Source organism: Papio anubis, unplaced genomic scaffold, assembly GCF_008728515.1.
Source record: "Papio anubis isolate 15944 unplaced genomic scaffold, Panubis1.0 scaffold20, whole genome shotgun sequence".
NCBI classification, from domain to species: Eukaryota; Metazoa; Chordata; class Mammalia; order Primates; family Cercopithecidae; genus Papio; species Papio anubis.
In genome coordinates this window covers 684,106-807,114 of record NW_022162022.1, presented here as the reverse complement: position 1 = coordinate 807,114, position 123,009 = coordinate 684,106, and the positions used below count along the sequence as shown (strand labels likewise).

The window sequence follows — 123,009 nt, the reverse complement described above, 5'->3', positions numbered from 1 at the left end:
GGAGAGAGGGAAGGAAGGAAGGAAGGAAGGAAGGAAGGAAGGAAGGAAGGAAGGAAGGAAGGAAGGAAGGAAGGAAGGAAGGAAGGAGAGAGAGAGAGAAAGAAAAAAGAAAAGAGGAGAAAAGAAAAAAGAAGAAAGGAAAGAAAGAAACAGGTCTATGTGTCTTTCACTGAATTTTCTTAAAGATCCTCTGAGGTGTGTAGAGAAGTTTTATTATCATGATTTAAAATGAATAAAATGGGATAGCCATGGTGGCTCACACCTCTAATCCTAGCACTTTGGGAGGCTGAAGCTGGTGGATTGCCTGAGTTCAGGAGTTTGAGACCAGCCATGGGCAACATGGCAAAACCCTGTCTCTACTAAAAATACAAAAGATTAGCTGGGTGTGGTGGTGCATGCCTGTAATCCCAGCTACTCAGGAGGCTGAGGGACAAGAATCGCCTTAACCCAGGAGGCACAGGTTGCAGTGAGCCAAGATTGTGCCACTGTACTCCAGCCTGGGCGACAGAGCAAGACTGTCTCAAAAAAAAAAAAAAAGATAGGCCGGGCGCGGTAGCTCAGGCCTGTAATCCCAGCACGTTGGGAGGCCGAGATAGGCAGATCACGAGGTCAGGAGATCGAGACCATCCTGGCTAACAAGATGAAACCCCGTCTCTACTAAAAAATACAAAAAACTAGCCGGGCGAGGTGGCAGGCGCCTGTAGGCCCAGCTACTCGGGAGGCAGAGGCAGGAGAATGGCCTAAACCCAGGAGGCGGAGCTTGCAGTGAGCTGACATCCGGCCACTGTACTCCAGCCCAGGCAACAGAGCGAGACTCCATCTCAAGAAAAAAAAAGATTAGGTAGATAGATAGATAGATAGATAGATAGATAGATAGATAGATAGATAGACAGACAGATAGATAGACAGACAGATAGATAATAGATAGATGATAGATAGATAATAGATAATAGATAGATGATAGATAGATAATAGATAGATGATAGATAGATAATAGATAGATAGATAGATAATAGATAGATGAGAGAGAGAGAGAGAGAGAGAGATGAATAAAATGAAGTACAGGGAGTTTTACTGACAGAAGTGCAGATCCTCTGCTTAGCTCAGGAAGGTTCTCTCTTTGGTCATAACATGACTTCCAAAGACCCTCATTTACTCTGGCTCTCCCTTCCTTGTAGCCCTTCTCTCTTTTGTTCTTCTTATGTACTAAACTTATTCAAATCTGACTTTTCACCAGAGGGAATATTCTCACTAGTGGAAGAACAGCTCAGGTTTCCTTCACCACTCCTGCAGCCCTAAAAAACACTTTAAGATGACTCACAAAACAAACCTTTCAGCTTCCAGGGCAAAAAATATAAGTTTCATTAAAATGCTCAGAATATATTTAGTTTGTTTGGGTTTATTTTTCTTTTTCTTTTTTATTTTTTGGTATTTTAAGTTTTATTTCAATTGTTTTGATTTGCCTTGAAAAGTTTTATGGATCCCTTTGTTCGTTGACCAGTTACTGTGTTTTTGCTGTCTATAAAATGCAGAATGTGGCAGTCACCCCAAGTTCAGCTGACAGAGTTGCTAACGGTGATGGGATACCTGGAGATGAGCAAGCTGAAAATAAGGAAGACGATCAAGCTGGTGTCGTGAAGTTTGGATGGGTGAAAGGTGTGCTGGTGAGAAAGCTCCTCTGTTTACAAATTAAAACTATCCATTAAATGTTCTAGTGGATTAAGAGTGAACAAGGCCTGGGCACAGCATTATGAAGAGCTACGGGTTTTGTCCCACTATCATTGTCCTGTCTCCTTTCAATACCACTTCTATCCACAGGTAAGATGCATGCTGAACATCTGGGGAGTCATGCTCTTCATTCGCCTCTCCTGGATTGTTGGAGAAGCTGGAATTGGTAAGCATTTTTCCCCTCCTAAATAATTTTGATATAAATTATAAATTCAATGAGCAACCTTTTTTCACCATTAGTACTGAATGTGAGATGAAGGTCACAGAAATAATTTACAGTTGAGCTGCTTTTACTTTGCTTCTTTGACGATGTTTGTCAGAAAGCAAAGGTGAAGAGTTAACTCCTGTGAGACTGGAATTTTCCAGCTTGTCAAACAGGCGAATGCTCAAGGAGATATCTCTATCTTTTGATAGAGTTTTAGGTATACAGACATATAATAGCACGTTAATTTTGGATAATAACATTTGTATTTGGGGACATATTGACATTTGCCTCTCATTTGTTACAGAGTATCCTTCTTGGGATGATTGGTAAAACGTCACTGAACAAAAATATCTTGTGGGAAAACTGGTGAAAGAAAATGTGACCTGACTAATAAAAATGCTGAATTGTTGAACTTTTTCCAAAGAAAATAATTGTGTTACTTTCAGGTACCAGCAGTCAGAAAACAAAGGCTAATCGAGTATTGCCAGATATGAGCTTAAAGGGAAAAATGAAATGACTAAGATAATATGTATATTACTGTTATTTTTTCTAAATGAAAAATGGATAATAATGACATTATTTTGAGTGATTGTTTAATGTTTTAAATATTACACTCCATTTTAAATATTATTTCTTCTAGCCAATCTTTTTTTGTTGAAACTATATTAGTAAAGTTTTTATGAAAAATATAATGGAATTTTATTAAAGTTCCCCATTTAATGAGATAAAAATTAATGATGTTCTATTCCATATATGGGAAATACATTATGAATTCACTCTCTGGAGAAGACTTAGTCTCAAGAATACGGAAGTTCTATTGTGCCTTCAGATAGCACTCCAGAAGGTATCTCAATTCACATTTTGGAAGGTAGTTGGTCATTATTTATTGACTTTGCTCTTCAAAACACATTCAGCATCACCGGAAGACTAACTCAGAAAAGAAAGGGCTAAGCTGTAAATTGAAAAACTGGAGCCAGTTCCCACAGTTTTTCCATGTTTCATGTTTGGCAACTGCTGGGTTCCTGACAGAGGGCTGCTTGCCGGTTTTATGAAGCATAGCAAATGAATGCTCACAGCCGCAGGGTCCAAAATAAGTATATGCCATTCCATGGAAAATCTGCATCTTAATATTGCCAAGGTTTTGCTCCAGGGTTTCATGCAAAATTAGGTTTTTAAGGGTAGTTTAGTAACTTATTGAGATCATCAAGAAACATTACTTTGTTTGGAGGTGTGAGAGTAGCCAAGGGCAAGAGTAATTCTTTTTAATGCAACTTATTTAACATCCGTATGTTTGGGCAAGAATCTGAACTTTAATCAGATCTTACATTACTCTTCACAGTCAACGCAGTTTTGAGTTTATTGCAAAACCGTAGAGAATGAAGAATCCTATCTTCTGCTAAACAGTTTATTATACTATCAGACATTAATTTTATTTTAATATAGATCTTTATATTGAAGTAGTGAAATTATATATTAGAAGAGACTAAAATTCTACCTAGTAAGTGTTCAATGGGTTTTCCTTTGAATGGAGGTTTGTGTTTTTCTTTTCTTTTTTTTAATTCTCGGAAGATAGACTTTAGTGAGTACTAGAAACTTATTGTCAACCTTACTCAGTTTTACTGGCCTTTGCTATGAACCTAAAACTAAATGAGTTAAGTCACCATCTGGGTCCCATTTGGGTTTTCCTTATCAGGAAAGAAAAGAAACAAATACATCTATTTGTTCTTGCTTTGGGGGTAGATTGAGGAAGAAAACTAAATACGTTTTCAAGTCGAGACCCTGGGAATAGAGCCAGAAGGAATCTGGAGCCAGGAGTAACAGTAGCTACAGCCCTTGGGTAACCATTCTGGGCTATGAGTTTTGGCTGTCTTGTTCCCAAAAGCAAAGGGTGGAATGAGCTGATAATGCTGTCTAGTTGTTCTTCTCTATCTTGGAGACTTTGCTGGGGCAAGATGGTTTCCAATAAATTTAACCATCAAGCAAGGATGTTGGGTGTGAAAAGCCGGTATGACCTGAAGCAAGTCACTTATATTCAGTGTTTCCCTTTCTTTTCTAAATATTAAGGAGCAGGTTAATTCCTACCCAATGAATTCTTTGAAGATAAAGCTAAAGTACCTTTCTGAACAGGCAGACACAAGTTAAATAGGCTGAGGGTAGCTTAGTTGTCTTACTGAGGGATGCATAAGAATTATCTGGGAAGTTAGGTTAGGAAACTGCAGAATCCTGGGATTTACTTTTAAAGATCCAAACTCAGTAGGTCTGAGCATTTTTAATAAGCACCCCAGGCATTTCCTGAAGCAGGTGGTTCAAGAACCACAATTTCAGAAAACAACGAACTGAATGTGCTCCCAGCTGCCTTCTACCCTGGGATTTTATTTTTGATTATGAGAGAGAAGCAAATCCCTTGCTGTTCAAAAGTATTAAAACTTTGTTCCAAGATTTCAAATGGTTTCAGAAATATATACAATGCAAAAGGATGAATTAAGAATTGTTGGAAAAAGTTAGAGTCAAAAGGAAAATAATGGTGAGGAAATAATAAGGTTGGAGTAGGTTTAATGTTATGAGATGCAAATTATATGGTCCTGTAGAGTTTCTGGGGTATGCTAAACATTTTCTATCAAGCCTCTTCAAAACAAAGTCAGGAGCAAAACAAATGCAAAACAAATCACCTTTAGTGGCACAAGGACCTGAAGCCACATAGTGATATAGAGGCGCTGCTCACCACAGTATCCCTGCAACAGATATGAAGAATTTAGTCCAACTATTTTTTACAACCCCTAGCTTTTAAGAGTCTACGGGGTCCAAAGCAATGTGGTCTAAGTTTGCAGCCTCTGCTTAGTTAGCCTCTTCCCACTGCACTTTAACCTGCAAAAAAGCCTAGAGCCTCCTGTTAGAGACAGGGTATGGCCAAGAGCTTCAAAAGAACCACCCTTTAATACCTTGACTCATTCCCACTGCTGCCCTTAACCTCCTTCCACTTTCCCTTCTCTTCGGACATCGCCAGAGAGATAACAGCCTCTCTTGGCTAACTACCCTTCTAACCATCCTTGGGACAAGAGAGACTGCCAACAACAACTATGGAGCATTCACTTTACATAGCGGAACTTACCAAAAAGCCCAGACCAGAGCATTCTGGATGGAGCCAGAGTGAGTTCAGTGGCTGTGACTCCACAGCCCTCTCCCTGAATTCTGGGTTGGCCTCCATTAGAGAGGGTATTGTAGGGAGGGAAAAATGGTTATCTTCTACCCATCTTAGGTTAATTGGCTGGGGGCCTATAAAATAGACTGACAAAAGTCAGATCAATAAGAGAAAAACAGAATTTGTTAACATGTACATGGTACACACACTTGGGACCAGTCAGTGATGAGTGACTTAAAGGGGTGGTTAGAACATGGGCTTACATATCATCTTAACAAAAGAACAATTAAATTGTAGAGAGGTGACAAGACAAAGGAAAAGGACTTTTCATTCATAGGGTGGCGAATGCTGGCAAGATAAATATATAAGGAAAGGAATGGAAGTTAAGAGCTAGTCAGCAAAGCTTGTTGTGTAGATGCCTGTGGTGCCTTTGTCAGGCTGATAAGCATCCAAAATTGTCTCTGGTGATCAGAGACACCACTTCCTGGTAGAGAGGGGAGGGAGGACAAATTCATGTCCTGTTTTTAGGTAAATAGGAAGGGGATCGAGAGCTTTTCTTGTATCTACTTTTTTTCAGTTGTCCAAATAATCCTTATGCCAAAGTGGTATATTGTGATACCCTTCTGTAGCCTCCTGGCTATGTGTTTCTTGAAGCTGAAAGCAGTCACGCCTTCATTGAATTCTGGCCTCTACCACTTTCTCCCTCTCCTTATAATCGTCAACCCTCTGAACCATAAAATCCTTGGGGCACTTTTTCAAATTTCATTTTATTTGTGCCTTGTATTTCTTGCATTACCTGCCACATAGCTGGATATAGAGTAGGTTTTTAAAAAGCAGTAAGTATTATGACTATTGTGGATATGATCAAAAAGCAGTATCATTGAGTGTGTACTGTGTTCCATGTGCTATGCTAGTCACTTTACACATGCATTCTTTCTAATTTCATTGCTATTTCTTAGCTCAGTTATTTATTTATTTAAAGTGACTTATAATAACAGGTAACTTTCCAGAATTCACACCGTCAATAAGTTAATGAAATTTAGTTTCATTCTTTCCACTGTACCCATCTGCCAGGTGAATAATTTGCTATACTGTCTGTAGTTCCCCACCCCTATGTGACCAAATGTATGTAAAAAGATAGCAGCCTGGAAGGGTGAACATTTAATCTCAGTTATCTTGACAGCTTGGAATTGTAGGCCAATTATTATGTTATAGGTGTCTAGAACTTCTCCAAAGATGGAATTCTGTCAGGTGTAATAGTGTAAGCCTATAGTCCCAGTTACTTGGGAGGCTGAGGTAGGAGGATGACTTGAGGCCAGGAGTTTGAGACCAGCCTGGAAAAAATAGCAAGACTGTCTCTAAAAAGAAGAAGAAGAAGATGGGGTACACATTAAATTTTGACCAGCCCTAGTGGTTTTGTTTTGTACAACTTAGTTCTGCACATTTTAGCTCTTGAGTTTCTTGGAACCAGCGCTACTACAAGCAGAAAACTTCAAAGCTAAGCATTTACTCCATGGTGATTTTCTGGCCAACTTGTTAAACTCAAATGTGGTCCTTTGATGTTTACCCCAGACTTGTTGGTTTTTATGTAAATGATCCAATGAATTCTTCCACTATTTAATCCCTTTATTTTTCCTCTTTCAACTGAGGTCTTGGTGTGATTATCATCGGCTTAGCCGTGACAGTGACTGGTATCACTGGTTTATCCACCTCTGCTATTGCCACAAATGGATGTGTCAGAGGAGGTAATTAAACTTGTGACCCGCACCCTCATTTGTAAGGTAAAGGCAACACAGGCACTAATAGTTCATCACTGACCTTTCTGGAGTGTTTTCAAAGGTAATGCAAGTTGGTTTCTTTTACCCCATCAGGCAAAGAGATGCAAGAAAAATGGGGAAGGATTTAACCTTTGTCAAACCCCCAACTTTCTCATTCCGGTTCCTTCAAGCAAGAAAGAAGGTCAAATGTCATGTTTTCTCTTTTCACAGCCAGGATAGTTTCTCCCCCAGGACACCAGCATAAGTCAACTTTTCCTTTCCAAGGCTGCACTTTAGATTGTGTTTACTTTTGGAAACCATCCTTCATCATAATGAGCAGTTCTCTGACTTGGTCTTTATGCCAGGCAAACCAGTTTCTCCTTAGCACAAAGAAACCCCATTGGAGCCCGAGGCATGGACCTGAAAACTTAAATTAAAGGCAGTGTGGTTTGCAGCAATAGGGAATCCAAGGAAGAAAAGTAAAATGCAATATCTTCTATCTTTCATTGCTAACAGGTCTTGGAGTTCTCATAATTCTTCTTTCCACCATGGTAACTTCTATTACTGGGTTGTCAACTTCTGCAATAGCAACTAACGGGTTTGTTCGTGGAGGTAAAATCTCTAAGATATCTAATGCCCTCATCACTTGCTACGGGTAGGCAAACAATTTTTTATACTTTTTGATGGGAACAAGGAAGTAGCCCAATGTTCTTGAAGCCTGGCTATCTGGAGGAGCTGGATGCCAAAGAAAACCTAAGGTACGATGAGAATAGTCCAGGTCTACTCTGGTCTCTTTTCTAATGGATCTCTCTGACACGTTGTAGGTTGTGCTTTACAGATGTGCACCTTCCTTAGGTAAACTTTTTCTTTTTCAGGCTAGTCTGCACTCCTCTAGCTGATGTTCCTTGGAAAACAATTCCCAGATTTGGCTTCCATTTTAAAGTTCAGTACATTTCAGGTGCTTCCTAGACCTTCATGAAATGGGATCTTTTAGAACATTTCAGGTTTTCACAGGGAGGTGGATCTTTCTGTGACAAGATTCAGACTGCTGCCTCCTGAAGTACTGGTGACTTCTCTCAATACTGGAACCAAACACCTCTCTTGGGGGATTTTGCAGGTCTTGGAGTCATCATCATTGGCCTGAGTGTGGTAGTGACGACACTCACAGGTATTTCTATGTCTGCTATTTGCACGAATGGAGTAGTAAGAGGAGGTAAGCCAATTAATTTACTTATGACTAGAGGCTTGGCTACTAGTAATGTCTGGAATTAGTTTACTATTGGAAGTGAAATTAACATATTGCTAATTAGTCCCCAATATCCTAAAACAAAACAAAATAACCGAAAATTTAAACAGCAAAGCAAAACTTTTCTCAACTAAAATGAGAATATCTTCATTGACACCACCCATTTTTTGTAATGAAACATGTTTATAAAGTGGAGAGTGACTAAGTGTCTAGTAAGAAGGTATGGAATATTATAGCAAAATATATGGTTTCTTTGTACCTTGGATGAGACCCACTTGCTCTCTCGCAGGTCCCCTCAGCATGGGTCTTCTTCAGTGCCCCAGTTGGCATTGCTGATGGTTCTCACTCAGTAAACCACCCCTGCACCCAGGCCTCAGGGCTCACCCCAAACACTGTGCCCCCAATGGCCAACAGGCAAGGGAAGATCATTAAAAGGGGATAAGTAAATAAATAAGCAAAGAGTTACTTTCAAATAATCTAGGAGTAGGCAGGCCTAGGCAGAAAGTGAAATGGATGAAATGTATCGTTGTTCTTCTGTCTTCCTTTGTTCGCCCCCCTTTTCCCCTTTGGTTTCTCTGGTTCTCAACTTGGGTACCTTATCCAGGTCTTCCTACTCAGGGCCTTCTAAAACACCATCCTGCCCACGACACACGTCCACTCTCATCTTCTGCCTGTCTCTCATGTTGACCCAGCCCACCTAGGTAACTGGCTAGCTCATTTGTTTCAGGTAATCTGTACAAAGGAAATAATGGGGATTTGCTCCACCCAGACAATACGCGACATTTTTAGAGAGGTCTTTGACTCCTGAGCCCAAAAGAGTTACTATAGTGAAACAAATTTCTTCTCAGCAAAAAGTAATTTTGTTTTGTTTTCAGGTGTGTTTGTTTGTCATTCGTGTGCCAACTCTGCCCACCTCCAAGGCCACCTCTATATAGGAAGTCAATCTTACTATGGTCTGTGATAATCAGACCTCCTAACATTTAGTCCTTTTCACCTTCAGTAAGCTGCCCTAGGTACCCCTCTAGGCAGTTGAGCAATCTAGTTCAATGCTTCATGTGCACCGAAGTATGCAACTATATATATTTAATAGAACTACTTTTTCAATGTCCAAGGGAGAAGTAATTGTTCCAGACCCTCCCCACTTTTCTTCCCACTTGCCACTCCCAAACATTGTGCTATCAGTGGCCAACAGGCAAGGGACCTACTGGCCACACTCATACATATATGGGTATTTAGCAATAATCATGCCTTCTTGAGCTAAAAACATAGAAAACCAAGCTTGATTTATAGAATGAATAATATATCACACTTTATAGATATCTGTTTTATGCAGCACATGTATATCAGAAAATTTTACATATGTACCTATATATGTTTTGTATATATATGTTTATATATATATATGTATCATGCCTTCTTTCACTAAAAACATAGAAAAGCAAGTTTGATTTATAGAATGGATAATACAGGTATCTTGTTTTATGCAGTACATGTATATCAGGAAATTGTATATATGTACAAATATCTATATATGTATGTATATATATAGTACATATATACACAACAGAAAGGAAGTTAGAATAACAAAGATAAACTTCACCTACTCCATTTTCTACCTAGACTTTCCTACTCCTGGAAATTTTTTATATATAATTTTACTTCAGTTGCATTATTAATTTGAATACTCCAATGATATTTTGATAAAGTCAACACATTTCTTGGTAAAGTTTGCTGTGTTCTTATTTGTAGATATTTTGCATTTAGGTTTTAATAGATTGGGCTTCATTAAGTCAGGATACCTCTATTGTAGATTAAGTACAGAGTACCAAGAAGGGCTACATTATTCACTGGGTAACACAGGATTCCTAAAATTATTAGGAAGTTGTAATATTAATATTGAAATAATTCACACTGTAAATGTTCTCAGATAGTCACAATCATTTGGTCATATAAACTAGCAGTTCCTCAATGTAAAGTATGTTCATTTCTTGTTTCAGGTGGGGCCTACTATCTTATTTCCAGAAGTTTAGGGCCCGAGTTCGGTGGGTCAATAGGCCTGATCTTTGCTTTTGCTAATGCAGTGGCTGTTGCTATGTATGTGGTGGGATTTGCTGAGACTGTAGTAGATCTTCTTAAGGTAATTAAAAGCTTTTCTTTTTTTCTGCCAAGCAGCACAATTTAGTTTAGTTTGCCTTCTCAGGGCACTAGGGGATATCATTACAGCTAAATGAGAGGAAAAAAGATAAATATAGTGGAAGGAGCCTGGGCTTGGCCTCAGAAGATCTGGCTTTGAGTCTAGGTTCTCGTGTTTACCAGCCAAGAAGGTTTGGATTAGTTCCTCTATTCTTCCAGACTTTGTTTTCCAAATCTATAACATGGTGTAATCATACTGTTGTATGTATTTCACAGAAGTGTGGCACAGATCAAATGAAATAATGTACATGAAATACTATGTAAAATAGGAAACATCAGATAAATAATGGATATTGCTGTCAACAGTAGTACTATGATGATGGTTATAGATTTCCAGAAGGAAAGAAAGTTGAAAAATTAAAATAACTCACTCCAGAAAACTAGACATTTCCTAGTTTAGGTGTCCAGTGGAGGATGTTGTATGTGCAAGCACATTCATTAGCTGATATATCAACTAATTTCTAGTCCTTTTCTCATAGTAATGGTAGCATTCAGTGAATTCAATTGGAAAAAGTACCTCTAGTTAAAAATTAGATAAATAAATAAGCTTACAGTTCATAAGGTATATTACCTTCAAGAGATGCATTATCAGGTTTGCGTCATCTGTTCTTAAATAGGATGCCACTTAACTTTCAGTATTTACACTGTAAACCATTCATTTTTATTCTGCTAGGATTCCCCTTGACACACAGAAATAACTAGTCATTCTTCTGAAATAAAACACAGTATGTATGTGTATACGTATTTTTACTTAGTACTACAACGGCTTCAAAAGCTAGAATGAATTCTAAAATGTCTAACTCCTAACCTTGACTATCAAAGGCCTATTATCACAGAAAAAAAAAAAAGTTAGGTATTTTTATCTTCATATATTTATGAATACTCCATTTTTCTATTATCCTATATGGCCCCAAGTGTAATTGTATAGTAACTCTTTTTACAGTTAAACATTGCAATAAGACTCACATGCAAAAAGCTATATCTCTAAGCACTTACAAATTTGTTTCCCCAGGAGAGTGATTCGATGATGGTAGATCCAACCAATGACATCCGGATTATAGGCTCCATCACAGTGGTGATTCTTCTAGGAATTTCAGTAGCTGGAATGGAATGGGAGGCAAAGGTAAATTTCTCAAAAATGATATTATCAACAGTGGTTAGTCAGGTCCTGAATAGATTGCAGGAGTAGAAGGAACTCCATATTCAAAAAGAATTGCTGTTATTACCTGCTATGGTGAAATGAGCAGGCAAGTGCTAGGTAGAACACCAAGCCTGCAAACACGAAGCCCAGGCAGTCATGACTCAGGGCTCATGAGTCACGTGACTGCTGTATTTTGTCTCTCTGTGCTTTCACCAAAGCGGCTGCCTTATGCACAGACCCCTTATGATCATAGCAGCGGTGCATGTTGGAAGCCTGGGTCTTTCAATCACAAACCCTGGTTCCTCTTTCAAGCTGCCTGTGGGTGCAAAAGCCCAAGAGAAATGGCAAGTGTGTTGGAAGCTTGCCAAAGAAACTTGCAAAAGATAAAGACACTGAAGCACCGAGAGGTTACACAATTTACTGAAGGCCACAGAGATATAAACTGGTTTCAAATTCAGGCACTCTAACTACAGAGCTGGAGCTTTAAATGCTACCCTCTACTGCTACTAAACTTCATTGCCTCGCTCAGGGAATAAAGTTATGTAAAGTAGGGTTCTCCCATGTTTTTTCAATCACAGTGTCCTGTTGATACTAATTTTCACGAATTCCCTTTTTATATTTATTTCTTTATTTGCTTGCTTATTATTGATCTCTTCGTAGACCATACGTAAGGATTAGGCCTGTTTTGGTCACAGGTGAGTATCAGTGCCTAGAAGAATGTTCAACATGTGGTAGGCACTTACTGAAGTTTTGTTGAATGTGTGAATGCATAATCTAGAAATAAATGCCATGTAGGAATGTTTTCTATTGACTTATACAGGTGGGAGGCACCTATATAAGAGGCAAAAACTATCATTCTCTTCTGAAACCCAGTACTTCACCAGCAAATTTAGACACATCATGGGCTTCAGAACCAGAAAATCTCTGAGTTTAACCAGTGATAAAATGGATAGCAAATTTTTGAATGATGGGAAACATTTCTTTTGCCTCCTTTGTAATTCCCTCAAGTGACCGGTGCAATGGAAAGTATTCCTACATGCCTGTGGAGGAAGTAACTGGATCTCAAGTGGTCATGAGACGTGGAAAGACAGCCAAAGCCTCCCACCTATATAAGTCAACAGAAAACATTCCTACATGGCATTTATTTATAGATTATGCATTAACACATTCAACAAAACTTCAGTAAGTGCCTACCACGTGTTGAGCATTCTTCTAGGCACTGATATTCACCTGTGACCAAAACAGGCCTAATCCCTACGTATGGTCTACGAAGAGATCAATAATAAGCAAGCAAATAAAGAAATAAATATAAAAAGGGAATTCGTGAAAATTAGTATCAACAGGACACTGTGATTGAAAAAACATAGGAGAAAAAACATAGGAGAACCCTACTTTAGATAACTCTATTCCCTGAGCGAGGCAATGAAGTTTAGTAGCAGTAGAGGGTAGCATTTAAAGCTCCAGCTCTGTAGTTAGAGTGCCTGAATTTGAATCCAGTTTATATCTCTGTGGCCTTCAGTAAATTGTGTAACCTCTCGGTGCTTCAGTGTCTTTATCTTTAAAATGAGGATAATAATATTGCCTACTTCATAATGCTGCCAGTTTGTTAGTGGTATTATTTACCTTAAAAGAACACAGGTAAATTTAAATCTGCATCTGTTCTATTGTACACCCTCAGTAAACAGACAGCTGTTACTATTTAAATGGGCTGGGCATGGTGGCTCACACCTGTAATCCCAGCACTTTGGGAGGCTGAGGAGGGCAGATCACAAGGTCAGGAGTTCGAGACTAGCCTGGCCAACATGGTGAAACCCTGTCTCTACTAAAAATACAATATTAGCCAGAGTGGCATATGCCTGTAATCCCAGCTACTCGGGAGGCTGAGGCAGGAGGGTTGCTTGAACCCAGGAGGTGGAGGTTGCAGCGAGCCCAGATCACACCATTGCACTCCAGCCTGGGCGACAGAGTGAGACTCCATCTCGGGAAAACAAAACAAAATAAAATAATAAAACATAAAAGATTAAATTGTCAAGAAAGGCCTCTCTGAGGAGGTAACTAAGACTTAAAGGATGAAAAGAAGGAAATAGCTATGCAAGAAGTAGAGTGAAGTGCTTTCCAGGTAAAGGAAACAGCATATGGCAACACCAAGCCATAAACACCTTGCAGCATTGGAGGGGCTGAAGGAAGACCATCTGGCCAGTCAACCTTGCAGACTGCTTGTGCTGAGCACACAGTGGTAGCCTGACGTCAAGTGCACTGGGCATCACAGGAATTCTATTCATCATTCTGCATTCTCGAACTCCTGCAGTTAGCACTGGGAACAGAAACAACCGATAAGTGCTCTGCCGAAAACAAACAAACAAAACCCCCTCAAGTCTATCAGTGTTAAAACTTTTGGCTTCATTTACATTCCTGGGACAATGGTGGAAGTTACCCACCTGCTACTTAGAGTGTTACAGAAATGTCACCTTGAAGTGCCCAAACATGTGCTCCATTAAAAATGTAGTGTATGCATCCAAGTAGAATAAGGCCTGTTTACATGCCATTCTAATAAGGATGCACTTATTACCTACTCCGGGTAGCAGAGATTTAACTGAAATAATCAGATGGAGTCTTTCTGCAGTGGACACTTCTAACTTTTACAATTATGTAAAAAGTTGTTAAATAAATCTAATTTGGTTTCCTTTTACCTTGCCATTCCAGGCCCAAGTGATTCTTCTGGTCATTCTTCTCATTGCTATTGCAAACTTCTTCATTGGAACTGTCATTCCATCCAACAATGAGAAAAAGTCCAGAGGTTTCTTTAATTACCAAGGTACATGGAATAAATTGGTTGCTTTTCACTGAATACTTCTCCATTGCCCTCCTCGTCACCATCCCCATCACCCCAACCCCAGCCATCAGAATGCCTGGCTCCCCTTTCAAGTTACCTGTGGATGCAGAAGCTCAAAAGAAATGGGAAGTGCATTGGGGAAGCATAATAGAGGCAAAAACTATCATTCTCTTCTGAAACCCAGTACCTCACCAGCAAATCTGGGCACACCATAGGTTTTAGAACCAGAAAATATATGAGTTTCACTAGTGATAAAATGGATAGTAAATTTCTCCAGGAAAGAGCCTGGTATTGGATTCAGGAGACCCAAGGTTGGGTCTCAACTCTGCCACTTAACAGCTGCACAGAACACCTAATGTGCCTGGGTCTCAGATTTTCCTGCCAAAACGTGGACAATAATAAGAACTTCCTGACGGAATTTTGAGAAACAAATAAGACAGTTTCTCAAAATGTGCTTTGCAATGCAAAAGTGCTTTGTAAACCTTTTGTTGTTGCTGTCAAATAGCAGAAACAGAGACACAGCTCAGTTTGTTCAGCCACTGCAGAGCACTAAAGTCAAACAAAGGCATTTCTTTCTCCCTGCGAGACTTGTTAGCACCTTGCTTTCCCATAGCATTACCTAGTGAAGCATCACTGTCAGGCTTTCAGGCAGAAAAGACTGCAGGAGTTACTCAGTGTAGCATCCTATGATAATATCACAGAGCGTGAAATCTGACTTCTTTCTCTCCTTATTTTACTCCTTCTATCTGTTCTCGCCTTTCTTTTCCCTCTAGCTTGCTCAAGAATCCACTGCTGAGTCTTTAAATGTTTGCCTTCATTATTTACTCAGTGGTCAGTATTTATTTCTTTTTGATATCACATATCTCTTTCTTCCTGACTCCTTTTCTTCATAAAGACTTTCTGGTTCACTTTGCATGTTAATATCCTTTTCCTTTCTATTATTTTCCCTCCTTCCCACTCCTACCATATTTTTTTTTCTTTAAGCCTTTTTTTCCTATTTTTCCATCCCAGATTCTTTTGTTCACATTTTTCTGCCTCTTCTTTTCTCTTTTTTCCTCCTGTTTTTCTTCCAGGTTGTTTCCTTTTTATTTAGTAATTTGGTGACAACCTGTGGGATGGTATTATTTTATTAACAAAGCTCCTCATCATAATATTCTCCCATACTGAGGATTTGGTATAAGCAGCTAAGATCTAATACCCAGGAGTAAAGAGTAAAAAGATTCATACATTAGTAGCAAAATTGTAAAGTAGACTCACCCACAAGGTTCTTCAACTACAAAAAAAAAAAAAGGCATCGAAAACCAGTGTATTGTTTATGGTATTTATGCATGTGAGAAGGTAGTTGTGTGTGTGTGTATGTGTGTGGTGGTGCATTTGTGGGTATGCCAGTGTGGTCATGAGAGAATTCTTCATCTCCTCCTCTTTCAACTTTTTCTAGATGCAAAAAAGTCAGACAGCCTGGATCTCTGTCGGCACAAAAATTGATTTTTCAGAACGATGTCATAGAGATCTAAAAGCTTATGATATATATTTTGACTTTTGGCAAATATTAACATAAAGTTCCTCAGGAGTACACCACATCTTGAAGTTCATTCCATTTAGAATATAGGAATGTGGCCAGGTGCAGTGGCTCATGGCTGTAATCCCAGCCCTTTGGGAGACTGAGGCGGGTGGATCCCGTGAGGTCAGGAGTTCGAGACCAACCTGGCCCACATGGTGAAACCCCGTCTCTACTAAAAATACAAAAAATTAGCCAGGTGTGTGGCAGGTGCCTGTAATCTCAGCTACTTGGGAGGCTGAGGCAGGAGAATCGCTTGGTTGCTTGAACCTGGGAAGTGGAGGTTACAGTGAGCTGAGATCATGCCTTTGCACTCCAGCCTGGGCAACAGAGTGAGACTCTGTCTCAAAAAAAAAAAAAAAAAAAATTAGAACATAGGAGTGTATTTGCATTTAGGGCTAGGGAAGCCAACCGTAACTTAATCTCCTACACTGTGAAAAATGTCTACATGATAACTTTCTTATAATTTATGTTGCAGCATCAATATTTGCAGAAAACTTTGGGCCACGCTTCACAAAGGGTGAAGGCTTCTTCTCTGTCTTTGCCATTTTTTTCCCAGCAGCTACTGGGATTCTTGCTGGTGCCAATATCTCAGGAGATTTGGAGGTACGTTGTTTGTTCTGCTTTGCAGTCCTGGGACGTGGTGGTACAGCTGGTGGGTAGCACAAGGAGCTAGAGAGGTTAAATGTGACCATATCACCCGACATATTCAAACTGTATGTTTCTGTAAGATTTCCTGATGATTTAAAAGTTCTTTCCTTTAATGCCATATTTGGATTTCTATTCCAGATAATTCTTTCAAAAGTCTTATTCAGTGATATCAGAAGAACAGAGTAGTGTGATAGTGTATCATATTTCCCCCAAAATAAATGTACTTCAGTGAAAAAATACCAGAACCGTCCTTTCTCTTTTAAACCCAAATGAATGAGAATATTTTCCTGTAAAAGTAAAAACAAAACAAAACAAAGGGAAATAATCACATTTTCACTTAGCTTCCCACTTATTATTCTGTGTGAAGTACTGCAAAGAGCATGGTATGAGTTAGGATATGGGAATGTTATAAAAGACCAGCAACAGTGGCCTAAACAAGATGCAGGTTTTAATGCACAAAATCTAGCTCAGTTGGGCACAGTGTCATGCACCTGTAGTCCCAGCCACTTGGGAGGCTGAGGTGGGAGGATTGCTTGAACCCAGGAGTTTGAGGCCAGCCTGGGCAATACAGTAAGACCCTGATCTCTTAAAAAAACAAAAATAAATAAAACATATGTATATTTCTTGATTAGTCTTGATATACTCATGAATAAATAAACATTTTATGTTAAATCAAGCCCATAGGCCATCCAGTGGTATAAGAAAGGTCTGCTCCAAAAGGTAGCCCAGGAACCCAGATAACCTCTTTGTTTCACCGTTACTTTGGGGCTTGCCCTCTATCTGCAAGGTCACATTCCAGTCCATGGGAAGGGGGATAAGCATGTAGAGGGCAAGCAATTCCTAGAACTTGCATGTATCACTCCTGTTGACATTCCATTGGCCAGAATTTAGTCTTGTGGCCTTACCTAGTTGCAAAGGAGGGTGGGAAATGTTGTCTCTATCTGGGCAGCCATGTGCCCAGATAAAATTTTAGGGGGTTCTAGTATTAAAAGGAGGAAAGTGAGGACGTATATCAGGGAACAATAAGCTGTTTCTACCACACACACACACACACACACACACACACACAAAGTAGAAGACACAGGTTTTACCTCAACATATTTATGATCAACTTTAGAAGACGAGAAATATTTTCAAGACTCATCAAGAAATATACATACATGAAAACCATATGCATTGTCCAAGTGGGATGTGAAATAAAAATACTGAAAAAAATAATTGTTAAGTTAATCAGGGATGATTTTCTCAAAGAAATAACTTTTGAACCTGAACATAAAGCAAAGGCTGGATGCTGACTATTGATGAAGAAATATAGAGTATTCCAGGCAGAAAGGATAGTCAGGCATGAGGAAACTGGGAACAGTGAGAAGTCTCTTACAGTTCAACTGGAGAAACCCTGATGAGGCTCGATCACCTTGAAGGCAAAAGGAAACAGCTATTGGAGGGACTTGAGCCAGAGGCGCTTGCCCTAGAACATAACTCCATGAAAGCAGAGCCTTTGCCTTTGACTTTGTTCATTGCTTTATCCTCAAAGCTAGCACAGCCTCAATAAATACTAATTGAGTAAATAAAATAAAGGCATTTAGATTTTTTATATTAAGGGCCACAGTGCTATGGTAAGTTCTCAAGCAGAAATGGCATAAAAATATTATGCTGAAGTGCAGAAAAGTTAAGAAACTTGTTCAAAATGATTCAAGTAGTATCACTGCTGAATGAAATTTAGCTATGGATGTTGAACTTCTGGTTTCTCAGCTCTGGGAGAGTATCAGAGGTCACTGATTTAAATTTCTGCAAACTCTAAACACATCTTTAAAGTAAAGAATATTGTTCTTTCTTTAGACTCCTTAAAAACAAGTTTGTATCAGATGTTTAGTAGTCAGTTCCGCTTAGCTAGCCCTCACTGAGTGCCTGTTCACACCAGGTACTGAGGAAGCAAGGAGCTTCACCTGTCCCTCAAGGAGCTCAGAGTCGAAGGGGGAGACAGACTTCCCTTACATGAATTAGAACAAGCAAGAGTAGAATCAAGTGCAAAGGAAAGAGGAAGCAGCAATTGCCTGTCCCCTCAAAAGTAAAGGAAGACTTTCAGAAGAGGGGACACTCAATCCAGGTTTTGAGGGATGAACAGGAGTTTGCCAACAGGACAAAGAAGAGAGGAACATTTGAAACGGAAGGAATGGGGTGTAAAAAGGCACCGAGAAAGATGCTGCTAATGAGAATTATTTTATGTGCAGAGTAGCGTATGTCATCCTTCATTAATATGTTAAGAAACATATTTATAAAGAATTTTCTATGTGCCCTAAGTACTCTGGGAGTAAGCAAAGAAAGAGAAGATATTATTTCTGTCTGAAAAGACAAGACTTAAAATTCCTCCCCCTTCAAAATAAGTGTTAACTTGATTTAGGGTTGTTATGTTAGTGAAGAAGTTTTTATTTATTTAGCAGCCTCTACTGAGATATCTCTGATTCTCAGTTCACATGTAAAGAACTACAAACAATGGCCTGCTAGGATTTTGGGGGCATACATAATCATAACATTATCGTAGAATGTTGCATTCTTTTTATTTAAAAATACTTTTATGATTTTATAATTAAGTTTAACTTTTAACACATACACTACTATATACTATATACTTTTACTATATACAGAACTCAGGGGTCCTCTAAACTACAGACAGTAGAGTTTGGATATTATCCCCAAACTAGCTGGAGATTCTAAGGAGGTTAGACAAAGGAGTAACATGATCAAATATGTGTTTTATAGAGAGCCTGCTAACAGCTTGTGGAGGGTGGTTTGGAAGGTGGGGAAAGGGTGTAATAGGCAGGAAGACTGGAGGCAGAAAGATCAATTAGAGACTATCATAATAGTCTGGACAAAAGACAACATGGGCCTGATTTAAGGCCATGCAGAGGAAAAGAACCAAAGATATCAGCTTTTGTTAGAGTTAGGAGAAGAAATAGAAAAAAAATGTTTTTTACTATGACCCACTGTAAGAAAACATTATACATCACAACCAAGTGCACACTTAGAAAATTTTCCCCAAATGGTTCTCTACTTTATTACAAGCAATGCCTTCTGATATTCTCACATCAGTTCTATTCTATTGTATTCTTTTAATGCTGGCTGTAACCTGTTGAATTGATTCCACAGTATAGTAGATGAGGAAAGGAAGCTCACATTTGTCTATTGAGGTTGAAATGGCAGAAGGACATGGGGTGGCGATGTCTAGTGAGTGGGTAGCTAGATGTATGAGTCTGGAGCTCTGAAAGGAGCTAGGGTAGGACTGGCAGCCATAGCATGGATGAGTTAATGCAGGTATGTGCAAAAGGGGAGAGAGAAGAGGTTTGAGGCAGCGTTCAGGGAGACACAGACATTCAAAGTATTAATGGTAAAAAGCAAGTCCATGAAGAAAAAAGAGACAGAGCTAAGAAGCAGGAGAAATCAAAAGACAGTGGGGTCATGAAAATCAAGAGAGGAGAATGCTTTGAGAAGTAATAACGTGGTCACAAGCCGGAGGGGCCAACCATGTTAAGTTCTGGGAGGTGACAATATGTTGGGAAATGGGGAGGAAACGTCAGTACTTATAGATATTATTTCTCTTTGAAAGTGAACCTAGAAATAAAACATAATGGATTCAGTTCAATTTAGGAAACATTTACTGTTTACACACTATAGGGTAGGCAGGGTCCTGATCTCTACTCACAGCCTCAGAATCCTCCTCTGGAAGGAAGTTCACAGGCACAAGGGCATGCGACAAATCCAGAACCTTACATTTGCTAATAACGCACTAATAGATGATCTTTAAATATGTACCTGGGAGAAGATTTAGAAAATACCCAAGTCTAATCAAGAAGTGATTTCAGAGAAGCAAAATTAGGATGTGGTTGACATACTGAGAAAGCAGGGATCTAATAGATTGCTTGCATTCTGTCCTAAGGAAAAATAAAATGTCTAATGAAAAAAGGTAAAGAAGGTTAGGTTTTGGGTTACTGCTTGTGGATGGAAACTACATTTCAAGTGAAAATCAATAATTTGTCAAAGTCCTCCTGAGCCCTATCTAAGGAGAAGCTAGCCAGACCAGACAATGTGAATATCTAATCATACACTAATATATTGGCATCCAGATTTACATGTTAATGTCTTGGGATCATGGCTAGACAAGGTGGCTTATGCTTATAATCACAGAATTTTGGGAGGCCAAGGTGGGCGATTGTCTGAGTCCAGGAGTTTGAGACCAGCCTGAGCAACATGGCAAAACCCTGTCTCTACAAAACACACACACAAAAATAGCTGGGCAGGGTCGCACACACCTATCATCCCAGCTACTTGGGAGGCTGAGGTGGGAGGATAATTTGAGCACGGGAAGGTTGAGGCTGCAGTGAACCACGATTGAGCCACTGCAATCCAGCCTAGGCAACAGAGCAAGAATCCATGTCAAAATAAATAAATAAATAATAATGTCTTAGAGTCATGATCGACTCTCATGTGACTCCTGTTAAGTCATTTTAGAGCTTGTAGCAGATAGTTGCAAATAAAAACTAAGTTTGTGGGGTGTTTGTTTGTTTGTTTGTTTGGAGACAGCGTCTCACTCTGTCGCCCAGGCTGGAGTGCAGTGGCGCAATCTCAGTTCACTACAACCTTCGCCTCCCAGGTTCAAGTGATTCTCGTGCCTCAGTCTCCTGAGCACCTGGGATTACAGGCACACATCACCATGCACAGCTAATTTTTATATTTTTAGTAGAGATGGGGTTTCGCCATGTTGGCCAGGCTGCTCTCAAACTCCTGACCTCAGGTGATCTGGCCGCCTTGGCCTCCCAAAGTGCTGGGATTACAGACGTGAGCCACCGTGCCTGGCCAAAAACTAAGTTTTTGTGTTTTAGGTACAAGACTGCTCTCCATCTTCACATTCGTTATCCATATATATATATATATATATATATATATATATATATATATATATATATAAATATGCATAAATGTTATATATATATTTTTTCTGTTTTTTCCCACTGTTTGCTCCTCATTTTTACTCAGATCTCAAGAAATTCTTCATCAATAAAATAAATTTGGGGGCCGGGCGCGGTGGCTCAAGCCTGTAATCCCAGCACTTTGGGAGGCCGAGACGGGCGGATCACGAGGTCAGGAGATCGAGACCATCCTGGCTAACGCGGTGAAACCCCGTCTCTACTAAAAAATACAAAAAAACCTAGCCGGGCGCGGTGGCCGGCGCCTGTAGTCCCAGCTACACGGGAGGCTGAGGCAGGAGAATGGCGTAAACCCGGGAGGCGGAGCTTGCAGTGAGCTGAGATCCGGCCACTGCACTCCAGCCTGGGCGACAGAGCGAGACTCCGTCTCAAAAAAAAAAAAATAAATAAATTTGGGAAGATAACATAAATTAGGGCATTCAGTAGGCCCCATCATAGTCATGACTGCCTTCTTTTTCCTTCTGTGCACTGCCCCATTTCATACACCTGCCACACTGAAGACAATAGTTTGGAAGGAAGAGACTGGGTATATACGTGTCAGAACAAACCCCGTGTGCAGATACTCCTAGAAGAGTGCGGAGGAATTAATGATCACAGAGTGGTTCCACAGGGCCGGCTTACTGCCATGGGGGGCAGGTTTGCTTGATTCAGTTGTGACTTTCAGTTGTCAAGTTGAGTCTACATTCACTATGTATAACCTTTTTGACGGACTCGTTCAGCACATTTTAGTTTTCTTTTTAAAGCACAAACTTTGTTTGACTGCAGTGATTGCTTATTTGTATTGATGAGTCTAATGTGCTCTGGTTGGGGGACTCATACCTGCTGATATTGTGCCTTCTTCAATTCAATATTTATTGACTCCTACTCTGTGCCAGGCCCTGTCCTGTAAAAGTGAAGACATTAAAATTTCTATTTAATAATCTCTATTAAGTTGAGTTGAATACAATTCAATATGCTACTTAAAAATTGATTTTATATGATTTATGCCCCCCAAATAGGATATAAAATGGTAAATTAAGTATGATGTGAAATCAACTTAGTGAATGTATATACACTTATAAGCAAGAGAAAAGCGCATTTTCTGGTATAAGCTTGAATTTGCCTCTTTCTTTATGTCTGCTTATGGAAATTAAATATCTCCCATTGCAGATATTTCTGAACTTGATTTCAAATAGGGAATTTAAGGGATTGAAGAATTTAGCAAGTAGATCATCCTTTTCACTCAGTCAAAAGTGATTTTTTTAAAGGCAAGCTTAAGCTCAGTATAAAACAAATACATACAGAGATATTATCAACATGCCAGATATGTTTGTATGTTTTCCCCTACAAATTCAAGATGTAATACATCTAAATGAAATTCATAGGAGATAAAGAGAAGGATGAGGCCTTGGTGAGTGAACTACCTACTATACTTTTCTATAGAAACTTCCTTCTGGACAGTTAGAGATGTCATCTGTTCAGCTGAAAGTTTTACAGATTTCTTTATTCACTTTGCACACCTTGTCTTTGTCTAAAATAAAGCTCGAGCTTATCAACTTGCCGTTTGCTTGATCTTTTCTTAGAACTTGCCTCAGGATGGGTAGCCTAAAAATCTGAAAATGTGAAAATAACTCCAAGTGATCTATGGTTCTTATTCTGCTCTGTATTCTTCTACCTCCACATTATTTTTTTAAAGGATCCCCAAGACGCCATCCCCAGAGGAACCATGCTGGCCATTTTCATCACCACTGTTGCCTACTTAGCGGTTGCAATTTGTGTAGGTAAGTAGTACGTCTCTAGTGTTCGAATGTCAGAATTACGAGGGATCCAGTTGTTCACATCTAGTGGGCTTTCAATGAAGCATAAATACAAAGCTTTTTAAAAGGCAACCATTTTAATTCCCTTCTTGGTACCTTAATGTTAATGATTTGGATACTTTAGGGATTTGAATGCAATTAAGCTGTAATACAGGCATCTCTGGGTCAGGGCTAGAATAAAGCTAATCAGGTTGTCATTCTACCTGAACACAAAGAGGGTCCCATTTTACTACCCTTGATGATAATCCCACTGCTAAGGAGGCCACCACTTCCAGCACACACTTCCCTTGTTCTAGGAGGCAGGAGAGAAACAGAATAGAGAAAAGAAGTGAAAAACAAAACCATTCAAACCTAAAAACAGCCTTAGGAAAGTATGAAAGATGTGGAATTTGTGACTGTGTCTCATCCTTGCACTGCTATCCTTAATATGGAAATGTCACCGTCACCAATTGGCAGCATATCAGAACAAGATCCAGCTGCTGGCAGTGTGGGCGGCCAGCCCCTACATTGCTCAGTGAACAGAAAATATGTGTACTCACCTGCTGTTCCTGAGGCTGACTTTCGTTCCACCTGCTGCCTACAGTCACACCTCCTCCTGGTTAGGGGCTGCCTCATACTTTTGGCATAGTAGGAAAGGAAGAGGTTTCTCAACATTTAGAGAAGAAAACCGTCTTCTGTGTACAACAGGGGAAAAAGCTCTAGGCTGGACCACCATGAAGCCAAAGGGTATGTCACAGTCCTCTTCCGCTTACTATAAGAGAAATTGAGAAGATGCATGTACCTACAGTTGGTTTCTGGAGATTAAAAAAAAAAATGAACTTAAATCCTTCCCTGTCTCATTGTCTCTAGTTTGAGGAAATCTGATAACTTTGTTCAAAGTATTGTCGGGGCTGGGCACAGTAGCTCATGCCTGTAATCCCAATTTGGGAGACTGAGGCCAGAGGATTGCTTAAGCCCAGGAGTTCAAGACTAGCCTGTGCAACATAGAGAGACCCCATTCCTACAAAAAATAAAAAATTAGCCGGGCGTGGAGGCACATACCTATGATCCCAGCTACTGGGAAGGGTGAGGTGGGAGGACTGTTTAAGCCTGGAAGGTCAAGGGTGCAATGAGCTGTGATCACACCACTGCACTCCAGCCTGGGCAACAGAGTGAGACCATGTGTCAAAAATCAATAAATAGGTAGATAAATGTATTGTTAGGACATGTCCAAGTGTAGTTACATGTAAAGAGATTTTTTGTTTCAGTGCCTTAGGAAATCAACACATTTTTAAATGACATTGAAACCACTAAAGTTAAATTTCCCTAGTGGTTTTCTTTTTTATTACAGTTAAAGTGAGAGAATGAGTAAAGTTATAGACCTGATTTCAGACCTTCAAGTTTTGCCCCGAATGGATGGAAAAATATACATTTCTACACTTGCCCAGCATAGGAGAAGGACAGTCATGGAGTCAATGTCCTGTCATTAGTACAAATAACGACTCATGGCCTGGCTTCATGGGAATTTTGAGAGATCTGTTATGCAGAGGTTAAAATACATGATTCAAAGAGTTCAGTTCAACATAAATGAACAATGCAAACAGGTAAAATATGAAAGGATAGTTTGACTTGGTAATTGACATCCATAATTTCAAGCGTTCAAGTAGAAGCTGGCAGGCTACCTCTCAGGACTACGATAAAAAGGATCCCTCAATGATTATTTTAAATGGCTCTTTCAGATAAAAGAGTCTATGATTGGCCGGGTGCAGTGGCTCACACCTGTAATCCCAGCACTTTGGGAGGCCGAGGAGGGTGGATCATGACGTCAGTTCAAGACCAGCCTGGCCAAGAGGGTGAAACCCCGTCTCTACTTAAAATGCAAAAATTAGCCGGGCATAGTGGCAGGCGCCCGTAATCCCAGATACTTGGGAGGCTGAGGCAGAGAATTGCTTGAACCCAGGAGGCGGAGGCTGCAGTGAGCCAAGATCGTGCCACTGCACTCCAGCCTGGGCAACACAGCGAGACTCTGTCTCAAAAACAAAAACAAACAAACAAAAAAGAGTCTATGATTTTTAAGTCTCCCAAATTCAAAGAATGTGGATTCCATGGCTAAGAATCACATTTATTCCTGTCTCTGGGACCTGTCTTAAAGGTATTATTAGCAAGGCATGAGAATCCACCCTGGGTAGAGTTTGAAAACCAAAGCAGTTTTATTGGTTGGCATTTAGTTTGTAAAGTATTTATCCTTCATGTAGTTCAGAAAAGTTTATATATACTTCACACATATATTCATATATTTCAAAAATCCTATCAAAAACACGGCAAAGATTAGTTAGAAAAAATCATAAGGGAATGCCAGTGATTAAAATATATATCAGCAGTCTTTTAAATGACCATAATTCTATTTTTAAGAATCTATCCTAGAAGAAAAAGTTTATGCACGAAGATGTTCATCATAGAATGCTATAGTAGAAAATGACAGATACACTCAAATGCATGAAAATAATGGAATAGATCAACTAAGATAGATACTAGATCAATATTATTTGACCATTGCCTAGGAAATCTGAATATTTTATCCTAAAACATTTCCTTTACTGTTTAAACCATTAAAACTGCATATAATGTGGAACTATAGCTCTGTTTTATAAATTATGCAAGGAATATCATTAGTTGAAAAGAGGGGCTGCGTTCTCTTAATTGCTATAATAGAATACCATAATGCCACCCCTTGGCTCTCTTGCAGATGAGGAAATAAATCCTTCTACTTGAAAACCATCCAGTCGTTAGTACTAAGCCAGACATATGTATTGAGTATGTGTTATGTACCAAGGGCTACCATGCAAGTTTTAAGAGATAAGAAATTAAGACTGAGTGTCAACTCCCAAGTCTCTTACCACTCAAATCTAAGTCACACAGGCAGTTGAAATGGCAGCCTTTTACAGAAAAGGGGAAACCCCAGGGCTCAGCAGATGGGAGCCTCCAGTTATCAAGAACTACCCACAGTGAACAGAGGCTAAGAAATGGACCTTTGCAGACTCAAAGTAAACTATGTTTTCAGAAGAAAACCCTAGGGGACCAGAACCTTATAAAGAAATAACAAGCCACGGTTGTTTCCACAGGGGCCTGTGTGGTCCGAGATGCCACCGGGAACATGAATGACACCATCATTTCTGGGATGAACTGCAATGGTTCAGCAGCATGTGGGTTGGGCTATGACTTCTCAAGATGTCGACATGAACCATGTCAGTATGGACTGATGAACAATTTCCAGGTTTGAAGCAAAATTTAAAACTGTTCATTGCCATTATTTTCATTTTTTGAATGTCACATAGAGTAAGATTTCTGAATCTGCAACTGATTGATTACTGGCTGATAAGAATCCAGCATGGAATGACTCATGTGGGAGGGAAAGGAGTCATACAGGCATTACATGGTAGCGAATCCTATGTTACATTTCCTGTGGTCAGAGACAATAGGCAGTCGTATGAATTGCATCACCAGGGAGAGATCATCTCCTGGCACTATGTGTCTTCCAGTCAGTTGTGCAAGATTTCATGGTGGAAAGGAACTTAGGTTAGTTAGCACTTGTTATGTATTTCTTTCTTTTATAATTTTAGTTTTTATTTTAGATTCGGGGAGTATCCTATATGTGCAGGTTTGTTACATGAGTGTATTGTGTGATGCTGAGATTTGGGGGTATTACAACAAGTAGCCTCTGTTCATTGTGAGTAGTTCACCCAGGTACTAAGCATAGTACTCAATAGCTAGTTTTCAACCCTTGCCATCCTCTGTCCCCCCCAGTAGTCCCCAGTGTCCCTTGTTGCCACTTTATGTTCATGAGTACTCAATGTTTAGCTCCTACTTATAAGTGAGAATATGTTGTATTTGGTTTTCTGTTCCTGTGCTAATTTGCTTAGGATAATGGTCTCTAGCTGCATCCATGTTACCGTGAAGGACATGATTTTATTCTTTTCATGGCTGTGTAGTATTGTATGGTGTATGTGTACCACATTTTCTTTATCCAGTCCACCACTGATGGGCATCTAGGTTGATTCCATGTCTTTGCTATTATGAATTGTGCTGCACTAGACATACAAGTGCCTGTATCTTTTTGGTTGAATGATTTATTTTCTTTTGGATATATACCCAGTAAAGAGATTACTGGGTCAAATGATAGTTCTGTTTTAAGTTCACTGAGAAATCTTGGAATGCATTTCATATACGGCCTTCAGCTTAGACAAAGCCTTTGAGGTGGCCCTGGAGAGCCTGGAAGACAAGGCTAAGAGAGAAATTGTGAGTGCCAGAGGGAAGGTAAATAAGGGGGAAGTAACAATAGAAGTTAGGAAAGCTGTAGGACTTTAAACCTATTAATTTGTCTGCATGATTGGTGAGCAGAGGGAGAAGTAAATTTGTCGTGAAAGCTTCACTCTTCTGTTTTAACAACCCACAAAGAGAAATTAACTCAACTGAAGTCATTATTCCAAAATATGACTTAAATTGATAGAATCACATCATGTCTCAGATCTAAACTTATGTTTAATGAGCACAGAAATAGCAAAGGTCTGAAAAGCCTCTGTGTGCAGGAAGAAGAAAGGTTAATGGCTGTAAAAAGACTAGTAAACAGCTGAGCCCCTCCCTAAACCGTATTAAAATACTGCTTTCTGCTGGATAGAATTCCCCATCATCAAAGAAACATATGGCCACAAAGAACAGAGGGGAAAATGTCAAAATCCTTGAAACCATTTCCTTCTTTATTTTTTCCAGTATCTTCTGGATATATTGCGGTGAGCATTTATTATCTTATAAATAACCAAAAAGGCCATTTCTATTTTTAAAAAATAAAATTAAGAACGTGAGAATGGGCCAGGTACAGTGGCTCATGCCTACAATCCCAGCCCTTTGGGAGGCTGAGGCGGGCAGATCACTTGAGGTCAGGAGTTCAAGACCAGCCTGGCCAAAATGGTGAAATCCCGTGTCTACTAGAAATACAAAATTTAGCGGGGCGTGGTGGCAGGTGCCTGTAATCCCAGCTACTCGGAAGGCTGAGGTACAAGAATTGCTTGAACCCAGGAGGCAGAGGTTGCAATGAGCCAAGATCGTGCCAATGCACTCCAGCCTGGGCGATAGAGCGAGACTCCGTTTCAAACAAACAAACAAACAAACAAGAATGTGAAAGTGAGAAAGAAGCAGGGGGAAAAAATCTAGCTGAAAGCAATTTGCTTATGAAATAGATTCCAAATCACAGGAAGTCTCCTTACTTGTACCTCTCTTCTCAAGGTCATGAGCATGGTATCAGGCTTTGGCCCCCTCATCACTGCGGGAATCTTTTCTGCAACGCTCTCCTCCGCCCTGGCTTCCCTTGTCAGCGCACCCAAAGTGTTTCAGGTAATACAAGCACAACAGCTTGTGCTTCTCCCTATTGCTGTTTCCACAGAATGTGAAGCAAGCTGAAATATTCATTCTCACTGGCAATCATTTTCCATCATTTTCTGAAACAGTTAATGTTTGCATTTGGCTCAAGTGCTATGTCTGCCATATAGTCAAGATCGATTCAAATAATATAAAGAATGATAAAGTGCAGTGTTAACTTGTGCCTCATCTTGTGTATCACTTAATCTTTCCCCAAATCTTCCCGTTTGAATCACCTAGAGAAAATGACTGTGCATAGCTATAAATGACAAATGTCTTCTCTTCTTTTCCATTAGGCTCTGTGCAAGGACAACATCTACAAAGCTCTGCAGTTTTTTGCAAAGGGATACGGGAAAAACAATGAACCCCTGAGAGGATATATTCTCACTTTTCTTATAGCCATGGCATTTATTCTTATTGGTTTGTAAAGTTTTCTTGTTTTGATTGAAAACCAAAGAATTCTGATTATTCAGGGCTTTCCTTTTAGTTTGAAAAATTACCCGTTTCATGTTTAGGATCCCATTTGGGAATATTGGCATCTAAGAAGGAAATGAGAAATCCTTGTGTGTAGAGGGCCTTTGAGGAACTCGAGGTAGACTTTGAATTTTAATCTATTCTTTGAATCTGAGTGTTCCAAATCCATCCAACCAAAGGCAGCTGAATCCTTCTTCCCACCTGCCTGAAACTGTCTAAATCCAGAGTCTCCCCCAGCTGCCATAACTACTGGCCTGATGGCTAGCAGAATTGAATTGCCTGTTAGTGTTTCTGGGAATGTGGTCCACTGAGCATCTATGTCGCAATCACCTGGGGTGTTTGGGCGAGTGCGGAGACTTCAGGCCCAATTCCAGAGTAACTGAGTCAGACTCTCTGAGGGTAAGGAGTCTACATTTCACAAGTCTACATTTCAAGTAGACCACTGGTATTTGAGAACCACTTACCTAGACTATAATCTTGGCTTCCTCTCCCCAGGTGATATAGAAACAGCTACATAATCTTGGAGAGGCACATTCATCAACTTAAACTTGCGCATGTCTCACTCCTCCCTAAGGCCTCACCTTTGCTGATGAGCATATCAGAGGAAAAGAAGCAGAAGGCAGAGGACTTTGGGAGCCACACACAGGCGGGCAGAGACTTCTTCAGCATGGCAGTGCCAAGCAATGAGGGCTCCTCATCATTACATGTTGAACTCAGGAAGGGACTATAATTCATGAATCCTCATAGCATTTGTATGAGGCTGAAGAAGGGAATTTGTAACTCTCTATGTTTGTTAGATTTTTAAAAATTAACTTAAAAGTGATTTCATATAGAGATGTTTCAATTATGTAATTTAGCCTTTAAGATCTCACAAGGTCAGGAGATCGAGACCACAGTGAAACCCCGTCTCTACTAAAAATACAGAAAACTAGTCGGTGGTGGGCGCCAGTCCCAGCTACCAGGAGGTTAGTGAGAATGAGGAACTGAGTGAGCTGAAAGAGTCGGATTCGCCACGGTAACAGCCAGACATGCCAGACTGGGTTTCGAAAAAAAAAAAAAAGATCTCAAATCATTGCCTCACATGCCGCATTTGGCGAGTGAGCAACCAAAGTTTGTTTTTTTTTTGGAGACGGAGTCTTCTGTCACCAGGCTGAGTACAGTGGCCGATCTCAGCTCACTGCAAAGCTCCGGCCCCGGTTCCCCGCTTATTCTTCCGCTTCAGCCTCCCGAGAAGGACCACAGGCTCAGCTTACCGCCTGCCATTTCGTATTTTTAGTAGAGAGACGGGTTTCACTGCAGCTAGCCAGCATGGTCTCGGGATCTCCTGGACTCTGGGACTTCCATCTCGGCCTCCTAAAGTGCTGGGATTATGGAAGCTTGAGCCACGCCACTTCGGCCACAAACTAAAGTTTCTAAAAAAGTCTTGTATACACATTAGATAATATCATTTAAAGTCATTCTTTCAGAACAAGTGGATTGGCTCCATGCATACATCATAGCAGCTGTTTTGCCTACTTTCTTGTCGGGTATCCATGTTCCAGAATCACACCCAGCTGCCTGCATTTGCATCATTGCATCACTTGCACCATTGCATCATTTGCATCATTGAGGGTGATAGGTGTCTGACCTTCAGATAAAGGATGACGTCTCTATATTTTTTCTTGTATCGCCCAGTAAAAAATCCAACTGGAATTAAATCATACCAGATATTTACTCCTGAGGCAAAAGTATTTTTGGACCAGGCACAGTGGCTCACGCCTGTTCATCCCGGCACTTTGGGAGGCTGAGGTGGGTGGGTCACTCGAGGTCAGGAGTTCAAGACCAGCCCAGCCTACATGGTGAAACCTTGTCTCTACTAAAAATACAAAGATTACCTGGGCATGGTGGCAGGCACCTATAGTCCCAGCTACTAGGGAGGCTGAGGCAGGAGAGTCGCTTGAACCCGGGAGGCAGAGGTTGCCGTGAGCTGAGATTGTGCCATTGCACTCCAGGCTAGGCGACAAGAGCTAGACTCTATCTCAAAATAATAATAATAATAATAATAATAATAATAATAATATATTTGGCTAGCCTTGAGAGGCAGAACTCTCTAGAGATGTGGAAAAGGTAGGAATGACAAAGAGTCCTGAAAATCAGAGAACACATATTGGGTCTATGCAGGGAGATTTCCACTAGGGAGTTTTCGGTGCACTGGTATTTAACCAATATCCTGCAGAGCCTATTTATTGCATACATAACAGTTAAAGAACACAGGATTAGATGCCTCCAGAAAAGCTGCAGGGGAGTTAATTGTATGCCCAGTCCCACACCTACCCATTGCCACTTGAACATTTTGTAGGTAGGGGTCTCAATTGTCTATTTTCTGATTGGTAGACTTTTTTATTTCTTACTTTATAGAAACCCTAGCTAAGAGTAAATATGTATCCCCCAAAGAAAAATGACTAACTTCTTAAACTTTGACAGATGCTCGCTATGTTTTCAATTTCCAAATAAAGTCAAGCTTCCAGGCTGTAACAGCTGTTCAGCCCCTGGTCTCATCACTCATACGTACATGTTCAATTCTGTTACTTTTACAGCGGAACTGAACACCATTGCTCCCATCATCTCCAACTTTTTCCTGGCCTCATATGCACTTATTAATTTCTCCTGCTTCCATGCCTCTTATGCCAAATCTCCAGGTAAGCTGGCTTCCAAAACTAAAATATGCCTAAGCAAACAGTTAGTTTGTCTCAATAAAATGAAATAAGTCAGTGAAAAGTGTTCAATCTGTGTTTATACGTTTCCTTATATCCTAGTAGGAAGCGTAATCTACTTTATTTTGGTGAGTTTGGGGATGAGTTTTGAAATAGAAAAAGAATCATTTGAGCAATGGCCTTTTTGACCAACCGTAAAGTCAATTTTCTCCCGTGGCAATAAATTATTCATTGCAAGAGAAACTACATTTATTTCAGCAGTAGAAAAACACCACTATTTATTTCCAGGGTGAAAGTGACCACAGAAGTGGAATTAATGTATATATTTGAAACTTCCTTACTATCAATTTGTTTCCTGCCCATGGTGCAGAAGAGAAGGATGAGTAGTTCCCATAATTACCTGCTGAGTGGAGGCAATGTAGACAGGCTGCATTGATGCTGGTGGCATCAGTGCACCCTTTGGGCTGTGGTTTAAAGTTGTTCAAAATTTCACACCAAAGAGCCTTCCCCTTTCTAGTCACTCCTCACCTCTTCTTTGCTTTCATTGTCCACTACAGTTTCTTCTGCCTTTCTACCAGAATAGAGACTTGTCATTACCTACCTTCAGAAAGATCTCCATCTTGAGAACTTTTACTGGATATATAAACACATTTCCACTCATTCAGGGCCTGACAAGATATTAAGCCTCCTTTGGAAAACTTGCTGCCAATAAGACAAAATATAGATGGAAGACCAACCTTAATCTAACGAATACTAGGCTACAGAAAGTAACAGAGGACTTTCTGTTTCTTTGTGTGTTTTGTTAACACAGAAATGTGTGACTCCATGCCATGTTATGGCCACTTCTGACAAATAAGGTGAAATAGTAGACAGCCAGGGAAAAGAGTGCAAAGGAGAATGGGAAAGAGGGGGAGAGAGAGAGGAAAATATAGAAAAGCATATAGAGGGAGACACATGGATACGCAAACCCAGAAACTGTCTGTCTGTCTCTCTCTCTCTCTCTCTCTCTCTCTCTCTCTCTCACACACACACACACACACACACACACACACACACACGGACGGGAAGCCAGACTCAAAGAAAAATAAGGCTATTTTCAATGATGTTCTTGAAGTGCTATGTCCATCTTGTGGCCATTTAGGAAATTGCTCCCAAACACGTAAAGTTCTGTTGTGTTTTGGCAACTCCTATATTAAAACGTACCCCATTCATTAACAAAAGGTGCCCTTCAAATCAGAGCTTTTCCCTCCTGTCCATACTGTCTTCCACTTGCTTCCATTTCAGGATACTAAGAGAACACAGAAAACCCCCATGCATGTGCACACTGTGAGAAATATTTTCATTGCAAAATGCATGACATATTGACACATTGGGTTTCAGAAGCCTTTGCTAGCCATTGAGTTTAAAAAGCCATTTCTCCTGCTTTATTCATCAATTATTATTTCTGAAAAGGCAAACACTGTCCTCTTAGGGTAATGGAAGAGCTACCAGGAAGTCAAGCAGATTGACTCTTGATGATTACTCTGCCTTCTCCATGGGAGCAAAAAACCCATTTTTTTCACTTTTTCTTTCTCGGACAACCAAGAACTTTCTCCTTCCCACCTGGTAGATCCCACTCTTTCTATTCCTCCTACCTCTTTTCAGTTCCTGATGGCATAAATACCAGATGCTTAAGGTTTGGAAGTTTGGGAAGACAGTCAGGAGCATGGAGTATGGAGGGTCCTGAATGGCACATTTTTCAGATGCTTAACATTTCCTAAACTTTACAGCATTCTGTTTGGTGTAAGTACCATCTTCATAGACCAGGGACCCAAGATCATAGGAAAATAAGCACAGAGCCTGGAAATTGACCTAAAAGTTCTGATTCTTTATGTCAGGAAAAAGGCACGTTACCTGCATTCTTATAATAGTCGGTGGCGTGATCGTGGTAGAGTGGAAGTTTTCCTTTTGCATATTTTATTTTCAGGATGGAGACCTGCGTATGGAATTTACAACATGTGGGTATCTCTTTTTGGAGCTGTTTTGTGCTGTGCAGTCATGTTTGTCATCAACTGGTGGGCAGCTGTCATCACCTATGTCATTGAATTCTTCCTCTATGTCTATGTGACTTATAAGAAGCCAGGTAAGATAATAAGGACTGTATGGAATAGGGTTTCCAAATCACTCTCTAACTGCTCATTTATTAAGCATTTTTATGTGCTTAGGTGAGGCATATGTAAGGAGGATATTAATAATATCATGGAATATAATAGTAACAATAGTTGGGGCTGGGCACAGTGGCTCACGCCTGTGCTCCCAGCACTTCAGGAGGCTGAGGAGGGTGGATCACGAGGTCAGGAGTTCAAGACCATCCTGGTCAACATGGTGAAACCCCGTCTCTACTAAAAATACAAAAATTAGCCGGGCGTGGTGGCGGGCCCCTGTAATCCCAGCTACTCAAGAGGCTGAGGCAGGAGAATCGCTTGAAACCGGAAGGCAGAGGTTGCAGTGAGTTGAGATCACGCCACTGCACTCCAGCCTGGGCAACAAGAGCGAAACTCCATCTCAAATAATAATAATAATAGCAATAGTTAACCTCGTTGAGCACCTGTTATATACCATGCACTCATTCAATCCTCACAATACTATTAGTGCCATTTTACAAATGAAGAAACTGGGGTTCAAAGAGTTGACTACTTACCAAAGTAATAATCAGGATGTGATGGATCTGACCATATAACCAGCACTTGTATGATACCAAACCAACCCGACAAGCTTTCCATTACTTCACTTTGTTTCTGATGTCCTGATAAATTAGACATAGTCCCTGTGCTCAAGGAGTTCACAGAGTCACACTTAAGGAATTAATTATGATACAAAATAGTAACCACTATGAGAGTAATATGAGCAAATTGCTGAGAAAAGGGGAGGGAAGGATTAACTTTGGAGTTATCCAGGAAAACTTTCTGGTTCCTAACTTATGTTCACAGAGTCAAACACTCAGTGGACATTTAACGAATATTTTTTAAATGAATAAATAAATTAGTTTTTTTTTTTAAAAAAAAAAAAAAGCAAGCAACTGGGGTTTGGTTAATCAGAGTCGGGGAATGGTATTCTGGGCAGAAGGTGAAGCATGAATGACAGTAAGGACACATACAAGTGCGGGGCGGCATATTTGGGAAGGCTCAAGGCCTTCAACACACAGAAGGCTCCTGAGTGATGGGGAGAAGGATCACAGAGGGAGCCTGGAATAGTGGTGGGGGCCAGATAAATAAGAAACTTAAAGGTCATGCCAAAGAATCTGATGTTGTGAGCAACAGGAAGATGGCACAGGCTAATCAATTGAAGAAACAATTGGATCTGAACTTTGGGTGTTGACTTTAGTACCAGGGATATTAAATCTAGGAGGGGCTGCAGACAGTGCGGTGCAGGGAAACCCAGAGCCACCCTCACATTCTCTGTTCCCTTACTCTGCCAGTAAAGCAGAGATTGTAGTAACTACCTTGGAGGGGTCTGTTTAGCTTTTATTTATTTCTTTACATATTGTTAACATCATGTATAACTTACATATGGAAAAATTCATCCCTTTTAAATGGGCTGTCTGTATGTTTTGACAAACTGGTACAGTGTTGTAACCGTCATCAAGATACAGGATATTTCCATCATCCTCACAAGTTCCCTTATACCCCTGTGTAGTCAATCTCCACCCTCCAACTTAGCCTCAGGCAGCTGCTTTTCTGATGTCTGATCCTGTAGCTTTGCCTTTTCCAAAATACCATATAAATAGAAACATACAAGATATAGCCTTTGAGAAGACTTCCTTTCACTTAGCAGAATGCTTTTAGATTTACCCATGCTGTTGCATATGTAAGTGGTTTATTCTTTGGTGTTGCTGAGTAGGATTCTATTGTATGAATACATCACATATATTCTTAAATTCTATTCACCAGTTGATGGTCATCTGAGTTGTTTTCAGTTTAGGTCCACAGGACTTTATGTGGACTTATGTTTTCATTTTTCCCTTGGGTAAATATCTGGTAGTGGGATTTATGATTAAATAGTAAGTGTATATATAACTTTATAAGAAACTGCCAAACTGTTTTCTGTGGTAGCAGTATTATTTTCCATTCCTACGAGCCATGAATGAGAGTCCTAGATGCTCCACATTTTTGTCAGCATGTATTACTGCCAGTTGATTTTTTAAAAGCCATTCTAATAGATGTGTAGTGCCACCTCATTGTGGTTTAATTTGCATTTTCCCAATGATTAACGATGTTGAACATCTTATTTGCCATCCATATATCTTTTTTAGCCAAGTGTCTGTTTAAATCTTTTGCTCATGTTTTAGTTGTTTTCTTATTATTCAGTAATGAGAGTTCTTTATCTATTCTGGACACAAATCCTTTAGTAGCATGTGTTTTGCAAATATTTTCTCTGGATCTGTGGTTTCTCTATTTTCCTTACAATTTGTTTTGAAGAATAAAACTTCTGAGTTTTTGTGAAGTCTAATTTATCTTTTTTTTTTTAATGGCTTACCATGTTGCATCTGATCTAAGATATCTTTTCCTAATCAAAAGTCACAAACTTCTAGAAGTTTAAATGCTTTGGAAATTATATTTAGGTCTATTATCCATTTTGAGTTAATTTTTGTACATGATGTGAGGTATCGTTCAAGGTTCACTTTTTACATATAAACGTCCAATTGACTAGTAGAGTTTTTATCCCTATTTAAAATAAACGGCCTAAGGTATGCTTAATGCCTGATGCACCATCAACACTTAATCAATATTGATCTTCTTTATCTCCAGATAATTATCATTCACCCATTTCCCTGGATCTCCAGGAGAATAGGTTTTATCTGTCATCTGGGGTGTATCTGTACATTCTTGCCAGGGACTTCCTCTCATAAACCTTGGAAGATCCATTTAATACTTAAATTTGTTAAAAAAAAAAAAGCCGGGCACGGTGGCTCATGCACACTTTGGGAGGCCGAGGCAGGTGGATCACAAGGTCAGGAGATCGAGACCATCCTGGCTAACATGGTGAAACCCCATCTCTACTAAAAACACAAAAAAAAGCATTAGCCGGGCGTTGTGGGGGGTGCCTGTAGTCCCAGCTACTTGGGAGGCTGAGGCAGGAGAATGGCGTGAACCCAGGAGGCAGAGCTTGGAGTGAGCCAAGATGGTGCCACTGCACTCCAGCCTGGGCGAGAGCAAGACTCCGTCTCAAAAAAAAAAGGAGGGGGGTGGGGGGGGGAGGGATGGTAGAGCTGATCTCCCTTATGATGAAGATTAAGTATTAGCTTCTCACAGATCAAACTAAAATGTTTGCTAAAGAACCTTGACCTTCTTCATAGAATTCTAGAAGTAAGAATTCCCATGCTATTCAGTTTTACTGTTCAAAATATAAAGATTACTGCACACTTTCTGTGTATACAGAAATGCTGCTTCTCTTTTCAATTTAAGAATTTGGGCCAGGTGCGGTGGCTCACGCCTATAATCCCAACACTTTGAGAGGCGGAGATGGGTGGATCACAAAGTCAGGAGTTTGAGACCAGTCTGACTAATATGGTGAAACCCTGTCTCTACTAAAAATACAAAAATTATCCAGGCATGGTGGCAGGTGCCTGTGGTCCCAGCTACTCAGGAGGCTGAGGCAGGAAAATCTCTCAAACCTGGGGGGCGGAGGTTACTGTGAGCCAAAATCGCACCACTGCACTCCAGCCTGGTGACAGAGAGAAACTCCATCTCAAAAAAAAAAAAAAAAAAAAAAAGTGTGAAGATGCTTTGATTTTTATTCAGGGATTGACCAGTTTCCCAAGTCTATCTGCCTGCAACGTGGTTATCGCACAGCCTTTCCCACCAAGCAAGATTTCTAGGACTGCAGTTGTACAGTCTGATCCTTTGCTGGAATGAAGCCTTTGCTTCTGAAGATTCACATAGTATTCATAGAAGGATACAAAGTGCTTTTTAGGAAATCCCGCACTATATTTTCTCTAATGTGGGCACTCATCGTTGCTGGCATAGCCAGGGAAAATCATAGAAGGGAATGACTTGTAAGAATTATTCATGGTACACAGAGGAAAGGTCAGTGCTTCTTATGCCAATTTCCTCCTTTATCCACAGATGTGAACTGGGGCTCCTCCACACAGGCTCTTTCCTATGTGAGTGCTTTAGACAACGCTCTGGAATTAACCACAGTGGAAGACCATGTAAAAAACTTCAGGTAAAGCTGGTGTCTCAGGCATCCTAGTGTTGTTCCACCTTAGAAGTGGCTCTCCTTTATGAGAGACAAGGGCATTCAAGTAGTTATAAGCTTTAGAGGTACATTCTAAAAATAAGCAGCCATACAAAACTGCTACATTTTCATGACAGCACCTCCTGTGAGTGAGTGCTTCTTTCCTTCTACACCCTACTCTGCCCACCCCAAACTACAGCCCCTCATAATGCCAGGTGTCACCTTCCATGCGTGGAGATAGCAAAGTGGACTAAGTAATGTGACTTCAGAGAGATGATCCTAAATCCCCACACACATTATTCTGCAATTGTTTCCATTTCACTTAAGGCTTTAGGGCTTACTGAATTCTCTTAAGAGTAACACTTTTTGCTTTTCATTAGTTGTATCTTATTTTGAATGAAATCTGAAACACAAGCTTGTACGAAGAATGAAAGAAAGTAACATAAAAATCTTGCTTGGAGAGGAACAGATTGCCTTGGGATTTGGGGTAGGTGGCTAGAGGAAAAAGGAGAGGGGGACTGTATTAGTCCATTTTCATACTGCTATGAAGAGATACCCAAGACTGGGTAATTTATAATTTTAAAAAAAGAGGTTTAATGGACTCACAGTTCCACCTGGCTGGGGAGGCCTCACAATCTTGGCAGAAGGCAAAGGGGGAGCAAAGGCATGTCTTACATGGCAGCAGGCAAGGGGGTGTGTGCAGGGGAACTGCCCTTTATAAAATCATCAGTTCTTGGGAGACCTATTCACTGTCAGGAGAACAGCACAGGAAAACCCACCCCCATGATTCAATTACCTCCCACTGGGTCCCTCCCATAACACATGGGGATTATGGGAACTATAATTCAAGATGAGATTTAGGTGGGGACACAGCCCAAACCATGTCATTCCATCCCGGGCCCCTCCCAAATTTCATGTCCTCACATTTCAAAATTAATCATGCCTTCCCAACAGTCCCCCAAAATCTTAACTCATTTCATCATTAACTCACAAGTCCACAGTCCAAAGTCTCATCTGAGACAAAGCATGTCCCTTCTGCCTATGAGCCTATAACATCAAAAGCAAGTTAGTTACTTCCTAGCTAAAATGGGAATACAGGCATTTGGTAAATACACCTGTTCCAAATGGGAGAAATTGGCCAAAACAGAGGGGCTACAGGCCCCATGCAAGTCCGAAATCCGGTGGGGTAGTAAAATCTTAAAGCTCCAAAATGATCTCCTTTGACTCCTTGTCTCATATCCAGGTCATATTGATGCAAGATGGGTTCCCATGGTGTTGGGCAGCTCTGCCCCTGTGGCTTTGCAGGGTACAGCCTCCCTTCTGGTTGCTTTTACTGGCTGGTGTTGAGTGTCTGCAGCTTTTCCAGGTGCACGGTGCAAACTGTCGGTGGATCTATCATTCTGGGGTCTAGACGACTGTGGCCTCTTCTCACAGCTCTACTAGGCAGCGCCCCAGTGGGGAGTCTGTCTGGGAGCTCCAACCCCACATTTCCCTTCTGCACTGCCCTAGCAGAGGTTCTCCATGAGTGCTCTGCCCCTGCAGCACACCTCTGCCTGGATATCCAGGCATCTCCATACATCCTCTGATACCTAGGAGGAGGTTCTCAAACCTCAATTCTTGTCTTCTATGCACCCACAGGACCAACACCACATGAAAGCTGCCAAGGCTTGGGACTTGCACCCTCTGAAGCCACCACCCAAGCTATACCTTGGCCCCTTATATCCATGGCTGGAGCGGCTAGGACACAGGGCACCAAGTCCCTAGGCTGCACACAGCAGGGGGGCCCTGGACCATGCCCAGGAAACCATATTTCCCTCCTGGGCCTCCAGGCCTGCTATGCAAGGGGCTGCTGTGAAGTTCTCTGACATGCCCTGGAAATATTTTCCCCATTGTCTTGGTGATTAGCATTTGCCTCCTTTTTACTTATGCAAATTTCTACAGCCAGCTTGAATTTCTCCCCAGAAAATGATTTTTTCTTTTCTACTGCAAATTTTTCCAACTTTTTTGCTCTGCTCCCCCTTGAACACTTTGCTGCTTAGAAATTTCTTCTGCCGGATACCTAAATCATCTCTCTCAAGTTCAAAGTTTCACAGATTTCTAGGGGAGAGGCAACATGCTGCCAGTATCTTTGCATAACAAGAGTGACCTTTTCTCCAGTTCCCAAGGAGTTCCTCATCTCCATCTGAGACCACCTCAGCCTGGACTTTGTTGTCCATATCACTATCAGCATTTTGGTCAAAGCCATTGAATAAGTCTCTATGAAGTTCCAAACTTTTACACATCTTCCTTTCTTCTGAGCCCTCCAAGTCCCTAGGAAGTTCCAAACTTTTCCACATTTTTCTATCTTCTTCTGAGCCCTCCAAACTGTTCCAACCTCTGCCTGTTACACATGGTTCCAAAGTCACTTCCACATTTTTGGGTACCTTTACAGCAACACCCCACTCTACAGGTACCAGTTTTAGTCCATTTTCATGCTGCTATGAAGAAATACCCAAGACTGGGTAATTTTTCTAGAAAAAGAGATTCGATGGACTCATAGTTCCACATGGCTGAGGAGGCCTCACAATCATGGCAGAGGGTGAAGGAGGAGCAAAGTTACGTCTTACATGGTGGCAGGCAAGAGAGTGTACGCAGGGGAACTGCCCTTAATAAAACCATCAGGTCTCTTCAGACTTACTCACTATCATGAGAACAGCATAGGAAAATCTGTCCCCATGATTCAGTTACTTCCCACTGGGTCCCTCTCACAATACGTGGGGATTATGGAAGCTACAATTCAAGATGAGATTTGGGTGGGAACACAGACAAACCATATCAGGGACCACAAGACTACTTTTTCCTTACTTCACACTTTTGCTATGACTAACTGAACTGAGAACACAAACATGTCAAGATGGACAGGCAGGATGATTCAAGAATTCTAGTGCAAAACCCATAAAATAGGGGAGAGGTTGTCCCATTTTTCCAAGCCTGTGTACCTGTCATCCCATTGGAATGGTTCTAAGGTTACAGACTTCTTGCAGTGGCCCATTCTCACATCTTTTTTTCACTTCCAGGCCCCAATGCATTGTCTTAACAGGGGGACCCATGACAAGACCTGCTCTCCTGGACATAACTCACGCCTTTACCAAGAACAGTGGCCTTTGCATCTGCTGTGAAGTCTTTGTGGTAAGAGTCACTTCACCCCAGGGAAGTGCTTTTTCCTCCCTGCTTGCCTTGGATTATTTTGGGTGAAGAGAAAAGGTACATGCAGTGATAGGAAAATAGAAAAAAAAACAGTTTATAGGAGAGCCCTCTACCTTGATTCATAGAGCAAAGACGAGCAAGAGCCCGTGATCCTGAATTTAAACAGGTAGATGTAAAGTGTTTCAGATTTCATAAGAGACCAACTAAAAGTGACAAATATTTCCAAGTGATGGCCTTTGAGTCAAGAAAAAGATAGCTGGCTCAGAAATAAAGTGAAGGCATTTGGGGTGATAACTGTCTACAGAAATATAAAAGGATGGAATGAGCCAGATAGAGCACTATTACAGAGATTAACTGATGAGGAAAGAACCAGACATAATGGCCTTAAATGACAGCACATGGAATTTAGATTAAATATTTGGATAAGTTTGATGACACTGCAGATACTCAAAAAACTAAACCAAGTTTTTCATGTCTTAGATAAACATTCAGAGCTAAATGAATTATTTTTGTTCAGGAAATATGAGGTAGACTGATAATAACCTATTGGTGACTTCCCTAGGAGGTATTCAAAACTGGTGCTAGTAATTTAACCATAATTGTTGACCAATCTCTCAAGTGTGGAGAAAGCGTTAAAATAATAATAAAATAATAAGCTGAAGGGTGCGGTGGCTCACGCCTGTAATCCCAGCACTTTGGGAGGCCAAGGTGCGTGGATCACCTGAGGTCAAGAGTTCGAGACCAGCCTGAAGAACCTGGAGAAACCCTGTCTCTACTAAAAATACAAAAATTAGCCAGGCATGGTAGTGTATGCCTGTAATCCCAGCTACTCAGGAGGCTGAGGCAGGAGAATCGCTTGAACCTGGGAGGTGGAGGTTGTGGTGAGTCAAGATCGCACCACTACATTCCAGCCTGGGCTACAGAGCAAGACTCCATCATCATCATCTTAATAATAATAATAATAATAATAATAATGATAAAGTCTAAGTCTTCCATACTAGCCCACCTCTACTTGTATTCCCCCCCCCACACACACACCACTCAAAATTCTCAGCTAACAATGTATTTTTATAGTACTTAAGTACTTGCCTATTCTTCAAACCATTTTTCTTCAAAGCATTTTTCTACAGTTTTTCTTATTGGAGCCCCACAATAGCCTAGTGAAGCAGGACAGAAAAGTACCCTGTTCCCATTTTACTGATTGGGAAAGTGAGATTCAGGAAAATTAAGTTATTGCACTGGATCACACAACAAGAAAGTGGTAGAGCCAAGATATCAGTCCGGGTCACACAAGTGTGCTAAGTGTCACACCTTGAGGAGAAAGCCTTAGCACACTTGCATCCTTGGGAGTACTATTAGAATCCAGCACCACTACTTAAATCTCCAATACCTGCCAAGGAATGGGGCTGTCAGGAAGTCAGGTGACTTTCAAGCCAGTCAACTCTGCCATGATGCTGGGGGCTAATTTACCATATGTCATTGTGATCAGCACTTAAGCATCTCTTTACACTTGGCAATATTCTAAATGCTCTATGAAGCAGTTGTTCATATTCTCTTTCCTCTCAGTGCTTATATGACAGTAATTCAAACAATATAACTTAATGCAATTATCTGGTAGGAGATGGAGAGACTCCTACTGAGTACTTGTGAGATTGACAGGTTAAGTAATGACCAACTGTGACTCCAGAGAATTTTTAAAAATCTTATCAAGCACCTCTCTCTCACATTATCAACTTTGGTGCCCTGGATTGGTGGATTTCATTTTGGACAATGTAATATAGGAGCAGTTTTGATGAAATAAGCAGTTTGGGGTGTTTTTCTTCTCCAGCAATTTAGAGAAAACTTAGTTTAGCAGGCAATAAAATATCTTTAGGACTGAAGAAATAAACTGGAAGTATAAACAGTCATCTACTGGCAAAGGAGAAAGGGTCTCCTAAGAAACAAGAGAGATTGCTTTTAATTAACCCTTTGCTGCTTTAACTATAATACAGGAGGATAGTGCTGGAATATCATTTCATTTGAAGTAGGCACCTTAGTCTGTGCCCCCAATGGCCCTGTTTGTTTGACACATATGTTGGGCTGCATTATACATTACTATACTGGTCTCTCCACGTAGGGCCCAAGAGTCTTGCTCTCAGGTGCCAAGGTTCTCCTCGGGACAGAAAATAGTTACTGCATCAGTTAATGACTTTCCAGTTAGTTACTTTGTATGAGCTCCTGGGGCTACAGATGTTGACAGCATTTTTAGACTCCAGGCTCAGTCGTCAATCATCTTTGCAAAGAAACAGATGGAAGGGGATGTAAGGGGAGTAAGAATGCCACTAGAATTTTTTTTTCCAAAAGCACAATGGTTGATGGTTAGGCCAACCTTGTGGAAAATGTTAAACAGCAATGATAATAAGAGAATGACAATTTAGTTTCTAGGTCTAGGAAGCTGGTGCTCATGGGCTTTTGAGAATAACAGTCAAGTTTCAAATCATTATTTTGCCACCTATTAGTCGTGAGTCCCTTAGGCACATAATTTCATCTCTCTGTGCCTTACTTTTCTCAGTTGTAAATTGAAAATAATAAAAATAGCACCTATGTTATAGAGTTGCTATTTGAATTATAGAAGATAAGCTTTCTAATGCTGAGTCCAGTGTCTCTCAAAGAGTAAATACTCAATTAACTTTCATTGTTATTGTGATATTGTTATTGTCAATATCATTATTTTTGGTATGTTATAGTTGCCATTTTTATTCCAGAAATATATTATCTTCAATAAAAACCTAAAGCATGCCCTCTTAGAAAAACCAGGTCCAGACACTGGATTTTGAACTTTTTAAGTGTGCAGCACTTTGATCATGATGGAACGGTGAGATATGTGCTTCCACCCACTAGTCACAGGACAGCAGGCTCTGGACTCCATCCTTCTGGTGGCCTGCAGCTACTGAAGTACTTGCTTTAAGTACTGTTACATTACCAGAAAGGAGCAAGATTTAGAACTCATTGGCATTTTGATGTGGGTGGGTAGCGGGAAAACATGTGGCCACAGCTGTCATTTCCCACAACCGTAGCATTTTTATATTTGAAATTAAGAGATCTGTACTCTGCTGGACCCCAAGCACCCACTGTGGCCTTTCAACTATCCAGCTAACTCTTACAGTCTCCTGCAGGCCTCTTCCCCTCTCTTGCTTTTTTACTATTCAACTTAAAGATGTCAAGTGAGCAACTCTTCATCAAGGTAAATTTGGGGATGCATTTTAAAGAATCCAGCTTGGTAATTTAAAAAATACTGACTAGTCTTCTCTTCTGAACTAACATAAAATAAATAAGTGACATACTTCTGTCCCAGTAGGCTTTGTATTAAACATGTGAGTCATTTTGTTCTTTTGTACCTATCATTCCTATCACCATAGGAAGACAGAGGGAGAAAAACTCCACCTTGTAGTATCCCCCTCATATTTCTAAGCATAGCCAAGTCCAACAGGTTCAGCAAAAGGTAAGTTATTAGTTAAAAGTTGCAAGTTGCATCCTCCACCAGTTCTACCCTATGTATCCTGACACAAATAAGCACTGCCTTTGTCAATGAGTTTCCTCACTTGTGTCATTCATAGTAGATGCAAAGATATCCAAACCAATCATCCCAGATAACTTAATTTGAATTTATGTACCTGTAATTCTCTGGGCACACCAAGTTCAGTTCTAGAAGTCTTACGGGATCAGTTGACACTTACCTTTCCCAGGTGCAAAGGCATCATACTGCAGCAGTTCCTTATTCATATACTTCTCAATTTTACATTTAAAAATAGGAATTTGTAATTAAAACAAATTAAAAAACAGATATATGTTTAAGGATCAAAAGTTAATTGAATTGAAAGTCAATTCCATTAATCTGGGATTTGGAACACATATCAGATAAAGTCATTATTGTCCAAAAACACACCGCTTATCTCTTTTCTCAATTTTGCTTGTCTTACCTCGCAAAAGGCTCTCAGGTCTACAGTGGCATCTTTTATCAAGTACATTGTGTTGTGCTGGTGGCTGAAGAAATAAGATTTTTTTTTAAAGGTTGATTCTGTTTTTTAATTTTGAAACACTAAAAAAATAACTAGGTTGGATCATATAAAATTTGCATTTTTATAGATCAAAATCATTGGGCACTGGCAGTTTCATATGGCTCACTATATAAAATTAAAGGAGACCTTCAATTTATATTCTGCCTTTCCTAATTCATGATTGTTAACATTCTGAGCCGGATGCAGTGAGTCCCTGCCTAAAAAAGAAAAAAGAAACAAAAATGGTTATAGATGCTTCCACTCACTTTATTTTATTTATTTATTTATTTATTTATTTATTTATTTGAGACACAGTCTCCCTCTGTCACTTAGGCTGGAGTACAATGGCGCAATCATAGCTCACTGCAGCCTTGAGTGCCCAGGTTCAAGCAATCCTCCCACCTCAGCCTTCCCAGTATCTGGGACTATAGGCATGTGCCACCACACCCAGCTAATTTTTGTATTTTTTGTAGAGAAAGGGTTTTACCATGTTGCCCAGGCTGGTCTCCAACTCCAGGGCTCAAGCGATTTACCCTCCTCGACCTCCCAAAGTCCATTATAGGTATGAGCCACTGCACTCAGCCTTCCACTCACTTTTTAAATGAAATAAGCCATTACAGATCAAGTTAAAGCCCCTTTTAATACCGCTGCAGGCCCCTGGCTCTCTCTGTCCCCAGGGGCAATGTTATCTGAATTTTATGGGTATTCTTCTCATCATTTCACACATGGATACCGAAATGTAAATCTATTTTCATTCATGTTTTTCTTACTCATTAATGTTACTTTAAACTCGATTGTCCTCTCCTGTAAAGGAGGAAAGGGATGGCCTTTGAGCGGCTTTCTCATGTAGCATCTCTCTTAGACTTTTACCCTGTTTTTCTCTTTTTTTTCTAAAAAATTATAAAATATCTTAAGAAAACCTAAAGCTCTCTTTGAATTCTCTGTTTGAGGAGTTCTCAGTAAATCTCACAGAAGACACCCACCTCTTAACTCTGCGGCATAAGGAAGGCAGTTCAAGCCCATATAACCCAGGGAAAACTAAAATTCTCATTTTTTCGTCTATCTTCAACCTCCTCTTAATCTCAAATTTCACATCCACCAAAGAAAAAATATATTCTTTCTAGATGTATCTTATTCTTTTTTTATCAGTGAGCCTCTGTTATGATGTTAATAAAATAGTGACGTGACCAAATATTGAAAGAATGAAATGACCTATGAATTGGCACTAGCATGTATGGTAAAATAACATGAATCAAATCAGAAAGGGAAAAATTTTCTTTCCCACAGTTCCAACCAAAGCAGCCATGAAAACAAAAACAGACTAATAAGACTTTCAGTGTTAAAAAAAAAAAAAAAAAAAAAAAAAGTTGGGAGGAATATTGCACTTGGCAAATTCCTCTGTTTGATCCAAATGGGGTTGGAACCCCTTTACAAACTCTTTTTCATGATAGTCACTTATTTAAAGTAACATCACATCAACTTCTCCACACTACATAATTAGAAATGCTTTACCCCTTTCTCAATTAATATCAAAGTTATAATATATACAAGATTTTTAAAGCTTCTTTGTTTGAATCCTGAATTAATTTATGTACTCATATTTTGGATCCCAACTGAAGCTAATCTCTATAATGTTATAATGGGGTAATAAAATTCATTTTTGTAACTATGACATATTTGAATGTTGAATAATTGTATTCCAGTATGTCTTTTCTCTTTGTTAGTTTGCTTTATTCTTACTACATTTGTATTGCAGCCTTCCTTGCTTTGCATTAATAAGTGTGCTACAATGATGTTATAATCGTTTTTAGCAAAGAGAGATTCTGCATGAAACATTTTTATGACTTCTCAATATGGCAAGTTTAGGCATTAAAGTAAATCTCTCTGTCACAATTAATGTTTAATCTAGATTTTTATAATACTAACAGACATACTTTAGACTGTATTTATTTAAATAAATGCCATTCTCCCCAGGGGTTCACAGTCACTGTGGTACAACTCACTACACTGATGGTTCAAAGTCTTTTCTGTTATTCTTCTATCTAATGGCTGTTGTTACCACTGAACTTCCTTGAATAAAATATTCTTTCTTTTTCTTGCAGTTGAAGAAGTTTAGAATGCTCAAAGAAGGACTAGTGATTCAAAAGGCATTGACAATCTGGAAACCTGAGCTAAATTGATCCATAATGGCTTATCTTTCCTTAGACTAGGTCATCTAATTTAGTAACTACCCTCCCAATCTCTCTACCTTTTCTATCTTCATGGAAGTTTCTTGTTTTTAAATTTTCCTTTAATAGGAAGTCAGTCAAACTGTTTTGAAAAGTTGGCAGGTTCTAGGAAATATGCTGGAAAAAATAAGAATATAAAGAGTCTGATCCAATTTAAATAGAATATTAAAATGGAAGGGACCCCAGAGATTGAATGCTGTGTAATAGAAACATATTATGTGCCATATATGTAATTTAAAATTTTCTAGTAGCCAATTAAAAAGGAAAAAAGAAATAGGTAAAGTTATTCTTAATAATATTGTATTTAACCCAATGTGAGCAAAATATTATAATTTCAATATGGAATCATTACAGAAACATTAATGAGATATTTTACATTCTTTTTTGTACTAAGACTTTGAAATCCAGTGTGTAATTTGTGCTTCCAGCATATCTCAATTTGAACCAGCCACATTTCAAATGCTTAATAGCAGCATGGACATACAGGCTATCATATTGGGCAGTGATGACCTAGGCAATTGCCTGAGTTTTATCAATGTAGAACATACATCGAGAGAGGACAAATGGCAGACCCAGGGTGTCAGCCAGTCAGTGCCAGATCTCATCCCAACATTCTGACTCACAGTTCAGTGTTCCTGCAAGCACAGTGGTAAAATCAGGTCTGGGGCTTTGATGACATTGCACTAGGTACTATATTATTACTACTTAAAGCAACCTTGCAGGAACCAGAGTTTATCCTCAGTTTCAGAATAAGATATAAAAGCTCAGAGATAAGAAATTACCTCCTCAGGCTTAGATCTGAGACCAGTTTTGTCTGACCGCAAAGCCTGGGCTTTTTTTTTTTTTTTTTTTTTTTTTTTCTTGCATCCCAATGTCCTTTCTCTCCAATCTAAGACCCTTTAAGACCATGACTCCAAGTGTGGTCTAAGGAGCAGCAGCATCTGTTGCCTCTAGGAGTTTGTTAGAAATACAAAATCCTGAGCCCTGCTTCAATACCTATAAGGCTGCATTTATCAAGATCCCAAGTGATTCATGTAAAATCCAAGCCATCTCAACAAAATACAAATCTCTCTATAAATTAAAAGAATTTCTGGGAGAATGGGTTTGTACCCTGTCAGACATATGGCAGATAATCAGAAATACCTTTTGGATTGAATTACAGCATGAGAAGAAAAAAACCAGCTTGAATATTTAAGGAAAAAGAAATAAAAACAGAATTTTTCATTATTTATTTTTATTTATTTATTTTTTTTTTTGAGACGGAGTCTCACTGTGTCTCCCAGGCTAGAGTGCAGTGGCGCGATCTCGGCTCACTGCAAGCTCCGCCCCCCGGGTTCACGCCATTCTCCCGCCTCAGCCTCCCAAGTAGCTGGGACTAAAGGCGCCCGCTACCGCGCCCGGCTAGTTTTTTGTATTTTTAGTAGAGACGGGGTTTCACCATGTTAGCCAGGATAGTCTCGATCTCCTGACCTTGTGATCCACCCGCCTCGGCCTCCCAAAGTGCTGGGATTACAGGCTTGAGCCACCGCGCCCGGCCAGAATTTTTCATTAAAAATGGGTTTCCAAAACTAAATCTTGAAATTATAAAATGCCCTATCAACCATCCTAACACCTGTCTTCTTCCCTCTTAATCTCTTCCACTCTCCTTAGGTCATAGGTATGTAAACTTTCGTTCCCCCCAAATTCACTGAATGACAAGGAAATGTTAATGTATTTGAATGGAAGTGTGGCAACATTACACAGGGAAAAGTGGTATAAGAGTATTTTTGCCACATGAAAAAGCAATGCATCAGCCAAATAGAATTGTCAAGATGTGCAGTTCATGGCAGGATTTGCAGCTCACCATGTTCTACCTCCCATGGAGCTCTGTCCATTTCTTGACATTAGGCTCCAGCTGAGGTTTCTTTGGTGTTCCTGAAAGTGGCTCTCGCTAACGGGTCAAAGGTTGATTGTGTATTTATCCTGAGCCTCTTCAATCACATTTTCAGTATTCTCCTCATGTGTCATGACGCCTTCAGCTCTTCCTTTCATTCAGTGTCAGGCAGTTCATTAAGCAGATGTTAATCAGTCTGGATGTTTTGGGTAGAAAATGAATGATGTGAATAGCACAGGTCCTCTCCAAAAGGCTGAATCTGCGGAACGCTGCTCAGTGAGGTGTTTGTCCCTCTTTCCCACTTCCTAACTCCATGGGGCATTGCTGGCTATTTTTGTCCTTTAGAAAACAACAGCAATGTGATGTATAATAGCAGGGTTCTAACCAATATTTCATTGTGTCGCACAGGGACCGCGCAAACTGTGTGTTAAGGAGATGAACGGTGGCATGGCGAAAAAACAGGCCTGGCTTATAAAGAACAAAATCAAGGCTTTTTACGCTGCAGTGGCGGCAGACTGTTTCAGGGATGGTGTCCGAAGTCTCCTTCAGGTAAGGCTGCATTCAGGGAATGAGCACAGAGGCAAAGAACAATGAGTGCTCCATGTTAATGAGGCTCCCAGAGTGAATGGCTGTAGTTAGGCAGCCCAGCATCAGAGATCGGTGCAGATGGTTAAGGAATTATTTTGAATTCCTGGGTATAGGCAAAGCTAGAACAAAAGCAGAGAAGTTCTATTACAATGAACTATGAATGATACACTGGAAATGGAAAATGAGGTTGCCTTTGGCCACCAGCATACATTCTGCCCCCGTACTTATTGAAATGCAAATTTGTTCTGGTGGTTGACGACATTCAGGATCCTATTGAAACTTCAAACTATTTTTATATCTCATACTGCATATAGCAACGCTCAAGTCAGGCATTCTTTTCCTTTTTTCTTTTGCAAATGGTGTTAGGGCAGCTGCTAGACCAACTAAATTAATGCATGGTGATCTGGGCATAAAATCTCCCTATCCTCCTGAATTATTTCCAGAACGCTGAATAAAATGTAATAATCTCTACAGCTCAACCTTAAATCCCACAGTTCTCTCATCTTTTCTCCCTTATTTTTTTCCTTTTTCCTTCCTTTATCTCTGCTATAGTAAGTACATAAAATCTTTCCCTAGTTCTGATCTTCACAATTTAGAGTGACGGAGAATCCTCAAAACAAACAATCCAAGAGACCCTCAGAAATTGTAGAGCTTGGCTTTCTGAGCATTTTGGGTTTAGTATGGTTGAAAAACCCTAATTATGTATATATGAAATGGTGCATTTGGCTTTCAGAGTTACCGTATCTCAGAGTGTCAGAAGTCAGAACTGCATCCAGGTAACTCAGATGCGCATGCAGGCAGGAAAGAAAAAATATTGGTTAAGCTTAATTGGTAATGTTTTGGAGCTTAAGAGTATTTGATGCAATCCTGTGTCTAATTTCCCTTAATAACACTTGCGAGGTAGCTGCACATGCAGAGATACCATTTCTGCAAAACCTATTACCCACAATGAGCCCCTTTTCATCTGTTATTAATTTGCTAAACCATGGAAATAGGTGTTACTGCAAGATGCTGATTTTTCTTTCAGTACCAAGTTAGTTTTCAATAGCTCTTTGGTTAAATATATTGGCACTATTAGTCATTTATTATAAAATTATCATAGAAGATTGGTAAAACAAAATTTTCAACTAGGAATGGGAATATGGACATAAAATAAGAGCAGGGAAGGAAAAGACACAAGTATGAAAAAGAACTCTTAGATTAATCCAGAAGAAATGGTAGCAAATTTGAACATGCATACATTCACATGCATTTCTTCACATAAAAAGTGAAGTACAGGGGAGCCATGGCAAAAGGACAAGACAAAGTGACATTAAAGGAAGCACTGCAGTTATATCATCTCAAATAAAACCATCTTTGCATCTAAGAAGTTATGGTACAAATTATCAAATCCTCAGAGTGTAGCTGTGGAAAAGACTACATCCATAACTTCTTACTGCCACACATTTGCCAAGGGCCAAATGAGGACTCCAAGAAGCTGCTGGGCTAGGAACAGTGCACCAAATGTTTTGGAGGCAAAGTTTATTTCAGGAGCCCTCCTTCATTGCCTATCTCCTTCCACCTGCTATTGTTTCCTCTAAAATGTCCAGCTCTGGCATTTCTTTCACTCTTCCCATGACACAGAACTACCTTCCATGACTCCCACTGCTCTCCCATCTTATTTTTTTTATTTGAGATGCGGTTTCACTCTGTCGCCCAGGCTGGAGTGCAGTAGCACGATCTTGGCTCACTGGAACCCTCGCCTCCCGGGTTCAAACGATTCTCCTGCTTCAGCCTCAAGAGCAGCTGGGATTACAGGCGCACACCACCATGCCCAGCTAATTTTTTGTATTTTTAGTTGAGATGGGTTTTCACCATATTAGCCAGGCAAGTCTCAAACTCCTGAGCTCAAGTGATCCACCCACCTCAGCCTCCCAAAGTGCTGGGATTATAGGCATGAGCCATCGCACCTGGCTGCTCTCCCATCGTTACCTGTCAATGTCTCACCAACTCCCAAGACTCAGTCGAAATACCACCTCTCCTATGAAGCTGGCCATGAATCCTCACCTGTAATTCAAGTTTCCTTCCTTTGTTCTTCTATATGAGTTTCTATTACATTTGCATGTATATTAGAAGTATTTGTGTAAATATTGTCTTCTTCACCATGTTTAGTTCCATGAGGACAAAGAATGTGCTTCACCACTCTCCCACCAAAACTGACGTAGCACTGTGCAATTCATAGATGCTTAGTAATATTGTCAAATTAAATTTTATTAACTAGAAGCTGTATGCTGTCGTCTAATGAAGGGAAACAACACTTCTGATATGGAAGATGGCTATTAATGATACTGTCATATAAAAGAATTAGGTTTTGGAAACATAATTCAGTCACTCTTCAATAAATAACATAAGTAGAGATTTCAGTGATCCTTGTACATAAGAATTTTCCAAACATGGATTTTATTGCTGATGACATTATGGATATAACAGGTGGAAATGAGCTTTGAACCACTAAGTTACAACATGCATACCAACAGTTAAGCTGACCCTCACTTGATTTTAAATTATTGAACCATTTTAATGAGTGTGTCAGAAGAAATGCAAATGACTCCTAATTTAGAAAAGCTACATTTCTGTCATCTAAAATCCATTTATAGCTGAGATGATTTAGAATTAATCTTTCTATTTTATGCTTGGGTACGGGCATGAAGGACATGCACTAAAATGTAATCTAATCTTCAGAATCTTCAGAACATTACTTCAGTGCTCCTTTAGACATTATTTTTCATTTGTGCTGGTAGTTTCCCAGTACGGTAAGGATTGCCCATGTTTTTATGTCCTCTGTTTAGGCCTCAGGCTTAGGAAGAATGAAACCAAACACTCTGGTGATTGGATATAAGAAAAACTGGAGGAAAGCTCCCTTGACAGAGATTGAGAACTACGTGGGAATCATACAGTAAGTGATGGCTTTCAAGACGTGTTCTTGTTTATAAAGCACTAACCAGGGCAGTACATAACTTGTACTGCACATAACACTGTTGTGTCAGATTAAATTGCCTGAGAAGAGCACATTCCCCTGGTACTCTGACTTCTTTCCCAAGGTGAAAAAAACACCACCAATAATAGAGTTTGAAGGAATCAGACTGTCAGAGGAGGCAGGGTGAGAGAAACACCAGTGTCAGAGAAAAAAGTAAATGTTTAGAGTTACAACCTTAAGATCTATTTACAAGATTAAAAGCAAAGCACAGCTAAGCAAAGAGAAATTTTTCTTTCAAAACACCTGGAATCTTGGGTTGGCTGGTGTCTCCAATTCAGTCATTGTCTTCTTCTGAGTCTCTGATAATTCGTTCACTATCCCAGAGCCCTATATCTTCCTCTGCTAAGAGGCTCCCATATGCCACGTGCTTCTGTTACCAGGTGGAGCGTCAATGGCTTGTGCACAGAATGTGAGTTTCTGGTGGTACATAACCTCTAATAGCTTAATATTTGAGGAGGCTTAGGATACAGGTGATAATGATAGATCTTAAAGGACTAGCAGGCAGCAGGCTAATGTCTCTAACATGAATTATCTCATTTAATTCTCATAGAAAGATTTCGAAGAAAGTACTATTATTTTTTTCCGATTCTACAAGTGGAGACAAAGACATTAAAAATTAAGTAGCATACTGAAAAATCTCAGCATTTAGTGACAGAGCTGGAATTCCAACCCAAGACTATCCAAATGCAAAGCTGAAACTCATGACCATAACGCTATGCTTTCTCTATATATTATATACTCCAAAACAAGTATTATATATTTTATACTATATATAATATATATTACATACTTCAAAGTATTTTATATATATTATATACTCCAAGTATTACATTATATATTATATACTCCACAATTGTGTGTATATGTATGTATAAATATATATATGTGTGTATATGTGTGTGTGTGTGTGTATATATACTCACAGTTTTGGAGTATATAATATATAATACTTGGAGTATACATATATACATATAATACTTGGAGTATATAATATGTAACATTTGGAGTATACATATATACTCCAAGTATTACCTGGCTTAGTTTTTTTCCTTTGAATAAGAGAAAACAAATTCTACACATACAGAGAGAAACACTGTAGAAAGTTGAGCCTTTCGACCAGACCAGGCACGGTGGCTCACGCCCGTAATCCCAGCATTTTGGTAGGCCGAGACGGATGGATCACCTGAGGTCAGGAGTTCCAGACCAGCCTGGCTAACATGGTGAAACCCCGTCTCTACTAAAAATACAAAAATAATACAAAAATTAGCTGGGCATGGTGGTGGGTGCCTACTCGGGAGGCTGAGGCAGCAGAATTACTTGAACCTGGGAGATGGAGGTTGCAGTGAGCTGAGATTACGCCACTGCACTCCAGCCTGGGCAACAAGAGCAAAACTCTATCTCAAAAAAAAAAAAAAAGAAAAGAAAAGAAAAGAAAGTTGAGCATTTCTTCTAGGCTTGAAAATACTCTATCAGACTCCAGAGGGGTAATGTTAGCTATGCCCAAAAGCCATCTTTTGTGTCAACATCTCTGGAAATGGAAGGTTTCCTGTGTCTGGGATCTGGCTGCACTTTGATTTCAGACCACAGGATACATGACATCCCCTGGGAGATACAGCTGCACTTCAAAGTTCATCCTATCTGCCAAAAACAAGTATATGCTTAGCACTTCTTAAAGTAGGCTATTTCTTCTACCCCTTGTTATTATAATCATAACATTTATCATTATATTGAGCAGATTTATGCAACATATTAACAAAAGCATTCTTAGTTCTATTGAAAGGAAGCATAAGAAAATAACTTTTATCTTCTAAAAGTACAGGAATTACTGAACAAACAGAAATTCACTCAACAGTCTTTCTAATGTGTGGAACCTATCTACTAAGTGCATTGTGTTTCCCAAACATATAAAGCCTGGGTGCCACGTGCTGTCATCTGGCTTCTGCTGGTGTTATAAGTTCAGTAAGTTAAGGCTAAACCAGGTGATCGGGATAAGAATTTTACCAGGCTCAGCAAACAGTATTTTGATATATTTAGAATCAGTCAGTTGCTGACCAGACATTCTTGGAAATTGATCAGATCTGTCCTCTGTTATCCAGATTCTTCAGTAAAATTTCATGTTTACCTCGGGGAACAAAAGGGATGGGGTGGGTTGGGCGGGGGTAGAGCAAATAGGAAGTAATGTGTAAATCTTCAACGAAATAGTCCATTATTTAATATAGAATTACTTCAGACTGTCTTCCAACCTCCCTACCATCCCAAATATTCTAGAAATCCAAAGGGAGCAAAATAATCAAACCCAGTAATACTGAACCAAGGAGGTCTCTGGCTTTTACAGCATATTAATAATAGATCTCCTTGGTAATAAAGTTCAGTATTAGGGTGACCCATATTTGTACTAGTATAAAACCTAACTGGATTGGTAAAGTTAAATGACTTTACTAGCACAGCAATGAGGCTAATAGTGACAATCATGTGTCCATATTACATTTCCCTTTCCAATTTTTGTGGCTTTATGACTTAAAGTACAGTATTATTGTTAACACAGGGGTATTATTATAAAACTATAGTATTTTACCATTTTTCTTTGAATAAAATATTTTAAATGTCTGTAATATTCTTAAGTATGGTTTAGTGTTTTGTTTGTTTGTTTGTTTTTTAAGAGAGAGTCTCGCTCTGTTGCCCAGGCTGGAGTGCAATGGCGCAATTGTGCTCACTGCAACCTCCAGCTTCTGGGTTCAAGCAACTCTCTTGTCTCAGCCAACCAAGTAACCAGGACTACAGGTGCACAACACCATGCCCCGCTAATTTTTATATTTTTTGGTAGAGTTGGGGTTTCACCATGTTGGCCAGGTTAGTCTTGAACTCCTGACCTCAGGTGAGCCACTGCCTTGGCCTCCCAGAGTGTTTAGATTACAGACGTGAGCCATCTTACCTAGCCAAGTATGGTTTAATTTTAATTAGAATTTGTATGTATTAGTTTTAAATGGCTGCCATAACAAAGTACCTCAAATTTAGTGGCTTAAAACAATACTTTAGGCTGGGCACAGTGGCTCATGCCTATAATCCCAGCATTTTGGGAGGCCAAGGTGGGCAGATCATTTGAGGTCACGAGTTTGAGACAAACTGGTCAACATGATGAAACCCAACCTCTACTAAAAATACAAAAATTAGCCAGGCATGGTGGTGTGCACCTATAATTCCAGCTACTCAGCAGGTTGAGGCAGAATCGTTTGAACCTGAGAGATGGAGGTAGCAGTGACCCAATATCACACCACTGCACTCCAGCCTGGGTGACAGAGCCAGTCTCTGTCAAAAAAAAAAAAAAAAAAAAAAAAAATGACCACACACAATACTTGATTATTTTACAGTTCTGTAGATTAGAAGTCTGGCATGTGTGGGCCAGGCTGCATTCCCTTCCAGAGGCTCTAGGATAAATTTCTGACCTTGCCTTTTCCAGCTTCCAGAAGCTTCCCTCATGTGGGTGTGGCTCAGGAATGCCTTCCTCAATCTTCAAAGCCAGCAATGGCTGGTCAAGTTCCTCTCACATCACATTACTATGACCTCCTCTTATGCCTCCTAATTTCACTTTTAAGTACCCTTGTGATTACTCTTGTCCCATCCAGGTGATCTAGGATAATCTCCCCCATCCCAAGGTCCTTAACCTAATCACATCTGCCAAGTCCCTTTTGCCATGTAAGGAAATACATTCACAGGTTCCAGGAATTAGGATACTTTGAGGGTGCATTATTCTACCTAACACAGAATCCAAATTTTTTTTGTGGAGCACATTGTCTACTTTTTATAATTGAGGACAATCAGAAACAAGATTTGTTTACGAGGAATTTACTTTGTAACAACTTGTGCCAGAATGGACCTATTCTGTTAAGAAAAGATTATTTATGGTTTGGATTTTGAGTGGATATTCATATTGCTCCAAACTTATGTATACCAAATGAAAATTCAGGTTGACTTTGGCCATTGGAAACTGTTTGCATATGGTGGGACAATTGTTTTTGGGGTAGGATGACCTAATGGCAAGAAGTCATTAAGTTTTAGATCCATAGAAGTATAAACAAAGGACCTCCCAATGAAAAAAAATTTAAATGACTCAAAGTATTAATTGACTTGCTTCCATGTTTAGCACCAGAGAAAACATTTATGTCTTAAACTTTAATCTCTTCAAATAGAGACAAAAGAAAGACAGACTTTATTTCTCTTCTAGGTAATCGAATTCCTTTGGGTTGCATACAGAGAAAACACAAGAGCGAGTACGTAGGGTTGCCATGAAAAAGCATTGCTCCAAGTGACCAGTTTAGAGTCAATTCTGAAAATAGAGGAACTGGAGACATTTCTAACCATGAACTTGATATCAGAAATGTTATAGGAGTCCTTCTAGGAGGCAGCCATGTTGGGGGTGGTGACTAATCATTTCAAAGAGTCTTTGCAGTCTGTAAACTCTGTGTTCTAAATATGCCAGTGATTGTTTTGCTCGCTGTATAAAAGATTCGATTATTTTTAAAAGATGCGACAAGCTCTTAATCAAAATTCTGATGTATAGTATTATTTGAATAAATTGGCTAGAGTGAATAATTTAGTTACCTCTACCCAAAATATACTTTAAAAAGGCATAAGGGAAGAACAAACAAACAAACACATGCATCAGCTCTTGGCTATATTCTAAAGTGGATTTTAATAGTTTCATTATATCAAAATCCTGGAAGCAAGTATAATACTAGTCCTAAGCTTGAGGATTAAAATAGCCATTTAAAACACTAACTGTTTTGCTTCCTCTTTCAGTGATGCATTTGATTTTGAGATTGGTGTGGTTATAGTCAGAATCAGCCAAGGATTTGACATCTCTCAGGTTCTTCAGGTGCAAGGTATGTACTTTCTTATTCAACCAACAAGTATTTATTGAGCACCTACTTTGTGCCTGACATTGTTCTAGGATATAGCAGGACACAATATAGACAAAACTCCTTAACGGTGGAGCTTACGTTCTAGTGCTAACTCATAGTGCATATAGTTCCCCCAGTATTTTCTCCAATGCTAACACAAGCAGCCTTTGCCCTGCTAACCACAAATATTGAGGAATTCAAGGTGGTCATCAATTATTTTTCTTATCACAAAACCACAAAGCCAGCATCAAGGAAAATAAACAACTTCAGTAAAATAACCTGCCAAATTAATTTCTGCAAGATGTTTCAGAAAATGAAGATTAATTCTTTCCCCAGAAAAACACGTATTTTACTTTTGAGAGTCTATGAACTGGTTTGTAGCTAACATGGAAATGAGCCTGAATGTATCATGCTGTGAATCACTAATCTAAGTCAGAGGCAGAAACACTAATTCAGATGAGTGACTCTTTGTTTTTTCCCTGTAGAGAATTTGGTATACTTGCTTAGTCTTAGAATTTAAACATACTCTCTTGTGTATGAAATAAAGAACATACTGATATACTTACTGAAAAATTAGCACAAGACATGAATTCATGACTTATCTCTTCCGCTGAGCCTCACAGCAGAGTCCGCTTACAACACAACATTAAGAAAAAAATGATGCTTTTCTGGTGCCTGTTATGTGCCAGGCATAGTGTAGGTGCAAGTGGTGCTGGGTAGACTAAGATTAATAAATTCTGTCTGTGCCCTCAAGAGACACACAGCCTAGTAAGGGAAGTAGATCAATTATTAGCATTATAATAAGTATAAATAAGGAATTATGGGAAAGAAGGAAGGGGCACCTACCTCACTCCAAAAAGGCGTTCTGGAGAAAATTACTTTTGATTTGAGATTTACTGGATGAGTAGGAGTTAACCAGACAAAGTTGAGTGAGAGAAAAGTAAAGAGACAGTTTGGAGAATGCATTCCTGACAAAGAGGAAAGTGTTTGCAAAGGTGAGGACATGGGAATAGAGAGGAATGGAGTATATAGACAACCAAAAGCAGATTCATGTTACTGAAGTGAAAAGTAGGAAGCCAACAATAGTAAAATATGAGGCTGCCACTATAAGGAGGATCTAGACTGTAAAAGCCTCATTTGCCATATTAAAAAGATGGATCACATTCTGTAGATAATGAGGAACCATCAGAGAGATTCAAGTGAGGGAATAATGTGGTCAAACTTGGGTTTTAGATCTCATGCTCTTTTGGTTATACGGGGCATGGACTCAGGACTAGAATGGAAATAGACAAATCAAAGAGTTCTACAATAATCAAATAAGACAAGGAGACAGCTTGAACTAGGGCAGCCTCAGTTGGGATGGAGAGAAAAGAACAGAGTTGAAAAGTATTTTGCAGGTACGAAGAGCAGCGTTTGGGAGTTGATTGGATGTGTGGGATATGGGAAAGGGAGGAGTAAAGAAAAACTCCTTGGCTGACTAGATGAGCCAATGGAAATGGGAAATGCAAGAGGAAGTACAGGTTTAATGAGGAAATGCCTGGCTCAATTTCAAACAATCTCATGTGGGAAATCCTACGGGAAATGTCTAACAGACAGTTAGACAGTCCTCATCGTAAAAGAGAAATCTGAACTGGAAATACAGATTTAGGAGATGTTATGGGCTGAACTGTGTCTCTCCGCCCCCACCAAATTCATATGTTGAAGTGCTAACCCCCAGGACCTCAGAATGTGACTGTATTTGGAGACAGGGTCTTTAAAGAGGTAATTAAGGTAAAATTAGGTTATTTGGGTGGGCCCTAATCCAATATTACTGGTGTCCTTATAAGAAGAGATTAGGATACAGACTGAAGGGTAATCATGTGAAGACATGGTGAGAAGGCAGCTGTCTTCAAGCCAAGGAACAAGGCCTCAGAATGAAATCGATCCTGCTGATGCCTTGATCTTGGACTTCTGGCCTTCAGAATTGTGAGGAAATAAATGTACATTGTTTATGACACCCTGTCTGTGGCATTTGTTATGGCAACCTGGGTGGACTAATACAGGAGACATCATGGCTAATGTGAATTGAAACCATCACCCTAGAAAATAGAACTCAAAGAGTGTGTGTAGCCAAGGACTCCAAAGAGTAGGAAAAAGGCCCCAAAGAAAAGAAGGAGAGGTCAGAAAGATGAAGAAACCAGAAGTCTGGGGTCAGGTAAACCATGGGAGTACAGTGCTCAAAATGAGAATAATCAACATTGCCAAATGCAGCAGAAATGTACAGTAAGATCATGAACCAAATGGAATTGGCATGACACAGGTAATCTTAGTGAAAGTAATTTCTGTAAAGCAGGGTTATCAGAATCGAGATTGCAGTGGGTTGAGAAGAGACTATGAGATGAACAAGCAGAGAATATGGATGTAGCCAACCCTTCTGAGAAGCTTGGATGGTAACAAGAGGAATGAGATTGAGCAGGCTTACTGTGGGGAACCTATAGACCTCTGAATGGGAGATCAAATCATATTTCCAGACTGAGGAAATGGCATAAGAGAGTGCAAACATTGAAGATGTAGGCAAAGAAAGGGGCGACCCATGGAGTAAGATCCAGGAGGAACAGAAAATTGAGGGAAAGGCATGAATGGAAGAGTTGGCCTGAAACAGAAAAAAAAAAACAAAAAACACTTCATCTAAAATTGGAGCAAAGGAGGTGAGGATTGATGATGGGATACGTGGATTTGTGAGAGTGGAGTGATAAATCAAAGAAGATGATGCACAATAGTCTCAATTCTTTCTTTTAAGCTGGAGCAATGGTTTACTTCTAAAAGCAAGAGAGGAATAGTTTAACTGAGAATGAGAAGAAACTAGTTAAGCATTTTAAAAAGTCATGATAGAGAATGAAAAAGATCACCAAGAACTGATCAGTGTACAACAGTGAAAACCCAGTTGTGGTTGTCCAGTTTTCTCCGGCAGCATGAAGTCTCCAAGGCACAGGAGCAGTACCAGGGTATTCTCAGTAGGTTTAGCAGAAAGAAAAAAGAATTCTTAAGGGCTGTTGCCTGATGGATTCGTATTCTATTTGCTGGTTCATGATTGTCTCCATCAAAACAGGAAAGAATATGAGTGGATTAGGTGAATTTTCTGATGCAACCATTCTGGTATGTTGTAGGAGAAGAGGAGGATGAAGAAAAAAACTAGAGATCAAGTGTTTTTATAAGGTAGCTACTATCTGATTATGTATACTCTATGATAATGAAGAGCATTAAAAAATAAAACTGCAAGGAGAGTGCATCTTATGCAAAATTGTAGCACAAAAGGTTATCTCTTGGTGACTTTAGCCTTCCTTTGTATGCCGCTTTTCTTCTTTATGGATATTTTAAACTCCAGATCAGAAACACTAACTCCCACTCACTGGGCATTCACTATTAATGTATATTCCCTCCTAGTAGAACTTAATACTTTGTAGCAACAATAGTTAAAATATTTGAGCACTTAATATGCACCGTCTATTATGCTTCATGTTCACATATAACATTTATCATCCCAGCTACCCTATGAGGAGAGTATTATCATTGTCCCCATTTTACAGGTGGTAAAATGGGGGCTTACCCAAGATTCACAAGGCTAGTCATTGGTAGAGCTGGGATTCAAACCTATATCTGTTTGAAGCCCCTGTTTCATCTTTGAAAAAGAAGAGCTAGAGAGGATGATGACATATAACGAGAGGCAATGGGGAAATCTGAGCTCTGGGAATGAGGCAGAGCTGTTTCTATGTGTTCCTTAAGACACCCAACAAGGGGGCTGCCTGTCTGTGGAAAGATAGACCTAACTTTGAGGGCAGTTACAAGAACTGACTATTAACAGAACTGTTCTGTTGCGAACTTCCTAGGTTTTACTTTAATTTTTTTTCCTGGCTTTTGTGCTATAATGTTTTCCATCTAAAAATGAGAATGCAAAATATAACTTGTATTTAGATTACACATTTGCTTTGTGTGTTATGTTGCTCTCTGCAAGGTGAAAGATGTGATGTAGCTGAAAAGCATTGCTCCCACCCCTCATTGTTCCATCTGCCAAGATGCACCATCAATTTACTTCTATAAAGCAATACAGCAACCAAGTTTTGCTGTATTTTTCAAAGAATCCTGGCAGTGAACTGCATCCCCTTTTAATTTCCCAAGGGTTGTATCCTATTTAAATAAACTTTGATGTTTGAAATATTTCTGCTTCTTAGTCAAGAAAGGGAAAATACAATTGGATGCTAATAAAATAATTACAAGTACCAACTATCTAGGGTAAACAAAGAAAAACAATATTATACAAGTACATGAAGAACAAGCAGAAAAACAACATAATGATAGAAATTAACTTTCCGCCACATTTCCATGCATTGTTTTGAGGTTTATGTAATTTATGACACAAACCTCTTATTAGATTTTGAATTGGAAGAAATAAACTTGCATTTCATTATATTATGCTGTAATTCAGGGCCTAATAAGGGCCTGATAAATCTTAAGTATTGCATTATACTATGTTAATGATTATCATCATAGCTTTTCCAACACAGGCACCACAGTGTCATCACAGATTATAATTTAAAGGAAATATTAGCAATTCAGAGTGCCCATATACTGTAGTTAATAAAGCAGTGAATAGAAATCAGCTTTATAGGTAATTTACCAGCTAATGACAATTATTTTTATATTGTATTACAGGCTTATGTGAAGAGAATAACTTTTAATATAAATAAGATCGATGCTCATAACATTGTAACTTGTATACTGTAGCAACTCATCTAATACTGATGACTGATAGTTTCTCTTAATAAATTAATTTATTGCCTGACAACACACACAAAAAAAAAAATCATGATATTTCATACTGCTCACCTCCCAGGGATATTTAGCAAGTTTTCCAACTACAACAAGGAGTCCAAATTATACTGGTAAGAAATAAAGTGATGGAACATGATTTGCAATATATTGTGGTCAAGTATTCCACATAAGTACAGCATGATTTGTGACCATCTCAGAGCACGGGGATACTGCTATGTCTGATCGAGTGGCTTAGAAAAATAAAGACAGATGGCAGTGTAGTAAATAATTACTTGATTAGAAGGCAACCGCTGCAGGATTGCTTCCTGCCTTCTATTCAACTAGACTTCACCTGGGGGACAGCACATTGATTCTTATGAGCATTTACAGCTTTGAGTTATTGAGCAAGGAAAGAATTTTAACTTAATAATTAATAAAGAAAAAGGATGCTGTAAAATGGGAGGGGATGCCATTCCCCAGTGGGTTTCCCTGATCTCCCTTCTGGTGTCAGATAATTGACGACTCTCAATCCTTAAGATTCAAAGCAGGTTGTAACTTGTAGACCTCTGCCTATTTCTAAAAGACATCTTAAAAAAAAAAAAAAAAAGACTGGGGACATAACATTTGAAGCAATCTTGACAAGTAAATTGAGTTTCAAAATATAGTCACTCCAACTGGGTACCATATCATCAATTTATAAAGCACTTGAAAATACAGTAACTACTATTCAAAGCAGTTTTGGCATTTACATGACGGCATGGCTCAAGAGTCACTCTTAGTTATTACTATGAAAACTGTTTGGGATGTGGATGACAACATGGATTAGAAACCTACTCTCAACTGAGAGAACCTAAAGGTCTGAGCTTTTTCTTCCACCATCGTAACTTCGGGTTGAGATTATAAACATCTTGGAAAGAGAGAAGGGCAGGCGTGCTCTCTATATCTCTATCTCTATCTCTCTATCTCTATCTCTATCTCTATCTCTCAGTAGCAATGTGGCCTTATAAACTATGAGATACTACAGAATTATCTAATGTATTCAAGTTCCCAGTAGTTACCATTACAGGATTTCCAGGTGGTGGTCCTTTCCAGAGAAAAGTCCCCTCTCCTTCCCCACTTGTCTCTCACACTTCCATCTCCCAGGCTCTTATCTCACTGGTCCCACCTTCTGTCCTCTATCTGTCCCTTTTTTATATAACTTTGTATACAGTATTAACTGCACTTCTTTCAAACATTGTCTTTTGTACTTACCACACACACACACACACAGACACTTCTCACACCCCCATTCTTCACAACTCTGCACTTGTTTTTCTTCTTTTATAAAGACAGTACTTTCAAAACTATTGAACTGAATTGAACAGCATTGATCTGTTCTTTAATTTATTTCAACACACAATTCTTGAGTGCCTATTGGTGCAAACATGGCTCCAGGTAATAGCGGCACGGGTGGCACCATGAAGAACATGGGAGGGATAACATGAGGTCCAAGCATAGGGTTTGGAATAGACAAACCTGGGTTTGGATCCCAACTTTGACATCTTTTGTCTGTGTGATGCTGGTCAAGTTACCCATCCTCTCTGTGTTTCACTTTTTGCATTTTCCAATGGGAATAATTATAGTACCTATGCCACAGATTTGTTGTTTTGGATTAACGAATTGGATGGCTGCAAAGTGTTTGGCATTGTACTTGGCATACGGTAAACTTTCAATAAATGTTGGTGATGAAATAGGGCATAAGTTCTGCCCTCCAGGAGTCTGGAGTCCATTGTGAATAAGATAGACATCCGAGTCACACAGTTACAGTAGTTAGTGGAATAAAGGTTTAAGCAAGGTATTACGGAAATGTAGAGGAGATTGATTCTGATTGAGAAATTTGGGGATGGTTTTGCAGACTGGGTATTCCTTCAACAGGCAGCTATTGCGATCAAGGCATATCACTGAAGGAGAAGGGAGAAGAGGGATAAACACTACAATTGGGAGCAGAAGACTTGGGTCACTAGCTGTGCTACCTTGAACAAATCACTTGAACTTTCTGAGCCCAAGTTTCTTTTCAGTAAAATGGGGAGAATATTACCAGCTCTGCGTGCATCCCAGTATTGGTATCAAATGAGACACTATGTAGAAAGGGCTTTGTAATTTCTGAAAATTAAAAGTGTAGTTGTGATGGTGGTGATGATAGAATAAATAGTTTTTATTGTCAGGCTAGTGGAAATCAACTTATATCCATTCATTCATACTCTCTTGGCTTGCTCCCCTTGTGGTTAATGGTATGCCTTTGCAAGTCATCTGGCCAGTATTTCTGTTGACAAAAATGTTTTGACAAAGTCTACTCTTAATTTCCCTGCATGCAAACAGAGGCAAGCAGTACACCAGATAGATCATTCAAAAGAACAGATAATCAAAACATCACTTCTGTTTAGCGCTGAAATGCGAAAAGGAAGGAGTGCACAGAAGGAGGCCTTAGATCACCTACCAAGTGAATAATTAAGAATTAACTTGAATAAGAACTTGTGAAAATCACTATGCAAATAGGGATCACACCATGGTATGGATCTAAAAATCCAAGATGGCAAAGCAAGCTGATTTCAGCCTTTAGAATAAATACTCTCTGTAATCTTCTGTCTCTATCATCTTTGAGGAAACTGCTACATCTAAAGCATTCGAGCAAAATTTGGTTTTGTCTCTCAGGCCTGCAATTTTGCAGCTTGCTCTGTTCTGGATGGGCTGTGCACATACCTTCAAGCAAATTGTTGGAATCGCTCCCAGTTCGCTCAGCCAGCTGACTCCATTACAAAGGAGGATTTATCTTTTTTTCCCTCTTTGTCCAAACTAGAGGACAAAGAGCATGGCAACCAGTGGCTAATCATAGGGCCCACTGGAGCCTGCCCAAAAAAAGAAAAAAGAAGAGTCCCCTCCCAGGGCAGCCCTTACAGTTTCCACATCAGAGGATTGCAAAGAGCAGGTTACCCCATAAGTGGCCCCCTGCAACACCCCAGAAGGCAAAATAACAGCTAGGGTGCCGTCATCCAGGACAGTGACCACAAAGTCTGGGTACCAGTGCTGCTGCTCTAGTGCAGCCTTCCATATAGACCTATATCTTTAGGGTCCTCATTTTAAAATTACATGTTGGATGGGCCATCATTTGGGGGGATTAACTTAGCATTACACCATGTGCCTGAGAGTGTTTAGGTTCATCTGATGGTAAAGCGTAGGAAGGTAATAAAACAACTCTGAAATAATAATAATAAGCCACAGGAGGAGGGTCTTCATGGCGGGAAGCATATGCAGATCTCTTTGCATATGAACCCTGTAACTTGCTGGGTGATATCAGGCAAGTCACTTAACCTACTAGTTTCTTCATCTACAAAATGAAGATGATAATAGTAGTAACTATCTCAGAGTTGTTTGGAAAGGAATAAAATGCAACACAGTCCCTGGCACCCAAAGAGTGTGCAATAAATAGTAACTGCTAAAATAACTCCCAGGCATCTCAAAATACTCAATTTGTTTTGCATGACTAGGCCCATTTCCAAAAGTTGCATAAATATACTGCCTACAGAATGCAGTTCTTGTTACTTGGCTAATGTCACATTAAAGCCAGCAGCAGAACTGTAATCGGTCATGACCCCCCATTGCAATGCAGCTTGTCTTCACCTTTCAAAAGTCAGGGGTAAGCAACTTCTGTCTCAGTTTTAATACCATCAGCCTAATTTCTCAGATTTTCTATAGCTGCTGATCTTGAGAATCTTTGAAGCTTCGGGGAAATCACATGGGTGATTTGACCTTAAATCTCATGCCACTAGCAAAAGATTAATTGCTAAGACCTGGAAAGGGGCCAGACAATTCTGTGTAGCTGAATAGCAGCATCGTCTAGGGATGTGACTGTCCTGACAGATTTAGTTAGTACATAATTGATAAATCTAGAGTTTGTATAGCTTCGCTTAACAGATAGATAAGGCAATGGGCTCCGAAGGTTGACATTTACAGAAGCTCTCCCAGTGTTTTGTAACACTGAATCTAGGTTTTCTATCCTCTTCCTCTGAACATTGCTCATTTTCTAAGGCTCTGTTCTCAGCAGGCAATAAGATGAGGTTATCTGACAAGAGGGCCACCTCACCCAGTGTAAGCAAGAAGCAAGAAGCCTCCTAAGTGTAGCACTGTCATGTGACTGCTTTGAAAGTCTTACTTACCCGGATCCAGTGTGGGGTGAGGTCAAAGAAAGATCCAGCACATTACATAGCAGCTAGGAAATTTTCGTCACAATCAGAATCTAAAAAAGATAAAAGGCAGCCAGATACAACATGAAAGCTTGGATAGTGTGTCTAAACCTTGGGCAGGAAATTTTGCGCTGCTTGACTCCTGTTCCAGACTAAAACGTGTCATAAGACCCCTTTTAGCAATGTGAACTCTGACAGGCACCCAGAAACCTCAGCTTTTATTTCTTTGACTTTGGTCACCCACTCCACAAAGTATTTTGCTTATTGAAAGGAATGGTGGTGAATGCTTTCCATTGTAATTTGTATCCAACGCCTATGGAGTTTATTGTAAGATTTTGTTATCTTCTCTTAATTCTTGCTGTCTAGTTTTATGTTTCAATTCATGAAGCATTGTTGTGTGGCTGATATATACCCAGTGTACTTCTGTAATTTTGTCACTTCCAGTTGTAAAACATCTGACCCACTAGCTTAGGTCAGTAAATCAGTGGCTTACAGTGTGAAAGATTTTCTGTTTGTTTGTTTTTGCATGGTAGTGAATAAGAATGGCATTAAATAGCTTCTCTTGCCCTCACAAAAAAAAATGTAGTAACTTTATGTATCACAACCTAACACATAGAGCTATTTTTTTAAGCTAGTTGTGACAACTTTCTGAATACAATTTACTAAGATATATTACTTTTTATTTTTTCTTTTGGAGACAGGATCTCACTCTATTGCCCAGGCTGCAGTGCAGTGGCATGATCATGGCTCACTGCAGCCTCTACCCCCCAGGCTCAGGTGATCCTCTCACCTCGGCCTCCCAAGTAGCTGGCACTACACACCACATCCGGCTAATTTTTGTATCGTTCATAGGGATAGATTTCCACCATGTTGCCCAGGCTGGTTTCGAACTCCTGGGCTCAAGCGATACACCCGTCTTGGCTTCCCAAAGTGCTGAGATTACAAGCACGAGCTACCTCACCCATCCAAAATATATTACTTCTATTAAAAGATAATATATAAAAATCATTTAGAAAAAATATACTATGTATAAACAATTATCTTATCACATACATACCATTTTAAATATTAAAAGTTTATAAGATTGTTTCTAGAAACTTTGTAGCTCTGAGTTAAGTGGGTGATTTGTCTTCTTTCATCAGAGGAATTAGAGAGATTAGAACAGGAGAGACTAGCATTGGAAGCGACTATCAAAGACAATGAGTGTGAAGAGGAAAGTGGAGGCATCCGAGGCTTGTTTAAAAAAGCTGGCAAGTTGAATATTACCAAGACAACGCCTAAAAAAGGTAAGTACTTTTTAAAATTTGCAAGAAAGTTTATAAGATAAGTCACTATTTGAGCATCTAGAAAGAGTCCGAAGTCAGCATCTAAGATGTTGGGGGCATTGAGTGCAGGTAGGAACTGAAAGGTTTCTCTCCAGAAGGTAGTATAGATAAACGGTAGCAGCTATTGTCATTTATCAACCTCATTAAGTACTTTGTACCATCTTACTGCCAAAAATTATTTTTAAAATGTAATATTTGGTTTGGAAGTCAAATAGTGCTTAAGCAGATTGCATGCCATGAAACAGAAGTTTCTCAGTTAAGATGGAAAGGGGATAGAAATTTAAGAGTCAGTACCCAAACCGTCTTATCCACACATACCCTTACCTTTCAGACATTTCAGGGAACTGAAATATGACTATTACATGCAAATACGGTATCCAGCTGGAACGCTGATTTCAAAAAAAGCATCTTTATCACAAACCAGAATGCAGGACTTAGAACTTTATTGATACTCACTACCTGTAGATTTCATCTAAATCGTACATTTATATGTGAACTTATGGTATGCAGTCCTGGGACAGAGGATCAGAGGTTGGGAGAGCTCGTTACACGTTTTATAAACAGATGATTCAAACGTTTGGATTTTTGAAAATTACTTTCCGAAACGTTACGGGTTTGAGTTTAATGAGGTCCACAGTGACCTCTGCTGGTCCAAAATCAGAGTGTTAGCAGGCATTTATTTATGCACGAACGTCCTGTAGTTACTGAAGTCACACTCTGGTGTGAGGCCAGGAAAAGATGGTTTCTCTGGGAGGGTCTCCAAGTCAAACAGCAGGATCCAAGTGGAGACTTAGCAGGCTTCTGGTCTAGGTTGACCAGGGCCAACCCTTCAAAGAGGCTCTTCGACAAGGCCATCTCCCACCCCATAAATGGGTTGTCTGTTTGCTTTCCTACTATAGCCCAAAGATGAAATTTCACCTATAATAGTTTTATACATCTACAGAGAATGATGGGAAATCCAGATATTGCCCCACTTCAGATACTCTGGGTACTGTCGAGTTCCTGGGATAACCCCATGGGCCGTGGCCTACTCCTTACAGTTCACCTTAAAATGACATAGATGATGTGTTTGAATTCAAGCTGAAGCTACATCAGGGTGAAAATATTTAAATAAGACTGTTCTGGATGCTAACTACTACTTCTTTTCTTTCTAATTATTTGGTTTAACTGTAAAAAAAAGTTAACAATCCATTAAATCTGCTCTATTAAGTGGTACAGTCTGGAAAATAATGGAAAATTCAAAAGTCATAGCCCAACAGTGTGGTCTAACTAGAGAGAGGGAAGCATTAATATCCTTATTATGACAGCAGGACTTGTTATTTATTCTGGAAGCTTATTTTTGCATCACAATACTTGTTTTGGCAAAAATATACTCTTCCAAAAGTCAACATGTCAAATTGTTCAGAAAAGAAAAGTAATAATGTTATATACTGTTTTAATATCTAGAAGTTTAAACATAGCTCTAAAGTGGGCTCATTCACTACTCTAGGCTTCCGTTATTGTCAACTCTTGAGTTCTAGACCAGAACCAATCCTGCCCCCAGGCACCTGAGTATGAACAGGAGGCCTCTGGATACTTTGACTTGTCTGTAGGTGAGGGCAGAGCTTGGTCCATTTTGTAAATAAATTTTTCTCCCTCAGCAGTCCCAGGGATGTAAAAACAATATCAGATCATTGCTTCAGAACTGACAGACCCTAAACACAGAAACAGCAAAAGATAAAACAAAGCATCTTCAGAACCTCTTAGATCAGAGAGGAAGCTCTGAAGAGGCTGTCAGCCCTCCTCTAAGCACCAGGCTGACACCACCTCTTTGAAAGAGAGCAATAAAGTCATGACTTTCAAAGACACAGATATGAGAAATACTATGTACACTGTGGCAAAGAAACCCCTCTTGGCAAACAGGAACAGGTCCGGCTCCAACACTGGCCGAGTTCCCTGGTACACTTTCATTGTATCCATGTTAGGATAGAAATTGCATTTTAAAAAATTTTAACTGTTTTATATGCACCCTGAATTATAACTCGAGTAAAGATGTTTTTATTTCCATATTTTCTAGCTTTTTTTTTTTTTCATCTAATTCACAAAGATTCAAATAGCTCAAAGGGCTTTACTTTAGCTTCACAAGATTCCTTGAAAAGAAAGCAGAGGAGTAAGCCAGGCCGACTAAGGGACCAAATAGTCACAGAGTTCAAGATGCACACGGTCCCTGGCAAATTTTAGAAACCAGACATGAATGGAACTTAAACCAAAGTAGTGCTTCACACATCAATTCCTTAATGAAAGGATATTTCTGATTCTATAGCTTATTTCCAGAAAACCACTTACCACATGTGAAGTAAATATAAAAATATTAATACTATTAAGTTGATTTATATCTGAGATTTGGGGAAATGGGGATTTCTGGCTAGTAGCATTGCTGCATGCCTCAATAATAACTCCACTCTGAGACAGATTGCTAAAGGTCTGAAAAAACCCATTGTTTTTTAATAAAAACTATAATCATAAAGCTGTTTTACTTAACTATTGACTGTCAATATTTTATTTAACTATTGAAGGTGGTCTAAATTATTCTGGGATTGGACTTTTATCTCTGCCTTTTGAAGAATAGAGTCGCTATTTATTTTAGGTATAATAAACACGAATCTGTGACCTTTTCTCTATTTTCATCAGTAGATTGATTGGAAAGTTATTTTGCTTCTGCCCTCAGAAGCAAACAGATGCATCAATTCCTCCTTCATTTCAGATGGCAGCATTAACACAATCCAGTCGATGCATGTGGGAGAGTTCAACCAGAAACTGGTGGAAGCCAGCACTCAATTTAAAAAGAAACAAGAAAAAGGCACAATTGATGTTTGGTGGTTGTTTGATGACGGAGGTAAAAACTTTCAGAAAATACACTAGGGACAAGAATTTCTATCTTGATCAACTTAACAAACTGCATGAGAAGGTATATGGGAACAATGCTGGTTAAAGAATAATGTTTCTGTGTTCTCCAAAGATTGTAACTTAATTAAGAGCTATCAGTGTGGGAATGAATAAAGATATAAAGCTATTCATTTCCTCCCATTTAGATATACTCATCGTGTCATAATTCACTCTTTATTCCAGGGTTAACACTTCTTATCCCCTATATCTTGACTCTCAGAAAAAAATGGAAAGACTGTAAATTAAGGATCTATGTCGGAGGAAAGATCAACCGCATTGAAGAAGAAAAAATTGCGTAAGTAGTTTACCACCCACATGTTAGGTCATTTCAGAGGTTTGTTGCTTTAATGCTTTCATTTTAATAACTTTAAGTGTCTCTGAGACACAGTAGACTTAAAGACAAAGCCACCAGGATAGGCCTCGTGTTTACTTGGTTTTCTGGTCAGTAAATTATTTTCATATTTTTCCTGATCACTGTCTTCAAGCAAGACCTCTTATCTTCTGTCACAAATGCTTTCCAAAAGGAAGGTGCCACAGAAGCCTCATCGCAAGTCCTGAGTAGGAGCTTCATTATCTCATATAATGCTTATTTTGTTCTGACCAGTAAAGGCATCCAAGAAAAGAAGAGCCTGAATGAAATTCGGGTCCAGTTGCTTTTTCTGTGGGAATTCAAACCTCCTAATTCATGGCAGTCACTCTTAGCACAGCATATGTAAAAGAGAACTAAATGGAGAGACTGCACCTGGGTTCTAGCCCCAGCTCTGCCATCAAGGAGCTGTAGGACTTTGCAACAGTTGCCATACACATCTGGGTCCCCAGTTTCTCCTTTGTAGTTTGAAAGAGTTTAAAGGGATGACTGTAGAGAGCTCTTCTAATTTAAATTTAAAAAAAAAAAAAAAATCCCACAGTGTAAGTCTGTATCTTTCTCATTAATGTAGCCATTGAGAGCTGATGCCAGGTGTGAGAAGAATAAGCATGCTGAGAACATGACACATCTAGAGGTCTCTGGTGGAAATTCAGAAAACCACCTTCAGCACTTAGTCCCTCATGGCACTGAGGGACTAAGCTCCGAGTCCTTCCTGGAACCAGCACTTCCAGAAGTCACAAAATAATGACAGGCTTTATTCAGTAATTTTTAATATTTTCTCTTCCCTCTTAGGATGTATTGTGCTGTGAATGTGGTATACATATATATATACCCATACACACACACAGACGCACATATAGTTATAAATTGCTACATTGTTACATTCTGAGAAATGTGTCAGGCAATTTCATATTGTGCAAACATCAGAGTGTACTTACACAAACCTAGATGGTATAACCTACTACACACCTAGGTTATATGGTATACCCTGTTGCTCTAGGCTACAAATCTGAACTGAATACTGTAGACAACTGTAACACAGTGGTAAATATTTGTATATCAAAACATAGAAACGGTATAGTAAAAATACAGCATAAAAGATAAAAAATGGTCCACTTGTATTGGGCACTTACCATGAATGGAACTTGCAGGACTGGCAGTTGCTCTGGGTGCATCACTGAGGGAATGTGAGGCCCCAGGACATGACTACGCGACTGTAGATTTTATCAACACTGCATACTTGGGCTACACAAAATTTATACAAAAATATTTTTCTTCAAAGCTGGACCTGAGAATAAAAAATATTTTTCTTTAATAATAAATTAACCTTATCTTACTGTAACTTTTTTACTGTATAATTTGTAAGCTTTTGACCCTTTTGTAATAACACCGAGCTTAAAACATATTGTACAGCTGTGCAAAAGTGTTTTCTTATATCCTTATTCTATAAGCTTTTTTCTTTTTTATTTTATTTATTTATTTATTTATTTTTTTTGAGACGGAGTCTTGCTCTGTTACCCAGGCTGGAGTGCAGTGGCCGGATCTTAGCTCACTACAAGCTCTGCCTCCCGGGTTTACGCCATTCTCCGGCCTCAGCCTCCCGAGTAGCTGGGACTACAGGCGCCCGCTACCTCGCCCGGCTAGTTTTTTTGTATTTTTTAGTAGAGACGGGGTTTCACCGTGTTAGCCAGGATGGTCTCGATCTCCTGACCTCGTGATCCGCCCGTCTCAGCCTCCCAAAGTGCTGGGATTACAGGCTTGAGCCACCGCGCCCGGCCATTTATTTTTTTTTTTTTTTGAGACGGAGTCTCGCTCTGTCGCCCAGGCTGGAGTACAGTGGCCGGATCTCAGCTCACTGCAAGCTCCGCCTCCCGGGTTCACGCCATTCTCCTGCCTCAGTCTCGCGAGTAGCTGGGACTACAGGCGCCCGCCACCTCGACCGAAAATTTTTTGTATTTTTAGTAGAGACAGGGTTTCACCGTGTTAGCCAGGATGGTCTTGATCTCTCGCCCGTCTCGGCCTCCCAAAGTGCTGGGATTACAGGCGTGAGCCACCGCGCCCGGCCTGCTTTTTTCTATTTTTTCTTTTTAAATATTTTTGTTAAAAACTGAAACACACACACACACATTAGGGTAGGTCTATCCAGGGTCAGGATCATCAATATCACTGTCTACCACCTCCACATCTTGTATCCCACTGGAAGGTGTTCCAGGGCAATAACAGGCATGGAGCTGTCATCTCCTATGATAACAATGCTTTCCTCTGGAATATCTCCTAAAGGACCTGCCTGAAGCTGTTTCTCAGTTCACTTTTTTTAATAAGTAGAAGAAGTACACTCTAAAATAATAATAAAAAGTATAGTATGTAAACACATAACTAGTAACAGTCATTTATTATTGTTATCAAGTGCATATCAAGTACATATCAGGTATTACGTACTGTACGCAATTGTATGTGCTGTATTTTTATATGACTGGCAGTGCAGTAGGTTTGTTTACACCAGCATCACCACAAACGTGTGAATAATGCTGTGAATAATGGCTGTGCTATGCCATTATTACAACAATTAGGACATCACTAGGTGATAGGAATTTTTCAGTTTCATTATAATCTTATGGGACCACGATCGTACATGCAGTCTGTCATTGACCAGAATGTTATTATGTGGTGTATGACTGCATATATATTATACGTATATGCATATATATCTTTTCAATCAAATCAATATGATATGTATATACTAATATATATATTCAATTGTACTTCAGGAGGATCATATTAACATGGAAACTAACATAATGTCTATAATATTTTATATTAGAGCTGCCAATATTTTATTGGGACAATTAGTATAATTTGAAAATGTTTTGTGGCTTAAGTAGTATGGCATCAATGTTAAATTTTCCAATTTCAAAAATTGTGCTCTCTTTATATAAGAGATTGTCCTTGTTCTTAGGAACTGCTCACTGAAAAATTTAGGGGTAAAGGTGCCTAATATCTGCAACTGACTTTAAAAGATTAGAGTAGATAGGTAGATAGATAGAGATAGAAGTAAATAGATAGATAAATATAAAGAGAGAGAAACAAAATGGTAAATCAAATGGGACAAAATATAAACAACTGGTGAATCTGGGAGTTCTTTGTATTATCTTAAACACTTTTCTGTAACTTTGAAATTATATCAAAATTATCAGTTGCCAGGAAAAAACCTCATATATATATATACAAGCCATATACATATAAGGCTTATATATATGAGGTTTTATAATATACACGATGGTTTATAATGTTATAATATGTTTATATATTATATAATTTATATATAATATATGTTTATGTATAATTAATCATATAATTTATCATATTATGATATATTGTATGATAACTGTCAGTAGTTTGTCAGTAACTATAAAAATTACACCAATATTATAGTCCATAAGTATTAAGACTTGCTGTCTTTCAAATAACAAGAAACGTGGACAGATTTGCATTCTGTTCCCTGTGACATAAATGCAGGGTTGGATTGGCTGTTGCCAGTGTCTGCACCTACAGGGATTTCTTTATGCCTTCAGTGAAATAGCTTGGTCCACACTTAATGTGTTCATCAGGTACTGTAATGAAAATCAAATACCAACCAAAAAGCCTCTGTCTGAAAGCTAAGCTGAAATAAGACATGATTGCTTTTGATATCTTAACTCAAACACAAAACTCTTTGATTGAAAATAGTTAAATATGCAATGATGAAGTATTTTCCTTTCATATTTTCAGAATGGCTTCCCTTCTGAGCAAATTTAGGATAAAATTTGCAGACATCCACATCATTGGTGACATCAACATTAAGCCAAACAAAGAGAGGTATGAAATATTTAACAAGATCCATTGATTACCCATGGACTCTCTCATTCTCTTTTGTGTTGATTATCAAACAGTAAAAATGTTATGTATTTACTGCAGTGACTTCTTGATGGGATCTAATAAGAAGGGCCTTCAAATAATCATGACAGAACTAACAAGTACATTCTAAAGGGAAGAAAAGCTTTTACAGTGAAGACAAGCCTGAGAGGGAGAATTGTTGAAACAGATTAGTTCGTACGTTAGAATTGCCCTTCCTGTTCTTGGTTTCTATGGTGGCAAGAGTAGCAGGAAGCGCAAGGTCATACTATTCTGACCAGAGCCATCAGGGCAAGTTTTGTTATTCAAAGTTACTCATGGAGCAGCCTGGATGGGGAGCTCTGATGGAGAAGATGTGGAAACAGCTCGTGTCTTCTCGGCACATGGACAATACCAACTCCCCAGGGTCATTTTAGCTTTTAGGCACTAAAGGCCCAACAGGTAAGGCCTGTGAATTTTGCGGGGATGTCTAAAACTATCTGAAGCCTGGAAAAGAAATGTATTGGCTCCAAAATAAAAAAAGAAAATGACAAAATCAAAGTAATCATTTAAATATCTTCAAAATGTGACATTATTTTAATCCTCATTAATTGTTATATTTATCAACTCCATTAGTGTCTTTGTCAGCTCAGGCTGCTATACCAAAATGCCATGGACTGGGTGGATTAAACAACAGACATTTATTTCTCACAGTTCTGGCGAAGTTCTGGGAAGTCCAAGTTCAAGGCGCTAACTTACTCAATTTCCTTTGAGGGCCCTCTTGGTGGTGTGCAGATGGCCGCCTCCTTGCTATGTCCTCACATGGTGGAAAGAATTCTCTCTTTCTCTTCCTATAAGAGCACTAATCCTATAATAGGGAACCTACCCTCATGAACTCATCTCAACCTAATTACCACCCAAAGGCTTCACCTCCAAATACTATCACATGGAAGTTAGGGCTTTAACACATGAATTTGGGTGGGGGGACACAAGCATTCAGCTTATAACAATGATATTTTTGGGGTTTTTTTTTTGAGACAGGGTCTCACTCTGTCACCCAGGATGGAGTGTAGCAGTGCAATCTCAGCTCACAACAACCTCTGCCTCCTGGACTCAGGTCATTCTCCCACCTTGGCCTCCTAGGTAGCTGGGACCACAAGCATGTGCCACCACACCTGGTTAATTTTTTGGTAGAGACGGGCTTTCGCCATGTTGCCCAGGCTGGTCTCAAGCCCCTGAGCTTGAGTGATCTGCCCGCCTTAGCCTCCCAAAGTGCTGGGATTACAGGCATGAGCCATCACACCTGGCAACACTGATATTTGAAAACACTTGTAGGCTAGATCTTCACAGTAGTTTGCAAGGGTGCAAGAAGATTGTTTAGAAACCATGGCCAATTATAAATTAAATTAAATATTTAGAGTTATCATTTAACAATTACAAAATGTTTTCAATTATTTATAGTCTAAAATCATATTTTCTGTTGCACTCAGATGCAATTTAATACATTTGATTTCGTGTGGAGTGGGGCCTCCAAGAGGAATCATACAGAGGGATGTGAAGGTCCCAGAATGGCTTAGATTATCACGGTTCTGTCAGATCTCTTCCCTTTTCTGTTGACCATCATTTCTTCCTCCTTTTGTACTTCTTTTTTTGTTTTTTTTTTAAATGGAGTCTCGCTCTGTTGCCAGGCTGGAGTGCAATGGTGCCATCTTGGCTCACTGCAACCTCCGACGCCCTGGTTCGAGGGATTCTCCTGCCTCACTCAGCTGCTGAATAGCCGGGATTACAGGCACGCACCACCACGCCCAGTTAATTTTTGTATTTTTTTTTTTTTTTTAGTAGAAACGGGGTTTCACCATATTGACCAGGATGGTCTCGATCTCCTGACCTTGTGATCTGCTTGCCTCAGCCTCCCAAAGTGCTGGGATTACAGGTGTTAGCCACCACACCCGGCCCCTTTTGTACTTCTTGATGGATTATAATTCCATGTTTTTCAAGGCTTCTTGACTCTTTCCTTCTTTTGATTTATTGCTATTCTATATGAGCTTAATAACTAACTGAAAATTATTCCAATTTAAGATGCATTCTTACTGATCAAACAAACTTGAATTTCATATTCTTTGAGGTTACTCATGATCCTTTCAAGGCAGTGGGTCAGTTAAAATGGTTTTACAAAACACCTTAACTGCAAGGCGTGGTGGTTCACACCTGTAACCTCAGCACTTTGGGAGGGCAAGACAGGAGGATTGCTTGAGCCCAGGAGTTCCAGAGCAGCCTGGGCGACATACCAAGACCCCCCAAAATAGAAAAAATTCACCAGGCTTGGTGGTGTATGCCTGTAGTCCTAGATACTCAGGAGGCTGAAGCAGGAGGATCACATGAACCTGGGATGTCAAGGCTACAGTGAGCCATGATCACCCCACTGCACTGCAGGCTGGGTGACAAGAGTCTCTTTTTTGAGACCCTGTCTCAAAAAAAAAAAAAAAAAGAAAAGAAAAGAAAAAAGAGCCGGGCACGGTGGCTTATACCTGTAATCCCAGCACTTTGGGAGGCCGAGGCAGGCAGATCACCTGAGGTCAGGAGTTCGAGACCAGACTGACCAACATGGTGAAACCCTGTCTCTAATAAAAATACAAAAATTAGCCAAGCGTGGTGGTGGGCACCTGTAATCCAAACTACTCAGGAGACTGAGGCAGGAGAATCACTTGGATCCGGGAGGTAGAGGTTGTGGTGAGCCGAGATTGTACCATTGCATTATAGCCTTAGCAACAGAGCGAGACTCCATCTCAAAAAAAAAAAAAAGAGGGAGAGAAAAGAAATAAATTAACTGTCATAAGAAAGCTATAATCGACAGGGTGAAACTGGTTATTACTTTGTGATATTTCTTTACATCATACTCTAATGCATTATATTCTTGTATTTCTATAGTTATAAATGCATAAGAAAAACTAAGAACGCATAATTCTCATTGACAAATGTAATTAACATTCTGATATTAACTGGGTTGTCATACGGTAATCTCTGGTAGCCTTCCACTTTTTATTCAAAGAATTTCCATTCTCTATATCATTGCATTTTGGTATTTGCAGCGATATAATCAAACAAGCTCATCATATGGCTCTAATTGGTAGAAATACATCCTCTTTCATATCAGCAAGTCCAACAATTCCTTAGTACATGCCACTTAGCAATAGGGCATAGCCGGCCAGTGCTCTGCAAGATAGGGCCATTTTCTGTTGTCTAGTGGGTAGTCACTGTGTCTTCTACTGACTTTGGATTTCCTATAAGCCCTACTGAACATGAACTATCCACCCTTTTTTTTTTTTTTTTTTTTTTTTTTTTGAGACAGGATCTCACTGTCATCTAGGCTAGGTTGCAGTGGTACAATCATAGCTCATCATAGCCTCTAACTTCCGGGCTCAAGAGATCCTCCTGCCTCAGCCTCTTGAGTAGCTGGGTCTACAGGCATGAGCCACTACCCCCAGCTTTTTTTCTGGTAAAGAAAAAGTCTCACTATGTTGCCCTGACTGGTCTCAAACCCCTGGGCTTAACTGATCCTGCCACCTTGGCTTCCCAAAGTACTGGAATGACAGGCATGAGCCAGCACACCTGGCCTCACCCACTTCTTGTAGCCAAATTCTCCTTGTGGTTGTTGGTCTTATCCTTAGCTAAGCATTACCAGTGTTTGCTGACATTATCAATGTTTTGCTGACTAATTTGTGCCTATATTTCTTTGTCTCTTTACTTGTCAGTCTAGTTTTCTCAACCCAAGTCCTTATATCCTTCTCCTTCTTTCATACTAGTCTGTCCAGCTGCCATGGTCACCACCCTGCATAGCCATCCTTTCTGTCCTATTGCTGAGGCTGATGTACCTCTTCCATTAACCAAGCCTCTTTTTTCTTTGAATACTTTTCGTAGTCTGGACACTCTTCTTCTTACTACTCTGACCTTTGTCCCAGGATGTCCTCTTCTGATGTCCACTGTGTTCATTTGGTGTTTGTCACATGTCCTCATTATCCTGGAATAAAGAGAATTAATTTTTTTTGTCAGGAAATCAATTAGTTTTCAAAATTTTGGAGGTTTTCTCTCTGTTGTTTCAAGGTATTAAGGAAAATGCAGAAAAAAAAAATCCATTCTTACTAAAATAAAAGAATCCTTGTGACCAATATACCCTGCTGACGAAACAGGAGGCCACCAGAAGGAGTGTGCTGGAAGAGCCATCCTCTTCTCTTCAGCCTCCTGCCACAGTGATGTCATATTACTTTATAAAACAGTCCCTATCTGATGTTGGCAATGGCTGTTCCAATACTTGAAAGTAACCCTAATGTAGAACACAGTACGGTCATTCAGTAAATCTCACAGATGGCCACTAGTAGCGCATCTGGCATATTTGTAATACCTTAATTAAGGCAACTCCTCTGGATGGTCTAATCAGAGAAAGAGAACTCTTCCTCTGGGCTGATGCAGCCCCAGACCCAGGAGCTAACGTTTAGAAAATAGAGCACTGGCTCAATTTCAGCTCCCACCTGGACCTTGGCCAGGCAGCTCCTACCTACTGTTAACAACTATCCCCTGATCACTATTCTTTCTTGGTCACCAGGTGATACACAATATGTCAAAAATAGCTTGTCAATGATTTCCATGTTGGAGGCTAATTTTAAATGCCCTCAAATTGCCTTTAATAAATCTTTCAACTACCCATAAAACATCAGTAAGTCTTGATGGAGGAATTTTATCATAGAAACATTATCTATAAACATGGTAGGGCAAGGGTGAAAGGGAGTATAAAAGCAAAGTTAATGAGAAAATAATTGAGCCAGGAGAAACTGAAAAGCTCTTGTGCTTAAATTCCATTTTTTATTGTATAGACTGAATTAAAAGTCTTAGGACAAAAAGACAACAATCTTTATGTGGAAATCAAAGAGAAACTAGAAGCAATTAAGTAGGTAATTTAGTTTAAAGATGCTAGAGTAGTCCCAGAAACAATTGGTACATTACTTTGAGAGAAGAAATTTTATGTGGACTTGGGGGGAAAATATTATGCAATTTTAAAAATTTTAAACTTTGTTATGAGGAACAAGGATGGGGAAGGCAGCAGTTAATTTTAACAATTGAATTCTTATTTATATTTAATAGCATGTAACACTTGGCTTATTCTAGAGTCAATTAAAAATACTTATAAGGAAAAAATCAGATTTAATGAGAATCAAAATAGAAATCTTGAGCTACGTCAGGATCCCCTAGTGAAAAGAATGAAAAATAGCCAGTTCAAAGATGATCCAAAGGATAGACAAATCAAAGATGAACACAGAGAAGGAGCAGTAAGTGTTCAAAGACAAAAATGGGCAAATACAGCCCCGTTATCATCCCATGTCACTTAGCATGTTTCAATTGCAAGTAAAAGAAAACTTAACTCACAGTGATTTAGACAATAGGAATTACTTTCATATGTAACTTAAAAATACAATCATATTTTGGATTTCAGGCTAAGCTTGATCTAGGTTAATTTTGTAATCAAGGACTAATTCTCTTTCAGTCTCCCTACTTTACTTTTTTTTTTAATAAAAGCATCCATCAAAGTTGATTTCACTTATAAAAACAAGATGACTGTCAATTGCAACCAGGACTACCTACTCGCTCATGTATGTTCCATAGGAGAGAAAGTTTGTCTCTTCTCAAATTAGTGAGCTCAGGGTCCAGGGCTCCTTTCAGGTTTCACTAACCTAAGCCACTGAGACATTACTGTGGTCAGCATAGTAATGGGTACTTATTGGTTCAAGTTTCCCTATGTTATGTGCCCACCTGGCTAATCACTCTGGAAGAAGACATAGAGTTGTGCTGATTGTCTATGCTGGCAATGAAGTCATTCCCACTGAAACTACAATGAGGAAAACATAGTACAGTTGCTGGGGAAACAACCAGCAACCTCTAGTCCACCTTCTATTCCTTAGGAAACTATTTTTGTACTGTGCTTTCTAACAAGAATTTGGGTTGAGCTGCAAAGAAACTCTCATCCTGATCAAAATAAGTATATGAAGAGCTTAAACAGAAAGCCTCTCCACTGCTAACGTCAATCCTGTGGCTGCTGAGTAAAGTGAACGTCTTGCCTTTCCAAGGCACTGCATGCTTTTCAGAGCACTGTCACCCAAATTATCACAGTGACTCGCAAACCAGTTTCTAGCAGCCATTGTTACTCCCCTTCTAGCAGCCATGGTTACTCCCCTTTTATAGCCTAGAATATCCAGGCCAAGGAGAACAATGCAAGAGCTGGAGCAAGAACCCAGATCCTACTCTCCGAAGCCAGCACCTTTCCATAGTGATGACCACTCCCAGAGGTCTCTAAAGGCACGACACTGTTGAAATAGGAAATCAAAGTTGAAAGAATAATAGGGCCTATCAGTCTTATTCTTTCCCTGTCTTTGCCTACCTTTCTAAATAAGTCAATGCAACAGAAGCCTAACGCATTAAGTATCTTTTCAGTCTCTTAACAAAGGCTCACTAGTAGGGACAATCCTGCTCCTTTGTAATCTCTGCACTTTTATCTGCAAATCCTAAATCAGGCCAGTTGGTGAGATAATTGAACTCATTACTTCATATTTTCATTTCCTGACTTAACAGCATATTGATTCTAATTATTATTCATTCCAAAATTACTAAATTATAACTAAGCTACATTATATAAAACCAAATAAATTGTTCTTGAGATCATCTTAAAGTAGCACACTAGAGACAACTACTGCCGTAAATATAAGTTTTACTTTGTATCATTGTTTTTAAAAATAAATCTTATGAGATTCTTATAAGTAATTTTTAAAATGTTCTGTAGCTCTTAGCTGCTAGTTTTCTCCTCAGCAATTTCTTTTTAAATGTTCTAACATAGTGTCAGATTTTTAGGCATTAAAACATTATTGATTTTTGTTCTTTCTCCTAACATGAACCTGAATAATACTCATTTGAAAATCTCAGACAGCAACATCAAACAACAAAAGGACAAGGGGAGCATTATTTGCAGAAAGCATCCAAATTGTTCTACAATCATTAAACTTGTGGGAGCCCTTGCTGTTCTCCTCCTACCTGCCAGCGGCCTCCTGCCATGAGTGGGAGTTGCCATGTGGACTAAGGGTGAGGGTAGCCATATCCATTTCCTACGTTAATTGATGAATTTCTCCCATAGAGTCTGTACAATAAGCAGGTGGAAACTCATTTGTGTGCTAAAGTATCTACATTACAACTATGTCTTTGACTACACGATGCAGAAAATGTATTTGCAGAACAATTACTACCTATGTGTTTGTGTGATAATATTGAAGATCTAATACCTAATAGGCTAACAAGGCCTCGAACACACTAAAGCCTTTTCTGGGGTAGGGAGGGTGTACTGTAGCCATGGTTTTACTCACAGTAAATTCCCTGCAAAGATAATTCTTAAAAGATTTGCATGATATTCAGCTCTGATTCCACAGCCAGCAGAGCCAGTCATACCTGGGGTATCTGTGAAATAATGAGTTAGTTTCCCACTGTGAGGCCTCCTTTATAATTCAAATTTTAGCTGGAAAGTCTTTGAAGAGATGATTGAACCATATCGTCTCCATGAAAGCTGCAAAGATTTAACAACTGCTGAGAAATTAAAAAGAGAAACTCCATGGAAAATTACAGATGCAGAACTGGAAGCAGTCAAGGAAAAGGTAAGGACTTGTCTTTCTTAATTTTTTTGCTGTCTAACTAGCTGAAAAAGGAAACAGTAGTTGATTTAAAGACAAAGAAGCAATATATTTATTATCAAACGTCATTATTCAAGATCCAAGGTTTCTGCATTTTTCAAGTGCTTTTCAATCATTTACTGGGTATGATTATTTAGAAAACGGTTTCATTTTTCCCATAAGGTCAATTATTTTTTAAAAGTTAAAAAATAGGTTATTGGCACAGATTGTGAAGTCTCCTTTCAAATTTCATTTTAAAGAACAGGAGAGAGACCCATCAGCCTAAAATAATTTGAGTCAATATGTATGCAAAGTTGATAAAGTTAGATGGACTCACAATTTAACACAGTAACAAATAATTTTAAACTGATGAAGAGATGGCTATGAAAAACTTATAAAGGCATCTGAGGAAACATATGATGTGATTGGAACAATGAATATGGAAGCTGGATCCAGCACACATTGTAATATGGATGTAAAAATGGTGAGCCTTTCTAGAGAGTGCAGTAAGATGCTCCCATCTGTGCCTTCTGTCCTGAGCCGAATGAAGTTGGTGATTTTCATGCGCGTCCGTGTGAAGAGACCACCAAACAGGCTTTGTGTGAGCAACAAGGCTGTTTATTTCACCTGGGTTCAGGTGGGCTGAATCCAAAAAGAGAGTCAGCGAAGGGAGATAGGGGTGGGGCCGTTTTATAGGATTTGGGTAGGTAAAGGAAAATTACAGTCAAAGGGGGTTGTTCTCTGGTGGGCAGGGGTGCGGGTCACAAGGTGCTCAGTGGGGGAGCTTTTCAGCCAGGATGAGCCAGGAAAAGGAATTTCACAAAGTAATGCCATCAGTTAAGGCAGGAACAGGCCATTTTCACTTCTTTTGTGGTGGAATGTCATCAGTTAAGGCAGCAACCGGCCATCCGGATGTGTACATGCAGGTCACAGGGGATATGATGGCTTAGCTTTGGCTCAGAGGCCTGACATTCCTGTCTTCTTATATTAATAAGAAAAATAAAACAAAATAGTGTTGAAGTGCTGGGGCAGTGAAAGTTTTTGGGGTGTGGTATGAAGAGATAATGGGCGATGTTTCTCAGAGCTGCTTCAAGCAGGATTGGGGCGTCATGGGAACCTCGAGTGGGAGAGATTAAGCTGAAGGAAGATTTTGTGTTAAGAGGTGATATTGCGGGGTTGTTAGAAGGATCATTGGTCGTATAGAATGATTGGTGATGGCCTGGATGCAGTTTTGTATAAACTGAAAAACTAAACGGAAGACACAAGGTCCAAATAAGAGAAGGAGAAAAAACAGGTATTAAAGGACTAAGAATTGGGAGGACTTAGGACATCCAATTAGAGACAACCTAAGGGGGTTCAGCGTAATTACTTGCTTGGTTGGTGAGTTTTTAGGCTCTACCCAAGTTTTTGGGGTACAGTTCAAGTTGGGCTGGTGTCTGGAATGAGACTGGGACATAATAAAAAGAAGCATCCACACAGGAGCTCAAATGGGCTGGAACCTGTAGCATTCCGAGGACAGGCCGGAATTCTGAGAAGGGAAAGTGGTAAAAGTATTGTCTAGTCCTTTTTAAGTTGGTGACTGAGTTTGGTGAGGTGTGTTTTTAAAAGACTGTTAGTCTGTTCTACTTTTCCTGAAGATTGAGGACAGTAAAGGATATAAAGGTTTCACTGAATACCAAAAGCCTGAAAAACTGCTTGGGTGATTTGACTAATAAAGGCCAGTCCATTATCGGACTGTATAGAGGTGGGAAGGCTAAACTGAGGAATTATATCTGACAGAAGGGAAGAAATGACCACGGTGGCCTTCTCAGACCCTGTGGGAAAGGCCTCTACCTATCCAGTCAAAGTGTCTACCCAGACCAAGAGGTGTTTTAGTTTCCTGACTCGAGGCATGTGAGTAAAGTCAATTTGCTAGTCCTGGGTGGGGGCAAATCCCCGAGCTTGATGTGTAGGAAAGGGAGGGGGCCTGAACAATCCTTGAGGAGTAGTAGAATAGCAGATGGAACACTGAGAAGTGATTTCCTTGAGGATAGATTTCTACGCTGGAAAGGAAATGAGAGGTTCTAAGAGACGGGCTAGCGGCCTTGTAACCTACATGGAAGAGGTTATGAAATGACTACAGAATAGAATGGGCCTGTGAGGCTGGAAGGAGTTATTTTCCTTGGTCTAAGAACCATTTGCCTTGTGTGGGAAGAGAGTAATCCCAGCACTTTGGGAGGCTAAGGTGGGAGGATTGCTTGAGCTCAGGAGTTCAAGGCCAGCTTGGTTAACAGAGTGAAACCCCGCCTCTACAAAAAAAATATAAAAATTAGCCTGGTGAGGTAGCATGTATGTAGTCCCAGCTACTTGGGAGGCTAAGGCAGGAGGATCACTTGAGCCCAGGGGGCAGAGGTGAGCCAAGATCGTGCCACTGTACTCTAGTCTGGATGACAGGAGGGAAACACTGTCTAAAAAAACAAGAGAGAGAGAGAGAAATCTTAGGATGAATGGGTTAATATATTTAAAAGCTCATAACTCTTCAGATAGGATTTTATTTTACTGGAACATGTGGGATTTTGGACAGTGAAGGGAGATAAGGGCCACCCTGAGACCCTGACCCCTGGGGCCCACGAGCCTCAGAGAGCCTCGCTTGGACTGACTGCCCACCATGCCCTACATCAACTACATTAGGAACTGAACTTGGAAAAATTTGAGCAAGAAACACTAAAAGCCTTTTAGATTTAGTGAAAAAAAAGAGATTGAACTAGAATCATCATAAAGTCTGTGTGTCATAAGCTGCCCAGTTCTGACCAAGTTTTATCATATAATTGAGCAAATCACGCATCTGAGCCTTGGTTTCTGAACCAGTGAAATACAATAGTAAATATTACTCTCATCACTGCAAAGTGGTTATTTTTCCAAGTGAGTCTTTTGGTGGCTTTTTAATTGAAGCCAGCCCCCTCTGCTTACAGAATATTCAGAGAGCTTAAAGAAAGGCAGACTAGAATACAATCTATATTCTTAGAGTATCAAATTGGCATCAAGATTCAATCAGGTTTTTTAAACAGAAAACCTATTGCCTCAAACTGGCCATTCCACTGTGCCCATAGCAGGTTCATGAGGCTCCTTGTAGTGTAGGAAGAGGCCAGGGTAGGAGAAAACACCTTCTTTTTGGCATTATCTATGTTGTTTGCTTCCCCTCTCCCTAGAATTTAATAAGCCACTATAGCAAAATGAAAATCTTTGTACTGTGTCTTATTCTTTATATTTCTAAAATTTCTCACGAGGTTTTAAAACACCGTTAAGTTTCTAAGCCTGAAAAAGTAATTGTAATTTTGACACATTTTTTAAGATGAGATTTTCTGCTTGTTCATGATTTGAGAAAATAAATTCTCATTCATAATTCTGGTAGAACTGTACTCAACAAATCTGAATGTTGCCCACAGAGTTACCGCCAAGTTCGACTAAATGAACTCTTACAGGAGCACTCCAGAGCTGCTAATCTCATTGTCCTGTAAGTATCATCGCAGGCATTGAAGAACATTAGAAATAAATCTTAGGCTTAATGGGTTAATCCATTTAAAAGCTTATGACTCTTCAGGTGGGAATTTTGTTTTGTTTTTGTGTGTGTGTGTGTGCGTGTGTGTGGTTTTTTTTTTTTTTTTTTGGAACACGTGGGATTCTTTCTTAGACAGTGAAGGAAGATAAGTGCCACCCTGAGACCTTGACCCCTCAGGCCCATAAGCATCAGAGCCTCACTTGGACTTGCTGTCCGCCATGCCTTCTGAAGAGGTGTGTGCCCATCTAGTAACAGCCACAAGTCAGCCACCACAGCTCACGGGCCCCTTCCCTGGGTGGGTGTCCCTGAGCCACTGTGCCCATGGCAGGTTCACGAGGCTCCCTGTAGTGTAGGAAGAGGCCCAGATGGGAGAAAAAGGCAGAGCCATTTCCATTTTCACTCTTCACACTCTAGCCTTACAACTGTTAGGGTTGCATCTACTGAAAATGTATGTTTGTTTACTTAAAGATTGGTATTTAAACAAGAAAACCTCCAAGTACTTCACATTTATACCTCACGAATTGACTTCTATGTATAAAGATAAATATATCTTCACATAGTGAAGTATCCATCAAAGACATTGTAGAATTGTCTCCTGGATTGGGTGGTAGGATTCCAATAGATGGTTTTGGAGGTTTTTCCCAAATATAAGATATTTAAATTATTGGAAAAAATCATTTATACCAAAAAGGGGGGCAGGTATTAGCTGATCAAATTCCCTATTTAAAGAAAAGTGAAAATGTACATGTTTGTTTTGTCTTTACAATACCTAAGCCTGTTTTTCTGGTTTATAGATAGTATTACCTGAAAAATACATCAGTTTGCTATCTACAGTAAAAATAATTTCAGTGCTTTCATCTTGGGGTGGGGTAAAAGTTAAGGCTGCCAGTTATTAAATAGTTAAGTTATTTAACTATTTAAATTAAAAGTTAAAGCTGCCAGTTATTAAATATTAGTGCTGTTACTACCTATAGTAATTTTCACTTTCATTTTTAAATTTTTCTTTCATGTCATTAGGAGTCTTCCAGTGGCAAGAAAGGGATCCATATCGGATTTGTTGTATATGGCTTGGTTGGAAATCCTCACAAAGAACCTCCCACCTGTCTTACTAGTTAGAGGAAATCACAAAAATGTCTTGACATTTTACTCTTAAAACATGAAAGATTAGAATACATTTTACCTTAATGTATATGCATAATTAAGAAACATGTTCCAGTACTTTATGTTGTAATCTGATCTGTGGATATGCAAACCTCTGGAGATGATCCTACCAGATTCTACATACATTGCATGATTTTTATCAGTTAATGCGAGCTTTTTTTTCTCTTCTCAGCTTAAGGGGTTGTCAAAGCCAACGCTATCCCTAGAAAAACATTTTTGTCACTGCTGTTGATAAAAACGAAAATCAAGGAAATTCATGTTAGCTTATGCTCATGAAAACCACCAATGTGATTGTAAACTTCTCCAGACAAACGTAATCTTTTGTTTCCAGAGTGTTTGCTCCTCAGCCCTGGTATAGGTCTCAGCCCCACAGCAGGATCTCAATAAATGCTTATTGACAGGCTGGCATAGTAACCACAGGTGGTTATCAAAGGAAAAGACCAATAGGCTGGAGAATATAATTATGCTTGGCCCCTCAGATGCTTATACCTACAAAGCAGATTTAAAAATCAATAACTCGGCCGGGCACGGTGGCTCAAGCCTGTAATCCCAGCACTTTGGGAGGCCGAGACGGGCGGATCACAAGGTCAGGAGATCGAGACCATCCTGGCTGACACAGTGAAACCCCGTCTCTACTAAAAAATACAAAAAACTAGCCGGGCGACGTGGCGGGCACCTGTAGTCCCAGCTACTTGGGAGGCTGAGGCAGGAGAATGGCGTAAACCCGGGAGGCGGAGCTTGCAGTGAGCCGAGATCGTGCCATTGCACTCCAGCCTGGGCGGCAGAGCGAGACTCCGTCTCAAAAAAAAAAAAAAAAAAATCAATAACTCAAAACTTTAAGAAGTACTTGAGTCTACAAAATGTTCAAAGCAGTTACCTAAATAAGGTTATTTAATGTAACAGATTATATACTTAAAGTGATCTGAGCGATCATTGATAACATATGGCTTAAATTTGCTGCTGCCTGAAAAGTATATTAACTAGATTAGAAGACACCATATACTCCAATAAAATGAAATATGTTCTATTCTCAACGTATACACTTTAATTGTACTCCCTATCAAATATTTTGAAATTTCCATTACAGCATTACTTTGCATAGTTTTTCTAATTAAATGGTTAGTACAGATGAAATCTTTATAGATGAGTACTTGAAAACTAAGTGCCACCAATTTTCAAACCCTTATTAAGAAATATATCCTGAATCATATATTTAGTTACTTTCTATAGTGATTGTATGGATTTAAAAGAATAATTAAAATGTGAAGTTGAAAAACTTGTAAAATTTGGAATATACAGATACTGATTTTTTTCATTTTTGTTAGTACACCTATAATACTTAATCATATTGACAAACCAATGAAAATATTGTTTTTCTGATGAATGGCTTGATTTTGCTCCTTGACATGTTTTGACTGTTCATTCTAACTGAAAACATATATGGGAAAATATGAACCTGAAATAAAAGCACTCAAATTCAATTGCTTGCGTCTAGGTCATGTTTTTACTTTCAGTCACTAAAATTGTGGTGCAATGGCATATCAGATGTGAGCCTGAAGATTTCAATCAGTGGCTTCATCTACAGTTGTTTAAAGCTAGGATTCAAGATCAGGACTTCCTAACCCAGCCTCTCTGTTCAGAAGGATGGCCAGAGAAAAAGGAGACCATCAGCAAAGCTTAGGCAGCTGGTTATCCCTATTCCAAATCCAGGGCCACTGTGCTTAACTCTGCCCTCGATAAAACCCTCTCTCTTGAGCACTGAAATCCAAATGCCTAAACTCAGCTTCAGGTGGGCCTGACAGTTCTCTGAAATACTTGAGGGTCTCTGGGAAAGGTGAGAAGTAATACAACTTCTTTAGCAGGACGTTCTGGCTCTTGTTTCTTTCTGGGCTGCTGCAAGTTGGGTCCCCTGGGAAACAGACTCTGAGACAAAGTTTAGCATGATCCCCTGGGGGTTAACACCTGAGGGAAGGAGGAGAAGAAACAGGAAACACAGAGGTAAGCAGTGAGCTGGGATGCAGGCCCAACGACAGCCTCTGCTGACCCTACAGAGAGTTGTCCCAAGCAGGGCAGAGAGGGCCAGGCTTTTGTACTCTGCTTTTATCAGTTATTGCATGGGGGCTGTTGGGAAGGGGTGTGACCTCTGGGGCAGGGGGTGGGCGTGGGGCAGCTCTGTGCAGCAGAGGCAAACCCCCAAGGGCCTGGCAGGGAAAGTCTGTGTGCTGACAGCACTCCTAGCTGTTAGGGCAACAAGCTCTTCATTAAACAAAGTCTGGGTAGGACCAAAGGGCCATACAAAGTAGTAGAAACTGAGTTACTGAATTTCCTGAGGGCCAGTAGCAAGAGATGGCTGAGTATAGCCCTTGGATTCCAGGTTAAGGGTTGGGTGGCTCTAAGGTACTAGAGATCTTGAGGTCAAGAGCAACTGTATTGGGAATAAGTTCAGAGAGCAGAAAGTCAAAAGGATAGCGGCTACGGTCACATAGCCACAGATTGTCCGGCCCTTGGTGCCCTACTATTGTCCTTTGCTTCACCCAACTCTATTGATCCAGTCACCCATCATCTCCATGTCTGTGCTCAGGTTTCTGAGCAAGAAGGAGAACATTCCACAATCATGTGCATTGGTGTCCAACTGTCTCTGTCTCCTCACTTTGTGCATGTTTGTCATCAGTGTCCCCACCCTTTCCTCACCATGACTTCAACATCACTTTTTCAGTTGCTGTCTCTGCTCCCATCCCCACAAACATAGACATATCCATAGACATAAAATTTCTTTCATAGATAGGACAATGCTCCCAGTATAGCACTAAGAGTTTTTCACTTAACATTCAATTTTAGAAATATTTAAGTGGAAGCTTTATTTATTATAATTAAATAATTAGTAATAATAAATAGAGGCAAAGACTGGCTCTCTCACCCAGGATGGAGTGTAGTGGTGCAATTTATAGCTCGCCATAACCTCCTGGGTTCAAACAATTCTCCCACCGCAACTTCCTGAGTAGCTAGGACTACATTCCTGTGCCACCATACCTGGCCAACTTTTTAAAAAATTTTTGTAGAGACAGTAGCTCACTATGTTGCCCAAGCTGCTCTTGAACTCCAGGCCTCAAGCAATCCTCCTGCCTTGGCCTCCCAAAGTGCTGGAATTGCAAGTGTGAGCCACCATACCAGGCCTTCAATGGAAGCTTTAAAAAGAGTATAAATTCTTGGGGCCACCATAGCCCTGGTAAATTAGAATCTCTGGGGTGGGACTGAGGGTCCTGCATGTTCTGATGATCTGCAAGATTTTGGAACTACTGCTCTGAGGGCAGTCTCCCCCATTTCCATGGTTTGATTTCCACTACATGTTGGTGTCTCCTAAACTTACATTTTTAACTCAGATCTCTTCTAAGTCTCAGATCCATATATTTAAACACTAATTGTCTTGATCTCTGTCTCTAGGTGCCCTGCAGATACTCTAAATGCAGATTGACCAGACTGTTGTAAAAAACACACACATACACTGGAGGAATGGCCTCTAATTCTCTTTCTCTCTCTCCCTCTTTTTTTTTTTTTTTTTGACATGGAGTCTCACTCTGTCACCCAGGCTGGAGTGCCATGGCACATTCTCAGGTCCCTGAAACCTCCACCTCCCAGGTTCAAGCAATTCTCATTGCCTCAGCCTCCAGAGTAGCTGTGATTAGAAGCATCCGCCACCACACCCGGCTAATTTTTGTATTTTTAGTAGAGAAGGGGTTTTGCCATGTTGGCCAGGCTGGTCTCGAACTCCTGACCGCAGGTGATCTGTTCGCCTTGGCCTCCCAAAGCACTGGGATTACAAGTGTGAGCCACTGTGCCCGGCCTACGTAATTCTCTTTCTCAATGCATATCAGGTCTCCCCTGAAATAGCAGAGATCACGCCACTGCACTCCAGCCTGGGCGACAGAGTGAAACTTTGTCTCAAAAAATATAAAATAAAATTTTTTAAAAAACAGAAGAAAATCTACATTACAGCAGAAGACTAAGGAAGGATGCCATTCACATGATAATATTTTTTAGAAATAAAATCATGCTATAGTTTACATGGGTGGAGACTGATGGAAGCAATCAAAGATCAGTTACAATCAATACTCCTGGGGAAAAAATTATCTTAGGGAATAATTGCAGGAGACCCTGGGAGAATTTCAATCACCCCTCCTCACAATTTGAAGCTGGAAGTGAGAATAGGCAGTAGGACAGAGTGGAGCACCTTCCTTAGGACCCCTTGTGTTGGATGCCGGGAGTATTCAGAACAGCTTCCCTGAGAGGATGCGTGGTGTGCTTGGTGGGTGTTGCTAAGCAGCATCTCATGGATGCCCTTGGCAGAGGCATCAGAAAAGAAAACAACAACATTGTGTGTAAATCCCAATACATAAAGAGCATAAAAACATGAAAAAATAATCCAAAAGAGAAAAGTCAAAAAAAAAAATTTAAAAAGAGAGGAATTATACAATAACAGAATCCTACAATAGAAGAAAAATCAAACATACAAGAAACAAATAGAAAACACAAATGTGTTCCTCTTTCTTGTTAACAAAATGACTCTCAAATTTAACGAAAAAAATCAAACTGTATTCTATCTGCAAGCATCATATTCAGAATTGAATATAAAAAGGCTAAAAGTCCACAAGTGAAAGTGGAAAAAAAGGCTAAAAGCAAAAGAATAAACAAAAATATATACAAACATTCAAACAAAAAGAATAGAGTTGACAATATTAACTTCAAAGTTTAAGACTAAAAGAATTAGGAATGACAGGAGAGTATTGTTTTATATTTATAAAATATATATAGCCACAATGTAGCTATAATAATAATGCAGCTTTCTGTAAACAAATAGCATAGTATTGACATAAATAATACAAGAATTGTTGAAAACAAAAGGATAGTCCCAGAAAGCCAATTTTTGATTTTTTTTTTTTTTTTTTTTTTTTTTTTTTTTTTTTTTTGAGATGGAGTTTCTTTCTTGTTGCCCAGGCTGGAGTGTAGCAGCATGATTTCTGCTCACTGCAAGCTCTGCCTCCCAGGATCAAGGAAGTCTCCTGCCTCAGCCTCCTGAATAGCTGGAATTATAAGCATATGCCACCACGCCTGGCTAATTTTTGTGTTTTAGTAGAGATGGGGTTTCACCATGCTGTCCAGGCTGTTCTCAAACTCCTGACCTCAGGTGATTCACCCACCTCGGCCTCCCAAAGCGCTGGGATTACAGGCGTGAGCCACTGCACCCGGCCAGAAAGTCAATTTTCTTAGGAAACAGTTCACCCCATGACAATATTTGACAAATCTAGTATAGGAAGTATTCAAAAATACATTAAAAAAATATTGAATAGGTACAATAGTGCTCACCCACAGAAAATACATCATCTTTTAAAAATCTATTGAATATTTATGAAAACACTCTATGTTAATAGCATATAAAAACTCAGTAAATTCCAAAATGTAGAAATAGTAAATATAACACTTTTATCACAACACAATAAAACTGACATTACAAATATATAAACAACAATACAAAAAACCTTACTTACTGGAAAAAGAAAATTCTCCTAAATAACTCAGGTCAAAAAGAAGTAGAAAATGCAGCTTTAGACTCTTCGGTAAAAATGACATGGAGAATTCCACATAGCAAAACATAGGATAATAAAGCAGGAGTTGGAAGTAAATATGTAGCCATAAATGGCTTTATTAATAAATAAGAAAAATGAAAGTTAACATTAAACTCAAGAATTAAGAACAGCACAAAGTAATCAAAGGAAAACGTGAAAAAGAAATTGAGGGAAAAAGCGGCATGGTAAGAAGAAGAGCTCAAGGCTAGGAGACAGAGAGCTGGGAGCTGAATCTCAGTTTCCCCACTCTCTAGAAGAGGGGTCATTAGTCGGCCTCCTTAATAATTAGTCTTCTGCTATGTAAAATGGGGATTAAGAGAATGCACCCCTTAGGGTTGTTGCAAACAGATGAGATAATGTGTGTCAATAGATGAGCACAGTACTGGGTTCAGCACTTTATGCTAAATACGTAAGCATAGACATTATTTTCAATAAAGACGGTAACAGTTCAAATGACAAACTCAACTGTTGTTTGTCACTGTTGCTAAAAAAAAAAAAAAAGGAATAACATCAAATAAATAAACTTCTTTTTAGTTTTAGAAGAAGAAATATAAATATACACCACATTTACAAATGAGCAAGGGACTTTGGGTTTAACTTTGGAAAAGAATGTCTTAAAACTCTAGTATGGTAAATTGTTAATTACAATAAACAAATCTATTTGTAGTAAAATATAAACTACTAAAATTAACTCAACAGGAAATAGAATACCTGATAAAATCTAATACTTCAGGATAAAACACGAAGATTGTCAAAGATTTAGCTCAAAAAGTGTTTCAACCCAAAGGATTTTTTTCTAGGCAACTTCTTTTAAACTTTCAAAGAAAATATAATTACCATTCTGTTTAAGCTATTGCTGAACAGAACAAGATAAAATATTGTCTTTTCCTTTCTCAGTTGTTTTGCAAAACTAGCATAAACTTGATACCAAAATATGGCAGACCACAAATATAGGATACTACAAGTCAATTTCTTGTATGAATAAACGTAGGAAAATCCAAAATAGAATACTAGCAAGTCAATTTTACCAACATATTCAAACAATATTCCACTATAATCAGGAATATGGTATTCTAGGAATACAGATATACCTTATTGCTAGGAAATCAGTTAATTTAATTAATCCAATTTAGTGAACATTAGTTACCATTTACTTATTCATATTTTTTTGAATATTTATTTGTAAGTACATAGTGTACCTCTAGAAGAATGCACAAGAAACCAGTTAGGGTTGACTTTGGAGAAGAAAACTGAATGGAGGACAAGTAAGATATTTCATTTTTACTATATACAATAATAACTATTCAAAACTAATATTTAAAAAATTAAATCCATAAATAAGCTACTTGTCTACCAGACTGTATTTAATTATTAACTCATGTTTGATCTGACATATATTGTGAAGGTCATATATAATAAATTTCTAACACTCAAAAATATAAGACATTATACCATCATTATTGTGTTGTGCTTATATGTAAAATAAGCAACTAAAATATCACTGTAAAAAAGAAAAAGTTGACCCCATCACATACCCACTGATAAACTTAGGTTTTTGCTTTTTTTTAAACATGAGATCTTGTAAAATATATATATGCCTCTTTCTTGGGTGGAGAAAGTAATAGAGAAATATTGCATCAGATTTACTACTATATCCCTGCAGACATTATTTAGGTCAGTAGGTTCATATTCCATATTTTACTTTCTGAAACTCAGGAATAGACAAGTACAATCTTGTGCTGTGTTTTATTTTGTTTTGTCTAGAGACAGAGTCTCTGTTGCCCAGGCTGGAGTGCAGTGGTGCCATCATAGCTCACTGTAGTCTCTGAACTCCTGGGCTCAAGTGATCCTTCCACCTCAGCCTCCCAGGTGGCTGGGACTACAGGTGCACGCCACCATGCTCAGCTATTTTTTTTTTTTAATTTTTCCTTTTTGTATAGATGGGGTCTCACTTTGTTGCCCAGGCAGGTCACAAACTCCTGGATTCAAGCAATCCTCCCACCTCAGCTTCCCCAAATGCTGGGATTACAGGCAGCAGCCACCATACTCAACCAAGTATAATCTTAATAGGTTCTGAGTTTTATGTACTGGGCCAAATAAAACTCAGAATTGATATTATCCATAGTAGGATAGGGTAAGTATTATAATGTGACTGAAATTGTGTGAATCTATGTATTACAAATATAGTATGTTCTTTCATCTTTTTAAACACAAAACCCAAGTGGGATGTGTATTAATTTTCTACTGCTGCATAATAAATTATCACAAACTTTGTGGTTTAAAACAGTACCCATTTATTATTTCACAGTTTCCATGGGTCTAGAGTACAGGCATATCTTTTATTTTATTTTATTTTATTTTATCTTATCTTATTTTTTTTTTATAGAGACAAGGTCTCGCCATGTTGCCCAGGCTGGTCTAGAACTCCTGGCCTCAAACGATCTTCCTGCCTCAGCCTCCGACAGTGCTGGGATTACAGGTGTGAGCCACTATGGCTGGCCAGACATACCTTAACTGGGCTCTCTGCTCAGGCTCTTACTATACTGAAATCAAGGTTTTAGCTAGGGCTACAGTCTCCTCTGAGGTTCAGGATCCTCTTCCAAGCTCAAGTGGTTGGCAGCTGTATTAACTTTCTTGCTGCTATAGAACTCATGGCAGCTTGCATCTTTAAGGCCACCAGGGAGAAATCTTTAAACTCCAGACCCTCTGTTAAAGGGCTTACCTGATTAAGTCAGGCCCACTTTGGTCAATCTCCCTTATGATTGAACTTAAAGACTGGGCATGGTGGCTCACACCTGTAATACTGGCACTTTGGGAGGCAGAGGCTGGTGGATCACCTGAGGTCAGGAGTTTGAGACCAGCCTGGCCAACATGGTGAAACCCCATCTCTACTAAAAATATAAAAATTAGCTGGGCGTGGTGGCTCATGCCTGTAATCCTAGCTACTTGGGTGGCTGAGGCAAGAGAATTGCTTGAACCCAGGAGGCAGAGGTTGCAGTGAGCCAAGATTGTGCTACTGCACTCCAGCCTGCCCAACTGCACTCCAATTCAAAAAAAAAAAAAAAAAGATTGAACTTAAAGTCAACAGATTAAGGATTTTAATTATATCTGCAAAAATTTTCATCTCTTTCTTATAAAGTAAGCTAATAATTGGAGAGGTACCCCATCATACTCACAGGTCCCTCCCAGACTCAAGAGGAGGAGATTACACAGGTGATCTTAGAATCCTGCCTGCCACATTGCTATCTCACATTTCTAGAGATCATATATATCAGCTACTAAGAGCCAAGCTGGGAGTCAGATAAGTTAAAAATGGTCCATGAAGTGTACCCCAAAAAAGTTCCACTCTCTGTGCCTGCACAATAGCTCATACTCATTTGGAGGGATATCTAGACCCATAAAAATAAATTAAACCTGGAAAAGACCTCAGAGATCCTCAAGTACTAAAATGGTGTTTCCATACAGAACATTTGCACACAATTCTAGTTACATTGTTTTCCAGTCAACAAAATGTTAAATGAGCCATAAGTGACACCAGGGATAACGCAGCAAATCATCAAAAACTTTTAACAAAGGAAATATAAGGCTCAAAAGTGCAGTAATCTGAGGTCAAAAATGTGAGAGGCACAGATTTATCTACATACCTCAGTAGAGCTTGAGGACATCATTACTTCGTAAGAGGACAGACTATGGCAGAAAAGCTCAATTTTGTTCCATGTATCCTGGTTAAGAAAGCAAGGATACCTGCATTGAAATTCACCCTCAGAAAAATTCTCGTCCACATGGCTGGCATCAAAAGATGGCTAAGCTTCAGTTATCTGGAAAATTAATGTACATATACTGACTCTTTCTGCAGTTAAGCAGAGTATATGGAGCCCTAGTGTAAGATTTAAACAGTATATTTTCAGGTTAAGTAATTTAAGATGAGGAATGCAGAAAGGAGAACTTCTCAGACGTTGAGGCCAAGAACCAGGTCATGAATGTCATTGCTTCAGAGAAGGTGACAAGCAATGACATGTGGGACAAGAAGACTAATTTCCTCCTCAGTCTGGAAGATATATTGCAGCAGAGGGTAGTTTGGGGCAAAACTCAGCAGCTGACTTTTGAGAGAAAGGCATGAGTAACCACCAAACTGTGAGACTTGGCTGCAGACCCTGGGGGCTCAAGCCTAACCCTCTGTTGTCATGCAAGGCCCTGTTCTCACACAGCATGGCTTTCCCAGACTTCCAGATCTGGATCATCTGCTCTTTTGGATGCCCAAGAGATGAAGAAAAAGAGACTGACTTCTCTGTTATTATGTACTTGCACTTTCTGATGTTCCTATTGTACTTCTGCCCAACAAAAGGTGGTAATATTATTCTCAGGGAAAGTGAGAAGTTCAGAGGAGTAAGAAATAACAGGTATTAAAAGATGTTAAGCCGAGCACAGTGGCTCACATCGGTAATATTAGCACTTTGGTAAGCCGAGGCAGGAGGATAGCTTGAGCTCAGGAGTTCAAGAACAGGCTGGGCAACACAGTGAAACCCCGTCTCTACAAAAAAACATTAGTCAGGTGTGGTGGTGTATGCCTGTAGTCCCAGCTACTCAGGAGGCTGAGGTGGGAAGGATCACCTGAGCCCCAGAGGGGAAGGTTGCAGTAAGTTGTAATTGTGCCACTGCACTCCAGCCTGGGTGACAGAGCAAGACTCTGTCTCAAAAAACAAAAACAAACACACACAAAAAAAATGTTAAACAACTCCAACTGCTAACACAACATGCACATTGGAAACAGGTCACCATACTATGATTTCCTAATGCTCAAAGGTACATTTACAAAATGAATTCTACTAAAAAAAAAAAAGTATTATATGTGCACTTTTGACTTAATATGTCCAAAAGTGAGCTCTTACTCTTCCTTCCCAAAGGTGCTCTTTAACACTCTTCCCTCATCTCCATACATGACAATGCTATCCTTGCCATGAATCTTGGAGTCATCTTTGACTCTCACACACACATCTGATTTATCAGCAAATCCTACTGGCTTCAGAATATATCCAGAATCTACTCACTTGTCACCATCTCCACTTCTACCTCTCTGTCCCATGTTGTCACTGGACGCTTTCTCACCTGGATCACTGCAGGAGCCTTCTCAAAGGTCTTTCCACATCAGGCTTACTCCTCCTCTGCCTCATTTCAACATCTTCTCAAGGGTCTTTCCACATCAGGCCTTACTCCTCCTCTGCCTCATAGCAACTCAAGTAATCCTGCTAAGTAAACTAGAGATTGTCATTCCTGTTACCAAAATCTAATGGCTTCCCATTTCAGTCTAAGGAAAAGCCACTGTCCTTACAAGAGCTTACAAGGCCCTACCCCTGCACCCCATCCACCTATTTCCATGACTTCAACTCCTACAACTGTATGCCCTTCTCTGTCACTGTTCAGACAACGCTGGCCTTCTTACAGGTGAGTTTGCACCCTGGGACCTTAGTGCTTGCTGTGTCCTCTGCCTGGAATACCCTTCCCCAAGATATCACTTCCTTCAAGTTAGGTAAAACAACCCCCAGCCCCAGGCCTACACTCAGCAAATAGCACGTTCTCACTGAGGCCTTCCCTGGCTTCCCTCTCTGAAATCACAAGTCTAAATCCCATACCTCCTGCCCTGCTTTACTTTTCTCCTTAACTCTCGGAACTGTTCATTTGAATCACATCTTCTATCTGTTGTCAGACTTATTTTGTCTGTTCTGTTCCTTGCTATATCCTCCAAGTCTAGACCAGTGCCTGGCACATAGAACACATTCAACAGATATTTGTTGGAAGGATGAATTAATACAGGGCACTGAGGGGACATGGCAAGTATGAAACTCCCTTGGGGTCTGGTCTCTGACTCACCGTGAAGCACCGCATTCTGCCCTGCTCAGGGCCCTCCCACACCAGCTATGCCCCCACACAGCACACACTCTGTACCCTCTAGGGCTCTGAATATGCTTATCCTGCTGCCTGGCATTTCTGACTCTCTTTTTTTTTTTTTTTTGAGATGGAGTCTCGGTCTGTCACCCAGGCTGGAGTGCAATGTGCAGTGGTCTCAACTCACTGCAACTTCCGCCTCTCAGGTTCAAACAATTCTCGTGCATCAGCCTTCCAAGTAGCTGGGATTACAGGCATGCACCACCATGCCCAGCTAATTTTTGTATTTTTAGCAGAGATGGAGTTTCACCATGTTGGCCAGGCTGGTCTCGAACTCCTAAACTCAAGTTATCTACCCGCCTCGGCCTCCCAAAGTGCTGAGATTACAGCCACCACACCCAGCCTCTCTCTCTTTTTTTTTTTGAGACAGAGTCTTGCCCTGTCGCCCAGTCTGGAGTGCAGTGGTGTGATCTCGACTCACTGCGACCTCCCACTCTCATTCAAACAATTCCCCTGCCTCAGCCTCCAGAGTAGGGGATTACAGGCACCCACCACCACGCCCAGCTAATTTTTGTATTTTTAGTAGAAATGGGGTTTCACCATGTTGGTCAGGATGGTCTCGATCTCCTGACCTTGTGATCCAACCACCTCGGCCTCCCAAACTACTGGGATTATAGGTGTGAGCCACCGCACCCAGTCTCTCTTTTTTCAATCACTGTTACTTTTATCCTTATTTAGTTCACTACTATACTTACTAAGCAGTTTCTCTTGAGTTTATTGGCCATTTGGTGTCAGTTCTTTTGTCAATTGATTCAACAAAAATGTGTCAGGCTGTAAAGACACAAAGATACACGTTCTAAGCTCTTAAGATATTGGCATCCACATTCCCTGCCCTGAAAAAGTTAAAGGTTTAGACAAGAAAACAAGCTACACATAATAATTACAAACTGTGAAAAATACTGTGAAGGAAATGAAGAGAAGGTATTGAGACGGGATAACTCTGTTGACCTTGACTCCCTTTGTGGGCTGAAACTGGGGTGGCTCCTTTCACTCAATCCACTGTCGGCCACTCCTCGCAAGACGGAGTCTGCGAGCAAGCGAGTGCAGCAACCGAAGACGAACGCTGGAACTGGCCCATTACTCCTCTCCGGCAGGAGCAGGCTCTGTGCAGGCCCTGTAGCAGCATCCAAGCCCCTGACCTCTCCGCACCTGGGCATCCAGGAAGACTCAGGCCACAAGAACGGATGGAAGGGTGGTTGGTGTATGCGGAGGGTTTTACTAGGCCATATAAGTGGCTGTCAGCTGGATAAGGAATTGGAAAGGGGATGGGTGTGGGAAGAAGGTGATCTTTCCCTGAAGCCACACTGTCTGAAGTTAGCCACATCTATCCGTAGTCTTGATGCTCAGCAGCTTGTATCCCCACCACTCCACTGCTTGTGTTGCTCTGCCAGTTGAAGTCTTTTTATGTCAACAGGATAGGGGCGTGGCAGGCCAAAAAAAGCAACATTTGGGCTGAAAAACGGGGTCAGCTGTTTTCACTTAGGGCCGTGGTTCCAGGCTTAAGGGTGGGGGGGGGGGGTTAGCCAGGAGCCCAGCTGTTCTGTATCAGTATGACAGAGAATAATGGAAATAGTAGTACTTTATTAGGGAATCAGTGAGGGTGTCTATGAAAAACACATAAGGATAAGAAGGTGCTGACAATGTTGAACTTTACCTGAGCCCTGGGCTCCTGGAACAGCGCAATCATTAAGAAGTATCCCCAACCTCCTGTGTTCTAGAAATGACTAACTGAAATGAACCACTATTCCCTATATGACTTATACAAGACACTGCCAACTCTTTCTCATGATTCCTACAAGACTGTGGATGATTCCTTTGTTTACCTGTAACAAGGTCACCCCAGACTTTTCCCCTTTAAACTGAGCCTGCAGATAAGGTCAGACAGACACCTACTAAATTTATTCTTTGTCTCATGGATGATTAGCTGAGATTAGGTTTGTCCTCATGAAACTAGCGAGACACAGAAATAAACAATCCCAACTTCAAATTTACTCCCTATAACTTGTCTACTCTTCCCTATAAAAATCTAAGACAAGTCCAGGTGTGGGGGCTCACAACTGTAATCCCAGCACTTTGGGAAGCCAAGGTGGGCAAATCACTTGAGGTCAGGAGTTTGAGACCATCCTGGCCAACATGGTAAAACCCAACCTCTATTAAAAATACAAAAAAATTAGCCGGGTATGGTGGCAGGTGCCTATAATCCTAGCTACTCAGGAGGCTGAGGCAGGAGAATTGTTTGAACCCAGGAGGAGGAGGTTACAGTGAGCTGAGATCACTCCACTGCACTCCAGCCTGGGCAACAGAGCAAGACTCTGTCTCAAACAAACAAACAGACAAAAAAAATCTAAAACAAAACTATCCTGCTAGATACACTATAGTAGGCTGAATAATGGCCCCTAAAGATATCCAGGTCCTAATCCCTGAAATCTGTGAATTTTACCTTATATGGAAAAAGGGCTTTTGTAAATGTGATTAAGGATCTTGAGATGAGGCAATCATCCTGGATTATCTGGCTAGGTCCTAAATATAAGCACAAGTATATTTTTAAATTTTAATTTAATTATATTTTATTTTAAATTCTGGGATACATGTGCAGGATGTGCAGGTTTGTTACATAGGTAAACATGTGCCATGGTGGTTTGCTGCACCTATCAACCCGTCACCTAGGTATTAAGCACCACATGCATAAGCACAAGTATCTTTGTAAGAGGGAAGCTGAGGGACATTTGACTATAAGCAGAAAATCATGTGATGGAAGCAGAGAGAAGCAGGGTCAGACAGAAGATGCTACACTGCCGGTTTTGAAGATAAAGGGGCCATGAGCCAAGGAATACAGCTCTAGACATGGGAAAAAGCAACAAAACAGATTCTCTCCTAGAGAATCTGCATCTCTCCAGAAGCAATATGGCACCAGAGACACCTTGATTTTAGGCACGGAAGACTCATTTTGGAATTCTAGCTTCCAGAACTGTACGAGAATCAATTTCTATTGTTTTAAGTCACTAATTTTGTGGTAATTTTTTATAGCAGTAATAGAAAATAAATACACACTCTTATCTTCAAATCTGGGGTGCTTTCCCTATTGCGATAGCCAAAATAAAATCAATTTCCTTACTTGTTCAGTTTTTGTCTTTGATGGTGCTACCCACGTGAAGAATAGAGAGTAGAACAGTCCAGGCAGAATGAACACTATGGGCAAAAGCCCCCAGGCAAGAGAGGACTTGAGATGTTCTGGAACCTAGGAGATGAGTGTGACTCAAGAGAAAGTTGAACACTAACAGTCTGATCATGCAGGGCCTTGGACCATGACAGGGAATTGGGGATTTATTATATGTGTGATGGGAAACCTTTAGAAGATTTTAAGCCATAAAGGGTGAAAGCAGGGAGGTTAGTTAACAGTCCCGGTAGCCGGGCACGGTGGCTCACACCTGTAATCCCAGCACTTTGGGAGGCCGAGGCAGGTGGATCACGAGGACACGAGGACAGGAGATCAAGACTATTCTGGACAACATGGTGAAACCCCATCTCTACTAAAGATACAAAAATTAGCCGAGCGTGGTGGCAGGTGCCTGTAGTCCCAGCTACTCGAGAGGCTGAGGCAAGAGAATGGCTTGAACCTGGGAGGCTGAGGTTGCAGTAAGCCAAGATTGTACCACTGCACTCCAGCCTGGCAACAGAACGAGACCTCCATCTCAAAAAAACAAACAAACAAACAAACAAAAAACCACAGTCCTGGTAAGAGATGATGGTGGCCTCAGAATGCAAAAAGAATTTAGATTTGTTTAGATACAGAATTGGTAGGGCTGGATGAACCATTCTGTCTTTGTGTGGGTCACAGTAGGAAACAGAGAACACAGTTAAATTAGGATAACTTGAGGAGGGTTTATTAAAGGGACTATTTATAAAGATGTGGGCAAGAGATGAAAACCCAAAACCACAAGGGAGAGTCCAATACCTACAAGCTGGGAATAATGCAATGCTCTTCCCTCCACCAGGTCTGAAGAGAAAGAGAGAGAACATCATTTCTAGAGCTTGGAAGACAGGGCAACTTGACAAGAGCAGTGGTGTTCAGTAGAGGTATAGCGTCCACCTGACCTTACCCTCCCTTCTCCCTCTGGTCTCCTGCTAGGGCTCTCCATTGTCCTAACCCAAATGGAAGCCAGAAGACAAAGGAGCTTGTTGGTGACGCCCATATAGGTCAGCCACCTGGACAGAGAACAAAGTGTAAAGTGACAGAGAGTGGGCATGGAGGGAACAAAGAAAGGTATGTTAGGGATAGTCCAATCATTATAATTTACTAAAAGAAAATGCAGAGACTTGAATTTTCTACATGATTTCCTTAATACTCCGTTTCACCTAGCCTATACCTATAGGCACAAAAACAATGAACTCTGACCTTCCTGACATTTTTTTTTTTTTTTTTGAGACAGAGTCTCACTCTGTCGCCCAGGCTGGAGTGCAGTGGCGTGATCTCGGCTCACTGCAAGCTCCGCCTCCCGGGTTCACGTCATTCTCCTGCCTCAGCCTCCTGAGTAGCTGGGACTACAGGCGCCCGCCACCACGCCCGGCTAATTTTTTGTATTTTCGGTAGAGACGGGGTTTCACCGTGTTAGCCAGGATGGTCTCGATCTCCTGACCTCGTGATCCACCCGCCTCGGCCTCCCAAAGTGCTGGGATTACAGGCGTGAGCCACCACAACATTTTTTTTTTTTTTTTTTTTGAACATTTACAACTGCTCTTTTGTCCCAAAGGCAATTGGGAAAGCAAGTAATTAAAACACTTATGAAGATTAATAAAGTTCCGTGGAAAAATTATTGTGGTAAAACTCTAAAATTTGAGAAAACACTGCTATCAGAGAACTGGATAATACCCACTTTAGACTACAGAGAATGGAGTTTGTGCAGTCTAGTAAGTAAAGGTTGTTTCACCAGGGCAGAATGCTGAATCACAATCACCCGAAACCACAAGTGGAATTCATACATCTCCCTGCATAGATACCCATATTTTGCCATTGCTTAAGTTTCCTTTTTGTTGTTGTTGTTATTACTCTGGAAGATAATTCAATTCATACTGCACATTTCCTCGCAGAAAATTTGAATCTTATGAATATAAAAATCATGGACTTCACCCAATTTTATTTTAATCAGTTTTTCAGTTTCCTAATTCAGGATTAGCTTCTCAGTATATATGCAGACGTTTAGTAGCAAATGCAACATTAAAATATGGAGAATTTCAGCAGCAATTTGAGTTATAGTAATTACTGGGTTTGTTTACACAGAATAGATGAAAAGTATAACCTTTTTATTTTTTTTTAATCTGGAAAAATCATGTGTTACCAGCAGAAAAAAAATTATACAATAGTTGTTTAATGTCACGGAGGAAATCAGGTGCAACCAATGAGACCGAGAAATAAAGAGATCAAAATTGTGTAAGGCAGTGTTTTAACTAGGCATCCTTTCTCCTGGAGTTACCCCCAATAGTAGAGAAAGGCTCTCATAGGCACATTCTGCTCAGAATGACTGCCACAACCTTCATCACCACCCACATCACCTACCCAGTGGACACCAGGATCTCCACTTACCAATTCCAGTGCAATCCCAAAGCCATCTGCCACCGCGCTTCAGCAATCATTCATCAAATCTTGTTCCCTGACCCCGTTTGCTCCATCCAGGAAATCAGACTGATTGGGATGGTGTTTGTAAAGGGGAAGGAGAGAAGAGGGAGGAAAATGCCCTCTCTGCCACCCTAGCAACTGGGAGTCAACAAGAGAGGCACTAGCGTTCTTGGGGAAGGTAGAAAAATAAGTCCATCCCTGGGGACACTCAGAAACAGATCAGGCCTGCTTTTGAAAGGCTTATTGATACCAGATCTGAAAGCTCTCCCAAGACACTCAGATTACTGCTTTCATGACTACAGGGCTGTTTCCCTAAAGGCAGCAAGCAGGCATACAGAGATCTTCACAAGTCTTACAATGATTAAAAAGGGGTAAAATTACCCAAATCACCAATAATTCATCTCAATATCTTCTTCCACCTATTCTACCCTATTTCCATATCAAATTGACTTACTGAGCCATCAATTCAGCTAAAAGGGAAGTCCTATTGATTGCTTAAAATATCTGTTTTAAGTCTTGTGGTAGACAGAAAAATGGCCTTCAAGGATGTCCACACTCAGATCCCCAGAACTATGAATGTTATTACCTTACATGGCAAAGGTGACTGTGCAGATGTGATTAAGGTCACCAACCTTGAGATAGGGAGATTATCCTGGATAATCTGGGTGGGCCCACTCCAATCACATGAGTCCTTAAAGGGAAGAAACTTTCTCAGCTGTGGACATAGAACCAGACAGGTGGCAGTGGCAGCATGAGAAGAATGCAACCTGCTGTGTTGGCAAGGAAGATGGAAGAAGGAGGTCACAAAGCATGGAATGCAAGCAGCCCAGCAGCTGGGAAAGGCAAGAAAATAGATTCTCCCTCAGAGCCTCTAGAAGGGAGGGCGGCCTTGCCAACACCTTGATTTTAGTCCAGTGATACCCATGTCAGACTTCTGACCTAAAGAACTGCAAGGTAAGAAGTTCGTATTGTTTAAGCTATCAAGGCTGTGGTAATTTGTTACAGCAGCAATAGAAAATTTGGACTGTGTAGTCTTCATAACCTCAAGCTTGGATTAGCACAATAGAAAATTTTCAGTTTCCCCAGCCTCCAGGTTAGTCTCCAGGTCATCTTGGAAAATCTCATTCCACTAAACCCTTGTCATATATTACTCTACTCATTCTACTCCCCTGTTCAAGAGCCTACAAATGGCAATATTTCAAACTAAGCACCTCTGAACATCAGAAGATCCACTGTGGTGTCCTCTTTGGGCCTGCCAAGGGGGAAGATGGGAGGCTCACCATGCACCTATTTTAATAGCAAAAGCTCTGTTCTACGCTGTGTACTTCAGAATAAAATTAGGCTGAAAGAATGGGTTCCATTGCTTTACAAGTATTTCACCAATAGCGTTAAATATAAACTTCTTGGCTCAATTTTTAAGGCCTGCACAATCTCACCCTATTCTATTCCTCTAATCTATGAACTCCTTTAGTCCCCAAAAGCAATCTTTCACATCAAGCAGGACAATTTACTCACAATACCTAAAAATAGTTATGTTCCTATTGATACCCACACCCTGAAGAGTGCAAATACTGAAGCTTAAAACCATTCAGTTTCTCTCATCTCGGAGAAAGCCTTTCTATTCACCTCCAGGCCTTTTTTTTTTTTGAGACAGAGTCCCCCTCTGTCGCCCAGGCTGGAGTGCAGTGGCACGATCTCGGCTCACTCACTGCAAGCTCCGCCTCCCGGGTTCACGCCATTCTCCTGCCTCAGCCTCCCCAGCAGCTGGAACTACAGGCGCACACTGCCACGCCTGGCTAATTTTTTGTATTTTTAATAGAGACGGGGTTTCATCATGTTAGCCAGGATGGTCTCGATCTCCTGACCTCGTGATCCGCCCGCCTCGGCCTCCCAAAGTGCTGGGATTACAGGCGTGAGCTACTGTGCCCAGCCACCTCCAGGCCTTTTTACACCCAGAAGTCAACCCAACTTCCCTATTCCCTCCCTGCCAAGTAAAGTCTACCTCTTCCACTCCAGGGAGCATTTACAGGTTAAGCATCCCTTAACTGAAATGCTTGAGACCAAAAGTGTTTCAGATTTTGAATTTTTTCAGATTTTGGAATATCTGCATATACAAAATGAGTTATGTTGGGGATGAGACTCATGTCTGAAGGTAAAACTCACCTATGTTTCATATACACCTTATACACATAGCCTGAAGTTAATTTTATACAGTATATTGAATAATTTGTGTATGAAGCAAGGTTTGTGCATATATGAAGTTGATACACATTTAACCATCAAGAAAGCAAAGGTGTCACTATCTCAGCCACCCATGTGGACAGTCACCTGTTGTTTGGCATCACCATCATTCCTGACTTTGAATTGACAGGCAACCAATAAGCAATCATTTTCTTATATTTATTCACATATAAGTACTTAGTAAAAAATATGACATGCCACTAATACAATGAAAAAAATGCGTTCAGGGTAACTAAGTGGCACAATAGCAGCACCAGAACACCTGTATCATCCATTAAACAACAGCAACCACAAACAATGGCAGGCTCTCAGTTTCCACCTACAATTCTGTGTTTTGACTGAAAAGTTATTGTACACTGTAACCCCTTGGTAATGGTGAATAAACAGTGTGTTTTGTGTCTAAGTTTTGACTGCAACTAGTCACATGAGGTCAGGTGTGGAATTTTCCACTTGTGGTGTCATTTGCTGCTCAAAAAGTGTAAGATTTTGGAGCATTTTGGATTTTCAGATTAGGGATGCTCAACTCACAGAGCTATAAGGAGTCACTGTGTATCCCAAGGGAATGCCTCTCCTATCTCATGAGTCACTTTCCTCCAGCTTATTTGAGAGTCAATTTGTTTTAAGGTCTAATTCTACATTGTTGCCTAGTTTCTTCTCAGAACCACCCCCGTTTAGTCCCCCGAGGTCTCCAAATCCCCACTCAGATGGGGCCTCTGATCACTTCTGTTGATTACTGAGGGGATTCTAGGATTTCCTTTAGCATAATGTTGTCATCATCAGGTTAAAATCAAAGGAAGTGTGATCCTTGGAGAGAATACTCCCATTCTCCACTTTATCCCTTCTTAGCCTAAAATGCCACTAACCTTGTACGCAACATGCTTTAATGAAGGTTTGTAATAACTGAAAGGATCACAATGTAGATCAAAAACAAAAATGGAAAGAAAAAGTAAAACTGGATGTCAAATTTGACTGCAAACAAAGATCAAGGTTAAATGCTAAAAAATTTAATCACAAAGTTTCCAATAGCTGCCTGTTCTTCCTGGGGCTTGGTAGTTCAATTCAACAGGTTGAATTGAACTTATTGTTCTTCCAAATAAATATTATTTGTTGATACAGTTAGCTCAGGTTAGTTTCTATGACTTACCAGCAAAAGACTGCTAATATATCCTTTACAAAAAATGGTTTTATGGTCAGATGTTTGGGAAATGCTTCCAGAGCACATAGCACCAGCTTGGAAATTCACAATGGTCATTAAAGACTCTGAGAAGTCCTGCAATACAGAAATCACTTTAACTAGTTAAGCCATTATTACCAAAGGGTATGTCCCAAACTTTTGTCAGTGTGAAACTTCCATTAGCATCCTACAGAACTTATATTTAACTTCAAGGAATACGTGAATACAATGAAGGCATGGAGGCAATCACATCGTTATTCCAAAAGAATTTGCCAATTCATTAGATTGTCTTGGCCACATTTCATGTAGCATTTTATGAATAATTTGCATTAACATATTGATTAAAAGTAAAAGGGATAATACTTTTGTTTTTGAGGCAGAGTCTCACTCTGTGGCCCAGGCTGGAGTGCAGGTGGTGCGAGCACTGCTCACTGCAGTCTCGACTTGCCAAGCTCAAGCAATCCGTCCACTTCAGCCTACCAAGTAGCTGAGACTACAAACGTGTGCCACAATGTCCAGCTAATTTGTTAGGTTTTTTGTTGTTTTTTTGGTGTGTGTGTGTGGAGACAAGGTCTCACTGTGTTGCTGGTCTCAAACTCCCAAGCTCAAGCAATTCTCTCACCTTGGCCTCCCAAAATGTTGGAATTACAGGCATGTAATTCCACACACAGTCAGGATAACACTTTTGAAATGACCTTCTTAGTAATCCACGGTTTTTTCTTTACTTACCCTTTATTGCTCAGAATATGGGAGGGTGAGATCGAGCAAGTTTGTAAAGAAGAGAAGGTCTATAACCAACAAGAAAAGACAGGAAACAGCACAAAAAAAGAATATGGCAGAGAAATCTAAGGATCCTAGCTTTCCCCTGCTACCCTCCTCACCTCTCCTGAGTCAAAAATATGGGGGAGAGAGGTATTTGTTGCTCTCCTGAAAAGTTTTCAAGCCCTTTAAAGAAGCCCCATGATACAGAAATGTTTGGTGATCTGAAATGTATTCCCAAATGAAAATATTGCAAAGAAATGTGTGTTACATTAAGAAATAATTAAGGCATGTGATCAAGAATACACATTAATTTTGTGACAGCATTTTACAGGAAAAATATCTTGATTCCTGTTATGGACTGAATGCGCCCCACCCTCCCAAATTTAATGTTAAAGTTCTAACCCCTGGTGTGATGGTATTTGAGATGCGGCCTTGGGGAGGTAATCAAGTTTAAATTAAGTCATAAGGGTAGGGTCTTAATACAAGGAAAGACCACATGAGGACACAGAGAGAAGGTGGCCTCTGCAAGCCACAAGAGAGCCCTTAGCAGAACACTACGATGATGGCACCCTGACCTGGGCCTCCAGAACTGTGTGAAAATTAATTTCTGTTGTTTAACTCAGTCTATGGTATTTAGTTATGGCAGCCCAAGCTAAGACATAACTAAGACATGTATAAGTATTTCAAAGGAAGAATATCTTGATTCCTGAGCTTTCACAAAATGGGTTAAAATGTTCCTAGTTCCCAAATCTCTGATGCAATAATTGCAACTTAGTGCCCCTTAGTTATAACATAGATTTCCAGACGTTACTTGTTTCTGACATTGAGTCCATATTTACCTTTGTTTGGTTTAATATAATTACACACAGGAACATTGCTTGAGCTTCCATCATCATACCTTGAAATTTATGAGCCAAAGATCAGGCTGAAAGGCTAATGAATATTACTGAAGATGAACTGAAAAGATTCCTTGGGCAGACTGATTGGTCAATAGAAGTTTCCAGGGTTTTCATCACCAAACATATTTAACAATCGAAATACACTAGGCAGCTTACAAAATCTCAATGTTTGCCTGTTACACTGCTTTACCACTACTATGAAAATAGTCTGTGTGGTGGAGTGAAACCAGTTCTGCTACTCTAGCCAGATGGAGCCAAACAATTAATGTCTGAACGAAGTATAAAGATGGTCTGCATTATATGGTTAATTTTCCAGTCCAATTGGATGCCCTACAAAGATGAGAGAGGAGACACAATATGAAGAGATCATATAAGCCAGAAGAGACAGTGGGAGCTTAGAGCTGATTTAGTTTTTGAAGAGCTTTCCAGTTTAGTCCATATGATTCCCCTCCCCTAATTCTTTTCCCCTTAGTTAATCTTGCACAATTAAAACCGGCAAATATATTTCTTACATTAAAATTTGTATTAAAATTTCACTTTACATTCTACAGTGTTTCAGCCTTGCAGTCCTGTTTAACTATTGGGACATCTTTAGGGACTTGTTTATTTAATAGTTTCAGCATAACTAAGAAATAAGCAAATACTCTGAATGCTGCATGGTCTGCAGTTATTCTTTTTAAAATTATTTTTCTTTAAGACTAGTCAAGCATAGTAGTGAGAAGGGGAGAAAGTAGAACAAGGGGTTTCAGATCAAACTCCTGACTTTGAAAAATCAGTTGAGATAACTCACTACCTTCGGGCCAGCCATGCAATTACTCTTAATACAACTGTACCACAGATGTATTGCCAAGAACAAAGGCCCTGGCTCTGCTCCTGTATTTAAGGTAATGGAGCCTTTATTAAAACAGTCCACAGTATAGTATACTTGGTAAAGCTGGTAATATTGGTTAAACGTGACATAACTCTTTTCAGGATGTCCTGACCCCTGCAGATTCTCTAGAAATAAATCCCCTAGAGCAGCTGTCTTTTACCAGGGGTGGACAACAGAATCACCCTGGAGATTTTGCGTAGTCAGTTGGTGATGGGGCTTGGACATGTGCATTTACCCTAGCTCTTCTGATGACTCTTCTGTGTACCCTGGCACTTAAGCCATCTGCTTATAAAAGGTAATTCTTTTTCTTTTTTTCTGAGATGGAAGTTTTGCTCTGTCGCCCAGGCTGCAGGGCAATTGTGTGATCCAGGCTGGCTCACTGCAACCTCCAACTCCTTGATTCAAGTGATTCTCCTGCCTCAGCCTCCCAAGTAACTGGGATTGCAGGCATGCACCACCACACCTGGGTAATTTTTGTATTTTTAGTAGAGACGGGGTTTTACCATGTTGGCCAGGCTGGTCTCAAACTCCCAACCTCAAGTGATCTGCCAGTCTCAGCCTCCCAAAATACTGGGATTACAGGCATGAGCCACCACGTCTGGCCTGTTTTTATTTCTTCACTTCATAAAACTCAAAGATGCTTTAAAATGAAATAACAAGCCTTTCTCTGGACTGTAATTACAGAACTTTTGTCTCCTGGTGCTTCTACGCCACTGGTGTAATTCAGAGTATGCTTTTCATGGTGATTATGCTTGTTAAGAGAGATTGGGTATTCAGTGTATTAGGCAGAACTATAGTTGTGAGTTTGTGGCTTAAGCATTCTGATCCCTTTGAGCTAAATTTAGTCCAATGAGGCAGTCATTTGTGAGCAAGGAATCAAATATGTCTCTCATGTGAACACTTTAAGTAAATAACTGGAGAAAGTACTCCAGCAAAATAAGGGAGTAAAATAATGTTGGCTCAAAATGAGGTCGAAAAGTTGCAGGGCTCGGATCGTGTTGCTATAGGCATAAATCTGGGAGTTCTCAAGGTGTAGCTAATATTTAACGTCCAGAGAAGGTAGTGTATATTCCATAGCCTCATGCAAAGGACTTTCAACAACGAAGAGGACTCAGTTAAGGAGACCGAAAAGGTGGGGCCTGTATGAAAAGGCACAGCAACGAATGTAAAACTTCCCCAATAATACTCTAATAACACTTCTACTTGTCATTTATCTAAAACTGTCCCACAGCTTAACTTTGAAAACTCAAAACCATTCAATTCAGCTCTCAGATTTGTGTGAGAAATAACGAGATACTTGCAGCTCAGAAAAAGAAAAACAACTATCTAGAAAGTGACTGCTTTATCCCCCACTGTAAACTATACCACTGCGGCCCGGGATCCTTGTTCGACTCCTAGCCAAGGCGTTCCCGCTGCGTTTCTGTTGGGTTATCCCAAACCTGATAGAATACTACCGCCCTCCCTGCCTCCGGTCGAATAAACTACAACGTCTGGCACTCGGTGCTGAAAAGAAATCGGGCGCGGTGTCTTGCCCAGTCTGGTGAGCGGCACCGGGTGCAGTAACTGTCACCGGCACCCACATGCGGTTCCGGCGCTTAGGGCGCCGCTGAACTCAGAGCCCGGGAGTCATGGCCGCTGGCGGTGACGCCGCAGGTAAGTCAGCCCAGGAGCAGGGCCCGGGCCTGGTGAACTCTCGGAAAAATGGGGGCCCGAGCAAACAAGAAGAGCGAGGGCAAGAGGCGTAGGCACCCGGAGGCGGCAGCAAGACTCAGGACGCCAAGGGCACCGTCTTCCTGGTGCCCCAGGGCCTGCGCCGCCTCTCCACGCCCCTCGCACGGCGGCGACTGCTTCCGAGGTCATGTTTCCGGGACGCGCGCGTCTTCAGGGTGGAAGCCTGGCGCACGTCCGGAGGTGCCGAGAAGCCAACCAGCCCAAACTCTGGGGGAAATGACTCTCCTCTGCCCTCGCCCCGCGCTCTGCTACCATTTCCTTCCGTCTCTGCTTCGCTCAGCGATGCAAAACGCGCGAGGCGCACGGCAGAGGGCCGAGGCCGCGGGACTCTCTGGGCCAGGCCCGCCCCTCGGCCTCGCAGCGCAGCACGGGACGCCCTGGCCGCTGTCCAGCGCTGGCAGTCTGAGCCGAGGCTGTCGCGGAGCCAGTACAGCCGGGGCCGCGGGCTGGAAGGGCGAGCTTCCTAAGCCGGGGGGATGCCCGGCGCCCGGGCAGGGTAGGAGAGCGGCGGGCAAAGGGCCCCGGCCGTCCGGAACGAAGCCACGCGGCTTGAGGCGGTGGGGGAAGTAGGCCGGCGGGCGGCCCCTGTGCGCGCGGGGGGAGTCCATTAGGGTCCCTGGCGGGGGGACGGCTTTCTAATGTGTGAGGGCGACGCCCCAAAACCTGTCGTCGGCCCTACGCGCTGAATGTGGATGGATGACTGGGACCCAGTAGTTTCCGATCCCAAACCTGCTTTCCGAGAAGGGCTTCTAACCCAAAATGTGAATCCCGCCTCCCCTCTCGGCCAGAACTGTGGACTCGTCCCGGAGGGGGCGGTGGGTGGGGCGGAGCTGGCGGGAAATTTCGGTTTCGGCGGGTTCCCTGCGGCGCAACTCATCGTGCGCTCTCTTGTTCCTCGGGTGTTCTCCTCGCTCGCCCTCTGACTTTGCCATGCCCTGCTCTGAAGAGACACCCGCCATTTCACCCAGTAAGCGGCCCCGGCCTGCAGAAGAGGGCGGCATGCAGCTCCGCTTTGCCCGGCTCTCCGAGCACGCCACGGCCCCCACGCGGGGCTCCGCCCGGGCCGCGGGCTACGACCTGTACAGGTGAGCGGGGACCTCCCGGCGAGGAGGCTGGGAAGGGCCGGCCATCCGCTGCCACAGCTAGAAACAGTCATCGAAGAGATCACAGGAACACACTAGCTATAAATAGGATTTCTGCCTTTTTCATATTGAAAATTTTAGCTTTCATCTTTGGCATAAATTAAATAGAGATTTGGGCAAAGACTGCAGAATAAGTAAAATAACTATACGGCGTCTAGCAAGGCGTTACTTTGCAACGTTTATTGTGCCCTTTCTAAATAGAAGATAGAGAGGAAGGCACATGGTGGCTTTCGAGTGGCCTGAGGGTGATACTGTGCTCAATAGAAAAGCCAAGGTGAGAGCCTAGATGTGAGCGTGAAAACACCTAAGAAGGATGAACAGAGATGCATCTGCCTTAAAAAGTTATTTTCTATACATTCATCTGGCCCCAGGGCGGAATTTCAGAAGGCATCCGAATACGAAAGGCAGAGCTGCCTGTAATACTACCACACTTCATCTCTACAGCACGTTTTACCTGTACTAAAAACTTTCCTTATGCTGTTGTATTCAGTCCTCACAACAATCCTTAACTAGGTAAGTGTTACTTTTTACGCAGGCAGGAGTTTGTGAAGAGCTGAATTGATTTCCCCAGAGACTTGAAGATGATACCATTTTTTATCCCGAATTTTGGGCTTTTTTTTTTTTTTTCTTTTGACTACTGTGCCAGTTCTTAGAGCCATTAAGGTAGGAGAAAAGTAATGCTGAGAGGGAAGGAGAGTTTATACTAAATCCCAAGCATTGGGATTTATTTTAAAGTTTCTCAGGTAATTCAAACATGAGAACTATTGGTCTAAGCACAGGAGAAGAGAAAGTAGTGCATGATGATAGCAACAGAAAAGAAAGGAAAAGGAAAGTAGGTATGGGCAATTGCAGCTGGAAAAACTACGGTCTCTTAATTTTAATGAATAAAAGAGTGATGTAGTTTGACTAGACCTTTCCGAAGTATATTTTGGAGCACTTTTTTGAGTCCTAGGGGAGTCCTTGATTTAAGATACCTTAAGTAGTCTCATAATAAATTCAGGTGACTTTCTGTATACTGAAATAGACGTGGAAATAATGTATCTGTAATAAATTATGCCATAACTATTTAAAGAGGGGTTTCAGCGAAAGAAGGGGAAGTATAGTACTGCTTTACCAGACTTAATGCAGTTCTCCAAAGTAAACTTCTGGTTCTGCTCATTGTAAAATCTCTTAAATTTCCACCCAGCAGAGGGCCACAGTAATAGCAAGAGTAGCAGCATTTGCTACGTGGATCTTAGAGGAATTCTGTTCCTAAACAAGGTCCATCTCCAGGGACTGTTCACAGTGATCAGCCCTCTCCCTCAGCCAGGAAATTCATCGCCTAAGCTTGGCAAACCACCAAGCCCCGCCTGACAGATACAACACAGTTCTTTATCCCTCTTATTTTGTCCACCCATTTTCTCCTTTCCTTCTGCAGATATTCCCTAATCACATAAATGATTGTGAGAATAAAATGAGTTAATATATGTAAACCAGTTAGAACTGTGCCTGGCACATAGTAAAGTCTTAATCAGTGATAGCTAGTATTATTAGTAATATTTGGCCTTTTTTCTTTGTTCTTTCTTCATTTTTTTTCCTTTTCAAACTATGGTAGTAAAGCATCCACCTTTTGAAAGTTTGCCTTTCTGCCCTTTCATGCTAATAAGTACCTCAGTTTCCCAATAAACTTTTGTTCAGGGGCAAAGATTTACAATGTTGACATCTCTTCACACCACCAAAAATATTCACAGACAATTATTTTATCTAAAGCTGTCATTTTAATAATAAAATAACTACCTCTACCTTCTTCATAAACTTTTAAGATGAATTGGGAATTCATCATAGCAAGGTTGATTTTAGAAACTAAAGTTCATTAATTCATTAAATATATTGAAAGCAATTTTATATGCTTGGTCACAAAGAAAATATAAAAACAATTTTATAAATACATTTGCAGTTATTTTCTTTCAATATTTTCTTAGTGCCTATGATTACACAATACCACCTATGGAGAAAGCTCTTGTGAAAACGGACATTCAGATAGCGCTCCCTTCTGGGTGTTACGGAAGAGTAGGTGAGTCATTTAAGAAACAGGTAACTATTTGTCAAGTTATCCTTTGTGATACGTTCTTCATGTTTCATTTGGGGTAATAAGCAGGCAATATTGCTTGGGCTGTGTCCTAAAAGAAGCACCATTTGTGATAGCAAATGCACTGTTTGAAAGGCTTTATTTACATCTTTGCTTTGCCTCTTTTTGACCCTTTTGTTTTTCTCTTTCCTCACTGGAGCTTTTAGGCTCACATTGGCCTAGAAGGCTGTTCTCAGAACATGGCATTTTATATTAGGAGAGTAAAACTTGGGACCTTGTTGGTCCCAGAGTGTGTAAGCCTACTTAACCTTTTCTTGTTTGGTCGTGGGGTTAGGGTAAGGGATACTCTTCAGTGTTGTAGAGGCATTGGGAGGAGGTAGGACAAAATGGAGTACAAGTCAACAGGTTTGATTTTTCTGGAGCGGATCAGTTGTTACCAGACAGTTCTTTGCAAGAGCGTAAGTTCTTTTTGACTAACCAGAGTAAACATAAAGGAGTCAATGGAGCTGTGATGCCCTCCTCCAGGGAAAGGAGTTAGACTGGCACTATCTTATTAGCCATGAGTGGGGAAACTGCCAGTACTTCAGCCCTTAAAAGATAACAAGATGGCCTTTCATCTCATTTCTTGGGCATCATTGACTGCATTTTTTAGAGTTTTTTCAGGGGAGGGGGCAGGAGATGGAGTGAAATAAAGGTTAGTATAGAAAGAGGCTGCATTATTGACAAAGTGCCTGATTTAAATTATTATAAAATAAAATACTAGTTAGGATAATTAATTATAGGCCTGATGCTTGAGTCTGCAATAATAAGGTGTAACCATAGCTTTTTATTTTTTCAGTTTTTAGGATTAAAAAGTATACTAGTATTGAATCATTGAGACTTAGTTTTTGGCATTTTTAGTTAACTGATATTAGCCTGTTTATCTTACTCTGGTTCATGTGTTTCCTACAGACATGTCTTTTGGCATCTGAATCATGAATAGTGGGGTCCCAAGTTGTAGGCTATGCTCTGCTACTATTTGGTTAGGTTTGTTTCCATCTCCCTTCCCCTTCCTTTCCCTTCCCATCTACATTGTACATGTTGTGGTTTCCCATCTTAAAACCAAAGTCTTCTTCCTCAGTAGTGTTGCTGCTGGCCACACTCCTCTTTCTTCCCCTTTGAGGCTTAACTTCTTGAAAGAGCAGCCTACAGTCGTTCCCGTTTGCTCACCTTTCAGCTCATTCTAGCAGTCCTTCTGCCCTGTCTGCAGCACCACAAATTCTAACTGAAGTCACATGGGAGTGGTTTAAGTTAGTTTTGAATTAAAACCTTGTAGAATTTTCTTAAACTAGTCTTTCCAACTTTGGTAATGTAGTATGATGAATATATATTCTTTAATTCAAAACCATGTGCTAAAGTTAAGATGAAGATGTAGATATTATAGGTGAAGAGAATGACATGCTTAAATTGCATCAGTTATCTCTGGTATAGCCCTTCCCCCTTAAAATAACCAATGTCTCCTTTTTTGTTTTTTAGCTCCACGGTCAGGCTTGGCTGCAAAACACTTTATTGATATAGGAGGTAATGCATTTCCTTTTTTATTCTGTAAATGTTTGCAAGCATTTACTTTGTCTTTGTTTAAAAGGTAATATTCAAATGACAGATTTTATTTTTAAGAAAATAAAATGATTAGAGGAAAGCTTGTTATAATATGAGGAGGCAAAGCTTTGTGGTTATTTTAAGCAATTATATTTTGCTTAACTACTAACTTAATTTTTAAAATAATTACCTGATTATTAATGACTTAGATTTAATGATGTAATAATTAGGTAGTTATTTAAGCAACAAGAGTTCTAGAAAACACAAGGCTATCTTGTAAGAATTTTCTTCATAAGAGAGCTATCTGTCTTTAGCAAAATATAACAAGAAAATCTTTCCCTGAAGTCAGGAGAGAAAACACTTTTCTCTAAATTTGTCAAGACAGTCCTCTGTGGTACCTGTTTCCCTTATAATAAAGCCTTTCTCATGTCTCCCAAAGTTAACCCTACCTCATGTGGTACCTTTCATGAAGAACCTTCAGTGTCCTCTGCTAACTACTCTTGCTACCAGAGCTACTCCTCTTATCGTAAGGAAACTTCTACTTTCCTAATGTGGTTTCCTTGTTTCAGGTCTCCTCCAACTGGGATCCAGACCCCACTTAATGTGGTCCCCACATACTGATCCTTTATCCCATCAGTAGTGAATGTTTCATTTAACAAGATATCTTGGCCCCACATAAGTAGGTATGCTAGATCTCCTCCACCCCTTTTTACAGAGCTACTTTATATAGCTCTGGCTTAGAAATGAGCCCACGTGGATATGTGGTTAAAAACTGGAGTCTCTGGCCGGGCGCGGTGGCTCAAGCCTGTAATCCCAGCACTTTGGGAGGCCGAGACGGGTGGATCACGAGGTCAGGAAATCCAGACCATCCTGGCTAACACGGTGAAACCCCGTCTCTACTAAAAAATACAAAAAAAAAAAACTAGCCGGGCGAGGTAGCGGGCGCCTGTAGTCCCAGCTACTCGGGAGGCTGAGGCAGGAGAATGGCGTGGACCCGGGAGGCGGAGCTTGCAGTGAGCTGAGATCCGGCCACTGCACTCCAGCCTGGGAGACAGAGCAAGACTCCGTCTCAAAAAAAACAAAAAAACAAAAAAAAAAAACTGGAGTCTCTGTGTGATTCCAACCCCCTCCTTCTTTCCACTGCAATTAAGTGTGAAGATTACCCTGCTGCATCCCCCTCACCAACTAAACACGTCCTGAATTAGCTCACTTTTATGTGCCACTGCAAGGGCTAACTAAGCACTTAATGAAACCTGGCTATCCTAGTCTGCTCCTTAGTCTGACATTTGGTGGGCGTGGTATCTCTCCATAGTGTCACTAGGTGGTGCTGTTGGCCAAGACAGGACCCCAAAAGTACCCAGTTCTTAGGGACTAAAGGGGAGCTAAGTTTTACATAGCAGGGATGGACATTGACAGCCCACTCTCGCGTTGAAGATTCCTTGGGCTCTGTAAGTTATGCTCTGTAAGTTGACCGTTTACAAGGTCAACTATGGTCATTTGGGACTGTAACTTAAGGATATAAATGATTGTATATATTTTCAACGAAGTTTCAAATGATTGTGCAAGGAACAGGAGCTTTGGAATAACAACTGGATTTAGGTCCCAGCTCTGTCACTAACTAGTTATTAACCTTTCTGAACCTGTTTCCTCATCTTTCAATGGAAATTAGTGTGCCTGCCTCTGAGAGGTGGGAGGATTAAATGATAATATGTATGAAATACCTAATACAGTGCTTGGCACATATTAGATTCTGTGAGATATAATTTCTGTCCTTAGGGACTTCACAGATTGTTTTTATGTGGAAACTTTTTCTTTTTTTCGACTTTGTTACTAATTTTTGCTCTGTTTAAAACAACTTTCTGGAAAAAAATTCATGTAAAAGAATGGAAAGTTAGTTTGCCTGGTGGTTGGTATGGTATTATTCATAAAATTACACTGTGGTGTGTTCTTGGATGCAGAGAACCTTAACAGTCTCCCTTAGGCACAAGTTTATCATAGTTGGCAACAGTTTTTATTTCTGAAAAGAGATGTTGTTAGAAATCCCAGGCTGTAAATAAGGGTCAAAGGGAAAAGTTGAGCATTCAGGATTCTGTTCAGAATTCACATCTGGTAGGTGTGGATAGTTTTTCACTAAAAAAAGGTTTCCAACAAATGACATGCCAAACTCTTGACACAGTAAAACTTTTGCTTGAAGTCAGTTAATCACTCTGCCAGTTCCAATGCATGATTTTTCCAGTGATAACTTCAAGATACTTTCTGCTTTCTCTGAGGAAAAATGTCCCTGATACTTATATCCTGTAGGCAGAGAAGGCTTTTCTTGAAGGTCAAATGGCAATTGGGTGGTAAATGAATTTGAAACTACTGAAAGTTTTATACCATCAGCATTCATGTTAAAAAAAAAAACTGAGGGCCTTTTTTTCTGCCATACGTTTGAATTGACTTCAAACTACTTAATTTCTTTTAGTCAGTTACAGGTTTTTCACATTTTCTTGGCCCAAGTATAAAGATCACCTGTCTCTAGAATTCAAGACACCCAGTCATTTGAGTAGTTCTGATAGGACTACTTTACAGATACAGCAGAGGCCTTTACAAAAAGAGAATGTTTTTGTATGTTAGAAGATACTATAAAGCCAACAAGCAAATATTTACAATTTCTATGAAAAAGAAAAATGAGGAAAAAAACATGAACAAAATATAGATGAGGACGTGCAAATGTCCAACAAATGGGAGGAAAAAAGTCCAGCCTCACTAGTCATCAGGGAATGAAAAGTAAGGCAATGAGATAACCATTTTGTACTCATGATATTGGCCAGAATATAAGAGATTGTTGCCATCAGATATTGGCAAGCATTTTGGAAATGGGCATTCTCCAATATTGCTGATGGAAGTTTGAATGGCTACACCTTTTTTTGCAACCTATTTGATGAAAATAAAAAGCATTAATGTAAAAGGATATATTTAAAGGGCTTCTTTATTTTTTATAGCAAAATGTAAAAGCAGCCTGTGTCTAATATTATGTAAGAGAATAGTTACATAGAAACATATGGTACAGGTTGGGCATCGTGGCTCATGCCTGTAATCCCAGCACTTTGGGAGGCTGAGACAGACAGATTGCTTGAATCCAGGAGTTTGAGGCTCATTTGAGCAACATAGGGATACTTTCTCTCTACAAGAAATACAAAAATTAGCCAGGTGTGGTGGTGCCTGTGCACCTGGAGGCTGAGATGGGAGAATCACTTGAGGTTGAGGCTGTAGTGAGTTGTGATCATACCACTATACTCCTGCCTGGGCTATAGAGTGAGACCCTGCCAAAAAAAGAAAGAGAAAAAGAGATACCATATTTCCATATCTTGTATCTAAAAACAATGGCTAACATTTACATTTATTAATCTCAAAGGATAAATAGAAAAAAAGTAGTATGTAAGATATTTCTGTAACATTAGCTATCTCAGGGAGGGTAAGAGAATATTATAAGCTTTTATTTTATATGTATTTGTATTGTTTTGGTTATTTAAAAATTTTCGAATAAAGTAGAAACAGAATAGTTCAGAAGTCAGTCAGTCCATATTGTCTTTCTCTAACTCATTCAAGATAGATGAATTACTAGCCTGTACCTCAAAATCTCCCAGCATGGAAGTTCTCTAGCCTACTGTGGCCATTTTTTCTAACATGGAACAACATGCTATGTTGAGGGATTTCTTCATTAAATCTAATTTAAATTGTCCCTGCCGTCAAAGTTTTTTCCATATAGGTAATGTGGAAAACAGCTGGTTTCATCTTTATATCAATTTTTTTCATAAATATTAAGGTCTAAATTAATGGTCAACTGACAGTGGAGAAATAAAGCAGGATTTGGTAATTCGAATTGGTCAAGTTCAATAATTGATTGTTTCCTTCAGGCCAGACAGGAGATGAACTGCCTTTGCTGCTTTTCTGCCCAGTTTTATACTCACTCTTCTCATAAAAGTATCGCATCAGGAACCTTTTAAGAAGTGCTTAAATTCAGATTCACTTGTCCCTAGTAATTCATTCATAAAGCACAGGGGTTCATTTAAATGTATGTTGTAATCCATTCGGAAAATCTAAAATGTTGTTTTTGCTGAATATGGTGGACCTAAGCATTTGCTTTTTTTCCCCCCTTATATGAGAAAATTGAAAGGATATGCTTTGGAATTACCTTTGTTCTTAAAAAATGGGGGGTGGGTATGTTTTCAGTTTTTTTTGTTTGTTTGTTTTCTCAGCTTTCAAATAATGAGGAGTGTGGACAAATAGCATTACTGCCCATTGAGCTGAACACGTGATTATTTTTAGTTCCATATTTTTTCCTTCATCAGGGTTTTTGTTGGGGGTAGAATATTAATAACAAGTAAGATGTGACATGGAGCTGTATTCAGTTAGATTCACGTGAGTCCTATCAAGCCTTTCACAAACTGAGGGGAAAGAATTACATGTATAGCAGGAAATTGGGAGTGGGAGGAGGAAGGGAAGTGACTGCTAATAAGGTAGGGGATTTTTGGAGGGAGGGTAATGAAAATGTGCTATAATTGACTGTGACGATAGTTGGCCAACTCTGATACATTATAAACTGTGGAACTGTAACACTTTAAATGGATAAATTGTATGCTTTGTGATTATTTATCAATATAAAAAAACGAAAAGGCCTGGTACACCTGTATTATCTGTGCTTGTGTTTATGGAAATGTTTTAAATTATTGGCTTAAAGATAAATGCTAGCAAGTCTGGTAAGTATAACTCTCTGGGCTATGGCAGGGACCTAGCTCACGTCTCCCCTGCAAAGATCTTCTCCGGCTGTGTTCATAATCTCAAAGAAGTACTAATTACACATATAAAGAAGTACTAATTACACTCATGAAGCCTATGTGCTACTGTCTTCTGAGAAATCATGCTCTAAGAAAGGATGGTGGTTCAATTTAAAAGGAGAGGAAGATTATGAACTGAAAAGTTCAGGTACATTTTTAGTGTACAAATGGAATGTTCTAAGATTTGCGAGACTGCTGCTTAACAATGTCAGCGTTGACTTATTCCGCTGCAGAGCTTTAGGCTTTTTTACATTTTTGTTTATGACTCAATCGTATTTCAATCTGGGTATTAGTGGGAAGCTGATACCAGGAAAAGCCTTTAAAACTTAAACTGTAATTTTCTCCTAGTCTTTTTGGCAAGTGTGCGGTGGGTAGACAGTAGGTTGGAGATGGTCATTGCTACTCCCAGCTTAAAAGAGGAAATGGTTGCCATTTGATAAAGAGTGACAGGTTGGAAAATTATGATGTGTTTTCTAAATTTTTATTTGTATTTTAGTAATATCATTTCTTGGTTTTAGGCTTTACATAGTACCAGGGCAAGATTCACTTATTCAATTGTAAGAATACAAATCTCAGAGCTACATAACAATGATTTTGAGATCTTACACCTCTAGTATTCAGATAGCAAAAATCGAGATATTATTATTTTTCTTTTTTCTAGCTGGTGTCATAGATGAAGATTATAGAGGAAATGTTGGTGTTGTACTGTTTAATTTTGGCAAAGAAAAGTTTGAAGGTATGTTAAATATATACATTCACATAATTCTAGTGAATTTTCGGAGTCATGTATGTGTAAATAATATTGACTCTTTTAATTCTCAT

At 40.0% G+C, this 123,009-nt stretch overlaps 2 protein-coding genes and 1 long non-coding RNA gene across 9 annotated transcripts in view; 2 read left to right on the top strand and 1 right to left on the bottom strand.

The window, feature by feature from the left end:
• The first annotated feature begins 1,504 nt into the window (after positions 1-1,504).
• Positions 1,505-87,785, top strand: LOC116268499 (solute carrier family 12 member 1-like). Of its 5 annotated transcripts, none has more exons than XM_031661600.1 (25): positions 1,508-1,664; positions 1,819-1,894; positions 6,722-6,817; positions 10,073-10,212; positions 11,281-11,391; positions 14,113-14,224; positions 16,279-16,406; positions 23,109-23,193; positions 26,331-26,482; positions 28,489-28,596; positions 28,917-29,040; positions 31,671-31,772; positions 33,754-33,909; positions 37,892-37,991; positions 41,060-41,171; positions 49,736-49,876; positions 52,744-52,850; positions 57,729-57,811; positions 67,980-68,123; positions 70,906-71,037; positions 71,271-71,382; positions 75,223-75,309; positions 82,874-83,009; positions 86,450-86,517; positions 87,580-87,785. In XM_031661600.1, the coding sequence occupies exons 1-25, from the start codon at positions 1,527-1,529 to the stop codon at positions 87,713-87,715; spliced, it is 2,886 nt and encodes a 961-aa protein (XP_031517460.1). In that variant the 5' UTR covers positions 1,508-1,526; the 3' UTR covers positions 87,716-87,785. The 5 variants fall into 5 exon arrangements, 4 of the variants coding, with proteins under 4 accessions (XP_031517460.1, XP_031517459.1, XP_031517463.1 ...); XM_031661599.1 differs by lacking the exon at positions 6,722-6,817 and adding an exon at positions 7,346-7,441 and having other exon boundaries at positions 1,510-1,664; XR_004181359.1 differs by lacking the exons at positions 6,722-6,817; positions 86,450-86,517; positions 87,580-87,785 and adding exons at positions 7,346-7,441; positions 82,291-82,446 and having other exon boundaries at positions 1,505-1,664; positions 82,874-82,948.
• On the bottom strand, positions 66,811-79,409 carry LOC103885810. Its single transcript, XR_002523052.2, has 3 exons — positions 79,273-79,409; positions 72,588-72,742; positions 66,811-66,890 (listed from the first exon to the last, which is right to left on the bottom strand). It is a non-coding gene; the product is annotated as an uncharacterized LOC103885810 (long non-coding RNA).
• Positions 87,786-112,328: 24,543 nt separating the features above from the next.
• LOC101013459 (deoxyuridine 5'-triphosphate nucleotidohydrolase, mitochondrial) overlaps positions 112,329-123,009 on the top strand; it is a 12,605-nt gene continuing 1,924 nt past the window's right edge. The window contains exons 1-5 of one of the 3 annotated variants that reach the window (XM_021940537.2): positions 112,329-112,501; positions 113,526-113,664; positions 115,683-115,774; positions 117,305-117,349; positions 122,849-122,923. In XM_021940537.2, coding sequence (XP_021796229.1) covers positions 112,477-112,501; positions 113,526-113,664; positions 115,683-115,774; positions 117,305-117,349; positions 122,849-122,923 — 376 coding nt within the window. In that variant the 5' untranslated portion in view covers positions 112,329-112,476. Of the gene's footprint in view, positions 112,502-112,675; positions 113,076-113,525; positions 113,665-115,682; positions 115,775-117,304; positions 117,350-122,848; positions 122,924-123,009 lie in introns of those variants that run through there. The other 2 variants (XM_021940538.2, XM_021940536.2) reach the window with 2 other exon arrangements.

Coding starts and splice junctions, on each gene's coding strand:
- LOC116268499 (XM_031661600.1), top strand. CDS start 1,527: ATGCAGAATGTGGCAGTCACCCCAAGTTCAGCTGACAGAGTTGCTAAC. Junction 6,818..10,072: donor AAATGGATGTGTCAGAGGAG/GTAATTAAACTT, acceptor TTCTTGTTTCAG/GTGGGGCCTACTATCTTATT. Junction 28,597..28,916: donor GCGCACCCAAAGTGTTTCAG/GTAATACAAGCA, acceptor CTTTTCCATTAG/GCTCTGTGCAAGGACAACAT.